The 134,263-nt window shown below is 37.4% G+C and overlaps 1 protein-coding gene and 1 long non-coding RNA gene across 2 annotated transcripts; both read left to right on the top strand.

Annotated features, from left to right (window-relative positions):
• The first annotated feature begins 13,431 nt into the window (after positions 1-13,431).
• LOC145981575 (uncharacterized) lies at positions 13,432-22,608 on the top strand. The gene is made up of 4 exons (XR_014440971.1): positions 13,432-13,672; positions 19,441-19,491; positions 20,112-20,274; positions 22,411-22,608. It is a non-coding gene; the product is annotated as an uncharacterized LOC145981575 (long non-coding RNA).
• Positions 22,609-39,198: 16,590 nt separating this feature from the next.
• On the top strand, positions 39,199-114,601 carry LOC145981528 (chymotrypsinogen A-like). Its single transcript, XM_083114830.1, has 7 exons — positions 39,199-39,323; positions 51,390-51,528; positions 58,744-58,900; positions 66,787-66,953; positions 74,957-75,052; positions 78,003-78,148; positions 114,344-114,601. Exons 1-7 carry the CDS (start codon positions 39,276-39,278, stop codon positions 114,524-114,526), a joined length of 936 nt encoding a protein of 311 aa, XP_082970956.1. The 5' UTR covers positions 39,199-39,275; the 3' UTR covers positions 114,527-114,601.
• Positions 114,602-134,263: the final 19,662 nt, after the last annotated feature.

Raw genomic sequence — 134,263 nt, 5'->3', positions numbered from 1 at the left:
CAAATTCAATATAAACCGGAGGTGTGTTGTAAACGGAAATATGTTACAAGCACCAAAAGAACTACCGGAATATGTTTCAACATATTCCCCCCCCCCTAGTTCAATGCAACTACGCCAGCGCTTGATAAGGACAGTGATTCCACAGGGAGAAATATATTTTGGACGTGTGCATAACCACTCATGCACGACTGGACTTCGTCGTCATTCTGGAACCTCGATCAATTTAGCCATCTTTCAGTGGGCCAAAGGTGTGAAAATCGGAAGGTGCAAGATCGGCCGTATATGGAGACTGCGGTAAGCACTCAAACTTTAGGTACTCGAAGGTAGACAATGTGACACTGGCAGTGTGGGGTCTCGCACTGTCATGGAGCAAAAGCACACCAGTGGATACCAGACAACATTGTCTCTGCAGAATGGCTGGTTTCAGTTTTTCGCTCAAAAGGTTGGAGTAGGTGTTTTCGTTTTCATATCATCACTCATCCTCATTTTCGCGATTAGCCAAGAGTGGCAGAAAATAAAAATAAAATAAACAAAATCAACCAAGCAAATCAATCGTCTTTCGGATTTCTAATTATCCTGGAAGTTATGCAAACTTCAATAAAACTTGTAAATACATTTGAAACAACATAACGTTCTGCCATAACGAGGCCAATTATGCATCAAGTTTTAATTTTTTGCATGTTACGTGGAAAACTGTATTTTGTAATTACATAACATGTATTTTAATATTCTCATGTATTCATGAATATTTTGAAGCTAAACTCCCTAAGGGAGAATTCACACCGAAGAAACACGCAACACGCTACACGGAACACGTGTCGCTTGGATGCCAACACTCAGTAATCAATGCAACCTTTCGAACCGAAGAGACACGGCAAGATGCAAGTGTCGCGTGTCGCTTACGTGCCTCTCGGACTGTGCCGTTTTCTCAATACCGTGCATCGTGTTGCTTCAGTTTGTTGTTCGCGCATGCGCAGCGAATGCTTCATTCCAACGAGCTATATTTAGACTCTAGAAGAGAGAACAGCCGGCATTATGTTTGATCCTCTAATTTGTTGATATAATAAAGTATCGATATGTACAATGTTTTAACAATGTTTTAAGATTTAAACACAACGTTCATTTAGCTATATCAAGTTTTTTGATGCAGTTATCTATCGGCTGTAATTTGCCTTCAACAACGTGAAAAGAGGCCGTGTTTTGGCCATTAACCTGACTGCTTTTACTTGAAAAAGTCAGCTTTTGGAGGCACTTTAGTCCAAAATATATTAGACAACATGGTAAAGTACTCTAGTGCATTGTTTTTCAACCACCGGGCCGCGACCCGATACCGTGCCCTCGTATCAACTGTACTGAGCACCGAAACGTTCTACTGAAACTGGTTGACAACTATCATAATCCCGATATCATATTTGAGTTGTGAGTTTTCGTTTTTTAAGTCCATTTTATGCACAAATATACTAATCAGAACTGGATCTGCCCGGTGCCTCCCCGGTTATCGAACCCGGGATCACTTAATTACAAGGAGACGACATTACCACTTAGTCTTCCATATTTTTATATTTGTCAACAATCCTACACACGTAATCAAACTATCATTACTTTTATGATTATGCTAGAATTTATTTATCAGTATTTAATGTCATAGGTACATGTTAATTCATGCATAAAATCTTAAATACTGTAAAGATTTACGAGGAAAATTCTTCGGCAAAGGGCATTGACGTAAAAAAATACCGTGACATGGTTTCACGAAGGTTGAGAACCATTTCTCTAGTGTTTAGGTATTCGCTTTATTCAGGCTGAAAAGTCTAGCGTATACAGTTTGATTTCAGTGCATATTATTTCTCGGTTTTCTCGTGCACAACATGCCTCTCCCAAGTTTCAATAACTTGCACAAATTTTACAACGCAATTTACATGTCACAATGTCTCTTGTTACGTTATTTTTGGGTTACTAATAAACTGATTAATGCAATTATATCGGTACCATCATGCAAACTGAGCAAAGAAACCAACTGTCGCTTGCCGCGTGCATCTTGTCTCTTCGGTGTGAAACTCTCGTGTCGCGTGTTGCATGTCGCATGTTGCGTGTCGCGTGTTTCTTCGGTGTGAATTCTCCATAAAATATGTTAGATTTCCTTCTTTAAAAATACGCTATTGTTAATATCACATATATAAAGGGTTTTTATACTGAATTCTTAATAAAAAAAAAATTTATAAGATTTTCGTATTTTGTTAAAACACTAGAAAATTGTAAAACTTTTAAAAACGTAATGTAACTATGAATGTATAAACAACTATAGAGTTTCCTTGAAAAAATGTAAACGAAATTTCTATATAAAAGGGCGTGTAAGCCCGTGGGACATTCTCCTGGTTGCTGAAAGGCTGGTGGTTTAGGGGACGTTGGGGAAATATCTTGCGGCACTCTTCGGGGCGCCTTTGGGGTACTTGTAGTCCAAGTAGGATATTTCTATACCAAACTCTTTAAAGGCGATGTCCTGCATCACCAAAAGACCAGGGTTTTCAACTGCGTTATAACTAATAGGTTTCGGCCTACAAGTTATATTGGGTGAATTGTCTGTTTGAAAGTTTTTGTATATCGTCGAAAGCTCAAATAAATTTCTAAGTAAGGAGATATTAATGATCTTTCATTCCAAACCAATATAGGTAAAATAACAAAACAAATCCTACACCTCAGATCACGCAAGGGCTTGGTCCTACTAGCCCTTGAGAAGTCCGATAAAGGGTTGTATACGGACTAACTTAAAGCCTTAAAGGCAGAAGGTGCGTGTCACGCCTTCACCGATTCAGTCACTATTCATGGTCACTTTCGTGACTACCCCTCTTTTGCAGTAAAAATAATAAGTGTCTGAGCAGTCCAATAAATTGATATGGAGGCCATTAGAACTATTCTTGTTTTACGTCATCATCATCACCATCATCATCATCATCAGTAGCAGCAGCAGCAGCAGCGTTGTTTTAGCCAACATTAGCTCCCTGATATATACTTCAAATTCAGATTCATCTTTATCAAAAGAAAAGGTTCAGCCTGTGGCTGTAGCAACCCAGGGATCACACCCAATTCAATTATTTTCTTGGATATTCTTTCTTCATTCAGTCTCTTTAAGACATAATAGTTTAACGATGCGTTTCTCTCCTTATCTGTCAGTTTTAAATGCCCTTCTTCTTATGCCTTCAGGGCCCCCCGATAGCGCAGTGGTAGCGTCTTCGCCTTGTAATCAAGGGTCCTGGGTTCGATACCCGGTGGAGGCACGTAGTGGTTCGGATCCCACTTTAAACTGTAGGTGCAGTCTCAATTAGCCTTACTGTGCATAAACTGGACTCAATCTTATGCCTTAATTTAAGTTTGTCTATTCTTGCTTCTACCGTACTTCTACCAACATGCAACTCTGTAGTTTGTATTATTCAGTCCTCTTTCTTCTGTATGGCGCATATCCACTATAAATCATAGAAATGTAAGACAAGCATATTCCATTTCTATTTCCTGTTATTGTTTACAATTTATTTATTTTAATGCTTAAAACAAGCAGAAGACCTACATACAGGATTTTAACAACAAAGTCTACAAGTGACACTAAAAATTGAATGATTACATAGCCCTTAGCTATGCGCACATTTTCCATTATGTGATATTGCCATGTAATGTTTTATAAAGATCATTAATATTGCAAATAACAATCTTCATAGCATATTTCAAAGGTATTCCAGTTATTTTAGCAAAAAGCAACAAAGTTTAACAAAAATGTAATAAAGTGAAACATTTTTGTATTACATAGATTTCTGTAATAGAAATATCTCATTAACAAGTGCATACAAATTCCAAAACTATATTAGTTTCAAAGTGAGACATTGTTGTTGGTTATTTATATTTCTTAAGACATTGAAATATCTACATTTGAAGAAAGCAATCACTCAGAAGTCTGAAATTTTGCGCCACACCCTTCATCCTTTCAAAGTTTGTAGAGTAAATTTTTAAAAATGTAATCTCGTATATTCGAGAGGAAATATTTGTTGAATTTAAATGTGAATGTACATACAGGGTGGTGCAAAAGTCACCTTACACTTTGAAAATTACAAATTCATTTTATCTAAACTCAGTCTCAGTCTCGTTTCGATCTCCTCTTGATTTTCGGGAATTTGTCTCATTCTCGACCTTATTCTCGCAAGACCTCCACGATCTCGGTTTCTCCTCGAAACTCTAAACGAGACCGATAAGAAAAAGAGATGTGTTTTTCTAGATACCATCTCTACACGGGAACACATCTAGTTTATCTCATACATTAGTTGTATGCACTTTTGTGTATCCTCGCTTTCCTGTGTTACGTTCCTAGTAACTTTACTCACCCTTTACTCCTATAGCCGGGAGCATTGAGGCTCTAAGGGTCTGCACTGAAACCTATCTTCAGGGTAGGTGCAGAACAAATCCAACCACAGTCGTGAAGTTTTAATGAAATGTTTATTTACTGCTTGAGTACTTACAGCCAGTGGTTAGGTAACTCGTAACTGGAACTTGGAGATCAATTGTTAATACATAATTTCAAACTTACTAGAAAGGTCAAACTAGGGTGGCCCAAACCTAGGTTTTACAGAAGAGCGGCATACACCTATTCATTTCTTCCTAGACTTGAAGTTATCACTCGAGATGGCCAATTTAGGTTTTTACAGAAGAGCAGCTAACACCTATTCACTTCTTCCTAAATTGGAACTTATATCCCATTCGGTTAACCTAGGTTTTACAGAAGAGCGGCATACACCTATTCACTTCTTCCTAGATTAGACCGTTCCTATTTGGCCATTCTAGGTTTTACAGAAGAGCGGCTTACACCTATTCACTTCTTCCTAGACTGACACCAGAACAGACCTACTTACGGAACAAACTGCTTCGTATTTATACCCAAAGTTCCAGCCTCCAACACCTGTCTTTAGGTAATTTCTTATTACAATACTCCAAATTACAACGGAAGAATATTTGAAAAATACATAGTTTGGCAATTAATAATTTACAAAGAAAGTTTACATATTCATTTGAGTTAACAATTATTTCTTTAACGTTGATAAAATCTTACATTTTGGAAATATACAAATTTAAATGTTCCGCCATTATTTAATTACAATTAGGTAGGTCATAAAACATTGATAATCTTTATTTGGCAAATCTATATTTACATCATAATAAATGCCCGTTGTCTTAAGCAAGCTGACTTCATTAGATTGTTACAGAAAGGTGAATACATTAGTTCAACAACGCTTTGATTGGCGCGTTCATATTTGCGTCACAACCCGAACCATACAACATGTAGTATCATGGACATTAACAAGGACTCGAGGTAACACTATAAAGATTTTTCTTTTACCATGGAAATTCAAAGTTACAAAATAAGTAAGGTCTTAATACCTGGCTTCCGTGAATTATGATATGTTTCACGCAAAGCGTTTAGTGTTCATGGGCTTGGGTATAAACATTGGTGATGACTAAATGTCCACTGTATTGAAGGATGTTCCGTAACGAACACTTTGCGAAAGTAGCTGTAACAGTATGTGCAACGTCCACCCACACGGCACTTACGAGCTGCCATGTGTTTAGAAATGAGGCAATCTAAAGATAAAGTCAAAAGAATACTAAAAAAGAGCTGTTAAATGTATCGTATTTTTCGTTACTTTCTTCAGGAAATTAAGTAAATGCTTGTGTGGTAAATTTAAATAAGAATACATCATTCTTTGCATCTTCCACATTCACCTTCATGGTTAGCTTACGAGCACAAATAAACAGTGTTAAAGAAATGAACCAATCAACTTATTTGCTTTCGTACGAACTATACTCCAAAGGTTTTTGGTTCGAGTCACGAACGCTATTTAATCTCTTCAACTTTCCTGTGATTATTTGAAAAACGTGGAAGGTGATTTAAAATAAACTAAATGTAAATTATTGAATATTTACATCGTGAACTCTTTCGGAGTAAGATTTCGGGCAGGGTTGCTAAAGGCCCAGGACTCCATACATTCCAATGGGTACAGTAACAAAACCGGAACCTTTATCTCGCACTTTTCATTTTAATATGGAACTTGGACCCTATTTAAACTGATCCGGAACAAAGGATTTCTGGACGCTATTTAAATTCATTCTGAAAAAAAAGTTCCTTGACCGTATTTAAATTAATTCGAAAAAGAAAAGATTCTTGGGCCTAATTTAAATTCATTCGGAAAACGTTTGATGGACCGTATTTAAATTCATTCGGGAAAATGGTTCCTGGACGTCATTCGGAAGCGAATTGAAAAACTTTACAGATAAAAAGGTTCTTTACGGTCCAGAACCCATTTACGCTTGCTGATTTTTCCTCCTGGACAGGATTTGAATTTATTTAAAATTCCTGGAACTTTTACAACCCTGATTTCGGGACATGGTAGGATGATGATGTATTTCGATCCCTTCTCTTGTGCAGAAAGTACTAAATTACTAAAGTGCACTCACGGTTAGGATAATTTGAATTGAACCTACAACTTAAATTGTATTCCGAACTACTGAAACGTACTCTCACCTTGAGTGGAGTCAGGGGCAGTGTTGTTAAAGCTCCAGGAATTTTAAATACATTCAATTCCGGTCCAGGAGAGAAAATCGCAAGCGTAAATTGGCTCTGGACCGTAAAGAACCTCTTTACCAGGAAAGTATTTCAATTCGGTCCAGGAACCTTTTTTCCGGATCAATTTTAGAACATTTCCGGCTGAATTTAAATACGGCCCAGGAAGATTTTTTTCAATGAAACAATACGCAACGTGTATCGAATTTAAATCAAGAAAACAAAAATGTTCCGGTTCTGCAGTGGAACAGAATAGAACCCTTTAGAATTTATTGGTTCCTGGGCCATTGAGAACCGTGGTCAGGAGCTTTGAAGAAAACCCAGGCATGTAATAACTTCTTCCCTCACTCAATTCCCGGGCATGTTCCAGGAGTAGAAAATATTTCCCACTTCCTTTCTGCAACTTTTAAAGATAACAGCGATTTCCTGAAGTTGGCCCATGACGTAGTTATTTACATACTTTCATTTCCTCTTTCCTTTTCTTATTTTAAATTTCCTCTTCCCTTTAAACCCTTCTGATTGAAGGAAGCCTCCAATATTGTGACCACGTTAACTGCCGTCAACTTGGATGCTCTGTCCTGCCCAATATATTAAATATTTAACATGTAGCCTGCGTGTTCCACCCGTGACATAACTTCTTTCAAGATCAGCTGTCTTCTATCATTTTTGTTTTGTTTTTGGTTTGTTTAACTTTGACACGCGCCTACACTAGTCCTCTAGGGCCTAGGAAAGGTTGCTAAGTTACCCTTGATCAGACTTCTCAGTTGGGGTTACTAAATTGCAGGCCCTGACTTGGTCACTGGTCCTTTCTTAAGTTAGAAATGAAAGGTTATGGAACTTTCTTCCAATAAAATCTGGTTTATTGTCGTTTATGCACAGCATACAATAACACTTATCCACTGGCAATCTTGGATTCAAGTTAACTAATGCAGATCTGAGTGCAAGTCTGTAATGGGTAACCCTTCCAAGATTATCCACGGTTGCTTTTTGGTATCGCAAGAACCCAGAGCCGAAGCAGCAGGTTTATGAGAAACTGACCCAAGCAATTGCAGCGTCCACAAAGGACCTGGCAGTTCTCCCTACGAGGTAGACTTGCGTTACCAGCAATCGGGTACGATAGCCGAAATATACAGAAATCTGGTTCCTTTTTATACTAAATGGTTGTTTACAAAATGCCAAGGAAACTTGGTCGATATTTACACGTTTCCACAATTACATCATGCAATTTAGACTTTTACAATATTTACATAAAATAATCAAAGTTGTAAATATCATACCATTCTAATATATGTTTCTAATGCCAGAAACGTTTACATAATTATTAATATTGTTATCTTTAAGAAATGCAGATTAATTCCTGAACATTCGAATCTCATGCAGGTCACAGATAATCTATGCACGCGCAGATGTTGAGCTTCTGCTTTACAAATTGAAACGTGACCAGATTCGACTGGGGCGACACAACTTTAATTCGGCTGGAGTGGTACAAAACAAGCCCCACAGAGCATTATACTGACTGAGTCCAGACGCCAGAGCCTCGCTAGTCTGTAAAATGCAGTCCTGTGCAGGGTGTACTACGTGGAGGGGGTTGACAATTATTCGTGTTCTGGAAGGGTCACCCCAGCTGCCTTTGAGTCACAAAAGGAGAATGACAAGTGTCACACTTTATACAAGACCCGCGGTAGCTCAGTCGTGTCGGCCTCCGTGGCGGAGTGGTTAGAATACCGCGCTAAGAAGCCAGGGGTCCCGGGTTCGAATCCCGGCTAGGTCTTGGATGTTTGTGTTGTCCGTAAAATAAGAAAACCGAGAATAAAGAGAAAAACTGTTATGTACGAATGTTGAGAAAAAGTGTGAATGACGGGGATACCACCGAATAGGGGTATCCCTTTAAGAAAACAAAAAGGCGTTTGGCCGTCTGATTACCATGCGAGAGACCAGGATTCGATCCCCGGCGGGGAAGAACCTGGATTTTTTCCACCTGTTCGAGCTGCTCCGGCGCCCACCCAGCGTCGTATAAAGTGGGTACCTGGAGGAAACTCCGGGGGATAAAGGTGGTCAGGGGTGTGGTGCTGATCACATCACCCCCACCTTCGGCCGTGATCAAGAAAGTATGGGGCCCTAAGTTCACACCTTCTATACGCCTTAATGGCTTGGTGCAAAAAACACAGGGGAGCACTTTACTTTTACTTCACACTTTATGCATAACTTCTCAGTTTGGTGGTTCCACGTCTTTCGCTAAAGTCAGTTTCATAAATAACTTTACACACTTATTATAAAATTTACAAAAAACAACAGTAAATGCACTTGAACCACTCAACTATTTGTTACACTAAGCGATTTTACCATCACCAACTATACAATCACACAAATATATTAATTTTCAGTTGATAGTAACTCTCCCGCGGATGAAGACATCGCCGAAATACAGTGTGTTTCAAAAGTCGCGCAACCCAAATTTGAAAATTTATATCACGAAAACCGTAAGAAATATTTACACCGGTTTTACTGCATTATAAAGCGTCATGCATTCAGATATTTTTCAGTGCTTAGTATTATCATTTTTTTCCATACAGAAAATTAAATAAATTAATAACTGGCGGAAGGCAGCGTTAAAATTTTTCCATAAATGCACTTTTGACTCAGAAAACTATGTAAGAAATTATCGGAGAGCCTTAAGTAGACGTCTGATGACTGACACAAAGTCAATCTGTCATTTGTAACCAATAATGATCATGTGCAGCATTTGATGGATTTATGACTGGTGATTTTATGGGTTGAGTGAAAAAATGCCATTTTGGGGACATATCTCCGGAGCTGGCAACACTAGCAGGTTGAAATTTTGTCAACAGACGCACGCAACACGTGCCTAAGTATTGGCCATACATTTACGAGAAAAATCAAAATCATAATTTTGCTCCGAAATCTGACTTTTATGTGTAAATTTCCACGCACCTGGCAACTGCCATTCCAACACAGCTGACGGGAGCGTCTTACTAAACGGCAAGGGCGAGTCATAAATGCGGCTTCTATACGTCTTATTTTTTTTTATTATTATTACAATTTGAATCACTAAACTAATCATGTAGGCTATCACTGGGTTAATAAAATTATCATTTATTAAATAAAGCCATTACAATATTTTATAAACATTGTAAATTTGCTGAAAACATCTGAGAATTGATCTTCAACACTAAATACCAACTCTTAACAATATGTGGGCTCATTTGTTGGTATTTAATATTTTTCATTTTTGTCGTCGGAAAGCAAACACAGTCTGACAACAATAGTAAACGCAATACTCATGTGTCACAGTACACCATACTCCAAGTTTTTTTTTGGATGGAGCGGTACCTCGTGGATCGCATGGCGAATTTCAGCGGATCATGTTCTGCTGTTTTGGTTGTTAACAAATGGAACCAGGCCTCATAAGTGAAGGAAAAAAGAAAACAAATCAAGAATTCTGATGCCATTTTCTTCGATGAGAGATCGACACCACGTGCAGTACTTCAAGCGTTTATCCTTATCAAGGTTTACGATTCCCCGATGGCGCAGTAGTAGCGTCGTCGCCTTGTAATCAAAGAGTCCCGGGTTCGATACCCGGTGGAGGCACAAGTGGTTCGGATCCCACTTTAAACTGTAGGTCCAGTCCCGATTAGCCTTACTATGCATAATGTGGACTTATAACACCAAATCAATCAATTTCCATGGTTTACGCATATCCCCCACTGCGGCAGGGGTTAAATCCGATGGCGACCACTTCTTGTTCTGTCACATACACTTCCGGTTTCTCGAAATCGACGCACTAGTCGCAAAAGAGTTGCTTTGTGAGGTACAGCAGAGCAGGGTATTTTTCTTGGAAAACCTCTTGCACATGAGTGTAAGAATGAGTAGTAAAATGCTCTTCAACAATGCGCACAATACGCTGCTCCAATGAATACGCCATGCTGAATCAACCAGACACTGTAGCCCGACCCTGTGGCCGAGTGGGCGTCGACCTCCGTGGCGAAGTGGTTAGCAGAGCGCACTACAACGCCAGGGGTTCTGGGTTCGAGTCCCGGGTAAGGCATGGGTATTTGTGTTCGTCCAGTTGATAAGAAACAAAGAAAAATGTAAGAATTGAAAAGGGTAAAAGTGAGAAAAAGAGTGAATGGTGGGGGATACCTCCGTGTAGGGGGTATTTCCTTTAATAATAATAATAAAAAAAAGTGGTTAGCACATCGCGCTGCGACGCCAAGGGTCCCGGGTTCGAATCCCGGTTGGGCTTGGTTGTTTGTGAATGTCCTTTCATCAATTTCATCGTTTCATCACTCATCCCCATCTTCGCAAATTAGCCAAGAGGGACAAAACGCGAAGTAAAATAAACTAAATCAAATCAAAAAAATCAAAATCAAATCAGACACTGTAGTGGCGAAGCGAGAGCGAAGAAAATTCAGGGAAACCAGGGACAGCCTAGGATTCTCTCAAGAGTCCAATTTTGGTACAAAATCATGACTTATGATTTTATCACGTAAATGTATGGCCAATACTTAGGCACGTGTTGCGTGCGTCTGGTGACAAAACTTCAACCTGCTAGTGTTGCCAGCTGCGGAGATATGTCCCTAAAATGGCGCTTTTTCACTCAACCCATAAAATCACCAATCATAAATCCATTAAATGCTGCACATGACCATTATTGGTTGCAAATGACAGACTGACATGGCGTCAGTCACCAGACGTCTAATTAAGGCTCTCCGATAATTTCCTATACAGTTTTTCACTCAAACGTTCTGGAAAAATTTTAACGCTGCTTTCCGACAGTTATTAATTTATTTAATTTTTTGTATGGAGTAAACGTATAATGTCAAGCATTGAAAAATATCTCAAAGGATGAGGCTTTATAATGCAGGAAACCTGGGGTTTTCGTGATATAAATTTTCAAATTTGGGTTGCGCGACTTTTGAAACACTCTGTATTAAACACAGCATCAAAAGTTTAAAGCGTAATCATTCTTCTATACCCTGTCCTGGATATCTCTGGAGAAAGGGAACGAAAACAAGTCCCTGCGCAAGGAGTGACGCGAGATGGCTCCACCAATGAACACGTGAGAGGGAACGGGATTCTGTGGAGTGGGAAAAATCGACTTCAGTTACCAGCCTTGACAGCAGCGTGTACTGCTTCGCTCTGCCAACTCGATTTCCCCCCTTCTCCACCGCTATGAGCGGCCTTCCTCCAGGGATAGCCGGAACAGAGTATAGTTACAGCCTCTCGATAGCGTAGTGGTGACGTCTCACTCTAATCAAGGGGTCTCGGGTTCGATACCAGGTGGAACCACATACTGATTGAGATCGGACTTTAAGCTGTAAGTCCAGTACCGATTAGTCTATCTGTGCATAAAGTGAAGTTAAAACAAACTTAAACAAACAAACTCACTCTTTCAGTTGCGTACAAGGTACTCCGTCGTGGCGCCGGCTAGCAGAGGGCATTGATAGCTATCGCATCTTGCGGTGAAGCGACCAATCCAGCACGATAAGAAACGTAGCAGCCAGTAGAACGAGGTTCACGTAGCACTTCTTCCCTCCGCGTCGTGTCTCTCGGCGACACCGCCGTTCTCTGGTTGGTGTTTGGCGTAATCTCCGCTCCCCACTTCCCTTGCCAGAACTAGGACTGGCAACCGTAAGACTGGAAAAGACGTTTAGTGACGGCACTTGTAGGTCTCTTGACTTCAAGATGAATAATTGTATTTGGTACGGTCAATAAATAACCGGATTAATGCCGTGAAAAAGCGAAATAAAGTGACGGAGCGACGATACGTACGGGATATATAGGTCAGGCTGGGGTACGCCACATGTCTGCAAGACGAGTTCCAGAAAGCGTCACATAGGGCCTCCCCCATGGCGCAGTGGTAGCGTCATTGCCTTGTAATCAAGGGATCCCGGGTTCGATCCCCGGTGGAGGCACAAGTGGTTCGGATCCCACTTTAAACTGTAGGTCCAGTCCCGATTAGCCTTACTGTGCATAAAGTGGACTTAAAACAGCAACTCAACAACAACAACAACAGAAAGCGTCACTAGGTGGCAGCACTGACAGGGAAGGGAGGTTGTGTATGTGCAATTTGCCTCCAAGGCGCCAGTCAGTCATTCAGTGAGGTGAGCACGGCGTTCACAGTGTCAAGTGCCTCAACAACGCAGGGGAGTAAGCCATCACGGATGAGTCCATTTCTGCCGTTGATGACCTCATACGGGAGTGTCGGGGGATTAGTCTGAACCAGATTGCAACCGAACTCGGCATTAGTCATGATACAGCATACACTATTGTTAATGAACACCTTCACTATGGCCTTCTGCCGTCAAAAACTGTATCACAGATCGCTGAACCACCTTTGGGGCACCTGATTCTGTGAACGCCATGACTCACCTCACTGAATGACTGAGTGGCGCCTTGGAGGCAAATTGCACATACACAATTTCCCTTCCCTGACAGTAGTGCCACCTAGTGACGTGGTCTGGAACTCATCTCCCAGACATGTGGCGTACCCCAGCCTGGCCTACATATCCCGCAAGTTTCATCGCTCTGTCACTTTATTTCGCTTTTTCACTGCATTAATCCGGTTTTTTATTGACTGCCAAATATTATAATTTTAAATGTTTCACGAATTCATTTTTCTTAAGTCATATTATGCTTGAAAATCTCGAATTAAATAGATACTTGCAATTTTCTGATTTTCTAAAAATTGCGTCACACAATAATTCTCTAACACAAAGATAAATGTGTCATACATACATCCTGTATGTATTACACCTTGAATTTAGAATATCGAATGTCTATGTTGTCACTTTCCTATATTTTCTGTGGTTTCATAAATTCTAATAAAGTGAAAATATAAATTCTTATTCATTGCTAGGTTTATAACGAACATTACCAGCAAAGGGTGAAAAATATACAGTGGCGCTAGTTTTGCATAATAAATTATATACACTGTGGTTATTAGCAAGATTTTTATAACGAATGGCGATTGAGACGGATAGGTCTATTCTATGGGGAAGGAAACAATATCTGCTTTGAACACAACTAAAAATGCCTGCCAAAAATCTACCGGTATTTATATATTAATAGCATTGTGATGATTGTATTTATGTGTCAAATAGAAATTATGGTGTAAGATAACGAAACAATTTAGTGTCCATAAAACACAACATACATAACAATATGGAGTTTTGTTAGTGAATGACAACTGCTACAAGTAAAGTAACTTTCCAAATAGAAGCTAGTAAATATAAAATATAAAGTTCGGATGATGAACAGAACGGAAGAGAAATAAAATATAAAAATAATGTACACATTTTGGCCAATCCACGAAAAGTGGTCCTACTCCATGTTAATAACAAAATGAATTAATATGAATATTATTATTGTTTTAAATTGGATTAAGGTTTAGATGGTTGTCAATGCAAATAATTTACACATTTCACCAATAAAAGTTGCTTTCATCTGCAGCCTATATGCTTCAGAGACAAATGAAGTTAAAATTTATTACATTTTTAAAGTGTCACGTATCGCACTTTTGTTAATGATTTTCATACATTCAGCCTATGCCATCATACTCAAGTTTTTATTTGTTAGCAGACACGACAAAGTACTTCAAAATCTATGAAATGAGTTCATTATGAATATTTTAATGAAATCTCTTGTCTAGAACTTTAAATTTTATGTATAAAATGTCACACACGTAACGCTGGAGTGCCCCATTTTCACATTTGTCTAGATCGTACTACCATGGTACTTGTGTATTCATGGTGCAACTAATATACTAAGAAGAAACTTTGATCAACAATTAACCTGTGAATTAACTTTATAGTTTTATTTAGACAGTACGATCTTCAATGTTTTCCTTCTGGCAGCAAAACGTTCTTCTGTTCACAGAAAAATTGTGGATGATGATAGGACAAGAGATAAATATAATCGATGGTCATGATGTTATACAATTTATAATTTTTGTGTGAATGGTTGTTAATAAATGGATGAAATTTGTAATAGGAGCTTGAATCTATCACAGACAATGAAAATAAGTAGCAAAGCCTTCTATCTAAACAAATTCAACTTAAACACACACAACGCAAAATATTTGGACTCTAACATTAGAAAATCAAATCTAACATGACCGATATTTGATATACGTCAGCTGATGCTATTTGAACAATTTGTCGAAATAGGTTTGTTGAACTAGGAGTAGAGGATCTTGTGACATCTTATTGTATTGATGAACAATTATTTTAATTAAATATTTAAAAGACTTATGAATCATGTTGTGTTAAAATAGTAATAAGGTTTACTTTGATAATAGCTCTGCTTTAGATAATTTTTGAAATAATAAACTTTTTTTTTACGCACAAAGTAGGGATCTTCCTTATCGCACTAGACAACTTTGCGTTCTGACGTCACCGGGGAATGCTTTTATTGTTAGGCTAAATGCCTAAGTTGTTAGGTTAGGTTAGTTTTGTTTATTAGTTCTCTTAGCATAAATAATACATTTGCAGTGTGCTAAGGAAACAAAAAATAACAGACCTAAAAAAAAAGTTGCCCTAGCGTTGTGCGATAAGGGAGGACAAACAATTGCGGATTAATAATATCGGGGTTAGTGCGGTTGTTTTCAAAAAGTTGAAAAATAACTTCGTCTTTTTTGTATCACAGATGCAAAGTCCATCAAACGTTTATCAATGGTTCCACAATAATGAAAATAATTTTAGATGATTTAAAATGGTATTAGGTTATTTAAAATAAATGTTATAATAATTGACACATGTTATAGACTTACTGCTTCCAATTCTTATACAATTATTATTGTAGTACGTGTATAAGTGTAAAAGTTAATTTGAAAAAGTAATTCAAATTTTAATCATCAAAAACGCAGTAGAATTAGTTAATGAAGGTTTTCAGTCTGTTAAAATGAATTATCCACATTGTGACAAATTACTAGGCCAACTATGTATTTGCGCAAGTTGAAGAAAAGGTATGATTAGTAGACATTATTTGTGGAAAAAAATGTGTGTAACGAAACAGAATTTTTAGTACTCACGACATTGGTAATAGTAGGCTTATATACTGATTAACAGCCCTCTCGATGGCCGAGCGCGTTAATTGGCCGACTTTCGATCATGTTACGAAGTTCTTAGGATCGAGTACCGTTCTGGACATAGGTGTTATTTTGAATGTCGCAATCAATTTCGTCTAATCATCACTCATTCTTATTTTTGCGATTAGACAAAAGTGGCAGAAAAGCGGGCCTTAATAACAACAGAAGTACATGCTAGAAGAACGCTAACGATTGAATTACACATTTCTACACTTGAGATTCTTTAGTTTTTGTTTTAAGTCCACTATATTCACAGGTAAACTAATCAGGATTGGACCTACAGCTTAAAGTTGAATCCGAACCTCTATGTGCCTCCACCAGGTATCGGATCCTTGACCCCTTGACTTCCTACCCTCGCTTTGTTTTTTGTAGTGTGAACATGCTCAACTTATTTTTCCGATCATCAGAAGTTGTTATTCAATTATTATAAAATTTACTTCCTGAATACTGTAAAACAAATAAAGTCTATATATTCGGCTGAAATGGAATATTTTATGATTTCTAAAGTACTTCTCACTTCGGCTGAAATTACGTATTGAATATGTTTGTCAAAGAAATCATTATTAATATTCAGGTAAATCTTCTCAGATTTTCCAATTAGGAGTTTGCTTTCAATTTCTCTCTCTTGTGCTTAATGTATTTAACACTCGTCAAAAGCTCCTTATTAAAACTGTTTCAAATTAAAATAAATATTCCTTGAAGAGACGTTTTTTAAATTTGAAAATTAGGTCTACACAAATATTTATTTCTCAAGTTGTTTTGAATCATAACAAGAACACCTAATGCTAATCGTTTCTACAAGCAGCAGCAACATACATATAAAAGTACCTGTGAACAATTAAGTATGTTTTTAAAGATAAGTTACATTGCTTAAGACACATTTGATAAGATAAGGTAAAGTTAATTGTCAATTGCCCTGCATTTCCGGAGCAGCCTATTGACGGAAAATAATCAAACAGCCTGACTGACTAAGTCAAATTGCATGTTGTGAAACGCTATTCCCTTTAAGCTTACCTACCATGAAGCAACGATGAAAGAGATTCTGAAGCTCACCACAATTTAGTCACGTACTCCGTTTCCAAAGGCAACCACCTACAGAGACCGCAGGATGGAATGTAAGCTTCAGTTGCTGTTAATCTCGAGGTGCAGAACACAATATGGTCACAGTAACGATGTATTATGATTACAGTTGAGACTGCTTTATACGTAACTTAGTTCTGCTATAATTCTATTTTATACGTAAATTATTGTAGTTAGGTCCCGTCAAAATATAATTTAAAAACATGTTAATTAAACCTTATTTGTACGTAATTCGATGTCATACGTACTAATTTTCATACAATACAGTTGGTTTGTATGTAACCAAGCTACAACAATGCCCCATAAAACTAAAACTGAAATAGATGCATATTTAGGCATCACTTATTCCACACTTTGCAGTCGTTAGTAAAATAAATTCTATTTTAGACAATTTTCTAAAAATTGCGTAGTAAAATTGTAATATCTACTGCAGTATTTTAGTATCAAAGTGTTCACTATAAAGTAACAAATGTAATGTATTTAAGAATCGAACTTTTAGATTCGATAATTTACCACTTTGTGACAGAAATAACCTGTATTAAGTATATCATGTTCCTCAAAATAAATACAATTACAGTATTTTAATAATGATATGACATGGTATCTAAATCTGATTTGTATGTTATTATCAGTTATACGTATTATTTTCTCTTCACCTTGACATACGTGTAACTCAGGTTCAGCTGTATATGTTTATTATATATATATATATATATATATATATATATATATATATATGAATGGTTGAGAGAAGAAAGAACAGATTGTACAGAGTGTAATTTTTGGGAAATCAACGAAATAGTTCTGGGGCTCAAAATACCTTAAATTAAAAAACTTTCTATTGTGAAATTATAACTGAACACTCGGACAATAATTCTAAAACAATACTTTTGTTCATACGTAAATAGACACAGTCATAAAAACATCGTGGAATGTTTTCAATGGAGAATCTTTACCTTCCTTCTCTCGCCCATCCATATGTACCTATATATATGTATGGCTATATCAGTCAGCTCTTTTTATATAACCAAGTAATACGTACTTTATCGTTGCGTATGTGTACTTCCATTTTCCACTTTTTGACATTTTCAAAGCACGGTGTAAGCTACATATTGTGCCCCTATGAAACGAAACGCACGGGGATGTCACAGGACGAGAAATCATCAATGTTGTGACCACGAACGATTTAATTGATTTCTGGTTTTAACTTTCTTGTTTTTCTTATATGCAGAGAGAGTAATCGGGAGTGGACCTACAGTTTAATGTGGGATCTGTGTAATGTACCTCTAATGTATCGAACTCGTGGGCACTCGATTATGAGGAGATGACGTTACCACTACACTACCTTTTGACCACGATAACTCCCATAAATTTAGTGATTCGTTCTGCAGATAGATATTTTATTTTAGCAAATCTAATGGCAAGATTCAAGATGCTGGACAAAATTGTATATTCTACTCGTATTTACGCGCCATACCATACTATCCAATGTTCTTCGCAACTTTATCTTACAATACATTTTCAGATTTTTCAGTAAATAAACTGATTGTAATGTTACGGAATTTATTGGGCCACACTCTTACGATACATTTTTATAAATACGTATAATGGGTGGTGACCAATCTCATATTTTAACTAGAATAAATGTCGTAAATTTAAAGATTATGAAATGACATTTGTGCAGGTAGTATTTGCGTATGCTTATTAGATTATGTTTCATATTCGTAGATAAACAAGCGATAATCTCAGCGGTTTTAGGATGTTACACAAACTATAACTTTTAATAATAAGTTTCTTATGTAGTGCGAAGCTTAGGAATGGCATAGGATCGAATGGGATTAAGTCACTAATATTGCGATTACGATAACTACAGAAAATTAATAGAAATTAACCAGAAAATCAGATAGCTGCAAGACATTTCCGATGAGTGATCGTTTGAGTGATTGGGATTTGAACTCGCAATAAGTACATATAGAGCTTTGTAAAAAAACACTTGGCACCAGAGAGAACGTAAAGAATTTGAGAAACGATAATCATTAACACTATAATCAGTGGCGTGCCGAGGATTTTTGAAAGGGGATGGGGTTTACATACACTTTTTAGCCTAATTAGTCAATCCTCATTTGGCCAACTTTTCCTACTTTTGACGTTCTTTTATTTAGAAATTCTTGGCCAAAGGGAAGTTATAAACCCAACCAACCCCCATTTGGGCACGCCACTGACCATAATAAAACATTTCATTTATTGACTTATTCCTTTAATATGATCTAATAAATGTTCGAAGTTCATGTGAATTAGAAAATAGTACAAGAGTATATTTACCATCATCTTTCATTTCAATAAACGACTTCCCATGGATCATTTAGGAGATTTTGTGGCGAAGCGACGCGTGTTGTTTGAGCATTGAACCAATCGAACGCACGCCTTTCATGCCACTACGGTGTGAAACGTTGCTGCTGATTGGCTCGTTCCCAAGCGACATTTGCCACTCGTCGCTTCGGTATGAAATCTCCCTTCGTGTTGCACCACTGTCTTTAAAATGACGTTAACGACTCCTGTACTATTTAAGATCAAGATTTATAGTATATAATTGTAAATTCCATGATCATAGTGTAAAATTATAGAAATAACGTAATTGATTTTGTTTTTACAGGAGACTCGCCGCAGTAAGACATTTCTCAATTTCTTGGAGGAAATTAAAAGAGTGAGTAACTAATTAATGAAATTAATTTTTAAGTTTTTCCTTTAGTATTTAGTTCGAATCCAAGAGCATATTGATTAGCAGATGTGTATAAAAAAAGACATTTTAAAATAGCAGTGGCGTAACTTGAAACAAATAATTATTATTTGTATTATTGTATTAAGAATTCATTATTGCTGCCCAAATTTATCATTGAAAAGTTCATTGTCTGAAATAAAGAAATTGTGTGAGCATTCAGAAAGAAGTTAGTGTTATTGTTAAATCAAAATATCTGTGAAGCTATTATGATACCAATGATGATTCTTAGACTCCTGGCTTGTCTAATAAAGATTTTTTTACACGTTACAAGAAGATAGAAATACATAGATTCTTCAAACATAAGACCAATTGTAGTTCCTTTCATATTTGTAGCAAGTATGTCTCCATTTATTGTGGAATTTGCTTTACTTGGTATTACAAGTATAAGAACGTCATGGTGACCTATTTAAGAGTTTGAATTGGCAATTTTCTTACATGACTTGACGTATTAAAAATAAACAGTAGATAATTTCCTAGACCCCATCAGTTAGGTAATATTGTTAGAATGAGGTGAATCTCCAGACTACACGTTCCCTCTCCTCCAGGAGCACCCTGGCCAAGATCTTGAGGAAAGCTTCAGGATTGCCGGGAAGCGCTGGAAGATGATGGCCGACTACGAGAAGCGCCGATACGTCCTTCCGGAGAACTTCAGAGCACACAATCTTCAGCTTTAAACGCCCGGTCAGAGAGGAACTTCCTGAGTGCAAGGTACATTTCCAACGTGTGATAATGTATGTCATTTCTCTAGTTTATATTAGAGAGATAAAGAGAGGGAGATACAGAGACAGAGAGGGAGAGACAGAGGCAGAGAGAGAGAGAGAGAGAGACAGAGAGAAACAGAGACATAAAGAGAAGGACAGAGACATTGAAAGAGACAGAGACAGAAAGAGATGAAGACACAGAGAGAGAGGGGGAGAGACTGAGACATAGATAAACAGAGACATAGAGAGAGGGACAGATACATAGAAAGAGACAAAGAGAGATAGAGAGAGACCGAGACAGAGATAAATAGAGACATAGGGAGAGATAGAGACATAGAGAGAGACAGAAACATAGAAGGAGACAAAGAGAGATAGAGAAACAAAGAGATAGAGAGAGAGAAAGAGAGATAGAGGGAGAGACAAAGGAAAACAGACAGAGAAACAGGCAGAAAAATGGAGACACAAATGGATAGACAGAGAAACAGGCCGAAAAATGGAGACACAGATGGATAGACAGAGACAGAGAAACAGAGACAGAGAGAGAGAGAGAGAGAGAGAGAGAGAGAGAGAGAGAGAGAGAGAGAGAGAGAGAGAGAGAGACAGATACATAAATAAACAGAGACATAGAGAAACAGAGACAGAGAGAGAGGGACAGAGACATAGAAACAGACAAAGAGAGACAGAAAGAGACGGAGACAGAGAGAAACAGAGACATAGAGAGAGACAGAGACATAGAAACAGACAAAGAGAGACCGAGACAGAGCGAGATGGAGACAGAGAGAGAGAGAGAGAGAGAGAGAGAGAGAGAGAGAGAGAGAGAGAGAGAGAGAGAGAGAGAGAGAGAGAGAGGAGAGAGACCGTGAAAGAGCGAGACATAGACAGAGAGAGAGAGAGAGAGAGTGGGGGGGAGACAGAGACCCAGAGAGAGAAACAGACAGAGAGATGGAGGACAGAGACAGAAACAGAGAGAGACAAGGAAAACAGAGACACAGAGAGAGAGACATAAATGATCGCAGGCAATGCATTACATGTTTCTAGAATCGAACTGTAGACAATGCTTGAATGAATTTTGAGGTAATTCCAAATTGTTCCTGTTTCAAATAGCTTGTTCATGAACACCCTTGCGAGAACGTAGCTTTTGAATAGTGGCGATTTTCTTTTCGTAATATACCGTGTATGAAACAGAGAATAGTTAAACTTTCTTCCGTTGTTGACATAAAAGTTATATCGTATGTGTTAGCTCCAGGTCCACACATATATAAAACCAAGCCTGGCGATTAGGCTGAACTGGCACCAAAGCGTCGTAACGATACAAAAGTGTACAAATAAACTACTCCCTAGCCTACTTAAACCCGAAGTTTTATGACTGCAGCAGCAGAAGCTTTCCATCTGTCCTTATCCTGGGTAAGATCAATCCAATCTTTTCCATACTTGCCAATTTTCATTATGTCATCTCAACGTTATCTCTCTATCTTCACCTTGGACTTCCTACAGGTCTTTTACCATCAGGTTTCCCAACAAGAATGCTGTGAACCCTTCTTTCCTCTTCCATTCGTGCCACATGGCCTGCCCACCTAAATCTTCTTGATTTAATCATTCTAATAATATGTGGACAGGAATACAAGTTGTGCAATTCTAAATTATGTAACATTCTCCACTCACCTGTCTCCTCATCCCATTTTAGGTCCAAATATTTTTCTAAGTATCTTATTTTCAAATATTCTTAATTCATGTTCCTCTTTGAATGTAAGGGACCAAGTTTCACATTTATGTAATAATTACTGTTTTGTATATTTTAACTTTTAGTATCTTAGATATTGTACGAGAAGATAAAAGTTTATGAATAGAAAGTAACATGCATTTCCTGATTTAAGTCTGCTTTTCATTTCCTCTTCAATATCATTTTCATTTGTTAGTATTACCCTTAAGAACTTGAATTTGGAAACTGATTCAAACGAGTTGTTTTCCACAATTAAATTTTGATTATTACCTAACACTTGGTTTCGGCCTGTAATATTTAGCAAAAAGTACAAATACAAATTAAATTTTGTAAAATTTGTTTATATCACATATACTCTTCTGGTACACTCATGATTTTGTTTTCCACTATACAACTAAGGCTAGCAAATCTGTTTAATTTCAGACAAATTTCCTGTCACCAAGCGCTCCTATTTCCAGTTCTGCATCCATGATATTTTTCTATCAAGAAAGCAGCCTGTTAAGTTATTCTCTTCATGGTAATTAGTTCATTTCAATCTCTCTTACAATATATAAAATTATTTGGCTATTTACAATATAATTGCAATAAAATTATGTAATATTTAATAAAACAGATTCTGTCATTCCTATTTTTCTGCTTTTTATTTTTCCTATGATTTATGTGAAGAAAATTTAAATAACTGTGTTATTATTTCAGTTGCACTACGTTTCTACTTACTACTTACTACAAATTATGTGCCTCTACTTACTACGTAAGTAGAGGCACATAATTTTGGTAAATAAGAAAGCCAAATTTCGGTTCAAAAACATAGTCGATTTCGGTTTCAAAAGCGGTAAATAATATAACATATCGGTGTTATAGCGGTGAATAGTCACATCAAAAGTGCTATATAAGATGACATTTTGGTTTTAAGATTGTGAATATAATTCAAAATTTGATTCAAAAACTGCACTTATTATACAAAGCAAACTTATCCCTTCTAATAGAACATTTATGTAGTTACCAGAGAATTCAGTTTATTTCTGTGTAAAGGGGTCAATTTTTGCTTATCAAATATTTACAGCAGAATTAAACAATTTTCCGTGAATTGCATAACTCACGGGATACTCCAGACTTCAGAAAGTGTCGCGTCGGTATATAAATGGTAAATTTCGTGTTTAAGAGTCTATTTCGCATTATGCAGTTCATTTCGCATTATTTCGTGATAAAACAGGGTAGGAAAATCCACCTCTCACCTTTCAGAAACATGAAAAATGAACATTATAGCATGTTATTTCATATTTCGTGTTTTCGTCAAAAACGAAATTTGCATGCCTCTAGTGATAATGTATGTCATTTCTCTAGTTTATATTAGAGAGAGAAAGAGAGGGAGATACAGAGACAGAGAGGGAGAGACAGAGGCAGAGAGAGAGAGAGAGAGAGAGAGAGAAACAGAGACATAAAGAGAAGGACAGAGACATTGAAAGAGACAGAGACAGAAAGAGATGAAGACACAGAGAGAGAGGGGAGAGACTGAGACATAGATAAACATAGACATAGAGAGAGGGACAGATACATAGAAAGAGACAAAGAGAGATAGAGAGAGACCGAGACAGAGATAAATAGAGACATAGGGAGAGATAGAGACATAGAGAGAGACAGAAACATAGAAGGAGACAAAGAGAGATAGAGAAACAAAGAGATAGAGAGAGAGAAAGAGAGATAGAGGGAGAGACAAAGGAAGACAGACAGAGAAACAGGCAGAAAAATGGAGACACAAATGGATAGACAGAGAAACAGGCCGAAAAATGGAGACACAGATGGATAGACAGAGACAGAGAAACAGAGACAGAGAGAGAGAGAGAGAGAGAGAGAGAGAGACAGAGCGAGGTGGAGACACAGAGAGAGAAAGAGAGAGAGAGAGAGAGAGAGAGAGAGAGAGAGAGAGAGAGAGAGAGAGAGAGAGAGAGAGAGAGAGAGAGAGAGAGAGAGAGAGAGAGAGAGAGATAAATAAACAGAGACATAGAGAAACAGAGACAGAGAGAGAGGGACAGAGACATAGAAACAGACAAAGGGAGACAGAGAGAGACGGAGACAGAGAGAAACAGAGACATAGAGAGAGACAGAGACATAGAAACAGACAAAGAGAGACCGATACAGAGCGAGATGGAGACAGAGAGAGAGAGAGAGAGAGAGAGAGAGAGAGAGAGAGAGAGAGAGAGAGAGAGAGAGGAGAGACCGTGAAAGAGCGAGACATAGACAGAGAGAGAGAGAGAGAGAGAGTGGGGGTGAGACATCGACCCAGAGAGAGAAACAGACAGAGAGATGGAGGACAGAGACAGAAACAGAGAGAGACAAGGAAAAACAGAGACACAGAGAGAGAGAGACATAAATGATCGCAGGCAATGCATTACATGTTTCTAGAATCGAACTGTAGACAATGCTTGAATGAATTTTGAGGTAATTCCAAATTGTTCCTGTTTCAAATAGCTTGTTCATGAACACCCTTGCGAGAATATAGCTTTTGAATAGTGGCGATTTTCTTTTCCTAATATACCGTGTATGAAACAGAGAATAGTTAAACTTTCTTCCGTTGTTGACCTAAACGTTATATCGTATGTGTTAGCTCCAGGTCCACACATATATAAAACCAAGCCTGGCGATTAGGCTGAACTGGCACCAAAGCGTCGTAACGATACAAAAGTGTACAAATAAACTACTCCCTAGCCTACTTAAACCCGAAGTTTTATGACTGCAGCAGCAGAAGCTTTCCATCTGTCCTTATCCTGGGTAAGATCAATCCAATCTTTTCCATACTTGCCAATTTTCATTATGTCATCTCAACGTTATCTCTCTATCTTCACCTTGGACTTCCTACAGGTCTCTTACCATCAGGTTTCCCAACAAGAATGCTGTGAACCCTTCTTTCCTCTTCCATTCGTGCCACATGGCCTGCCCACCTAAATCTTCTTGATTTAATCATTCTAATAATATGTGGACAGGAATACAAGTTGTGCAATTCTAAATTATGTAACATTCTCCACTCACCTGTCTCCTCATCCCATTTTAGGTCCAAATATTTTTCTAAGTATCTTATTTTCAAATATTCTTAATTCATGTTCCTCTTTGAATGTAAGGGACCAAGTTTCACATTTATGTAATAATTACTGTTTTGTATATTTTAACTTTTAGTATCTTAGATATTGTACGAGAAGATAAAAGTTTATGAATAGAAAGTAACATGCATTTCCTGATTTAAGTCTGCTTTTCATTTCCTCTTCAATATCATTTTCATTTGTTAGTATTACCCTTAAGAACTTGAATTTGGAAACTGATTCAAACGAGTTGTTTTCCACAATTAAATTTTGATTATTACCTAACACTTGGTTTCGGCCTGTAATATTTAGCAAAAAGTACAAATACAAATTAAATTTTGTAAAATTTGTTTATATCACATATACTCTTCTGGTACACTCATGATTTTGTTTTCCACTATACAACTAAGGCTAGCAAATCTGTTTAATTTCAGACAAATTTCCTGTCACCAAGCGCTCCTATTTCCAGTTCTGCATCCATGATATTTTTCTATCAAGAAAGCAGCCTGTTAAGTTATTCTCTTCATGGTAATTAGTTCATTTCAATCTCTCTTACAATATATAAAATTATTTGGCTATTTACAATATAATTGCAATAAAATTGTGTAATATTTAATAAAACAGATTCTGACATTCCTATTTTTCTGCTTTTTATTTTTCCTATGATTTATGTGAAGAAAATTTAAATAACTGTGCTATTCTTTCAGTTGCACTACGTTTCTATTAATGATAAGATATAAGGAGATATCAGATTCGTAATTATACCCTATCTCGGTTATCTCTAGAGTAAGGCCGCGCAAATCGGTAGAGAAGTGGAGGAGGAGTATCGAGTGGGCAGAGCCAAGCAATACACGCTGCTCGAAGGCTGCAGTAGATTTCCCCTTCCACGTAATCCCGTTCCCTCCCACGTGTTCGTTGGGGGGAGCCGTCTCGTGACACTACTTGCGCAGAGACTTCCTTTCGTTCGCTGGCTCCAGAGATAACCGATACAGAGTATAGGCAGGTGGAACCGGAGCCCTCATGTAGAGATCTCACAAAACCAATGAATGAACTTGGAGAACTGAACCGAGTTCTAAAGAGGTAAAAAGTTCTTAATGCTCGATTTCTTCTGGTTCGGATTTTTCATTTTATCACAGCTTTCCAATATTATTAATATATTAAGAAGAGCTTTGAAACCTTGCTAAGATAATTATACCATTTCAACAAAATGACACTTTTTGTTTAAATAATTTTAAACCTATAGCTACGCTACAAGAGAATATAATGATATTAAATATGTTTTTTAAATATTAATTCATATTAATTAAACATATTCAGTCAAGAATGTCAAGAAAGTTAAGAAAAAGTCAAGAAATCAACAGGTAGTTCAAGAGAGTCCACAAAAAGTCAAGAAATTATGCTTGTGGTCAAGAACTTTTGCTATTTTTTTTTTTTTTCAGTCTAGGGTCTTTCCATGTCAAATCAACCAATAACAAATATCTTTTGAACCTTGAGGATTCAGATTTTGTGTTCATTCATTGTACCCATCAAGCGGACTAAACAGCCAAATTTCAGATTTTTTGTGCTCATAGTTTTTGAGTTATTGACTTTCAAAAAAGCAAAAATCCCAAAATTTGACGACATTTTGAAATCTTTGTACAGCTGTAGATCAAATCACCAATTTGAGCTCTCTAGTGAACTTTTTATAGTAGAAGTGGGATTTTGTGTGTGGTGTTTGCACTTAATTTAGTTTCATTATGATGCAGTATTTCACCATAAGAAAACTAAATTAATTCTAATTTCATTCTAATTGTCTCATTTATATCTTAAGCTCTGAAGTGTCCTACTTCATGTCTGAAACAAATATAAGTTTGAAGAATCTATTTGTGATATTTTTTATAGTCTTTGCATTGTTCCATAATCCTACATGTGCATAATGTCACACCCGTCACAGGCAAAAAATGTTTATAAAAAAACTATGTAGTTATATTTTTGGAAACTAAAAGCATCTAAATGTCAAGTAAAGTTCACTTTGTGAAAATATAATGAAATTGTTTCAGTAACCCATATATTTCACAGAGTTCTCTGAAAGACTGAGGAAGGTCATACAGTCATGTCTCAGAAGTGTCACATCCGTCACAAGTACAAAAAATGTATTTTCTGTATCTGAGAATTGAGATGGGGGAGGAATATTCTGAAATTAAATAACTTTCATCAAGGATAATTAAATTACATGAATTGATAGAGTCACGTATTTGAAGATGCTAAGAAAGTAATTTTAAAATGAATGAAAATTTGTCCGAATGTCACATCCATCACAATGGAATTGCCCTGAACAGGTTTAGAAACTTCTGAACGGTGTGAAAACATGCATTTCAATCTGCTGAACCGAGATCGATTACCGTGTTTATGCAAGATGCTCTCTAGGTCTCTTTTGAACATGGCAAAGAGGGATCATCCAGGGCCAATACGTAAGTTGTAGTTCGCTCGCAGCGCAGCTCGTAATCAGTGACGCATTAGAGAATCACTCAATTTTTTAAAAGGGAAACCTTATTTTTTCTTTAATATTTTTATTGCTCTTACAAGAATAAACATCTTCCCAAATTCTCGAACAAAATAAAGTAAAATTAACCATAGTGGAGAGTATACTCAATTTATATGATGAACAATATATAGGGTGAACCATTTAAGTTGGTAATACGAAATATCCCACAAATGAAGCGTTTTCCAAAGAAATGTTTCAAATAAAAGTTAATTGACTTTAAAGGGAAAAGCGAATGCCATTAAGTATGTTTAGTAGGGGTCATTTGAAGATCACTCAATTTTTTGAAAGGGAAACCTCAGTTTTTGTTGAATATTTTTATTCCTCTTACAAAAATAAACAACTTTTGTAGAAACTATTTTTCTAATCAGTGCGTATACTTTCAGATACTTGACAAGTAAAAAGTGATAATTCAAATTCATACTATTTCATAAGCATGGAAATTTTCACCTTCACCTTCACATTCACCATCTTGAATCCCATACCATCATAATTGGTTAGAAAACAAATAAACTTCTGTTTGTTATTTAAAGTGCTTATGTCTGATATGCTATAGCAATACGCACTAGAATTATATTAAAGTATTGGGTGACATGATACTCATTTGGATTAATTACGGAGTAAATTATAACACATGTCATCAGTCGGGAACTCAACTGAGGGGTGCTATATTTCGTCTAAATCTAAAGCTATTTAGGGGGATCGCTATTAAAGGCTAAGACAGCCTGTGGTAACTCGCCTGGTTAAGCGAGAGGAACACAGAGGGTAAGGGGTGACACCCAGATAAATGATGAACCACTCACAACATTTAGCGTTTAATGTATTTCTATTGACTGGACAGGCGGGGTGAGGAGAAGACATAGGAATGTTCGTACCTGTAGCGTTGTTGAAATACTCGTCTGCGTTGGTCCTTGCTTCGATGTGGTCCTACCTTGAAACAAGACGTACAAGGGAGCGTAACTCCTGGCTCCTATGCTCGCCTAGTTCGGTATTCTAAACTGTAACTTCCCGATCGTTTATTCTTTCCTTTTCCTTTGCTAACGACAACTATGGAGCTCACTCGCAATAACTGTATCTGAAGTAAAACTGAAAGCAAGGATCTTCTCACGCGAACGATTAACTGGAATTAGAACTTTCGATCGCTAAAACCGTTGACTCGACCGCGTCAGTAGTCAACGGTGATTTTTATGGATAACGCTCATTTACTGTATTTCATATCCTTCCGGCCTAGTGCAGTGTGAGCGGAGTTTTCCAACTCCACTGAAGGTCGCTGGCGTGAATTGCTTTGGAGAAGCTCTTTTCCAGCGCTTTAGCGGGACCCCTTTTATGAAGTGATTAGCTGATTGCTTTATGACGCCCGGGGTCCTGGGTTCGAGTCACGCCTACGGTGTGATACGATTTCTTCAAATTTCGCATCAACCTATTCGTATAGGACGATCTATTGTAAGTCCTCTAATGTCAGGAGCGTTACTATTAAATGTTTTCTGCAACAACGATGTGCTCGCTTGCGACAAAGTATTTCCAAGCACCTATTTGCAACAGGAAATCACGTAAAACAAATGAAGCTCTCCCTTGAGAGCAGTTATGATAAACTGTATTGAGACAGATACTCGACTTATCGAATGTTCTTTAGATAAGTCACGTGGGTGCACTTGCGACAGTAGTCAGTAGAGTACATTTATTTCTAAACTGCTGTGGTACGAGATGAAACTACATTTTATCGAGAAGTTTCACAAGCAGTTCCACTTTTTCTTAGAAATAAAAAAAAAACATTGTGTAATATTCACGTAATTATTTCACAGAGTTACATTAGTTGGCATTCATATTTTCAAAACCGCTGTAGGGGAGGTTCGAACCAGAGGCCCTTCGTGTGGTGGACAGTTATTATTCTATCTACACCGTCATTCTTATGCAACTTCTCATATGCTTCTGCCCATTTGCAGTTATGACGAAACCATATCAATTAATTTTATTCGTGGAAAGTATATTGCATTGTAGTAATTTGCATATTACAATTAAATTGGTGTTTTCTTTCGAAAAGAGGAAAAAAAAATATTGTTAAGTATTTAGCCACTGATGGGATAGTCAGTCGTCAGTGGCGGCGATTGGGTTCCAAAACCGGGGGTGGGGCAAAGTGCAAAAACAGGGGAGAAAGACAGTATATTTAACTTTGTACATAAGATTTAGCATAGTGCATGGGCAAAATTGGCGAAAAGTAGGGGCAACTGTCCCCCCTGGCACCCCGTAATCGCCGCCACTGTCTGTCGTCAGTGATTTAACACTCTACTTGGAGAAGACTGCAAGCTGAGAATAAGCAGATCTACGGTTGGTAATGCTTATGATTTCTAAGACCACAATTCTCACAGTCAACGCGAAGGTTTTTCTCAGCAATATGACGTCGTCTTTGTTCATTTGTAGTGTCATGTAGAGGAATTTGTAAAGAAATGATATGAATATAAAGGATTGTTATGACCTAGTTTTTTAAACACTCAAACTCATGTTTTACCTTCTGCGGAAGTTCTTTAAAACAGGAATACCTGGGCTGCAGAAGGTTGTAATTTCCCAAAATATTTGTCTTCATAGGAAATGATTTAGTATTTTAGAAGCCATACTAGTGTTAGAGAAACTGTAGAAAAACAAATCCTATGTGAACTCGAGAATGGTTTTGATATTTTCTTCGTACTGAATGTCGAAAATACTTTAGTTCTACTACAAGTTGCTCTCTCGATTGACCCGAAACGCTCAGCAGTTCCACAACTCTACAACTCTACCACTAGGCTTTCTCTCATACAGCAATCTCTGTTCCACACGCTGCCCCAGTTCTAACAGGTGGCGCAAAAGTCATCATCCTATTTGAAGTGACCTTTATTTTGACATCTTGTTGCTCATAGAACATACTCACGAAATTTATTGTGTGCGAATATGAATAAGTATACCCCAGATACAGCCCGCGAGACATTAGCTCTTTTGCGTGACACTTTTCTAGGCAGAGTAATATCCCGTTTTGGTGATTTGCCACGGCCGCCAGGTCACCTGATTTGACCGCTCCAGATTTTTTATTTGGGGATATTTGAAGCCATTGGTTTATGTGAATAAGCCACAGACGTTACAGCAACTAAAGGACAATATTCATGAAATTGAAAACATTTCCCGCAGATTCTTTCCAACACCATTGAAGATGCAATAAAAAGAGCCCAACTTTGCATCAATTCGAATGCTGGTCATTTGTTGGATGTTATCTTTAAAAATTTGACACAAAACACCCTAATTTGTTTAATATAAAACCCAAGCTATAGGTTAAGAAAATCAGGTGTTGACTTTTGCGCTACCTTGTACATACAATACACTACCCTAAAATATCGACGTTTTCGCTCCAGAAAGTACTTTCCGATCGTCACTAACAATGAATCTGTAGATGTTTATTTGTTTCCGTGTTTATGTGTTGTCATGTTTACATTTACCTTACGGGCCTCCCTGATGGCGCAATGGTAGCGTCGTCGCATTGTATTCATAGGGCACCAGGTTCGATATTCGATGGAGGCACATAGTGGTTCGGATCCCTCTTTAAACAGTAGTTTCAGTCCCGATTAGCCGTACTGTGCACAAATTGACCTTAAAACATGAAATCAAAAGCATTTAAGTTACTTGTTTTTACATAAAGCATCTTGTCTTGTTTTCGTAAATCTATTACTGTTTTAGTGTAATATGGCCACAACAGTGCTGTATCTGAAACTTGGAATAAATAAATAAGGAAAGGAAAAAGTACTTGAATTTGCACGAGATTTAAACCTCCGATCTTCAGAGAACTAGACCAGCTACCAACCACTTCCCCACATTTTTAAGTCGAACAAGCTGTATTGAAATTATTATTGTCGTTAACAACCAATCTTTCGGACTGTATTCTACCTGCAGTTTCCCAGTAGTTTATTTTACAAACTGGAATAGACTTTGAAGTCTGAAACTCAGAACTATACCTTGTCTCAGTTATCTCTGGTGCAAGGCCGCGGATAGAGTCAGAGAAGGGGAGGATATCGAGTGGGCTGAGCGAAGCAGTACACGCTGCTACGATGGATGGTCGCTTCTCCCCTTCCACGCAACTCCATTCCCTCTCACGTGTTCATTGGTGGAGCCGTCTCGCGTCACTACTTGCGCAGAGGCTTGTTTCCGCTCGCCTGTTCCAGAGATAGATGGGACAGGGTTTAGATTCGTGTGGTAATTTATTTTCATCCATCTACTGCAATTTAGCCTATTTCGTGGATTGTAAATTCAATGTCGTTGTTACATGTTCTAAACAATTTCTAATTGTTCAGCGTTAGTTTCAGATTTGGCCACAGCCACCACGTATTTACATTCTGTACCTGCATAGTACAGTCATCGACACTTCTGAGTTGTAATAATACCATTGAAAGTCAATGGGGATGCTGAAAACCAGACGTGTTAGTGAGTGTACATGGTTGTTGCACAAGTATGAATGAGTTAACCAAAGGGTTCCGAAAGGCATCCTGGTGACATTAGGTGACGTTCCAGAATAGGAAAACATATTATGTAATATTCCAACATCCTTTCCCCCTCAAGAAATGCTTGGTACTGAATTTTACCCCCCCCCCCAGGGGTGCCCATCCCCCCCAAGACCTATGACGCACTCCCCCCAAATGATAGCACATTTTCCCCTTTACGCCGAACTATTTACTCCAATTATTTTGGTCAGACAAATTTTGAGGAACAATATAATACAGACACATTTAAGCAATATATGTTTACTTCAGGTATTGTTTACAATATATACATTACATGTACATATTACTTTGACATTGATTGAATTATCATTTTACATAAATGAATACTTTCTATGTTGCAAAAAGTTTTTTGCCGCAAACTTAAGCCCCGTTTCCATTACCACAAATTTGCCGCGCAACATGACGCGCGACATGCGACGTGGCATGTGCCAAGCATTTGTTGAAATGGAAACTGTCTGCAGCATGCCGCGGCGCAAGTGCCGGGGACAAAATTGCCCCAAAACGATTTTGACGCACAACATTCGCCGCGGACAATGGAAACAGCCTGCAGCAAGTTCCTGGGGCACGGGCATGCGCACTATAGTAGACGATGCGACGACAACTACGTGATCGCTGTTCGGACTGAAGCGGCCTCACGACAATTTTTTGGGTCGGGACGGTAATTTTTTTAAAATCCCGAAATCGGGACTGGAACAATACGCAATTTCCCGACAAAGTCGGGAAATTTTAGGGATAGGAAATGTTCCAAAATTTCCGGAAGCTCTGTAAATCTCGAATTCTACACGCCATTTTTACTTTAAGTGATTGTTTTCGCATTTCTGATACAAAAACGAAGAATTTTCGTTAAATTTCAGACATTTACAATGCAGAAAACTTCGAGAATTATCGACTTTTAAAAATGACCATTCTCTATTTCCCGACTGCTCGGGATCCCGAAAAGTCGAGAATTCATTTCCCAGGAAATTTTTGTGAGTGATTGTTTTGTGGACAATATGGAGTGGTCGAAAGATAAAGTGGTAAAACGCATAGAGCAATATGAACAGGAGTCATTGTTGTGGAATGTCACCAGTAAGCGCCTGCCATAAACTCGACATAGCTGTATTGTCCATCTTTACACTAGTTAAATCACCACCGAATTATTATAATACGAGGGGGTGATGACAAGTTCCTGGCTTTGCTCTTTTTCCATCGTTTCCCATATCTCATTTGAAAGTGTGTAATATGAGTATGTTATGTGCAAAAATAATATTCCTCCCGTAATAGCTTCCTTCTATTTTTGAGGTTTGAAGTAGTCATGGCTGAGGCACAAGTCAGTTTCACGACGCCGGAGGTTCGGGGTGTGATCAAGTTTCTGATCCTCCAAGGAAAGTCTGCGTAGGACATTCGCGGTGAGATGTCACAAACACTGGGAGATAAGTGTCCTTCACACAGCACCATAAAAACCTGGAGACCTCGATTCACGGCTGGACATTTCAGCGTCGAAGACGAGATCCGCAGTGGGTGCCCTTCATCAGTGACGGATCCGGCAACATGTGATGCTGTGCATGACATGATTCTTATGGATCAGCGAATATCAGCCAAGAAGATTACAGAGATAATGAACATCGTCCGGGATTCATCATAAATAATGTAGTGGACATGAGGAAAGTTTCTGCCAAATGGGTTCCGAAATGCTTGAAGAGTGATCAGAAACGGCAGAGAGTGAAGTCATCGGAGGCCATTTTGGCTAGGTTTCGTGCTGGTGAAGAGGAATTGTTGGGCAGATTAGTGACTGAAGATGAAACGTGGCTACATATCTATGATCCCGAGACTTTGGATCAGTCCATGGAATGGCGCTACAAGGGGCTCACCCCGTCCGTCGTGAAACTGACTTGTGCCTCCTCCATGACTACTTCAAACCTGACAAATAGAAAGAAGCTATTACGGGAGGAATATTATATTTGCACCATAACGTACTCATATTACACTTTCAAATGAGATATGAATCGCGAATGGGAAACGATGAAAAGAGAGCAAAGCCAGGAATTTTTCAGCACCCCCTCGTACAATAGAAGAAAACACTGACTACTCTAAAGCACTGCACACGCTACACTGCGGTCCTGCACTCCAGTGTTGTTGCGGGCGTAATTTGCAGAAGTAGTTTTGAATTGGAAACAGTGTATTAAATGACGCGCAACATGCACCGGCGCATGTTGCGCATCATGAGTCTCGAACTTGTCAAAATGGGAACTAGGCTTTATTGATAGTTTCCTCATTTTATAAAACATGTAAAACATGCAAGCAACCAGTTTCAAAATGAACCATGCGTTTTCATAGATCTTCTGTTCAGGTTCAGGTTCACTGCCATTGTTAGTGTAGTGAACCTCATTATTAACAGTTTGTCTGCTCAACTAACCTTGTATTAATGCGAATAGCACGCCCCCCCCCCCCCATCCAAACCGATTCTAAAGGCTTAAGAGATGGTGTTTCATTTCAACCCTATCGCCGCAATCACCCACAGGTAATGTAGAAAAACTATACATAATAACCAGAAATAAAAATCAATAAGAAGTCAAACGAAACGATCCCGCCATTTTTGTGTGAAGAACTGGTAGCTAAACTATAAAAGTTTGTCCCCCCACAAATTCCCATGACGCAGGCGCGTCATGAATCCCTCCTGTGGGCACCCCAGCCTCCCCATAAATTTTAATTTTATTGGCGTCAGTAGCTAACCCTCATCGTTACAGAAACTGGTAACGAGCTGTTACCCCCAAATAGACATACGTTACTAACGCAAAAATTAGGCTATTGTTAAAAATGCTGATACTGCATTAAATATTATATGATACGGAAAAAATCATACAGACTATATTTGGCCCTCGTTCAGCTTCTCCAAATATAAATTTCTATGCGTTACTGGTGCTTGTAGTGAATTGTGAGATTTGCAGCGATAATAGAATATGCCAGTGACTTTCTTTAGGCGACTATGGTGGAGTGCGCTGGTGTCATATATGGAGAAAAGAGAGCCAGGGTCAGCAGTCGGTGCCTTCGCTACACTGTGTTTCAGCGTGACGTCACGTAGCGCAGCTCGGAACTCGGATCGTTACATGCTTGATCCCGTGACTTATGCACTCGTTGTTCATTTGTTTGAAATCATGGAGGTAGAAAAGCCAGCAATACAGGTTAAATATACGTTGTAAGCCAGCAAGTTATTGGTTGAACATTTGGAAATGCTATGTGATTTCTATGTTGAAAAACAAGTGTTTAAAATGCGGGCAAAGCAACGTGTCCTTAGTATTATCTACTGATCGTGTTTAGCACCGCAGTTGAGGTGAAATTCAAAAGACTTTCACTTCTAGTCTTTCGAACACGGCCTAAGCGTCCATTCTTATTTGGAAATCTTCCAAATAACATGAATAAATAAAAAAAGCACCTATAGCAACGCCAGAATGTTTTCATGAAAGGGGAAACTACATGGTGGCGTGTAGCGGTACATACAATTATCTTGATAATAAATAATTTGATATTTTAAAAAAGTATTTTACTTACATATAAATATTTCTGTCTTTTTTTTTCAATTCTCCCTCCCTAGTCCTGTCCCTAGCTATGGTTCTGTACAGAGTGGTCACAAAGTGACTTTTGACAACATAACCATAACATAACATTCAACCATAACGATGGTTATGGTTGAATGATTGATACGAATACATACTTGGTAGTTTCAAGAGCCCGGAACATTGGTATGGAGACAGTCATTTTTGTAGCACAGCATAATTCTGCGCCATGTTCCGACACACTTCGCGTTGCTGAATAAGACCCTCTCCCGGTCAGTGGATTCGAAGCGGATATGAAGATTACTCAGTTCCCTTAGCCTGGCCTCCAAGAAGTCCCGACATCACCTCTGGGGGTTCATAAATAACAAGAGTCATAAATAACCGATATCGCACAATGCATGAGTTACGAGCAGCTGTGGAAGATGCTTTCACCCCGCATTATCTCCGTAAAACATCCGACAGAATATTGTCCATAAATAGCCTGTGCTACGAAAATGACGGTCTCCATACCGATGTTCCGAACTCTTAAACCATCAGGTATGTTTGCATGTTTGCATGTTTGCATATCAAGCATTCAACCGTTACCAACGCAGTGTAGAAAATAAAGGAGGGTACGTCCACTTTGTGACCAGTCTGTAGGAAAGTTTCAGTATAGATATATTTTTTCCAACAATGCATAGTGGGTGTCTTAGGAAAAATTTTTGGCTTCGGTGGACATCCGCCACCTGGTACATTCTCCCGCTATGACGTCATCAAATATGGCGGCCACTTGATCACAAAAGTGCTCATATCTCAGTTAACACTTAACCGATTTTGATGGAAATCGAGTTAGTATGTTGCAATTTCTATTTAGAAGGTGAATGAAAATGATTGGTACACCGTTTCGTATTTTGTATATTGCTTTTCTAGTTTTCTTGCGCATAAAAAAGACCCATAGCTACTAGCACATCATATACATTGCAATAAATTCAATATTACGGCTGAGTTTGTTTTAAGTCCTCTTTATGCACAGAAAAGCTCATCGAGACTGGACCTACAGTTTTAAGTTGGATCCGAACCAGGGTTGTTAAAAGTTCAGGATCCCATAAATTCTAATGGGTTCTATTGGGTTCCGCTGCAGGACCGGAACCTTTTTTCTCTCACAATTTAAATTCGGTCCAAGTTGCGTATTGTTTCATTAGAAAAGGTCCCTGTACCGAACTTCAACTGATTCGGAAAAAAAGTTCCTGGACCGTATTTAAATTGAGCCTGAAAAAATTCCTGGATCGAATTGAAATACTTTAAACATAAAAAGGCTCTTTACGGCCTGGAACCTATTTACATATGCTGATATTCTCTTCCGAACGGGAATTGAATTTAATTACAATTTCATTGAGAAAAGGTACCTGGACCGTATTTAAATTGATCTGGTAATAAGGTTCCTGCACCGAATTCAAATACTTTACAGATGAAAAGGTTATTTACGGTTCAGAACCCATTTACGCTTACTGATTTTCTCTCCTGGACCGGAATTGAATTTCTTTAAAATTCCTGGACCTTTAACAACAATGATCCGAACCAATACATTGCTCCATGGGTATCGAACTCGGGATCCCTGGCTTAAAAAGCGACGATTGTATGAATGACGGTCTGATGAAATTGGTGAAGTGACACTCACAAGGAACATCCATGGGCAGGCCGGGATTCTAGCAATTCTGCGACAGTTAAGTTTATATATAACTTTTCACACCGAAAGTACCCCTGAGGGGCATTGGTCCAAGTATATTACAAGATACTATATGTTGACATCGCACATCATATATATACACATCAATTTGGCACTATGTTTTTGTAGTAGTATAACAATTGTATAATAGAGTGTTAAATCATACAAAACAAATTATATATTTAAGATCTTATTATATAGAGCATCTGCATTTTAAAAGCACATTAGGCTACATAGTTTATAAAATCAAAATATATTATATACAATTATTTAATTCATGGAATTCTTTAACTGAATGTAATGTAGGTATATTCTAACAGCAATTTCTTCACCTTACTTTAAAGACCGTGGTTCTCTCAAATTTTTTGTAACTATTTGGTACCGTATTGCATAACTCGATGTCTGTAAAATGGTCCTTTTTGGTATGCAGTTAGCCGAACTTTTGGTATGTGAAAGTTATTTGTTGTCTGGTATTGTAATTATGAGAGTCTATGTTCTTTGGATAATTCGATTTCATTTCGTGTATAAAGGTAAGCGTTTCAAGTATGTATAAACTTGGAAGCCTTAATATGCGATTTTCTTTTTAAAAGGAAAGGTTTAAATGTGCCAGTTTTGTGTGCATTTGCCAAAATACACACTGCTATTTTTTGTGTTTTAAAAACCCTCTGCGATTGTGGCGAGTTCCCCTAAAATTTGATACCATATCTCAAAATGCTTTCAAAGATTGATAAAATATTATTAGCATACATACCGAATTGAAACTATTTTCTAATTAATTAGCCTCTTGCATAAATGATCTATATGAACTTTCCAGTTAAGTCACTTGTGTATAACTATCTCAATCGTTAACAAAAATATGCCGTCAACTAAAAGATAGTACTTTCATGACTACTAGGTTCAAGTTGTGAACTGGTTGTTGATAAACATTTGTACCTGTTACAACAGCATCACCACTTAAGTACGAAAAAGGTACAGGTACAAAAAAGGATTCATAAGAAGATTCATGTCTTTTTTGTAATTTTACATAAATTATAGTTATTGTATTCTGCATGACATAAATTGAGTAAACCAAAAGTGTTTAATTTGCACTTTTCTAGTACGAATAAACTTGCATTAACGCTGTAAAGGAAAAAGTCTTGAATCGGGACCATCCCTACCTGCGGTGATTTGTTCAGGGTGTTGGAAACAAAATTTAAAGAAGACAATTGAAATATATATATTTTAATCGTTGGGGATCAATCGGATGAAAGCTGTTTACTATATTTATTTACGATTATTAATTATTTATGATTCCCTTGTAATGTTGCTGGATTCACCAATGGCTGTATACATTTGCATTTACAGAAAACGAACTGGTACATGAACGATTCTATACAGCATGTGGAAAATAGTCTACATAATTTTTATTCCTTTATTTGTTGCTGTTTGTAACTTTTGGACTTGTTATCAAAGTTTACTCCAAAATAAACACAACTTCTCGGACATATCTTGGCCATTTCAATATAAGTTTATGTACTCCTATCTATTGAATATGCTATAATTAAAAGAGGTTATCAGTATTGAAAAAAATCCAAATATTACTATCATATTTTAACATAAGGAGAAAAAGTACTTGAGAGAAAAAGTACTTGAGAGAAAAAGGAAAATGAAAACCTGAAATTATGGAAATCTTTTCGATATTACGACATAAACTTTTACACACTCGAAACCTTCCTGTTTAATTGAACGATTGCATTATTTTCATCTATATCTCTTCCCGTAAGTTATCTCTACCATTGTCGATTTCAATGATACTTCAATAATGAGTACAAATCATATTTATCAGCCGAGATTACGAAAACAATGCAGAAGAACTGAATGTGTGCAATATATGCTGTTGTATTACAGTGTCACGAGAGCAGTTTTAACCTGGAGTCGTCTTGAAGAAGGTGTAACGACATGATCAAGATAGTATTCGCTGTTTTTGTAACTTTGGCTTTGTCAGAGGTAAGAATTAGGAAGTATGATGCTAAGGCATGCACGAGGGCAAATCGAAAAGTCTTTGCCACATTTTTTTCATTCGAAATAATAAACATGCAGGGAAATCAAAATACAGGGTGGCTCAATAAGTCACTTAACACAAGGCCACTGCGGCATGGAACGTGAAAATGGCGATGACCAATTGTTGCCTGGCCAAGGGGAAACCACATTGACGTCACCCGCATGATCGGCAGCCATCTTCATGTCCGCCATCTTGAAATCAACTTCAGAAATTTAAATGGGAAGGGGGTGATATGATATATCAAATCAGGTTAGAATTTCACGAGAAATGCAATGGTGAAGGTTTTTTTGACGTATCTTTAACAAGTACAAAGTTATGACTGAATGCTTGTACCAATTTGCTCCTTTTCGAGGTGCTAGAAAAATGCCTTAAAATTTGTTTAGCACATTGGTAATGAGTGCATCGAGCTCAAAGTGACGTCTATGGAGAGAAGTTCACATGCCATTGTACAAGATTTTAATCGGATACATCCAAGAAGAGCTGCGCATTATGAATGGTTGTCGCGAACAATTTACAGTCTGACGCTTCCATTGAATGAAAAGTCCTTCACAGTGACAAGGCTAATGTTTTTATTACCCACGAAATATTTAATGTTTTAAATATAAATTGGGTAAAGCTAAACTTTAAAGTGTTTTCCGCCCTCGATATAGATAATAGTTTAAATATAAAATGGTTAAAGCTGATGTTTCAATCTGGGTTCGATTCCAAATGTTGGCAAAATTAAATATTCAATTCTATTTCTTTAAAAGCCCCGATTAGCTTTTGTGCACAAAGAGGAAATGAACTAAATTGGAAATAAGTCGTAAAAGTTAATGCTGTAATCAAGATTCCCAATATTGTCAAATTGCCTGATAATGATTTTCTTTTTAAATAGAAAGGAAATGTGTTATCAGTCCCGATTAGTATTTATGCACGTGTTGCTGCCTTCTAATGAGGAGATCTCGGGTTCGATTCCATATGCAATCAAATGGAGTAATTGTTATTGTTCCAATTGTAGGTATAGTCCGAGTCCCGATGAGTCCTATTGCTGCATAAATTGTATTGTAATGAGCAAGGATAGCTTAGTGGTTAACGCTGGTGATTGGAAATTAAAAGGTTTCGGGTTCGATTCCTCTTTAAGACAAATTCCACAATGTTTCCGATTACAATGTAAAGTGTACATCCAGCCCCGATCAGCCTATCTGAACATAAAATGGAGTTGAAACAAAGAAGATTGTGGCCAGAATGTCCTGTGGCATACTTCAGAGAGGAAAACATTGTTACTCTTCAAAAACTGTAGGTGTAGCTCGAGTCCCAATGAGTCCATATTTGCATAAATTGTATTTTAATAAACAAAAATAGCCTAGTGGTTTATGTTGGTGATTGGCAATTAAGAGGTCCCGGGTTCGATTTCTGTTTTTAACAAATTGCACAATGCTTTCGATCGAAATTTATACTGTAGATCCAGTAACGATTAGCCTATCTGAGCAAAAAATTGAGTTGAAGCAAACAAGATGGCGGCAAGAATGTCCAGTGGCGTACTCTGCAAGGAGGAAATAAGGATGTAAATGAGCTTCGAAGTGACTAAACTAAAAAACTACTAACAAACAAGCTTTCTACTCTATTTTTTCTGCGGAAAGATAAATTTGGTTTCGCGGAAAGCTAATTGGTTAATGATGTTGTTTTGAAGTAAAGAAGTCGGATGATCCATTCCCAGGTTGAATCAAACTGTAGACGGAGTTCAAATTTTAAATGTAAATTTGGTTATGATTAGCCAATATGACCACAAAATGAAGTTGAAACAAGCAAGATGGCGACCAGTATGTTCCATGGCGTACCCCTAAATTGGAGTTCAGAGCGATATGATATTCGATATAGCTGAACTTCAAAATAAAAAAATAATAGTGGATCCAATTCTAGTTGTCAATTCATGTTAATCTATGATCTTGCGATAACTTTGTGGCTAACACTGGTGATTTGCTATGAAGAATTCCCGGGTTCGATTTCTGCTCTTGACAAAATGCACAATGATCTGATAGCAATTTAAACTTTAGATCCAGTACTGATTAGCCTATCTAAGCATAAAATGGAGTTGAAATAAACACAATGGCAGCTAGAATGTCCAGTGGCGTACTTCAGAGGGGAATTAATGATCTAAATGGATTTCGAAAGGTTAAACTAAAAAATGCTAACGGAAATATGTTCAGGGTGGTGCCAATTTTACCCGTAGATTCAGTTATGATTGACCAATATAAGCATAAAATGATATTGAGACAATTAATATGACGACCAGCATGTTCAGTGGTGTACTCTTAGGAGAATTTAGGGCATATGCATTTCGAAATGGTTGAAGTTCAAAGAATAAATAAAAGTGTATTCACAGTGGCGTCTCGTCCCTTGGGGCTTCCGGGGCTTAGCCCCTAAAGAAAAACGGACGTATTCACGTAATTATCAATCACCATAACGCATAACTATCACACAGTCTTTTAAAAGGCGATTTTTACCCACGTAAATTCATCGTCTGTTGTAATGAATACGACAGCGCTCCTAGCGGCATTGATGTCAATTATCGTTTTCCGGGGCACGTCGCAACGGAAGGCGTTGCCTACACCCACCTACGCTACAGTGAAGGTCACATGCTAGCAGAGAGTAGGGGAGAGTGCAATGGATTTGAGTGCTGATTCGGGGCATTTCTAGTTCCGTTGCGTCGCGTTCGATCTCGCGTGTTGTTCTGTAGTGTTTTGGTGGCTTTCATTCGATATGTTTGAGTGAGTTTGGCAGGGTTGATGTTCGAACACAAATTGATGAAGGACATAGGCTGTCAATTACAAGACACAATGAATTTGTCCGGAAAAATAGGCATATATTAAATAGAATTATCGATTGCTTAAAATTCTGTGGTCGACATGAACTTGCTCTACGAGGACATAATGAAAGAGAACAATCTTTAAACAGAGGCATCTTCCCAGATTTATTATCCCTTCATAGAAGAGGGAAAACTAAAGAGGGAACTTCGTGTTCTTTATTGTAGTGAAGAGTTGAAAAACATAAACTCTATCAGTAGATTGCATTCATTTTTTATTTAAAATTATTTAGAGGGTACCTTTTCAGAGACAGGAAAAATGACAAACATAGTTTTAATAACTCCAGTGGCAACAGCTGAATCTGAACGATGTTTCTGCACATTGAAGCGTATTAAATCCTGCTTAAGAAATGCAATGGGACAAGACAGACCAAATGCCTTGGCACTTGCTTACAATAGAGATAGAATACATTTCAAATATAGAGGGTTTCAACGAAAAAGTAATAACAAAATTTGCTGAGCAGAAGAACAGGAGTCAACGTTCGTAGAAAGGTATGTTTCGCAACAATGCCTGTTTCTTTTGTAATCATGTGAATTGTCATTATATTTTAAATTCTTTAAAAAAATAAGTCCAGTTTTGTAGTTTAGAAGAAGATAAATACCCGTTTTTTTGTAATTCATGTAATTTGTTATTACATTTTAAATTCTTTCAAAAAAATAAGTCCAGTTTTGTAGTCTAGAAGAAAAAAATACCTTTTTTTGTAATTCATGGGAATTGTCATTATATTTTAAATTCTTTAAAAAATAAGCCCCGGCCAAATTTGAGGCCACGAGACGCCACTGTTCAATTCTAATTGACAATGGAAGCTAATTTATCACCAAAACGTCGATCCTTGTTTTAGCAAATTGTACATTACTTCTGATTTTAATCTAAACTCTCCCGATTATCTATCTGAGCATACAATGGAGTTTAATCAATCAAAATAGCGGACAATGTGTCCAGTAGCATACTCACAGAGGGAAATTAGAGGATCTGTGCATCGAAATAAGTAAAATTAAAATAGTAACGACGGAAAAGGGTTAAATTCTATTTATCGCTTTAAGATGGTTTTGTGGTCTCCCAATAGCTTATTGATTAATTCAGTGATCTTATAATCAAGAGATTGTCGATGGATGAAAAATGTTATAGTGGTTCGAAATCAGATTTAACTTGTAGGTCTGATCCCGATGAGACTATCTGAGCATAATAAAATTGACGCAAAGAAATGAAAATAAATAACTTGAGAAATGTGTGAAGGTGTTTGTGCATCGAAATTTAATGGGTTAAAAAGGCCGGGTGTTCGATTTCTGGTGAAGGCAAACTGCAGATTAGACTCAGTTCCAATGTTAACTGTAGATTTGGTTATGATTAGCCATTATAAAGATAAAATGACGTGGAAAGAAGCAAAATGGCGACCAGCATGTTCAGTGGTGTATCTTGAGAGGGGAAATTTGGGGACATGTGTTTTGAAATGGCTGAAGTACTAAATAAAACAAGTTCTGTGTTATGCATTTTTAAAATCAATATTTATAGAAAGGAAAATATTTGTAGAGTCTAATTTTTTCATGTAATATTTATGAAACTAAAGTCAAAATGATTGTTTGTGATAATGAAAGCAATTTTGTTTCAAAACATGCAAATCATTTTAAAATATGAAATTCTTCTCAAAGCGAAGAAATATCTGTTGTTTGTTCCCGCACAACAAAAGTTGTTCTCTGATGTTTGCTGTCCGCAACAAAAATTACAAAAAAAAAGATATTTTAAAAAGTCTAAAAAATTCTGAAAGACATTGGAAAGATAGTGGAAGAAGGTTCTATCTTATGTTTTATCTTAGTTCAAAAATTTCGAACGAAGAAATGACATCTATGTTTTCTAGCGATTATGAAGAAAGTTTGTTTTTATTGCGTGCATGTTGACAATATTATATGTTGCTGACGTTGGCTGTGATTTTATAAAACACAAATACAGAACCGAATTGAGAGTTTTGTTACAATGAATATATTTATGTTGTTTCAAAGTGAAAAGTTGTGAATGTCGAAACATTGTTTGTCAAAGTAGATTTCTATCTTAAGACAATTTTTCTAAGTCAAAGTTTTTTTTTCAGAGCTACAATTTGTTCTCTGATGTTTGTTAGTCGCAAGAAGAGAGTGAAATGTTATTTTTAAAAGTTAAAAATTTTGAAACAGAAAAAAAGTGGAAGAAAATTTTTGTCCCAAAGTGAAACATTATGAAAGTTGAAACATTGTTTGTCAAAGTAGATTTCTATCTCAAGACAATTTTTCAAAGTCGAAGTTACTTTTTCAGAGTTGCAATTTGTTGTCTGATGTTTGTTAGTTCCAAGAACAAGATGTAAAGTTATTTTTAAAAGTTAAAAACTTTCTGAATGGTATCGCAGAGTAGTAGTTCCAGCTTAGTAAAATAATTCGATGGAAAAATGTGTCTCCTTTTTTTGTTGAAAGTGAAAAGTTTTGACGGTATTATTTTTGTCAAAGTAGAAACTTTTTGGAATCCGAAAATATGTTTTTCAAAATAGAAGTTCTGATTTTCAAAGTTAGAGTTTTATTTTTTCCCTCCCAACAGAAGTAAGATATTGAAACGTTTTGGTTATGTAATTGTAAAACCAATATTTACCGAAAGGAAATTGTTTTTGTAGTCGAAATTTTTATGTAACTTTTATAAGACTAAAGGTGAAAATGAATGTTAATGTCAAATGTTTCTGAAAGTGAAAACAAGTTTCTATCAAAGCATGCAAATTACACTGCTCTACAAAATGAAACTTTTTGAAAGCTGTTTTCCGGTTAAGAGGTGATATAAGATATTTCAAGTACGCTGATCACGAATATGTTATTGGTTTTCTTCCATCACGTCAGAATTTTTCACAAAATAGAAATTAAATTTCAGTCGAGAGCGGTATTTACATATGAAAATCAAGTTACATACATTAGGGAAATATTACACAAGGAATGTAAATCTCACAACAAATAGTCATAAAAAGTAAACGAAATGTATAATATGAATTAGATATTTATCTCATTTCTTCTTTTTCCCTATTTGGAAGCTTCGAAGATTGGATTTTCTCTTGTGAACGGTGTTTGGTTCCTCACGTAGCAACGTCCAACAGTAATCCGCCATCATTGTTGTACTCCACCATCCCTTGTATCGGTGCTCCATGTCGCTAATATCTTGATGGAAACGCTCTCCATGTTCCTCACTGACTTCACCTAAGTTAGGAGGAAATCTGTCTAATTGCGAGAACAGGAGTAGTGTAATTGATGATATAACTGGGGCGATAAATGAAGAGGTGTTTTGACTGAATAGAAATACTTAAAACTAAGGCAAAATGTCTATAAAATTTTATTGTTACTGTGTAAAACCTACGATTTTTGTAAAAAAAAGCTTCCGAGAAAAGATGACCCCCTCAAATTGATGTGGCTAAACCTAAATTTGCTAAAATTGCTGTTTATAAATTTGTTAAAAATATGGCTTTTCTCGATATTGTTTTAACTACACTTAAAACTAATCCAAGATGCTCTTAAGAGCTACACCCAAACACACCCACATACACCTACCCACACACACCTACACATACCTACCCACACATATTTACTTCCGGTCTACTTCCGGTTCACTTCCGGTCCACTTCCGGTCCACTTCCGGTCCACTTCTAGTCTACTTCTGGTTTACTTGACAGACACCTTTGGGTTACTGTGGTGTCTTCTGATTGGCTTACTGTTTCAGATGCGGTTCGCGCTTAGGCTACTTAAAGGGTTTTCGTATTACAGATCAGTTAATATTGTGAGAACAGTTGAAGAGTATAGATGTGTTGTTCCAGTGCTCCTCAGTAGTCAGAGAAGGGGGTACGAGCAAATACCCTCCTCCCCCCTCCCCAAAATCTAACAATTTCATAGTGAGCTCTCTTAGTGTAATTTAACTGAAAATTATGATTTTAGCTGATTTTACAAGTATAAAAACTGAAAATTTGTTTTATGTAAGAGTTCAAATTCAAATTTTATTGTAAAAAAATTCTTTTATAGTTGCAGAAGTTCAAAAAATACAGTTCTACTACACTTGCCTGGCGCTGGGATGCACCTGCACTCCACCATATGTCTAAAAATATAGCGAACTAGACGGGGCTAATAATTTCTTATTTGCAATTATTTTTCCAAAGAAACTTCTGCAACACAGAAATGTTATCAAGAATTGTCATGTAACCTAGTTGTTTTTACTCAGACAAAATCAATAGTTTTGCATTCCAAACATTCCCCGAGTGTGTGTGCGTGTGTGTAGATGTGACGTCGACCTGTTAAGAATGTCACGTTAATAATACTAGCTTGGGAAGATCGTGACATTCTCTTTTCTCTATAAAAAAAGATATAGAGGATCATGTAACTAAGGGGAATTTCCTGAGATTTTTTTCCATTCTAACATTCCTGTGTGTATGTGTGTGTGTGAGAGTGTATGTGTGTAGAGATTGATGTGCTTATGTATGTGTGTAAACATTAAGGCATTGACCTGTTAAGAATGTTACATCGATAATACTGTCTTGGGAATGTTATGCCCCTTTTTTTTCTCTATACAAAAGAGAGAGAGGGTTATGTGATTTAAGTTGAATGGCTGTCTAAGGGGCAATTTCCCAATTATTTGTTTTGTCACAAGAATTCTTTGCATTCCAAATATTCCTAAGTGTGTGTGTAGAGGTTGATGAACTTACAGCTATGTGTGTGCATTAACTTGTTAAGAATATCATATCAATAATACTAGCTCGGGAATGTCATATGTCAGAAGACACCACAGTAACCCAAAGGTGTCTGTCAAGTAAACCAGAAGTAGACTAGAAGTGGACCGGAAGTGGACCGGAAGTAGACCGGAAGTGGACCGGAAGTGGACCGGAAGTGAACCGGAAGTAGACCGGAAGTAAATATGTGTGGGTAGGTATGTGTAGGTGTGTGTGGGTAGGTGTATGTGGGTGTGTGTGGGTGTAGCTCTTAAGAGCATCTTGGATTAGTTTTAAGTGTAGTTAAAACAATATCGAGAAAAGCCATATTTTTAACAAATTTATAAACAGCAATTTTAGCAAATTTAGGTTTTGCCACATCAATTTGAGGGGGTCATCTTTTCTCGGAAGCTTTTTTTTACAAAAATCGTAGGTTTTACACAGTAACAATAAAATTTTATAGACATTTTGCCTTAGTTTTAAGTATTTCTATTCAGTCAAAACACCTCTTCATTTATCGCCCCAGTTATATCATCAATTACACTACTAACAGGAAATGAATTTTAAGGCTCATGTTGCATCCTAAATTTTTGAACTTGAGCAGCATATGAGACACGATGCTCTTGTAATTTTCATGTCTGTAATTACCCAAGAAATTTTCACATACACATCTGAAAGCTGTCCAAGCTTCCTTTTCCATGTTGTTCATGCATTCTTCAAAATTGGAATCTTGAAATGACTTTCGTATTTGAGGTCCTATGAAAATTCCCTCTTTCAACTTAGCATGTGAGATACTTGGAAATTTTTTGGTGAGGTACCTATTTGAAACAGTCTCCATTCTTATCGAGACTTAACAAATTGCTTCATGAGACCAAATTTTATATGTAATGGAGGTAATAGTATCCTCGCATGGTCAACTAGGCTGGGGTTCGCCACATTTTTACTGCCCTGGATGCGTTCGTGTCTTAGAGGTCAATTTTTTTGTGTCCAGTGTTTCTCTCTCTATCTCTACTGCCCCATTCGCAAATATAACATGGATATTTTGTGTATCCTAGTTGATGTCCCATCAATAAACAAATAACTTTTAGGTCAACACACAAAACGCAATTCTGTTCTCCGTAATTTATCTTCTGCAAGAACAGTGACATATTTTGGTAATTCTCCTTGAGGTGTACGGAATATGCTAATGGCACAGAAGGGTATTGGTTTCCATTGTGTAGTAGGACAGCCTTTAAACTTAAATTGTTTGAATCTACGAATAACCTCCAATCCTGTGCAGAATAGCCATTCCCTGTAAGTCTCATCATGAGTTTGGTCACATCATTACAATACACCAAATCTTCTTCCGCAGAAAAGTATTGAATAAATTCCTGTTCCCGATGCCTAAATAATGTTGAAGATGTCCCTGCAGCAAGTAAATTTTTCTCTTTCAATCTCGATCCTAAGAGTTCAGCAGCTTGCTTTGATAAATTCAAGTCTCTCACCAAATCATTAAGTTCTGGTTGCGTAAAGAGCTGGGGCTCGTTTCCCTCCTGAACGCGGTAATCATCATCTTGTGTGTTGCTCACGGAATCAGAATCCGAACCTAGCTGTAAACCACTTGGTGGATCAGGTACCGGGACATCAGGACCATAAGGTACAGGTCGCATTGCCGATCGCACATTAGGATACTGTATTGTGTTTTTGTTCTTTGCATTAAAACCTTTCACTTCACAAGAACAAAAGTAACAATCACTGCTGTGATTAGTTGCCTCCCGCCACACCATAGGGACACCAAAGGCCATAGCTTGCTTCTTACCTTTTGTCCAGTTCCTTAAACCTTCTACACAAGCCCGGCACACTGTGTGGGGCGCAAATGATTTATCTTGATCCCCTAGTTTAATCCCGAAATTAGCATGATATGCTGCCTTAACAGATGACGTAATTTTTTGCCTTTGCTTCAACACCACGTAACTTCCACAGATGTAGCAAAAATTATCGGGATTGTTTTTGCACTTCCTACGTTCCATTTTCCTGCATGTGCACTCAATCAACCGCGCAACAACAAGAGATGACAACTAATGTCACATTGGCGGGAAACTTTTGTCGCATCCACCAACTACTGCCATCTAGTATTTCGCACTTCGTGATGCAGTCTGCTGCTGCCATGTGCTGTGAAATTCATGAACTAAGTACACTAACAGGTCATTCTGTGTATGTCGCATGAGCTGTACTGTATCATTTGCAAAAAAAGAAGATATATTTCATAAATATCTGTTAAAAATGAATACGTCCATATTGAAATATTGGCATTTTTTAATGTAAATATCAAATTTCTGAAATTCGAGTTTTGTGCAAAAACTGTACGTGATGGAGCAAAACAAACATCATTTTCGATGTTTCCACATCGAAATCATTAAGAAAATGTCAACATTTCCCAAACAGCAAAATCACTGTAGAGCAGTGTTATTTTGAATATGGAAACGCTTTTGAAAGCGGATAAATATCTGTTGTGTGTTTCTGCACAAGAAAAGTTGTCGTTTGATATTTATTAATCCCCAACAGGCAGATACAGAAAAGTTATTTTTAAAAGTTATAAAAAATCTCCAAGATGTTTTTAAAGGAGAAGAAAATTTTTAGATTATCTTCATTTAAGTAACAAAAATTTTAGAGGAATACATTCGACTCTGATGTTTTGTTTTCGAAGTGAAAAGCTTTGACGGTATTAATTTTGTCAGAGTAAATGTGTTCAGATGATAATTGTTTTCAGTTATTGTAGTTGTGATTTCCAAAGTTGGAGTTTTATTGCTTTCTACCAAGAGAAGTTCGATATTGAACAGCACAAGTATTGTGTCATGGATTTTTAAAATCAATATGTACTGAATGGAAAATGTTTGTAGAGTCGAAATTTTTCTAGGTACTTTTGTGAGACTAATGTTAATGGGATTATCTTTTTAGAAATCCGAGAAAAAATGTTGTTGTCAAATGTTTCTTGAAGTGAAAATGTGTTCATATCAAAGCATACACATTATTTTAGAAGTTGAAACATTTCTCAAAGGCGAAGAAATACTTGTTCTGTGTTTCTGCACAAAAAATGTTTATGATTAAAAGTTGAAAAGTTTTAAAAGTTAAATATTTTTCAAGACAAACTTATTTGAAACAGTTTCTCAAATTGAAATGTTAGTGTGTTCAGAATATAATGATTTCCGAAGTGCTAATCGTTTCTCGCTCACCCCCACCGCACCACCTATTTTGTTATATTTTATTGTGGGGATTTTATGCTTGTTGGGGATTAACAAATATCAAAAGACAACTTTTGTTGTGCAGAATCACACAACAGATATTTATCCGCTTCAAGATAGTTTCCATATTCAAAATAATTTGCATGCTTTGATAGAAACTTGTTTTCACTTTCAGAAACATTTGACATTAACATTCATTTTCACTTTTAGTCTCATAAAAGTTACATAAAAATTTCGACTACAAAAACATTTTCCTTTCGGTACATATTGGTTTTACAATTACATAACCAAAACGTTCCAATATCTTACTTCTGTTGGGAGGGAAAATGAAACTCTAACTTTGAAAATCACAACTTCGATTTTGAAAAAATAGTTTCGAATTCTAAAAAGTTTCTACTCTGACAAAAATAATACCGTCAAAACTTTTTACTTTCAAAGAAATATAGGAGACACATTTTTCCATCGAATTTTTTTTACTAAGCTAGAACTTTCTACTACTTTCCGTTACCATTCAGAAAGTTATTTTACTTTTTAAAATAACTTCACTTCTTGTTCTTGGAACTAACAAACATTAGAGAACAAATTGCAACTATGAAAAAGTAAATTCGACTTTGAACCAACCATTTCGAAATACATATGCCCTAAATTCTCCTCAGAGTACACCACTGAACATGCTGGTCGTCATATTAATTGTCTCAATATCATTTTATGCTTATATTGGTCAATCATAACTGAATCTACAGGTAAAATTGGCACCACCCTGAACATATTTCCGTTAGCATTTTTTAGTTTAACCTTTCGAAATCCATTTAGATCATTAATTCCCCTCTGAAGTACGCCACTGGACATTCTAGCTGCCATTGTGTTTATTTCAACTCCATTTTATGCTTAGATAGGCTAATCAGTACTGGATCTAAAGTTTAAATTGCTATCAGATCATTGTGCATTGTGTTAAAAGCAGAAATCGAACCCGGGACTTCTTATGTACAAATGAAAACTTGGAATATGGTGGTCGTTACAATTTACTTATCAACGTATTTTGTATTGTATGGAAGGTTTCATGATACAAATGTATGCTATAAACACTCTAATTGAAACAATTTTAATTACTAGGACTTTGAAGCATAGGGTATTTCTTTTCTAATGTAAAAGGCCTTTGAGAGAATGTTTCTTCTTCTTCATCGCTGTTCTCAATATTGTGGAAGCAATCTAAAAGTTTAGAAACGTATTCAAGAATTAATATTTATATTCTAGGTGCAAGGAAACATTAAAAGATACGTTCCGCATAAGGGTAAGCAACTGGATGAAGTTGGAGAACAAAAGTTACTGAAATTTGAAGAAAAAAGACAATTAGCGTCAAAGTATGAGTACAAGAAAGGGACAAGAACAATAGGTAAGAAGCATGTAATTAAAACAAAACGTAACGTACTAAGGTAATATTCACATTGAAATGTTAAATGTAATATCAAAAGAAGGGCAAAAAAATATGAATAGACGGAGGAAAATCAGCAGTGAATATAAATATCAAATCACGACATAGTACATGGTTCCAAGACGATACAGTTTCTTTATTTGAGATCAACAAACAGTTTATATTCACTGTTCACTGAAAAATACGACCATCCTTAAAAACTGATGCCACTTCATGCGGTTGTATAACACAAAAATTAAGTTATTCAAGACTTAACTAAAATATATATCCCATAGGAGTGTAGAAGGAAACGGCATTCAGATATTCTCACATTGTTTTGTGTTATGTTCAATGTTCCATTTCAGGCCTAATGCACATCAATACAGTATTTACGACATCATGTAACGTTCAACATTGATCTTCATAGGAGCATAAGTTATATATTTTAAGAAGTTCGTTCATGTTGTTCCTACACTGAAAATTCCAAAATACAGAAAGTAGAGACAGCACTCAACCTCGGCATAATATTAGACGAGAATCTACATTAGGGTTCTCATGTCACACACATAATTAAAAACTCGATAGCTAAACTGAAATCACTTTTTCCATTCAAACATGCGTTAAGCAAAGAAACGAAAACTCACCTAGTCAACACACTTGTAATGCCAAAAAATTATTATGCTTTCCCCGTATTTATAAACATCAACAGTTTTCTAAATTACAAGCTGCAAAAGCTTCAAAACAGTTGCATAAGATTTATACTGAATGTCAAAGTAAGAGAACATTCTTCCCCGTACTTACAGGAACTTAATTGGTTAAACGTTAAAAATAGGAGAACATTTTTGGCATTGTACAGGATTCTGAACAATAAGGAACCTAAATATTTATATGATCAAATTGCCCTGTACAAGAAGAATGGGAAACAAATTAACCTTCGTCGAAAAACACAATTCACGATCCCCCCACACAGGACAACTCACTATGGAAATTCCTTCATAGTCACTGCAATAAAAGAATGGCATGAACTCCCCCACCACTGACTTCAGGGAAGCTCTACCCTGCAACATGAAAAATAAACCTAAAGAAGCATCTTCTTTCTGTCCAAACAATAGTGCCTGGCTTTGTCTTTTCTGTAATGAATGGGAATGAGGTATTGGTCTTGTTTTAGTTTTATCTCTGTAATAATTGTATTCAAATTGTGGTTTTAGATTTAACTCTGTACCTTCAGTACATTAATTGTTTATGTTATAAGTATGAATGTTTTATTTTTATTTTTCTACTGCAACAGTGATTTTCAGGAAGTGTAAAGTGTCAAATGTAATATGTATTTCACAAGGGTTTGTTGTAAGAACGGTAAGTGAGGCCGAAACACACCCTCTCAATAAAGGCGATTATTATTATTATTATTATTATTATAATTATTATAAAGATAATATCGTGCCATACCGAGCAGTCCTGACTACCGGAAAATCATTGCAATGAAGTGAGGAAATCATGCATTTTAAAAGGGAAATGAGCCATCTTAATCCGGAACTCAACTTTCTTGACTCTACTGCCGCGCCAATGGCATGATGTGGCTTATGGGAGCCCGGCAATCTCATGTTACCGCAGCGGCCCCACCTATTCGCTGTGGTTCCCGAATTGGACAGTGGCTCTATGTTTCATTTGATTTCTTACTCCAGTTCTTCTTTACTTTATCCTCTGCATGTAATATATCAACGTATTCTCAGAAATCATATCCTTACATTGATATACGATACACATCACAATTCTGTTTCAAGACTGCTGTCACAATTTTAAAAGTTGCCCTTGCGATGATTGATTGAATGAATTGTAAATTGTGGATGTGTCAGCACTTGGGCTGTTTTGTACCCGTCATATTATACGGAGCCCAGCCGCTTACGATAACTAAAATAAACACTAAAATAATTAAAATATTTTTAACTGTGTAAAGCTTTAAGCTGAGGCTGTAAAGAGGCACTCAGCACCTATAAGGATAAAACACAGGACAATATACGCACAGCCATACAGAGGATTATACTGAACGTAGGCCCAGACGCCAGAACCTCGTTGACCTGCAAAAAGCAGTAACCGGGGTGTACTACGTGGAAATGAGGTTGACATTTGGGTGCCTTACCAGACGGTCACCCCCTTACATGCCCGCTCTTGCGATGAAAAATACAATGCTATCGTATGGGGATACACCACGTGACATCACACTAATCTGTTCCCCTCTCGAAGCTCTTTCCTGGAGGCTTCATAGCGTACAGGTGCTGTTTGCTGCGGCTGTAGGCAGGGGTGCCAATTCCCCCCAAAATCATGTCATGCGCCCCCCCAAATCATATTATGTGTCTGTCCCCCACCCAAAAGTCATATCATTCGTGCCCTCAAATCACATCGTAATCCCTACAGAGTATTTAATTACGACAGCGTGTCTACCGAAAGTAACTTTTCTCTCAGCTTTACTGAATACAGTTGATCTGCCCCTCCTCCATAAACAGGAGTGCCCATCACTCAAGACTGCCCCTAAAATAGTTCATCATAATCCTCACAAAATATTTTTGTTTAATACATAATAAATTATGTTTATTTGAATGAAATACCATATTAAACTGTCCAAATTCTTTGATTGTTCGATTTTTGAAAAACTTAAATCTAGCACATTGATGGTTAAATGTAGTATATTAAATTATGTAAATATGCATATAAATAGTGTTTGTGAGTGGGTTTATAAAAATTACAATTTGAATATTTAACACAAATTCAACCTTGGAAAACCAAATAACATGCTCCAGCCGCATGACCCATTCTGTTTCGCGAGACATTACAGAAACCTAGCTAGAAATTCTCAAGCTCAGGGCAATAACAAAATACGATTTTTCTTTCAAATAACTCATCCCCCTACCCGCCCACGTTTTCTCTGGGTAAATATTATTTTAGTAACTCATAACAATAAATAAGTGGATTTTATCTTCAGCGCAAATTTAACATGTTAAAATAAAATTTTCCTGTGACATGAAGTTAGAAATGCGGATTCGATATATTTTTGTTCCAAATGATGCACCTGCTTTAAATTAAGCAGTATACTAACCAAAGCATTATATATTAAGAAGTGATGTTATTAATTAACATCGAGAATATCGCTTATATTTTGTAATGCAGTTATAGTATAAAACTTCAGATTCACTTCAGTAATCCGCGAAACACGCATTCACCGAACACGGCAATGCGAGCGAAACGAGCAAGAAAATTTCTATATCCATTTCTTTGCAGGCTTTCAAGAATATTAATTTAATGAGGTGTCAATACCTTCTTAGGATCCCGAGATATTTAGTCTTTTCCAGCTTCTCTTTTGGCACGTTCCGGGTCGAAAACATGTCGATACCTTATCTCTAAATACAGTCTCCAAAATTTAATGTTCGAACTCTACTACTGAAATTTCTTGACAATCTAAAATTTAACACTTTATCAAGAGCTTCCTATCTCCCTTTTAAATTTAATACTCAGTCCTCCCATAAAAATTTCCATGGAAATTTTAGACTTACTGTTGATATTGAAGAGTGGATATTGCGTCCTCCAAAATAATAATTTTCAGTCTCCACAACAGAATTTCCGCAACAGTCTAAGAGAATATTAATAAACAAGAATTGGATACCCCACCACAATTTAATCCTGCATCCCCTCTAACTAAAACACCCGCCATAATCTAAGACCTATAATTGGATAATGTCACCCCCAACGTTTAATTCAGACCCCCCCCCCAGAACCCACGTGTCAATTAAGGCATAATATGTAAGAGTTGGATATTTCTCCCCCCCCCACCCATTCGATAATACCCTTGAGCCCTAATGGATTAAGGTGTACAATTTTTACATATATTTTGGAAAAATATATAATTGTTGAATTTTATATTATTTGAAGGTAAAAATCCCCCCAAAAATCTCGATGGCGCAACCTGCGCCATAATCTCCCCCTGTGTGCACCCCTGGGTGTAGACATGACTCTTGCTATCAACGCTCAACAGGCCCGTCTAGTTCCCTGCACTTTTTGACTCTCCTTGCAGTCACGTGTCTAGGTGGCTACAAAAAGTGATTTTTTGATTTGGTGTCATGTAGTGTAGAAGTTGGTGCGGTCTACAATGTGGTGTATGGTAACGTGGTGTGCGCTAATCAATCAAATGGACGTTGAAAACACTGGCCAGGAAATTTGCTGCCTTTTAAACTTGAACACCGCTATTCTTGTGTATAGCGTGTACTTGCTTGAACGAAATTTTCTTGCACCAGCCTCACACTGGGATACGCTTACACTACACCTAATGTCAAGAAGTGCAGCGAACTATTCGGGGCCAAACTATATGCTTGGCACATCCATAGCTGTACTTCCCTGGTGAGAAATATTAGGGTCAGTCAGTAGAAAACAGACCACCTCTTATATCTCGACGTGTAGATGCCGCAGTTTCACGAAACTCCTGCCACTGGAAGGGTTCCGTTGTCGCCCGGTAGATAGCAGTCACGCCGCAGGCTTGTGTGAAGCAGTGCGAGTGTGATTCGTTCGAAGTGCAGACGTCAGGGACTTGCCTTCCGGCATATCATGGATGCCAGTAAGGAAGAGCAGCTAGCAATCCTGCGTTTCCTGGTGGCGAAAGGAGCTAGTACGAGCATTGGCGGATCGAGCAGTTGCAGTTGGGTGGGGCGAATTCAGTCGGGTATGTTGCCTCACCGAGATGTTGTAGACATTATTGGTTTGCAAAAATAGTGTCCAGGTCTGGAATAGATGGTTCTTATTGTATGTCATTACAATTCCTCCAATTGCCACTGTAAACTTGATGATCAGATATGAGGAGTAAAATTAAGAAACAAAGTAAACAAAAACCTTGTCTCTCAAGGAGTCTCGGGTTCGATCCCCTATTGAGGCAGTAGGTCGAATCCAAATATAAAAGGGTCTCCTCGATGGCGCAATTGCCTTGTAATCAAGAGGTCCCGGGTTCGATACCCAGTGGAGACACGTAGTGGTTCGGATCCCACTTTAAACTGTAGGTCTAGTCCCAATTAGCCTTACTGTGCATAAAGTAGACTTAAAACACTAAATCAATCAAAACCAAATATAAATTCTGTAAGTCCAGTCCCGATTAGCCTATCATGAGAATAAATCCTTAAAATTATTCTGGAACCTGTTAAACTTGGTGATAAGAGACAGAACATTTGAGTTCAAAAATATTAAAAATATTAGGCATTGCAATACACATATCCAAAACCATGCAGTTGGGAGGGGTGATCGCCCCAGTTGCCCTCTCCTGAGAACGCGAGACATTCACCGTCGAATGACGACAGTGTATGGGGAACTTTATTTATCTCAGTCGCAGGTGAAGGTGGAGTCCGAGGTTTCGCAAAGGAAGAACGTTACTGCAGGACGTTCCCAGACCTAGACCTCATGTCACTCATCCAACCTGGTATTTTCCATTGATTGACCCTTATAATATACTACTCCACAAAACTTAAGGAACACCAAGGGATTTTCAGAGCAGTAGAGTATTAGATAATATTGTAAATCTTGAGAATAACATTACAATAAAATGTCTATTTTGCACATCATCGTCCCAAGTTTATTTAAGCTTTGTCACGCTACACTCGCGTACGCAGAGAAGGGGTTGATGAAGCTTCAGCCCCATCCGAAATTGAGAAAAACAACATTTTGAGTTCCTATGTTCGCAATTTCCGTGGAAAATTTGGTCAGGAGTTCCTGTTTGTAATAATACTCGTAGTAATAATAATAATTCCTTTATTTAGCGGGCGAGGTTCAGCCGTACGTGGCGTAGCGTTTCGTCCGAGGGCTACCATCCTAATAGTGTTTAATGAAGCTTTAAAACCTATTGTTCATTTTTAGGTTTACAGTACAATAAGGTCCATTGGAAGCGCCAGTCAGAACTGCGTGCCCTTTTTATTGGCACCTCTATGAAAATAGAGGTGGGCCTGCCGTATAGCCTCGTACTCGGCATACACGACAGGGGGTCAGAAGTGACCCATGGACCCGCACGGATAATCCATGGATATTTTAAGTAATTTTTAGAATGTTTAAAATGCTTAACAACTCCATGGAATTATTGCACTCGGCAGCTGTCGCTTTGTCAGTTAGTTGATATAAAATAGATAATATCTTAATAATAAACTATAATCCCAAGGTATTTTAATCCATTTGGATAAAGAGACATTTCTTAAAAATTTGGCTATGTCTTCTGACTGCTCCATTGCTTCAGTGGCTCTTAAAATTCTGTTGTCCATCGAGACATATTTCTTCTTCCTTTTCACCCCTTCTAAATTCAGCTTCAATCTTAACAATCTTAGCATCTGAATGTTCCGCTTCTTTCTTCAAATACATAATCAAATCTTTCACTCGGGGGTGTCCTTTACTCACGACTGAGATCAGTCGGTGATTCCATCCTTCAACCGCGTTATTTGTGTCTACTTTGGTGACAGTTCCACATGTCAATTGAAACCTGTGGATTTTCCAACCACTGGTCCACAAAGTTGTAGAAAAGTTCAAAACTGCAGGCGTAACATTTGTCTCTTTTCTGTGCTTCCTAAATCTACGTGAACTGTGTAGAACTGAGCAAACTGCTTGCTAACACACTTAAATGTTTAAATATTTCTTTCCCTCTGGAACTTGCAAATATTAATAACCTATCACCTTCACAGTCGTCAGCTAGTAAGAAAGTGTTGCCACCTGCCATGACTAAAATTTCTGAATCCAAGCTAGGACGAAACGCAACTCATTAGATTGTCGTGGACGAACTGTAGCATTTTTCTACGAATTTCGCTTTCGGACGAAACGCTACTGAACCGAGCCGTAGGCTGCTCTACCACCTAAATGCAATGGCAATGCTATCCCGCATCACACACGTATTGTGTCGGAATTCCTGGAAACAGAAGACGAATTGAGTAGCCTGAATGCTCACCAAACCTCAATCCTATCGAGGATGTTTGGAATGATCTTGATCAGGGCTTATGAACACCAATAAGGTACAGATGAAACATGCAACGAAAGTGGCCAGCAACATTGGAAAATGGTACACAAGGTGAACCCTGGTTTCGTTTTTGTCTCTTTCTGTTCCCTTGGTGTTTCTTAGATCTAGTGGAGCAGTGTATATTCACAAGGAATTATTAATGAATATGGTTTTTGAATAATTCTTAACATTTGTAGAAGGATGCGGACAGACAGACCAAAGCTCTCGAATTGCGAATGGACACGAAGCAGGAAATTACCCTTGGCAGGTGATGGTTCAGGACTACGCTAATTACCGCTATGGAGGAGCTCTTATTACAGAAAAGCACGTCATTACGTCTGGTTATGCAGGACTGTAAGTAGAACTCAGTGTTTTATTTGCATTAAATATTATTTTGTACACTACTTTTTTTATTTTTAAAGTTACACCTAATATGTTTTATCTTGTTTTTAAACATAGTTTACTCGAACGAGAAACTTACTTACATGGGGGCTTAACAGTACACACTTTTGTTATCACTAAAATTCAAGAAACGATTTTGTTATTATCACTACTTCCCTTGTTGATTATATATATGCAGTTATTTATTAATTATAATAATTACCAAATTTACCATCGTTTATACGGTCGATATTGCTACTACATACATTCTTCGTCGTCTTCATCTAAGAGAACGTATTTCAACAAGCCTAACCTTACCACCACAGATTGTTGCCACATCGCAAAAAGCTACCAGCAAATGGCAGGCATCCCCGATGGCACGGTGGTAGCGTTGTCGCCTTATAATCAAGGGGTTCCGGGTTTGATACCCGGTGGAGGCACATAGTGATTCGGATCCCACTTGAAACTGTAGGTCCAGTCCCGATTAGCCTTACTGTGCATACAGTGGACTAAAAACACCAAATCAAATCAATCAATCAATGGCATGCTTAAGACAGTAGTAGCAGCAATCACTGCCTTAATAAATAATAATAACCAATTACCTATTGCAGGAGTATCACACACATATTTTACCATTAACTAAAACTCACTCAAAACCATAATAACGTTTCATTAGTGCTATCTTTGTTTATAGAGGTGCAATTGTTTATTAATTATAATAATTACCATCATTACCAGCCAATTGTACACTGTCACCGGCATAAGTGTCTCGAATTACACGCTTTCAAAGATGGCACCTTAGAAGCCCACCAAGTGCATTTTGTCTCCTATTGTCCTGTGGATCCGCATAATATAATTATATGTTTATTGAAGTTATTAATTTTATATTATACAAGTCACCTTCTATTAACGCTTTAAAAGAAATGTGTAATAATGACTTTGTATAACGTTAATTATGTTTTATGTTATTTATTGCGCTAAACGTTGTATAAGTGAGGTAATATTTAGAATTCTAATAGTCGTATGTAGCAATGGAATTGGAAATACAGGTAATAGTGAACTGCATATTGCTCAGTTATTTTATTAATACATAGATCCATAGAAGTTGTATCTTCACCTTTGTGTTATAATTCGAAATATTTATGAACGAATTGTAATCGTGCAAATGATTGACCAGTGATCGTCACACTATTTACATTACACTTATATTTTTTATGAACAAAAGTAATTCAGAAATATTGGGAACATTCTAGTTAAAATGTAATTAATTTTAAATATTTTATAAAAATTTACACAGTTAGAAAAAGATAAATAGAAGTGGTGGGCCGACAACCCCTCCCCCCTTCCTTTCGGGTTAATTGTTGGTGGTGACAGTTTAATATGCTGCGCTGATCTGATTTGCGGAACTTGCACCGAATGAAAACTGCCTCAAAATGGAAAGAAATTGAGACATTTGAAATGTGGTAAATACACAAAAATTTAACAAATTATGTGAAATCTAAATCTGCGCCAAATTACTACTGAAATATGATATTTTTTGGTTGATTGTAAAGTGTAGCACGGAACCCACTGACACATTTCAAACGGTAATAGATAATATGGAAACAGGGAAAAATAAGCGAAACTCTCTACAAGTACGTATGCTATTTATTACTTACAGATTACAAGCTTATTATTATTATTTTTTAAAAGAAACTACATCACCTTTACGTTAGTGTTCCTGCAAGCGCGTCTAGAAGTTGCCGCACACGCGCCCAAGTAGGTTCTCATCAATAGCCGCAACTTTGTAAACATTGGCTTGTTTCAGTTTTTAATAGTCATGATACGTTTCTTTAAATTTCTTCACCCACGCCAATATATTATTCAGAGACAGTACGTGTCCATGTCGACCAACATTGAACTTTCGTCTAAAGACACGCAGCACTCCTGTCACAGACTTCGTTTCGTAATAACTACGAATAACACGACAAGCTATTCACGATTAAAATAACCGCCAGAGCGCTAGTGTCGCTTCCAATATGGCCGCTCTACGTAGAATAAATCTTTGGTTACATTCAGTAGTAGTACGTAATAGCAGCGTGTTGTCATGGCTGTTATGGAAAAAACGTATATTTTTAAATATTGCGAATGCGATGTGAATTCCTGGAACTATAACGAAGGTGAAGCTGTCCTGAGAAAGAAGCATCTATTTATGATAGGCAAAAATAACACGGAGACGAGACTAATGTATACGCACTTGTTCTTTAAAGCAGTACTGTTTCATGTGCCCCTTAGTTGTAGGTACCTCGGGCTCTCGGAAATGATTTTAAAACAAAGCAATTCACCTGTATTTGCAAAGCTTGTGGAGGAGAAAAAATGTAAACATACCACTGCGGTTCTTTCCCCAATGAGGCAGGCTGGTTTAATAATAACACAGGATAATAACAATAATAGAATTAATTCACAATTTCATCGATAGCGTAACAAGCAGAAGTTAATGTTCCCAGTTGACCAGAGTATCTCTGGATCTAAAGATGGGATATGGTTATCTACGCCCTCCATGTGTGTCACTGGCTTTTTGGCTGTGTGCCACAGGCGTCTGGAGGAGAATCAGCGTGATGACGGAAGATAGTAACCCGTAACACACGAATCATTCCATTTCTAATATATTTTTTTCTGCTAGTTGTGGTCCACTCCAACTGCTTCCTTCCTTTTGATGAACGGTACCAAATGTCTGTCCTTATTCATTGAGACACACAACTCACTAACACGGCTAACCTAGGTCACCGAAGGCGAAGTCTTCGTGAACCGTTACTCTCTTAATCGTCATTATTGTTGGCATTTCCGATTTGCGCCAACAGAAGATGTTGTCTGAGCGCAAATATATTTTAGTGGTGATCTACACTGATCAGAAGGGGAAAATTAAGGCCCCTTTCGTTTCGAAACTTTATCCTTTGTTCATATCACTATGCCCTAATAAACAACCTCTATTTCAGATAACATTAACCACAATTACAGGTTTTGTAGTTGTGTGCTTGTCTGTGTGTGTGTGCGTGTGTGTTTCTGTACACACACACACACACACACCCGCACACACACCCGCACACACACCCGCACACACACACTTTGCCTCTAATTTTACGTCACCATTCTCAATTTAACGAGTACAGTACGGTGTTGCAATAACGTAAATGCACCCTTAAGGACGAAGCATGTGGCAACAAGGCAATGTCAGTTCTCACTGAAGCTCGTACCAGCGAACAGTCTCAACGGTGCATGCTACGTTGAAAATTCAAACACATTATATTGAAAACCTCATATTTCCAACAACATTCCTCTCTTTCTATTTTTCGCCCTCTGCACTAATAACACAGTTGCCCTATGGTGTCGGACTTTTTAAATACCCTGTACATATACAGATTGTAAAAAATTGAACTATTATTATTTCATGGGTTTAGTCTGACACTATTTTGGATGCTTTCGTTGAGTCATGGCACATCCAAAACATAAGATTTGATCCAAAACATGATCAAATAGCTGAAAGCGTTATGTTTAGACTTTTCGCGGCCATATTGGCCGCCATATCTAATATTATTTGATAAAGTGGGTCCTTTTAATTTCTTATTATCATAATACAGTTATAAACTGCAAACGAGTTAAAAATAAGATATCGTGAATGATAAATAACTACAATAAACTAACAGGTTTCGGGTATAGAATCTTCGTCATGACCGCCATTTTGATGACGCCATTACAGACAAACGAGGGCTTAAAAACTTAGGGTCTGGGGGGTTTTAGGTTCGAGAATTAATGTAGTATTCGCCCCCCAAAGGGCACGCTCTCCGCCGGAAGTGAAACATTTTCCGGCGTTCCGACCCCACTGTACAAACGTAATGCTTTCACCTTCTAACAGGATCTTCGTCAGATAGAAATTCACAATAAATGAAGAAAATAAATAAATAATTTATTGTGAATATTTGTCTGAAGAAGATCCTGTTAGAAGGTGAAAGCATTACGTTTGTAGTGTATTTTTACAATAAATTTCGCCTTGGTCAGCATTTTAGTGTTTTAGTATACATGGAAAGAAGGATTTACAATGTTACCATTTGCAACATTGCCAACCACTTTTCTGAGATTACTCCTTCCAGAAAAACATGATGATTTCTACTTTTTCTGCTCATTAAATTACAAAATACGCATATGGAAGTGGAAAAAATATTTTGTTTTACAATCACAATTCATATGAAATATTTATTTTTTGACAATAGCAGAATTAATTTAAATGACTAGCTCTTTTTGTTAACAATGATTATGACGACTGCTAAATATACTTATAAAATTTTCTTAAAAGTAACGGAGTTTCTTTATTATTTTACCTAAAATTACTGTTAATTGAATTTGCACTTATTTAACCATTCTCTTTCTTTCTGTGATTATATAACACAAAGTATCAATTTTTGTCAAGCATTAAGTAAGTTGAGCTAATTCTGCAAACGATATAACCATTGTATTTATCGATTTAAAGAGTTGCGTCTTTGTTTTCATGAAACAATATCGACCCTAAAGACAGATGTCAAATTGTAACTAACGTATTTCCCTTAATTGCTTCTTAAATTTGGAGATGACAGTTTATTTAACATAGCAGCCGCTATAATATTGCACAACAAAGCTTGTTGCGCTTGTAATTAGATATTTGTATTTGTGCTAAGTAACAAATTTCTACTTGACTCAGAAATTTTGTAGTACACGGTGTGTATTAAAGTTACTAAGTGCACATCTAATTTGCTTTCTTGTACAGTTTAGTTGAAATTCAATTGCGTTTACATCGTATTTTTTACATAATTTTTAATTCTTTTTCATGAGAATAAAAATCTTACTATTTAAGTATGCAAATCGTGAAAGTAAAGAGCTATTCCATATGAAAGTGGCCAAACAAGGTTAATTCAATTTTATTGAGAATATAACTTATTATACACTGCTGGACAAAAAAACCAACACTTGCATCTTTTGTGATAACCCATAAGTTCTGATTCGAAGGCTAACTAAATTATTGGAAATATAGTCAACGGAAAACAAACTTTGAGGATGTTCTACGTACATTAATAAGTCAAATTAGAACATAAACGAAAGTTAAGAAAAACTACCAAACTGAGAGCGTAATTTATAAGTAATTGCAAATCTGATGTCAAATATTAAGGTGTCCGGTTCTTTTTGTCCAGCAGTATATACGAAATTAAGGGGAAACTATGCAGAAGTTTGAATTAATAATAAAATCGTTAGTTTCATGACTTTCAAATAACATATTGCCAAACGTATTACTTTTTATAGTAGAAGTGGGATTTTATGTGTCTTTTCTTCAACTTAATTTAGTTTCATTATGATACAGTACTATGTCTTGAGAAAACAAAAATATTTCAAATTTAGTTCTAATTGTATCATTTAGTGTTTCTATATCTTAATCTCTGTATTAGCCTACTTCATTTCCGAAACAAACTTTAGTTTGAACAATCTATTTATGATAATTTCCATAGCCTTTGCATTGTTTCATAATCCTACATGTGCATGATGTTAAACCCATCACAAAATTTGTCACACACGTCACAGGCAAACTATGTTTATAAAAAAGTATGTAGTAATATTTTTAGAAACTAAGAGCATATAAATGTCGAGTAAAGTTTGCTTTGTGAAAATACAATGAAATTGTTTCAGGAAACTCATATACTTCATAGAGTTTTTATAAATTCATGTCTCAGAAGAATCAAAAGTACAAGAAATGTATTTCCTGTAGCTGAGAATTGAGATAGGGGAGGAATATTCTGCAAATAGATACCTTTCATCAAGGAAAATTAAATTACATGAATTGATAGAGTTACATATTTGAAGGTGCTGAGAAAGTATTTTAAAAATGAATGTAAATTTGTCTGAATGTCACACCCGTCACGATGGTCTCACAGACCATCTATATCAACTCTTTTCCTTTCGTCACGTGGTGAAAAGCCAGATACTTCCAACGTGGAGTACAGAATCTAGAAGCGAAATGTAATAGACGACCTAGTTGATAAAAAGTTGGAGAGGTAGTCAGAGAGTTCAGTGGACAGAAGAAGGTTAAGTAAGCAACTGAGGTAATTGTAAAATTACCTTTGATGTAAACGTTGTAATTACAACCTTAGTGACAATGAAGTTCGACCAGTCACAAATATAGGAGTGCGTTGTGAAAGAAGGAGAACACATGCATATGCTGAACATATTTTATTCAGCAGGCTACATGGAACAAAGGAAAACATAAATTTCCGCTGCAACGCAGCAATGTATGGTGTCCACACAAAATGAAACATTTTCGTCCATCTACACGTGACATTGAAGTTCGACCACTGTTAGAGGGGATCCTGTTTACCATGGTGTGACGCCGCCCCGTCGGCGAATAACTGTGGCAATGCGTCGGGGCATGCTGCGGACGAGTCGTTCAAGGTATTCCACATCGATGCAGTGCCATTCCTCCTGCAGGCAGGCGATAAGAGCAGCCACTGTCGTGGGTCCCCTCTGTTGCACACGTCTCTTAAGAACACGCCACACATTCTCAATGGGCGAGAGGTCGGGACTCGATGGTGGCCATGGCAGAGTTCGCACGTGATGGCGAGTCAACCATTCTCTTGTCAGCCGCGCTGTATGAGGCCTGGCATTGTCGTGTTGAAAGATGAGACGCCGCCTGTGGAACAGGTGCCTTCGCACTGTGGGAAGATGCCGCTCCAGTATGCGTGTATAGGCGTGTGCATTCACGATGCCCTCACAGTCGTGTAGTGGGCCAACCCCAGATGCCGTCATGCATTCCCATACCATCACTGACGCAGGTTTCTATACCCGACGTGCGTAACATTTTGCTTCATTCTGTTCCTCCTTCCGACAAATGACTGTTTTCCATATTTTCCCGTACACAACATTGAAAATGGATTCGTCCGTCCACAAAACCCTGTTTCCACTGCCGAAATGTCCATCCCCGGTACATTCGTGCCCACCTTAGTCGATTGCCTTTGTTCAACATGGAAAGGAAGGGTTTACGTTTCGCCTTGTACACTCGGTAACCGCATCGCTGTAGGTAACGGCGAATGGTTCTGGTTGACACTTCAATGTGAAAGCGTTCTCGAGTACACAGTCGTAATTCGGCCACAGAAACATGATTGTTGGTCTGGATATAGCGGCTAAATATCCGTAGGTCACGCACGCTCAGCAGGCGTTTTCGACCGGGGGCCTTACCTGGCTCTGTAGTACCCGTATTTCGGTGGTGTTTGATGATGCAGTGGACGGTTGACTTGGGTAAGTTCAGTTGGCGCCCTATTTCCCGTTCACTGAGTCCATCCCGTTGCAACTCCACCACTCTTCTCCTCACGGTGTTGTCAATAGGTTTGCCCCTGGCCATGGTGATGATGCACTGCGGTTCCTCGGTGCACAGCACGCGCTCATATACGGCGGACTCCCTTATCGTGTCCGTGACGTCATGCTTCCGTCGAATGCGCCACTATCTGGAATATTCCGTATGGGTCTGGTGCCTGGTCGAAGTTCAATGTCACGCGTATAGTTCCCCGTTTTCGTTCTTTACGTGACCTTGGGTGCAACATGCTGGGATCACGATTCTTGCCTGCTCACACGCCTCCTCTTACACACATGCGTCACTTCTGCGGGTCACCCATTCCAGCTCCTATGCCTCTGTGCATTTAATCACGTATTCCTTTCTGGTCGAACTTCATTGTCACCAAGGTTGTACTAATTGTAGTTCAACTACTCTTTCCGCGCTAAGTATGTATTTTATTGAAGAAAGAGTCATTTTTAAAATTAAATTTCTCAATGGATTCAGTTATTGACTATTTTTAACTTCATTTTTTCAGGTCTGATTACTGGTTTGTTATGCTAGGAGCCCACGATCTAAACAATGCAACAGGAATTCAAACGGTGTACTGCACGGAGGGAGTTATCCACCCGAACTATTATGGTGGTTTGTCTATCGAGTATAACGTGGCCATCATCACACTTCCAGAACCAATTCAAATGTCAGGTGATTGTATTTGCATTTATCCATTCACTTCACATTACATGAGTTGCTATTAAAGTAATGTCTAACTCCTAGCACACTTGGTGTTAAGGGTGAGTCTCACGGGCTTATATAGGTCACGAAAGGGCGGGACGGTTAACTTTTAGTATCGAAATCTGCTACCATATGGAAGGCCACAATTTAATTGAATTTCTACCTTCTTTACATAAAATGAAATGGAAAGTACTTTTTAAAAAGCTACTTCCAAAGAACTACAATTCTGGAATTACAGTAAAACCTCGTTAATCCAGACCCTGAAAGCCGGACTTCCCTTAATCCGGACAGGGAAAAGGCAAAAAAAAGAAAATAAAGCAGAATGCAAGGTTCTAAATTTGGCTAGAAGTTAAGAAGAGGACTTCCCAAAGAAAAGGCTGTCAACCACTGATGAAATTCTGTTTCCCACGGTCTTTGTACTGTACTGTATAGTGTATTTAGGCTGATGCCCTTTAAATGCACCATAATAAACATGTTTTGTTGATATAAACGGAGTTTTAATGCACTTTCTACTGTTCTTTTAGGTTATTTCAGTTAATCCGTACTTCCGTTAAACCGGTCAACTTCCCCCTCCCATTAGTCCGGATTAACGAGGTTTTACTGTGGGATATTCCTCCTTGTTGCAAAATGAAATCGGAGTTGTTTAATACACTTATTTTGTTTTCTTGAGTTGGTGTTTTAGTCCACTTTATGCACAGTAAGGCTAACCGGGACTGGACATACAGTTTAAGGGTGCGATACGAACCACTATTGGCCGTGTGTGCGAACGAAGATCAAAACATAAATTCGGATCGGGAAAGGATCACTGGAAAAATACATTGCACGAAGACGGTTCAACACTTGATCGCGATCTAGGAACATCAGTAGTATAAAACAGAATATTACTGGGACACAAAAAGTATGACCCCCCTCAGACTGGTTTTGGCTACACTTAAAACTAGGTCAAGATGCTTATATAAGCTTATTGCCTACAGTGTTCTACTCTGTAGAATCCAAGAATTTAGTAAAAAAGCCCCTGGGATTTCCCGTAAAAAGTATGACCCCCCTTAAATTGATTTGGCTACACGTACAAAAGCTGCATCTGTCAGATTGTTGTCCATAGGATTGTAAAAAATATGGCCCTCTTGGCATTGTTTTGGCTACACTTAAAACTAGGCCAAGATGCTCATATGAGCTTATTGCTTTTAGTGTAATATTCTGTAAAGTGTAATCTTATTAGCTACATACACACACACACACACACACACATACACACACACACAAGTATACTTCTGGTCTACTTCTATTGCATCATGTTGCGCAACAAATTATTATGCAATATTATGCAATATTGTGCATTACAGATCAGTCAGTATTGTTAGAGTGGTTGAAGAGTATGGACGTGTTGTTGCAGTGCTCCTCATAATTTTTTTTGTTAAAAATTAAGTATTAGTAATATAGAATATCCTATAACTAGAACACAAAAATATAACAGACTCGTATAGACTGGACTACAGGTCTGTTCGGTTTGATATACAGAAATTCTTATTATTCATATTAAATGTATTTCTGGTATACTGTACGAAAGGCTTATATTTTGTATAAACTAGTCTGTTGTCTGTTATAATCCACTCATATTTAGAGTCAGGCAGATACACTAATTTATATCCATCTCAATTTATTATACTTGAATAATATATATATATATATATATATATATATATATATATATATATATATTGTTCATAGTAAAAACCTACTACACACTCTATGTTTCTATATGTATATAAGTTTCTAAGCTGATGCTCTTAATCTGAGTTTTAAACAAGATCAATGTGGTTTCTACTACATAACACGCATTTGGGGCATTAGGTCATTGTGGAGGTAGGTCGTTGCTCGACACGCAGTAGGCTTCTTCAGATCGTTGCTTTGTATGACATGCGCTACGTTATTGATTCTTCTGCTTAACATGCCTCTGTGGCGATAGGTCATTGCTCTTCTATGTACACGCCATGCCTGTGCGGACACGCATTTGTGGCATATGATTTACGACCTATCATAGTTTATCAGACACCTGCGGGTTTTTTTGCAGCTTTTTTTAAATATATAGTTTTATTAAGAATATAGTTTTTGATTTGAGCCACCAAAAATTATATATAAATACCAAAACCAAAAATAGTAACACACTAAGTATATACACTAAGTATACATACAAAGTATACACACTAAGTATACAAAGTACACTGCTGAACCCAACTGATATTTTTTATTAAGCATATAGCTTTGATTTGAACCTCAAGAAATTGTATATAAATACATACGACGAAAAAAAATGCCAAATCAAAAATATTGTAATCAATGCGATAAGAATATATCTAGCTCTAATTGGGCTAAGCACCAACGTAATTGTGATCCTAAGAAATGCAAAATGCCCACTAAAATATGCCCAAAATGCCATAGAAAATTTTGCAAGGCATGCTTCAATAGGCATATAGGCTCTTGTTCTGCACAGGCATCAACATTGCCCCCACAGCCATCTACATATGGTCTAAAAAGAAAGCTTGTTTCATCCGATAATACTAGACCGGCAAAGCGAGCACGCAATGCACCTATTCATAGTAGTTTTGACGGTCAACTTAGTGATTACCGTTTCGTATCAGAGCCAAGATGTATACTGAATATAAGAAACCAAACGGTACAAAATTTACACACCCCCACATAACAGAAACTGTACCTGTATACTCAAATACAAACTTAAACGAAATACTAAGCAGGTTGATAGACCAATTGCTTATCAAACATTCTGAGTTTGCTGCTAAAGAATCAGGATGGGGTCTTCGTGGATCTCCACACAGGCTCTACGTTAATATTTCTGAATTCAGACCTCTACAAGGTTCTACATATCTGCCTTTACCTGACAATATCAAAAACAAAAAAGCCGTGGTTAACGTAGAAAATACCAACCAGAAATGCTTTTTGTGGTCTATTTTGGCTGCTTTGTTTCCAGTTTTAGATCATCCAGAGCGAATAAGTCATTATAAACAGCATGAACATGATTTTGATGATGCTATGGAGGGCTTAGAATATCCAATGTATGTCAAGAATATTGATAAATTCGAAAAAAGGGCCAAAGATAGCAATGGTATGCCTTTATCTATTAATGTGTTTATTTCTTCGGCTAGTCGTGGCGATTGCATAATAGAGCCTCTTAGAATCAGCAACCTTGATGATGACTCTGCTGTCCCGATTGATCTGCTCTTAATTGAGGGGGATGGTACTTATCACTAAACTCTGATACGCAATCTTCAGGCTTTAGTCAGAAAACAACTAGCCAAATCCAATACAATATACAAGTTGTGTCGAAGATGTTTGACTGTATTTAATGGTCAAAAAATAGTAAATGGTGTTTATGAAGAAAATACCAAAATTGCTAGAAACAAGTTGGCTGAACATTTAAAATGCTGTGGCAACCATAAACCTGTTCATATGGTTATGCATAAACCAAACAAAAATGCCGAATTCAAAAAATGCGAAGCCTTGTTGGAGCACCCAGCGTATATAGTTTGTGATTTTGAATCAAATCTCAAACCGCTTAAATTCTGCAGCCCAGATCCTGAAGAATCATCAAGCACAGCGTATCAGCTACATGAACCTTCTAGTTTTTGTTATGTGGTTGTACAGGATGGTGTTGTTAGTAAATCATACTTATACAGGGGACCAGATGCTGTTAAAAAATTTGCACGTAAAATAGAAAAAGTGTGCCGTAGCATAGCCCTCACTGTTTTGTTAAAATCAGAACCTATGCTACCTTTAACAGAGGATGAAATCGAAGATTACAACAGTACAGAAAAATGCCCGGTATGCAATTCTGAATTTTCGGATACAAATATCAAGGTGCGTCATCATCGCCATACGGACGGTCGATATAAACAGGCTTTGTGTAGTAGCTGTAATATTAAGATCCAGAGACCAAAATTTGTCCCGATATTTTGCCACGGTGCATCTAATTATCTGTAATGCACAATATTGCATAATATTGCATAATAATTTGTTGCGCAACATGATGCAATAGAAGTAGACCAGAAGTAAACTTGTGTGTGTTTGTATGTGTGTGTGTGTGTGTGTGTATGTAGCTAATAAGATTACACTTTACAGAATATTACACTAAAAGCAATAAGCTCATATGAGCATCTTGGCCTAGTTTTAAGTGTAGCCAAAACAATGCCGCGAGGGCAATATTTTTTACAATCCTATGGACAACAATCTGACAGACGCAGCTTTTGTACGTGTAGCCAAATCAATTTAAGGGGGGTCATACTTTTTACGGGAAATCCCGAGGACTTTTTTTACTAAATTCTTGGATTCTACAGAGTAGCACACTGTAGGCAATAAGCTTATATAAGCATCTTTACCTAGTTTTAAGTGTAGCCAAAACCAGTCTGAGGGGTCATACTTTTTGTGTCCCAGTAATATCCTGTTTTGTACTACTAACATCAAAACAAGTTTTTCTTCGGATCGGCCGTTTGCCACCGTTTTGGTGTCTGATCTTGGTTCACGATACTGACGCTTCGACTGCAGGCATTTGTTTTGGAAATAAAAAGAGCAGAAAGTGATATTGAGGGCGTAACTGCAATAATAATAATAATAATAATAATAATTTGTGGTTCTGTGGTGCAAAGTCGTAATGTTTTTAAATATGTTCTCCCTCGAACACAAAACATATATACATGTCATATATTACGTTCAAGTGTGTAATGATAGAATCAGTACAATATCCTTTTTTATATTTAGTTTTTATGTATGTTCAATGTTATTTTTTTAAGTGACAGCCATACTTCTATTTTATGCAGAGCTGGCCTACGTGACGGTGAAAGCCAGCTTGCAAAAGGAGGGTAGTTTCAAAATCTTGTCCTTTCAATCCTGAAGGGTGATGGACAAAACCCTGTTTACTGGCTCTTTTCGAATCGCCTATATAAGGGAATTGATTGAGTAACGGGGGTTGGCATTCTTACGTTTTTCTTGGGCAAGAGGAGGAGACCTTTGGAAGGTTCTTCGGTGACGATAGAGTGGCGGGGCTAGTCAAATGGCTAGCGGTAACGGATCAACCGTTTTATTACATCGAAATACATAGATAAGTCTACGCAATTCTTTCTTGATTCGTTTACTAAGAAGCCAATGCTTAGTTTCCGGTGGACATTTGTTATTATTATTAGAGAAACGTCGTATCCGAGAGGATTAAGTGACGCGTTTAATTTGAAGTACAGTATATGTCTAAGCGTGTCAGAAAAACTAAATAACTTGTTGCGCGAAAGTATTAGTTTATATTTGTTGATTTGAGTCTGTCAAGGGTCCGGTTTTTATTTAATCTGGGATTAAAGGGGCAGTGACAGGGTGGAAAAAGAATGATAATAGTTTTGTTTTTATATAATTTCAAGAACAGCGCATAATTAGTTGTTGTAATTTCAACCAAGTTTAGTCTATTTTTTCGAGACCTCTTTTCATTATAAACAAGAAAAGGAGGGAATTCGAGAAAATGTCATGCATATTAGTGACAAGCTACATACATTTTTTTAACTAGTGCTGCTTGTCTATGCCAGCGTACGAACCTCACATATATATATATTACAATGTTTCAATTAAAGAGGCAATTTTCATTATAATCAAGAAAGGGAAGGAATTAGAGAAACATAACATGTATACTAGTGACAAGCTAAATACATTTTTGAACTAGTACTGCTGGCCTAGGCCAGAGTACGAACCTCTCTTATATATATATATATATATATATATATATATTTGTGTGTGTGTGTGTGTGTGTGTGTGTGTGTGTGTGTATATGTATTAAAGAGGATCATGTCAATTTATGGGGGTCTTATTTCATATGTAATTCATTGTACATAGGGCCTCCCCGATGGCGCAGTGGTATCATCGTCGCCTTGTAATCAAGGGGTCCCGGGTTCGATACCCGGTGGAGGCACATGACAAAGTGGTTCCGATCCCATTTTAAACCGTAGGTCTAGTCCCGATTAGCCTTACTGTGCATAAAATGAACTTAAAAACAAATTCAAACGAAACCATTTGTACATATTTAATCACCTGAACGTCTGATCTATCATTCAAGAGAAAAGAACTGAGTTTCCCCTAATATCCATGGCAATGAATACGGTAGTAATTCTATGTCTTTAATTTGATTGAACCATTTTTGTTAGTTATTTTTAAGTATTATGCTAATTATTTTGCCTGGTGAAGTAACAGGTCGAGCCAAGGGAGGTTACTCTCCCTAGAAGAGAAATAGAGCACAACAAGTGCACGGTAAATTAGAATAGAGCAATGTTACGATATTGATACATGGTGTTGGAAATATGATTGTATAATTTTACGAAAATACCTGTTACAGGCTATTTACACGACGCGACAATATAAATATATAAGAATTAAGAAATGAAAAATTCAAATACTTACCAAGTTACAACAGAGACATCAGTTGCATCAAAATCGATTGTATTTTGTAAGGCATTAAAGCCCCGTAGAAGCAGGTTCCATGTTTTTTCCTTCTCCTTTCGTGTTGTGCTGTCAGTTCTTCTTAATATTATTATTTTCATTACACTCTACTACATCCTTGTACTCGTCGACACTACATCTCTCAAATTCAGGGAAGTTTGCAGCCCGAAATACTTTCTTCTCCTACATGTTGATACTTTGACACACTACTCTATGCAGTTCTTGATTGTAATTTGTTTTAGTCAACCAATCAAGTATAGCCTTACAAATTAATCTCAGATCAGATCAGTTGAACGGAATATCGTGAACGTCGTTTTTCGTTGGTGCAATGCAAATTTTTAAACCAAGTTCATTTAGAGTGGATTAAAATGTATCTCGTTCATCTGAACTTCGAAATAATCGGCGTTGGTGCACGCGGTCATATGTGCCTCCACCGGGTATCGAACCCGGGACCCGTTGATTACAAGGCGGTGACGCTGCCACTGCGCCAGGGGGGCTTTAATACTCTTATATGTGATACAATCACTGACTATAAAAATTGAACGCATAGATTCTGAAATAAATTAAATACAGAAAAACCTATCTAATCCGGACGCCGATAATCCGGACTTCGCATAATCCGGACAGGCAAAATACCAAAAAAAAGAAAGAAAAAGAAGAATGCAATATTTTGAATGTGACTAGAGGTCAACAGGAGAACTTCCCAAAGAAAAGGCAGTCAACCACTGATGAAATTCTTTTTCGCTATAATCGGAGTTTTAATGCACTTTCTACTGTTCTTTTAGGTTATTTCAGTTAATCCGGACTTTCGTTAAACCGGTATTATTATCCCCCCATTAGTCCGGATTAACGAGGTTTTACTGTATATCGTACTAGATTTAAAGTTTATGCTGCACAATGCACAAAAAATGCTTTCGAATACTTCGACGGAATTATTGATCTCACCCCTTAATTCTACCACTCATACAGCAGCACCATCCTATCCTTGACTAACCACATTTTTCTAAATCCACAAACACCGCAGAGAGAGTAGAAGTGATGACTGAAGCTAATGCAGATGCAGATATATCTTCAATGGGAACAAATCGGAGAGAAAATTTCTTGCACCAAACTTATAATGAAATGGTAATATTCGTGATACAAGTTCAAAACAATTGTTTCGAGCAGAAATTACATATGAGCTAATATTCTAGAATTAGCAAAATGTCGTGAATTTTCTAGGAATTTTTCGTCCAGAAAAAGTCTCGAAATTATCGTGAAATAGTATCTGGAATTATTTTCTTTCCCGTCCGTCCTGCACACCTCGAATTGAAAAGAATAAATAAGTGTGAATATTTTTTTATGAACAAACAGGTAAGCTGGACAAATTTACTGAACCAAAAGGGGGAGTTGTTGAACACGTTAAACCCCTCCCATGCCCTTCAATACGCTCATGGTGAGTCGAGGATACGAGTATAAGTCTTAATTTTGTCTATGTTTCTGTTTCTTTGTAGACACAATCAGGCCAATTTGCCTTCCATCACTTTCTGACTCACAAGTGGATTTTACACAACAATCTGTGACGTTGACAGGATGGGGTGAGACTGATAGTAAGTTAAAGGATTATTAGTATTATTTTACATCTTCTGTGTGAGTGTGACGTTCAAGTACTACGAGAGGTAAGATGGTCTTGCAGACAAATCGTCGATCTATTTACAAAGTCTCGTATCCAGCAAAGTAATTTACTCGTTACGTTTTATACGTAAATTACGCGTAGTTTACTAGTAAATTTACTAATGGATCAAATACATAAAGAATGTAGAAGAGGAACTCGAAAATGTAATGTTGGGAATAGGAAACTGAAACCAGTTTATAGACAATCACTTCTGTATGCTGATGGCATAGCATTAATAACATCAACTAAACAGGAACTACAACATACAGTAATAGAATGGGCCAGCTCAATATAGGATAGAGGAATGATAGTGAACCCAAAGAAGAGTAAAGTAATGCATATATAAAAGCATGAAAATGAAGGGAGATTGGAAATAAAATGGCAATTAGAACAGATAGAACAAATTAACAGGTATCAATATTTGGGAACAATAATAACAGTCGATGGAATATTTGAAGAAGAAATAAATAACAGAATTCTAAGAACAAATAAAATATATTACCAAATAAGTAATACAATAATAGGAAAGAGGGAGGTACAAGAAAACATTAAATAAAGGAATAATAAAACCATAATTACACCAACAATGCTCTACGGCATAGAAAGCTTAACACTCCAAAACAAGCATAAAAGTAGAATAACAGCAACAGTGATGACAGGGATGAACTATCTGAGAAGAGTGGTAGGGAAAACCAGACGAGACAGAATCAGGAACACTAAAATCTGGGAACAGCTTCAAGTAGAATGAGTTGAAGAGATAATAGAGAGAAGGACACTGGGCTGGTATGACCATGTCATGAGAATGGGAGAAGAAAGAAAACCAAAACAAGTAATGGAAGCGAGACCAGAAAGAAGGAGAGGAAGAAGAAGACCTCAGTAGAATAGGAAGTAATGGATGCGAGACCAGAAGGAAGAAGAGGAGGAGGAAGACGGATAGAATGGGAACAATACCTGTCAGAGATGGTTACTAAAACAAGGGAAGACACTAATGGAAGTTAAGAAAATGACACAAGATAGAAAGAGTTTTAGCAGATAGCTGAAGGATCCCGACTCCAAACAGCATAAAGGGAAAGAAAAAGTAAGTTAGTAAGTAAGTTACTAGCAAATTACTTCGCGTAGAAAACCAGTCTTTTACGCAGATGTAAAACAACTAATTTTATTTCGTTTCAATTATAGGTACAACTAAACTATAATTTTCTTATGTACTTCATCACAAAATCATTATTTTCTTAAGATTATTTAAACAGCCACCTCACGCCCTCACCCTCTCTAACAGATTTTTACAAATAAAAATGTTATTTATTTTACATATTTTTTAAAAAATTGAGAAACTTGTTGATATATACGTCTTGCACAGTACTTGTACTTATAATATAACACTGCCGACGCATCCAATACCATTTTAATTCAATCAATCAATCAATATAATATAACACAACGATTAATATCAATTTATTTGGATTGGATTTATAAGTTTTAGTAAGAACTTCAAATTCCTTTCTCATGCGTATTATACAATTGCATAGGCTATTTATGATCTGAATGTGAATATGGCAGTTTGTAAAATTCCAATAAAATTCCACATGTAAATTCTGAATGAAAGTTTTTTAAAGTCTTTTTCTTATTTTCTACCACTGCCAACTGCCATACATAACAAAAACCATCGCAAAAAACATGTTTTGTTTTCATGTAGAAAACTTTCTTTTACGCGTAATTGCACAACCCTGGTCGTATCTCAATTTTTGCATTTTTTCAGGAGAACAATTTAAAAGATTTCACTAGGACTGAGCCGATACCACTTTGAACCGATACCGATACCATAGGCGCCCGCAAGGGGGGAGAGGGTGCTTTCCCCCCTGAGATTCCTGGAAAGAGTTAATGTAACTCGAATGGTGAAATTGTAGAGATTTTTTATAACAAAAAGTATTGTTTTCTGCAACTGGCAGGCCGTAAGTTACATACCCACGGAAACACGATACCTTTAGCAAGGTGCTCTTGGCGCCATAACTGTGTGCTACAACACTACAATAATTAAGTCAATGTAAAATAATAGTTGACCACTCATGGGCAATAATATAACATAAACTGTACAAATATTTAATAACAGAACATGTATAAAATAATTGCATTAGAATAACTGTCAGTCTGGCAACGTTACTAGGCACGTTACAGTACTTCAAATACAACATAGGTAGTTAGTTATTAATGTTATTCAACGTTATTTTTATCTGTGGAAGTGAATAATTTCCAAAAGTCTCCGTGTCCCAAACTTCACCTTTCATCATGTGGTCTCCTTTCTTTAGAAAATTATACGGGGTGTTTCAGAAATAATTGGGTGGTTTCAAAAATTTATTGCAAGTAATGTATTGAACTTACGTTAATGAAACCAGTCCATAACGAACGAGGAACGCAAACGTTTTTTTTTTTATACCTGCAAATGTGTCCACCACTGGTGACACGGCACACATCGACAGGATAGTCTGTCTCCTTCTTCCTTAGGGCTGAGATATCAAGCAGCACCGGTTGGACGAATACCCTGTCTTTGATGAAACCCCAGAAAAAGGAGTCACACGGTGTAAGGTCCGGTGATCATGGGGACCAAAACACTGAACAAAACACTGTGAGTGATGCGAGTGTGGCCTATCCTCAGGCATATGAACCCTCAGCTTAATAAAACTTACACGCATACGATCATTCTGGACTGATTTCATTAACGTAAGCTCAATAGTTTGCTTGCAATAAATTTTTGTAACCCTTCGATTATTTCAGAAACAGCTAAGGCTTAAATATAACACAGCCTTGCCAATGACCTGACTTTGTTTATGATAATAGTCTTTGAATTACAGATTATAATAAGTAAACAGTGAATATAATTATACTTTTAGCTTTGGATTCATCTCCTGTCCTTCAGGAAGGCAATTCGATAGTTATTAATCAAGAGGAGTGTCAGGAGCTTATATCGTCTTATTATGGATTGGAAGTACAGCAGAGCCACATTTGCACATCAGGCGATGCAGCCAAAGGTTGTTTGGTAAGTATAACATTACTTTTCATAACATATATAGGGTGTCCCAAAGTAAACGCAGGATTTAAATTGTGCGCCATTTTTTCTCCGCAAGGTTGGCAGCATTCTGCTAGGTCACATGTTGTAGTAAAAACATTGCGGTTAGTCAATATGGAGCGCTACACGACAGAGGAGCGAGTGACTATCGTTAAAATCCATTACAAGCACGGAAACTGTGAGCAAATTAGCTGATATTTTCGGTAAGAGAAGCGCACCAAATGAAACAACTGTGTGAATTCACACTGTCCAATTTTTTTCCTGGGGATTCATAAGCCCAAAGTTTATGCTGTGAAAATAAGAACGATTCCTCAATTGAAAGCAGAAATTCAAAGAGTTATCGACGGTATTGAGCCGCAGTTATGCGAAAAGTGATTTAGAATTTTGTCAAAAGAATTCGAGTGTGTCAAATGATTCGTGGAGGACATTTGTCGGATATTCTTTTCCAACTTTAATGACAATGATCATTCACCCTTTCAAATACTCTCGTATAAAAAAAACCTCGGGTTTCGGGATCGAACCCCTGAGAAACGAAGGTAACGGGTAAACAAGCAAAGCCCCTGTGAAACAAAAACCACCTAAACATTCGATTTTAACACTTCGGTTGTCTGGTCTGGCAGGGTGGTTAGACTCATAGATAAGGAATAAAGGAATGTTCGTTTACCTATGGCGTCTTGTAGAGATGATCGTCTCGTTCATGTACATCTTAAGGTACAGTCCCTGAAATGAAACTCCGATAGCGCACCACTCCTTGTGGCAACTCTTTTGATAATCAACCCATAAATTGGAGGCAACAACTGTACACTCGATATCTTTCTGATTACAACTGGGGCCGAGAGCTGGTGTCTTGAACTATTTAAGGGAGATTCAGATTTCTTATCGTTAAGGCCTTTGGCGAGTCCGCGTCCTGCCGTTAACCATGCTTCTTGCATAAAGCTGCGTTTACTTATTTTCGTACGATTTCCAGTAAATTCGCGTGTCAGCGGAGTTTTTAAGATCCACTGAAGATTGCTGGTGTTATGTACTTGTGAGAAGCTATTTCCAGCGCTTCAACCGGACCCCTTGGCGAAGAGATTAGTCTATCGAGTTATGACGCCAGGGGTCCGGACTCGAGTCACGCCTTCGTCGTGATACGCTGTAATAACTTTGCAATTACTAAATATATAAAATGGTTTTTCTTAAATCCTACATTTCCTTGGGGACACCCTACAGTTAGTGAAAGCTTTGAAGCAGGATGACCCTCCCCGTCGAGCTGATTTTGCGACCGAGATTTTGCAAAGGATCAATGACGACAATAATTACCTGCAGCGTGTGTGTTTCTCAGACGAAACTACTTTTTACATGTCCGGGAAAGTAAACAGGTGTCACCCAAGAATGGTTGGAGAATACATTGCGAGAAATCGAATATCGATTAAATGTTCTGCGGGCAACAAACATTGCACATGTGGAAGTGTTTTGACATTGTCCAAAGAACTTAATGAGCTCTTTTGTTTGAAGCAAACCATAGGACTGTACGTGTAATACTTTTTTTAAATATTTTTTTGAAAATGAGGGAAAGATTTATGGCCATCCGTATATACATACAATATATATACAGTATGTAACATTGTTATTCGTACACATAGAATTTCCGAGGAAAAAATGTCATATCTACTAGTAAATATAATAATTTTCATATGTAACTGGAAATTAATGTTAATGAAGGTTTCACCAACAAATGTCAATAAAAATGTATGTTCAAAGTGTATAAACAGAGCATATAATTTGTGTGAAAAGAGAAAAACACGATGTTTCATGCAACATTGTTATTCGTACAGGCAAGAGTTTCAATCTTCCTCGCATACAGCGCCACCGCTATTCGGGCGATTTCGTGCAGTTTGCAACATGTTTGAACATGCAGGTGCGGTACCCGTCAATCGGAATGCTGGCGTAGGTACTGTTGTAGGCCCATCATCTATTAGCGTGTTCGAAATGGGCAAGGTGAAGGAACTTAGTTCCGATCTGAAGGATGTTATTATAAATTTGGCCCTTAGAGGTTATTCGTACGAAAAATTGGACAGAATGTGCAGAGAAAACCAAGAGAGACGGTTGAATAAACGTGATGAACGCTTTATTTTAAAAAGAGTGTGAGAAAACCCCCGACTAAGTGTTCCTCAATTACAACCGTTAGTAGAAAATGTTGCTGGAAAGATGATGTCCGATCAAACTGTCCGACGTGCCTTACGGAAGCATGGATATCATGGCAGAATATCTACCACGAAAGAGGCCGTATGTAAATAAGGTGAATCGCAGGAATAGACTTTCATTCGCGAAAGAGCACATCCACAAGGACCAGGAATTCTGGGATAGTGTCATATGGTCAGACGAGTCCAAGATTAATATATACGGGTCAGATGGGATAAATAGGGTCTGGAGAAAATCAAATAAAGACAATCATCACATTAACACAGTTCCAACAGTTAAACACGGTGGTGGGTCATTAATGATTTGGGGCTGTATGTCGTCCAAAGGTGTTGGTACCGTCCAGTTTATTGATGGTATCATGGATGCATATGTCTATTTGGACATATTGAACAACAATGTAAAGCAGAGTGCCCAAAAAATGGACATGCCGCCTATCTACAGATTCCAACAAGACAATGACAGTAAGCATAAGGCTCGAGTTAACATGAATTGGCTAATATGGAATGTGCCCAAACTACTACAAACACCAGCTCAAAGTCCAGACATAAATCCCATTGAGCATTTATGGGCAATTTTGAAGAGGGGAGTCCATAAAGCAGGCGTCAAGTCCAAACAAGAGTTGAAAACTATTGTACAAGCCGAGTGGAATAAAATAAGCTATGAAACATGTCGGAAACTGGTTAATTCTATGAAGAACAGGTGTCAAGCAGTAATTAAAGCCAAGGGATACGCATCAAAGTATTAGAACTGTCAGTCAATTTGCTCTGAATATACTTTTTTCTTTTATATTATTAAGTGTACGAATAGAAAAGTTGTACAAAAAGTGGCATGTTTGTCTTTCAGTTTCATTTAATTTATTATTGTCATTGGTTATACAGAATGTGGGTAAGATTTTATGTTCCTAATGATATTAGTTATTGAATTGTAAAGAAACAATTTCAAAAGAGTGCATTTCCTTTCAGATATTAAAGCATTTTCTTTGAAAATCCGTGTGTACGAATAAGAATGTTACATACTGTATATATATATATTGTAGAGATGTGGTGATTGAAAGTACGAGAAAACCTCGTCAGGAGATTATTTATCCTTGTTCATTAATTGGAATTGTCCAACCGCCGAGCAATCTCAAGAATGTGCACGCATCGTTATTTTCTCAGAGTTTTGACTGAGAGGTAAATACGTGGATCTAACTTGATCCAGCGTGTTCGAAGGCTAAAGATTATAAAAGCTAGCTCGCCCAAGGGCTCGCTTTCATTTACTTTACATCGAACTGAACTTTATCCATATCTCCTTTCTCTCAGTTGGAGCAGATTCAATCACAAGTGTATTAAGCTCTAACTAAATGTGTCATTGTTGCATCCCTGTGACCTCAGATCCCTGGTAAAAGGGGATTAGAACATGGTGGAGGTGCTACGGCCTCTCTCTGCAATTGAGTACCCTTCTGTACCAATTGCTTCAAATTGAATTAGCCCCCCTCTCCTACTTTGGGAGCATCTCACAAATTAACCTTTCCCAAAGTGCTGGGCGATCAATTTTTACAATTTTCAAAACCTTTGAAGGATTGTCGAATTTAATACTCCCACAGTACGTTTAAGATGGTTCAGGCCCAGTGACAATCTTGTATATTACCATACGGAATACAACCCACCTTTTCTTCTTGTGCCGCCCCCCCTACAAAATCTAGTTCTTCTGTGCAATATTCATTCTGTACAACAATATACTATGTATATATATACAGACACATACACATACACTGTGTATATACATATTCTGATTTTGCGTCGGCGTGTGTCTGCTTTCTGGTGAACGATCTGCTCTCCTGCAGCAATAAAGAAAAGGGAGAAGAAAAGTGAGGGAACGCCAGATATACTTTATGGTCCTTTTAGGCACCAGGACATAAGTACGCTTTATGCACAGATAGGCTAATCGAGACTCGACCTACAGTTGAAAGGATCAGAACCACTGTACAATATCTCCACCTGGTATCGAACCATGGACCCCTTGGTTAGAAGGCGACGACGTTACCACTTTTTTATTATTATTATCAAGATTACAAGTTACATTGGTGTGAACGTGGTAAAATATAAGATACCTTCTTTTTATTCATATACAACCTTTAGGAAATTTGCATCATTCTTTATGTTATAAACAACAGTGTTTTGCATTAATTCCTGATGAAAAAAATCTTTAAAATTACAGGCATACTTAATATTTGTGCAGTTTAATATATAGTAAATACGTGCGATCGAAAAGTCCCCGCACTCACTTTTTAAGAATTTATTGTGTAGAAAGTAATACACATGGGAACGAAAGGAATACATATATAAATGCTTTAGTCCTTGTACTACACAGAAAAATAAATGTAAACCAAAAGTGAGGTATCCTGTAATGGCAACGGTCGGTAAAACACAAACAAGATGACATATAACTTTAAGCGCATGAGGAAAAAGTTTCCAAAACACAAACATAACGCAACACAAACAGAACATAATCACATAAACACACAATGGAGGTTATGCTGCACTCTCTATGGACATTGCAAAGTAGTGTTTGGTTTCCAGTTCATAGGAAGTGTTGAAAATGGCCGCCATGTTCCTGTAAACACATGTCTACACGCTTACACATGTTCCGCGACACCTTCCTCAATGTTTCCGCTGGAATTGCAGCAATAGTGTCAGAAATTGCTTGTCAGAGTTCATCCAATGTGCGAGGGTTGTGTGTATATACTCTTTCTTTCAGGAACCCCCAAAGAAAGAAATCAGGGGACGTTAGATCGGGGGAACGAGGGGGCCACAAATTTTTGGAGATGATGCGGTTCCCGAAAAACTCGCGCAACATAGCCATTGTGTCGTTTGCAGTATGGCACGTTGCCCCACCTTGTTGGAACCAACATTCACGCTCATCCTCTTCCAACATAGCCACGAATTGTTGCACCAAATCCCTGTACACATCGCCATCCACTGTGTCCTCAAAGAACAGGGGTCCAACAATCCTTCGTCGCGAAATGGCACACCAGACACCGACCTTTGCAGAATGTAGCGGTACTTCATGCAGGGCATGTGGGTTTACAGTTGCCCACATTCGGGTGTTTTGTGAGTTGATGTATCCACTGAGATGAAACCATGCTTCGTCGGTAAAAAAAGTTTTATCGAGAATGGCCACATTGTTGCGTGTGAAAGCACGGAACCACCGGCAGTACTTGATACGCTTATCTTTATCTAACGCTTTCAGCTCCTGGACGACTTTCACACGATATGGGTGAAACTTGACTACTTTCAGTGCCTTCTGTGTGGATCCATATGATACTCCAACTTCTTGTGACAAACGTCGTATAGATTTTCTTGGAGATTGCACCATTCGCTGACTCACGTTCTCTAGGAATTCGTGTGTGACGACCTTGGGTCTTCCACTTCGTTGTCGATCATGCACTGAGCCTGTTTCACGAAATCGGCGAACAAGATCATACACTGCCCTTTTTCCTGGCACCGGATCATCAGGGAATAGACGTCTCCATTTCTCCACACAACCTCTGTATGTCTTACACTCAAAATATGCTTCTAACAAAACGATTCGCTGCGCTCGCTTAAAAGGCATTGTCGACCGACTGCACACACGACTCACACCACTGACTGTAATAGCAGTGCAGCTCTCCCGGGACGTTATCACATTCTTCAAGGTCATACCAGTCACTACTAACAACGTTGCCAACTCATGTTGCCTACTGACCTTGTAGCATATTTTCAAAGTATGAGTGCAGGGACTTTTCGATCGCACTGTATAATTGCTAATAAGCCATCGTAATGCATTCCATTTGGTTTTCGGAAAATACTTAAAATCTGGTACTACTACTCGTATTACAGTCTGTGTCGTATAACTAGCTGTTGATGTACGACAGATTCTACTTAACATGTTTTGTTAAATAAATTGTTGCCACATGGTACTTGCGTGATGACATTTAGATATTCTGTGTTCTATTGTGTCTTCCTCATTGCACTCATTACATAAAGACGTGTTACTGAATTGAAGTCGATATATTTTACTTTTGGTATCATATTTATCATGTACTAATCTGTACCATAAGGATTGAACCTTGTTAGTTAAATGTTTCGCCCAAACATTCGTCCATACCATGTTCCATTTCTTATTGGGAGTCTGTTGCTATACTTTCGTTGGCTGTGTATTTAGGTCAAGTTCCTGGCGATACAAGTCATTGACTTGTAGTTCCGTATCGTGCTTCCTGCTCCCAGTCTTTACACACAGTCTGCAATGGATGATAAATAATAAGCAAAGTTTTTCGGTATAGCTGCTGTGTGCATTAGAATTGTATTTAAGATCGATCGTCCCACTATCTATGTGTAGCTATCTGGTTGTTGTGTGAGCGTCTGTAGATTACACGTGTTAAACAATGCCGCTGCTTTTCATTCCACGTGCGTCAGTCCCAATCCACCTGCTGTTCGCTGTTGCACTGCAGTGTGATATGGTAAGCCACTCTGAAAACCTAACATTGCCAAAAGAAATACGTAGCTAGCGATCGTAAACGTATTGCAAAAGTTCTTGACGAAGGAAAGAGTGCTGCGACAAACCAAACTTTTGCGAATATGTATCTGTTTAAATAATGCACTCGTGATATAAGCGATAGATTTCTTAACACATTGATTTTATTCAAACCTTGTATGCTGTTTGTTATTGTTTCAAAACATATATTTATCGTCGGTTGTAATTTATTCTGAAAAAACTATCCCCAATATGCTTACTTTATCTTTAGTTACAATTTCACGTCCATATGTTAAGTTCGTTTGCTTTCCCAGTGGCAATATTCTTACTTTATCTTTAGTTACAATTTCACGTCCATATATTAAGTTCGTTTGCTTTCCCAGTGGCAACAAGTACGATTTTTTATAATTAATTTGTGCACCTGATATTTGCATGTATTCATTTAAACATGCTACAACTTCCTTATAATCAGTCTTCGAGCAAGACCATCTTGAGGTTCAGACCGCAGCGCTCAGTCAGGACGTCATCATCTGGAGGCGATCGTCTTAACTCTGTAAACACCTTGTCGTATTTTTATCGTAGAGAATTAAGGTATATTTATTTCTTTTATGATGTTAAATTTTGACATTTACCCTCCCGACGAATATAGTTAGAAGAAAATAGTAAATATTGAATATTTACACCAAAATTTTCATTCAGGAAGTCACTATGGCCTTCATAAAAATTCTTACCATAGAACAAAGAAAGAGTTAAAAACCGTTAGAAACTTCCTGGCGGAAAATATTAAACATTGTATTTCTCTGAAAAATATTATTCGGAATATTTGTCAGCTACAGTAAGACTTGTTACAGCTTTTTTATGAACTTTTGTACGTAAAAATCAATGGATTAAACCAAAACCCAGCATGTTAGGTTGACAGTAAACTTGCCAAGATACCTAATCAATTAAATTTTCTTTAACTTTACCCAAAATTAGTCAACCAGATAATGCAGATATTCTGTGTAGCTATACAATCTCAATACAAAAACTTAATTTCTATAACCTCTCAGCAAATGCGAAAGAAATTGGTACAAGAAGCAATGTTACATTTCTGTGAATAAAGACTAAACCTAAATCACTTGTCACATTGTAATTTCGACCCTTTTGACTTTATTGAACGAAAGATAATAAACAAATAGAATCTTTTCATTGTCGTTAGTAAGATCTGTGACAATAACTTAAGATGTTCAACATTTTCATCGAAAAGAAAAAAAAAAGATTACTATTTCGATCTTAGCATTCAATTGGAATATTTCCTTACACTGTGTTCACACTCTGTTAATAAAATCGTGAAGAATGTTAGTGAATTATGAAACATTATCACTGATTTAATAATCAAAATTATGAACATCGAAGCTTCACAAAGACAAAATATAAAATGACAGTTTACATGAAACAATTTTATAAAATTTACTACACTTGTAGTTCATATTAACATTGCTAGGTAATAAAATGCTTTCTGTGTAAAAACATTTGTGTTTGAAACATAAGTAATATATCCTTGGATAATTTTACACACGAATATTTAATCGAAGTTCTTGACACATTGTACCCTTGTATTTGAATTTATAACATATCTTCCATTAGCCATCAATTAGCCTAAAGAAGCATAAAAGCGGAGTAAAATAATAATGTAAATGTACACATGTATCAATTTGGCCCAGTTGTATAGCTTTCTTTCATTAAGCATATTTTGAAACTGAAAATTTGTGTAAATTATATGAATATTGTATCGAATGCTTGCTTAACATTTACACTAAATTACTGCTTTGGTAAACTTGACCGTAATATTTTATACGTTGACTAAATCTTGAAACTATTTATTTTGCAATCATAAGCAACAACATATCTTAACGTTAATCTTAACTTTGTAATTCATGGTAAATTATTTCTAAAAAATTTTTTGACAAAAGATAAAACTTGACCAAAATCTAAGAGTATATTAGATGCGTATTCCGGACACATGAAATCTTTACATCATGAACTATTTCTGTTATTTATTTATGAGGATAAAACCTTTGTTACTTGTATTTTTTCGTACGGACCGGATCACATGGAATTGCCCTACACATTTCGAATTTTCAGCAACATCTTGAAGAAATGTGAACGTTACTCTTACATTTTTCATCATAATTGGCTCTGCAATTTAGCACACAACACTTATACACCATATCTCTTGTACATTTAAGCATATTTACACGTCGTGTAAGCTTGAATACAGTTCATAAATTTTCATTACAATTCCATATTCACTAAAAAGGTCAACATTGATTCCCAAGAAGCAACTCAAACATTGCGGCTATCTCGCCTCCAGTTGCTGACACTTAGTCACGTGACCAGAGCAAGCCATCAGGCTTTCAGATAGAGAATGTAATGCTTCGAGTTAATGAAGGCTGTTACGTCGTCCATATACCCACATACATGTCAGTTATTTTCACAATATCTCATATATGACAATTTGATTTGAATCATGTTCAGAAAAGGTGATAACGATAACATGAACAGATATGAACTTAAAGGGGATCCTTTTAAAACTTCTCTTTTCACCTGTATTGTCGATGTTAGGAACCCATTAACAAGTACCTTAATATATATATTTCTAGTTAATAGTTGTACCCAACTAACAAATTTGTCACCAAATCCAAGATTTTGTAAAACTAATTTTAAGTATTTATGGCTAACATAATCATATGCAGATGCAACGTCAAGCGTGAAAATAGCCGCGTCAATGTCAGTCTTCTCTTTATATGTTGCTATTATATCTTGGTTATCATTAATGCTTGGTGTATGGTGCCAACACTTGGCATTCCATCTTGCGTGTTATATTGCAATGACATATATGGTTTTAACCTATTTGATATTATTTTTGTTAAGATTTTATAATCAACATTCATTACATTAATTGGTCTGTAGTCATTAATTGTTATAGTTTTATTTACCTTAGGTATTGAAACTGTCACTCCAGTACTACAATTTTTTCCTATCTTAGTTTTGTGAAATACCTCTTGAATACTGTAGGTCCTATAGTACGCCATATTTTATTATAACATTCACTTGTAATGCCATCTATATCTGGTGATACATTTCCACGTAAACTAAATACTGCTTTAGTTATTTCGTCCGGAGTAAACTATTTTTCTCATAGATTTCTATCTTCATCCTGAAGTATTCGTACATGATGTATTATTAAGTTGTATTTTATTACGTCAGTCGTTTCTGTTTCAAATTTATGTTGAAAATGTTCCATTATTTCTTTTTGAATTTCATATTGCATTGTAATTTCTTTCTCAATTTTATTTTTAATTTTGGCTATAATTTTTCTTTAACCTCTATTTCGTTCTTGTTTTATATGATATAATGTGGTTGTTTCCTCATAATCAAAGGGCTGTACCTTACTTCTTACTTGAATACCTTGAATTTTATTAATCCTATTAATATCGCCTGAACACGCTTTTGTCTTGTACTGAATTACCTTGCAATACTTGATTTCTTAATTCATGCAAAACACTATGGTAGAAATTGTACATACTATTTCTGTCTTGATATTTGTGTTTTCCATAGTTTTTACAACATTTTTGGAATTCTACTTTAAACCATCACTCAACAAGATTTCATTTATAAGTAGTTTTTGTTGGTCACGTCATCCATTTTAATTAATAACGTACTCTGAATTCCTTGTCATGTATCATGTTGTTTAGTATCATTAGATACATAAATTCTATCAATGCGCGAGGGATGATTTGGTTTAATATACGTATAACCATCTTCATTACCATTGATATATTCCCACTATCGACTAGTTGTAATTCATCTATTAATGCTGTTAAGGTTGGTGAGTAGTTGTAACCTGGTTTCTGATAAATGGTTCTTAAAACTGAATTAAAATCATCTCCTAAGATGCGTATCATACAGGGTGTCTACACCGAAATGCCCTATTTTCAATTTGCTCCATATATAAAATGAAATGAAATTAATTAATTATTTTTTCACAGAAATAAGTTGTATGTCAAGTTAAGTTTTAAAAACAAATTTACAACAACAAATCAAACCACTTCCACGTGAGCCCCTGCGGTGACACGAATAATATAGAGTCTATATTCAACTTCCATCCAGGTCCGCTGCAACATGTCCGGAGGGATGGTACCAATTACTTCCACAATCCGAGTACGGAGATCTTCAAGGTCCCGCACTGCAGTGGCGAACACCCTGTCCTTCACGTAGCCCTAGAGAAAAAATCTAATGGTGTGATGTCAGGAGAAAGTGGAGGCCAATCCACGGGTCCATCTCGTCCAATCCAGCGTCTTGGAAATGTTTCATTCAGAGTTTTCCGAACATCCACCGACAAGTGAGGTTGAGCACCATCTTGCTGAAACAAAAGGTTTGGTTGCAGGTGTTCAACCTGGGAAAAACAAAACAACTCCAGCATGTCTAGGTACGTCGTTCCTGTGACAGTCTCCTCAGCAAAGAAGAACGGTCCAATGATCTTGTCGCACATGAGGCCACACCAAACGTTCACTTTCGGGCTATCTCGCACCTTTTCCCTGATACTGTGTGGATTCTCTGACCCCCAAATTCTAACGTTATGCTTATTCACAGTACCAGAGGCATGGAATGTGGCCTGATCAGGAAACATTACACTTGACAAAACGGCAGGATTCCGGTCGATTCGGTTAAGCATGTCACATGCAAAGTCATATCGTTGTTGCTTGTTATCAGGCTTGATGGCCTGCAGAATCTACACCTTGTATGCATACAGATGCAACCGCTTTCTGAGGACCTTATGAAAAGTTGCACGTGGCATCTGATATTCCCGTGAAGCCTGACGAATTGATTTGCGTGGACTTCGCTGGAACGCTTGGGGGACATTCTCAACTTGTTCTTCGGAGACACGCCGACCCCCTCCATGCCGCTTCAGAATGCTGCCAGTGTCCAGAAACTGTCTGTGCCATGATTTTATCCTCTTGGCGTCAGGTGCTGCTATCTTGTAAACACAATTGTACATACCTTCAGTTACCTGAAACCGGTAATACCCGGCTCGAATCCTTGGGTAACATACTCTCGGTACCGGAATCGATTTCCTGGGGTGTGTAAGCTCGATCCTATTGACACTCTTCATAAATAATGCCTCCATGGCCTCGGCTGCGAGAGGTGAAAACACAACTTTAAAATATCTTTAAAGAACTTACACACTCAAATGCATTACACCGTCAACGTACGACCCGGCACATATTTGGATATGCACGTAAGGATTCTTACCCGTCTCAGCGATAGACTTGGATCTCCTCAGAACTCTGGAGCTCATCCCCCATACCTTCTTCGCCAACGACTCTCCATTCTCCAATCCCCTTTGGTCTCGCTTTCCTCCCATTTCCTGCTTATGCTCCTCAGTAAATCCAACTCGGCAATAACTGACATAAGCAGTCCAGTAATATTTCCTCACTGGCCGGATTACTAAATCTGGGAATAATAACATCTTTTATATTACTAACTTTCCTCTTCCTGATTTTCAATGATAATCCTTCCTTTCTTTTTATGCATAAATATCATCTCTTTACGGATGATAGATTTAGTACTACCACCGCTGCCAGTCTTCTAGAAAGAAGTGGCTCCGCTGTGTTCTGTTTTGAGAGCCAGAAGGTGCATAAGGATTACAAAGTTTTATTCCATTTAACATAGCTGTTATTATTCGTCCTGAATAGTAGCATTGTACATGTTGTGTCGGTATTCCTTTACGAATATAAAGAGCTGTGCCTTGATTTTGTGGAGTAAAATTATTATACACATCATACATGTTACCGTCTTCTAAATATGGAGTTCCAATTTCTTGCAAAAAGGCTATATCCACATATGCTTTTTTAAGGAAGTCTAGTAAAGCTTCCTGATTAATATTACTACGCGCCTTATTAATTAATAGTTGCAACTGTATAGATAAACATATTATGAATGTATAATGCAATGATAAGATACCCTTTTCCGGCTCATTTTACCTTAATCAACTATTAGTTATCCAACCTTGTTATGTCGTACTATTTTCTTCATCCATTTCTTGAATATTTTTCTTAACATTCCTCATTGATCTTCTTTATGTCTGAGTTTGACCAGTCTCCTTCGTTATACTCTTCGGCCTACGAGGTACGGCCTTGGACACATTGAGCACTTCCATTTTCACTGTCAGTTTCCGAGTCTTGTTCGTTTTCAACTTCCTGTTTTGAATCCTTTTGCTCGGTTGCATTCTGCTTCGTCTCCTTCTTATTTTGTTGCATTTTCTCACTCGGTTCCACTCGTACGTTTATCGTTTCTTCTTTACTTGTTTGGTGGCTACACCTCGCCTGGTCGGGGTTGTCTGGGCATGTTTCGCATCTCGGGCCGTGTCCGGATTGACAAGCGCTCCGTCCCGTTCTGTCCCTTTGCTTTAATCTGCCGTCGAAGTCGTCCGAAACTACATGCCCCCTTGCAGCACGGTTGTCGCTTTCCCGGCAGGTGTCGCCCCTAACGTCACCCACAGCGCTCTAGGGCGCAGGTGCACAGGATGGAAGCAGAAGGCAGACGCCAACTAAACGTTTCAATGATTTCCACCTATTTACTACTGATATTAGAATTGTGACATGTGATTTCTTCATTTTCAATTTTTCTACTTTCAGTTCTATCGATAAAATGTCCAAGAATCACCGAATTTTACATCGTCTATTCAGTAAACGTTGTCTCCGCAAAGCGGAAGATGCAATATGGCTGCAATATGCTGGATATTAAAATTTGCAGTTCCTTGTAATGCGCACGGAAACCGTTAAGGTTCCATTGTAGACAATAAGCCATAGCTGTAGGTAAGATAGTTACCTTTTAAGGCGTACTCTATTTCTAGGCCCTGTCACCTTGATAAATTCTTCATCCGCGGCTTCGTCCTGTATCATGTCCTCGGGTAAGGACACTGAGGGCGAAGGGGATGGGGAAGGGGGAGTGGTGGCGGGTGCTTTCAGCTGCGCTTTATGTCTCAGGATGGTCGATGCCGCCCTGACTGGAGAGCTACTGGACTTGAGAAAATATTCTTTGGTAGAGTCCAGCGCAGTTATTTCTGCCGTGCGATGCGCGAAACAACTAAAGAAGCAGTGTTGCTAATGGAGCAGATAGAAAAATCGCTGCAGTGCGCCGATGCACAGCTGTTACGTACAACAATAAAATTAGAGAATTCAGGTCTATCTAACGTTGAGTGTTAAACGCCATGCATTGTACCAGGACTAGGATTAATATGTACTAACAAGTGGCTTTGTATGTAGCTACATACATATGGACTAAAAATTCGCAAAATATGAACTAACACATAAGTAAAATTACCAAAAATGCTGCAAAGAAGACTTCTTCATACGATTCCTTATTTGAGTGATTTCAAACAAAATAAAAATATATATATTATTTTTCATTGCATTAATGCACTGGTGGCGTTCTAACTTTTCACTCCCAAAACCCGTATACACTGGTATGGAACTGCAACGGCAGATAATAACATGCCAACGTGTTAAACCGCTACAATTGCACCATAACACTCCTCCTCAAACAGTATTATTATTTCCTCTCTGAGATCGGCGACAGTAGGTTGCCTTTGTTGTACATTTACAAAGGATGCCGGCTTCGACAACAATAACAAGTACATATACTGCCACTAGACGATAAGCTGCGCGGCTCTTTCTTTTGTTATGAACCAGGGCCGGCGCTAGTCATTTTGCCTCCCTGGGAGGTGGCGGCAGATGCCGCTCTATTTCGACCCCCCCCCCCCCCGGTCATTACGCAGCAACGGAAAATTGAAAATCAATATATTCCTAACTAAAACATCAAAATATAAAATAAATAATGAGACTTCTTATGCTATTTCAATACTATTCAGCGCAAAAGAATATCTCGCTCGATCACAGTTTTCAATAGGCTTATTTTTTTCTTCTCTTCAAATTTTGCTGCTCTGGGCGATGGCACGGTTCGCCCTCCCCTTCCGCCGGCCCTGTTATGAACTTGGTCGCCCATCAAAGCATGGCAATTTTAACACAGAAAACAATATGCGTTGCATTAAGCAGCAAAAATGACTGCCTCCTCTATGCAATTTCTACAAGAACACCTGCCGGAGTCAGAGTTGAATTGCTTAGAATTTCCCGAGCTTGGCTATGCAAGGTTTTTTATTTCAACTTTGACAGAACTGGAGGCATTATGGAATTTAACGTTCATTAGCAAACACACACTTTTAGATACACACACGCAATACACGCACACAACGTCAAACCGGTCAAATACTTAGTATAAAATAAAAATATGGTGCTTCCAATCCAACAAAACTCACCGCCACTTTACCTGCCTTTCCCCTTCCGTGACAGAAATAGTGCTTCATTATTACAGTTGGCAACACTAGTTACTAGCTAAGCAATGAACATGTACTGCATAAGTCAAGCAACCACTACGCCGTGCTATATTGCCACATTACCGTCCCTGCCGAACGGTGGGAACCGCGAGCTGGAGCGCTATTCAATTCTTTTCAATGATGTTTGCGCGAGTCTGTCCAGGAATGGAATGACAATATGCAACAATAGCGAAGATTTTCGAGCAGGGTAGAACACGTGATGCTAAGAGAGAGGGAGACGAAACGAAAATTCGTTTCTACGCAACGGCAAATTTATGTGTGTGGCACTCTATGCACCTTCTTAAACTTTTTCTCTGTGGAGCGAGGAGTGGTTGCTGGATTCCTCGAAACAGGGCGAGCTACTACGGGAAGCGTTGTTGTTTGAGTAGACACATCACTGGTTTGTACTCCTACACTGCGACGGGTAATAGCAGCTGCAGCAGCGGTAGCGAATGGCACAGGTAAAGTAGTGCGTACACTTTCGCGGAGACGTTGCTTGGCTTCACCAGCAGAGATTTTCTCTGTGACGACCAACTCTCTGATTTTCTTCTCTTGTTGGAAAGAGGGGCAGTCGCGATGCCAGACTGGGTGCTCGCCTTGGCAATTAATGCATTTGGGACCAGAAGAACAAGGTTCGTTCCGATGATCAGGCTGACTACACTTACCACAAAGGGCGGTAGCGGCCTTGCAGGAGAGGCGAGTGTGCCCAAAGTGCTGGCATTTGAAATACCGCATCGGGTTAGGGATGTACGGACGGACTTTCAGTCTCAAATATCCAGCCCGTACCCTATCTGGGAGAGTGGTCGTTTGGAAGGTTAGTATAATTGAAGCAGTTGGTACAAGTTCTCCAGACTTTAACGTCTTTATTCGCTGCACTGCGGTGACATGTTGGTCTGAGAGTGCTTCAAGAATCTCTTCCTCCTCATCATTTAGCAGATCCCAGTGGCGAATCACACTGTTGACGATTGGGTTCAACATTAACAGGGAAGTCGCCCAAAGATCTTAGCTTTAAGAGGTTGTTTGTTTGGTGATCTGTGCTGGTCTGGATAAGTAGACTCCCGTTTCTCAGCTTTTTTTTATTTCTGGTACATCTGAACCAGCGGCGTAGTCTAGCTGTTTCTTGATAAGAAATGGTGACAAGTCCTTCAATGTAGCAGCTCTATGTTTCTTTGTTGTTGCAGAATCATCGTTACTGTCGGTCTTCTGAACAATACTAATTACAAGATAACGTGGCACGTTACTTGTCTTTTCCACCAAATGAAGCGTGCTCGAAGGCCGCGCTCGTTTTGAGGGTTTTCCCCCGTTTGAGTCGTTTTTTGTACCCATATACAAAAGTTTTTTTTTTATAGGAGGGTCCATAAATTGTCGCCTCGAAATGCCCTCTATGCCGAGGAAGGTCTACCACCAAAAATGAAGGCTACTCGAGGACCAAACCGAAATCCCCGAGGCCACGTTCGCGACTGCACCTAACCCTGCAGTCAACACTGTCCCATCGGCACGTGCAACTAACGCCTTGGGATAGGGTTTTTTATCGAGGTTGTCTCCTCTGGCAGGACCCTTAGTTATAGGGAGGTCAAAGATATGGAGATGAATGACGTGATGGAATGGTGAAAACGTGAGATATGTATGTGAAGAATGAGTGAAATGATGAGATGAAAATGGCCTCCCTACTAAGCCCCCTCGCCCCGTCAAGGCAGTCCTACATGGAGGGGGTATTCCACAAAGAGAATCAAAAACAAAAGCTATGTTAGGTTGTTTGTAATAACAAATCCAGTGAGTGCCTCAATTTTTTAAACTATCCAAATTGACTACTCCACACTCTATTTTATATGGTCCCTTGAAGGGTAAGGAATCTGACATGAAAACACCTCTGAGGTATTTAATTTTCAGTAACTTAATCATATTTTCAATATCATACTTGGATAATGGTTCTATTTTTTATATTTTTTCAAAGCATTAATACCCTTGCCTTTCTTTTCTATTGCCAGATTATGACGTTATTGCTCATCTAGTTCAGCTTTGTTCTTCTTTGCGTCAATTACTGTTTTTGCTATAGCTGCACTACCTCCTGCTAGACTTCCCACAGCGCCCAGAGCTGCTAAAATAGCTGGTATACTAAATATGAATCCACCAGTGTGTTTCTTTTTTCTAGAACTCTGCAATCTTTTCAACTGAGGTGTACTAAGTGTTAATTTCATTCAATGACCTCTACTCAAACAAGATCTTTTCTTCTCCTGTTGTTTTTTAGTGAGGAGATTGTCTAAGGATCCTAGAGACTTTAGATCGAAATAAGGTACTTGATATACAATACCTGCAGGTTTCATCATAATGCTATTTATATATATATATAATTATAGTCCCCACCCTAATTTTTGTTTTGTATTCATGACAATGGTTGTACCTAATGCTGCTATATTTTCACCTAATGAAGCATTTTTGCTGATTACTCTTCCAAATGCTACTTGTTCCAATTTTTGTTCAGCCTTATGAAGAAAACTAAGGTCATTGTGAGTATTGTAGGCAATGTCATAGTCTGTACAAGCTGTATCCAAAGGATTAATTCCTTTGTCTCCTTTCTCCGGTCTTTGTTCTAGTTTAGTTCTTGGAGCACAGCATTGGTAACCAGGTAAGTGCATTTCGAAAGGAAGTTTGTTAATAATGTAATTAACTAAACCATGACCCTTCCAGTATTTGGGAGGTAGAGTATTAATAATTTTAATTAAGTGTCCTATGCCTTTACTGTCATTTACAGTAAAAGTGGCTAGTTTAGCAATAATCATATCCACAATGCCTATTTTTTCATTATGGAAATTATTAATGCCAGCATTTTCTTCTCCTGCTATGACCAACAATCTATCTGTGAGTTTTCTCACATCATCCACCCACACAAACTCTTTGGGTAGAGTATTTTAGTGTTTAATGCCACTATCAGTTTTAAGTTGGTTCTATATAGGTTTAATCAAATTTTTGTATTTGTCTCCACTACTAGATCATTGTTTTGGTATAGAGCATCAGACAGTATTAAAATTTCTGAATAACTGTGGTAATCTTCATCTGTATAATCTCTAGGATGTTTCTTGGTGATGAGTTCCCACAGTCCCACAGTGCCAGGATATCTAGACTAGCTACTTGCTCCACCCAAATTGACTTTTTCGTCATGTCCTTGAAATGTAACTCTAGATTTTCCAATTTTCCAAACTACACACTCATTAGGCTCCATGGTTGGATATAATCCAAACACTTCATCTTTGTCAAATTTCCCAGTACTCAGGTAATCTCTTGCCAAGGGACATAATTCAATTTTTTTCTGAATCTCCTATAGCCTTAGTAGGTAGTTGTTGGAGTACTAGAGAACTACGAATACTAGATAATGGTGTAGGAGGAAAATCTGCATAATTTCTAGCAGCAAGAGGCACTAGCTCATTTATGAATATCTTATTTTGTTCTGGTACACCCTTAATTTCTCTACCAAGACCACTGATAGCATCAATAATTGGTTGAACTTGACGTTTGTGTTGTTCATAGTATCCTCTATTCTCAGATTTCCAGCCTTTAAATCTTTTAGCCAGATAGTCACGTAAATTCAAATTGTCTTCAATTTTACGTTTTGTCATTTTTGTTCATAGGTTATTTATAACGTCACAACGTATCTTATAATGACTCAACATTTATAAAATTGTTAATTTAGTTTCTATATTTTCCATTGTTTAGTTTTTGCGTCATATCAATTGTGGCAAATAAAAATCATCTTTGTTCCAGCAGGAAGAACAGAATTTTGAAAATTGACTGTAGTTTAAATCTCCTCCTACATAGTAATTATATACATGTTTAAGATTATTGTGGTCCTGACGAAACAGACAAACAAGATTTGTATTATCACAAAGTAACTGTTTGGGAATCTTAGAATAAGCCTGAGCCAGATAAAAACAGTCTATTCCCCTATGACTACCCTAACTTTAGATACACATCATGGTAATCTCCCAGTGTCTTACACCCTAATTTAATCCACATTAGTTGTGCATGGTGGTAATCTTTATCTGTAATATTACTTTATCTGAGTTGGCTGTAGAATTCCCTGAGAGGAGGAAGAGTTTCATCATTAAACTTAGTATGGTCAGTCACATATTCATATGGATAGGCCAATTTTTGTCTAATATGTTCTATGCCTAAGCCAGGAAAACTATTAGTTGTAATTTGGAATTTTTCATCAGATAATTTGTTGGCAAGAGCATCCAGGTCAGCAGAGAGAAATCTCATAGAGTCTAGAAATCTCATCTTAATAGTGCCACCATCAGTAATATTCACTGCTTTGTTAAGACTAATGTATCTTTCTTGATTTTCTGCTAGGACTTTTATATTTTCTGTATCATAACTGAGATGTTGAACCAAATGGTGGAAATCATAACCACTGCCATTATGGAAGAATATAGGGACAAATTTGTTTCTCTGTACTTTGAGATGGCAATTATTGCATAAGGGCTAAAATTTTGTCCTGTCAAATGGTCATGATGATGAATTTTGTTATTTTCATTTGTAAAATATCAATTGCACTGTGGGCAAATCTCAGTAGCATCATATAATTGTTCTTTTTCAGCTGATAATGGTACTCTTGGTTTTGACACAGATAATACTTTACCAATTTTTCTTACTTCTTCTTTTATTTTTTGAAAAAATGTTTGACAGCATTATGTCCTCTATACACATAAGGCTCATTAGATTTTAATGAATTACACCACACAACTATATAACCATAACTAAAGACCTCATGGAGTTGATAAGGTGTAGTACAAGATATTTCAGGATCATGGTCTGAATAGTTAAATGGTTTGAGTAATGTCTCAAAATGTGCTAATATTATAGCTGGATGCTCCAACAGGGCCTTGTATTGTTTGAATTTCTGAACTTACTTTGGTTTGGGCATAATCGTACGTACAGGTTTGTTCTCACCACAGTATTGTTTGTGTTCTTTATGTTTCTGGATAGCATCACAGTTCTGTTTATCAAATATGGACAAACACCTACGACAAATTTTAATTTCCCCATGATGATTAGTTGCTTGACTTCTAACCAGACGAGAAAGATTACGAATTAGACAGTAATGAAAATTTTTGGCATTTGAAATAAGTAATAAATCAATCTCAGTAGCATTATGATTATTAATATTACTTATTCTGAGAGGATAGACAAAATTATTCTCTGTGCAAGCATACACATTGATTGCCAAGAGTTAATTTGCTTGTTTTTCAAATTTTGTTATATCAGATATATCAACAGGATATTGGATACCTGACATAGCGTGCTTAAACTTTGTCTCATACTGTATATAATGATGGACTAGCTCTGCATTGTCTTTCCTATCAACTGGGTAGAGTTTTGTCAAGACACGCCACAAAAAACACTTGTTATCTTTATTTTTTATATTGACTACAGCTTTTTTGTTCTGAATATATACTGGAAGAAGAATATAAGTAGAAGCAGAAAAACGTGAAAATTGACTTATTTTCAGTTTTAGTTTATGTGGGAGTCCACATAATTTCCAACCAGATCCTTTAGCCCCAAAATCCTCATGTTTTGTGAGTAATGTGTCCATAAGCTGGGCATAAATTTGTTCCAAATTATCTATTTCACTCATATATAGAGGCTGAATCTTCGAACAATGGTTTATGTTTTTCAAAAAATGTTGATATCATACACAATGTGGCTCTGATTCAAAGGAGTAATCATTAAGACGACCACCAAAAGCTGTTGCACTAAGTGTAGTCAAAAATCTACTTTGTTTTTGTTTAGGACCATCAGTTGGATCTTTATCTGTTTGTCGTTTTCTAGGATTAGTCTGGCTGGTTGATAGTTGAGATTTGCAACTCATCTTCTTAAGTCTGCTCATATGAGGTATGCTAATAAGATTTCCACAATAGGGACACGGTTGAGTTCGTAATTTAGAAGTTTTGGGTTGGCCAATGCATATTGCCAAGTGTTTTGACAAATTTGTCTTAGATACGAATTTGCCACAAATGTGGCACTCAGTTTTACAATTAGGATTAACCATTGTTTTATTTGTTATTTATATATAATTTTTTCTGGATATATCACAACTTTAGAGGGTGTCAATATATCAATCTCACTTAGAGATAATATATTGAGCACAAATACTTTAAAAAAATACATAGAAACTAATGTTTGCTTAAGTGTATCAAGAATACTAAATTATTTTGTGTTATTTATATAGATTTTGCTGGAGACACAAGTCTATGCTTAAGTGTATAAAAAATAGTAAAACATGTATTTTGGGTATTAGTATTTTTATATATATATATAAAGAAAGAAAGAGACCATACTTACCAATCTTGGCAAAATTTGAGCATTAGAGCTTCTACAGTAACTGAAACTTTGTATACTAGCTCTTCAAGCAATCTGAACACACTATATTTAACTAGAATATTCTATAATATATTACTATAGTACTCAAAATACTGAGGTATTGCAAATAAAACAAATTAGAAACTCCTGTAACTTACTAGATAATACTAGTATAAAATTCTAAAGAAAAAAACTTACTTAAACCAATAATTTTAACAAATTCTGTAGGTAACAGGGTTTCCAAAGCTTAAACAATAAAAATTATCCACCCTAGATGGAATTTTAGATGTATCTGTGTATGCCAATATTTTCTTCACCATAGATTCTTGTAGCTTGCAACATGTTGATTAATATGCAAAAAATTGAGCTCTCTATGATTATTTGTTCATAAGTTATAAGCAGTTAAAGTTAATTTTTGGCAAGTGGGCCAAACTGATTCTCAGACATCAACTAGTGAAAATATCATACATGGATAGTTCACCATACATGCTCTTCATTAAGCTCTTGCCAGATTTCAGCCATTTTGCTCTATCTATTACCATTTTCGACATATGGACTACCAAAGTTAATTTTTGGCAGGTGGGCCAAAATGATTCTCAGACAACAACTAGTGAAAATATCATATATGGATAGTTCACCATACATGCTTCTTGTTAAGCTTTTGCCATATTTCAGCCATTTTGCTCTATCTCTTTCCATTTTCGAGATATGGACCAACAAAGTTAATTTTTGGCAGGTGGGCCAAAGTGGCTACATTACTTAAATTTGGCCAGTTGGGCAAATCTAAAATAAAATGTTTCTATCCCATTTTCATCAAATAAATACTTAAATATTTTACACAATACCTCATCAGGCATATGTGTTAACATGTTATAGTTAAGTAAAAACTACTAATATCAAATATATTACTAATTATAGACTCATATTTAAAATGGATCTAAATAATGTTCTACTGGGTGAAAATATTCTTAGTCCAGAGCCTCGCAGTTAGAAATAACAGTAAAATTATATACAGTACTGCTGAATGAAAATATTCGAAGTCCCAGAGTCTCTCAGTTAGAGGTGACAGAAAAATAACAACACTTGGTGTGTTTTCTGGGTGAAAATATTATAAGTTCCAGAGTATCTCAGTTAGATAAGACAGAAAACAAGACAGAAATATAAAAAGTCCCATTGGATTGTATTTTTACAAGCTTGCCTTGTTGCTTAATAGTAAATTTTATTGTTAAACATCTTCTTTATAAAGGCAGACTTGTAAAAATACTTTACAACGGGACTTTGTATATTTCTCTCTATGTAGAGTTGTGACTTTGAGGATAATAAACAAGAATTTTCAAATATAAATTAGTTAACCTAGGTCAGGCACTAACTTAAACTCAGGCACCATTCTCAAACAAAACTAACTACTTGGCAGCAGAGTTGTTCGAAGCATAAGTTAAATACACTCACAACTAATCAACAGCGTGTCACATGACCCTAGGAGTAGAATTCCCAAGCTAGATATTCAAAAATTTAAGCTCTCGTTAACCTTTTACACGCCGAATTGTCTTTGGATTTGAAATTAATGAGTTTATCAGTAATTTGTGTCTCTTTGGTGTACATTAAAGAGAATTATTTTAAAAAAAATGTTATTTTTTATTTTCTCTATATGTAAACTGGAGTGTTCCCAATTGGGAACATTGGCGTTTCATGTGAAGTATTATTACAGAGTTTTCTAATTATAATTCAACTGGACCAGCATGTTTTCCGTTTATATATTAGCATAGTAAATGTACAGAAATATTACATATAAGTTTACAGAGAGTCAGACAACAATACAACCTTCAAAATACAAAATACTAATACAAATACATAATAGGATAACATAATTGTATAAAAATGAGAAAACATCCTTGTGCAATTTTACTCAAGGAGAAAAGGGTTTATTTTATTGAAAATGTAGCAATACCAAATTTTAAATATATGTAGTTTACACATTTGAAAATGAAAAAAATACACACACACACACAGAATGTCCTAAACTGGTGATAAGCCATGGAAAGCTGGGAAGCAGTGTAAATGCATATTTCTTGCACACTCGCGACATTGTAGGCGAGCATTTTTTTTGGCAAAATGCACACCTTCCTTGTCCTGCTTCAATCAGAAAATGACCATCAGTTTTCCTCATAGACCCTAGGATTTCAAATCGTGGTCCTGGCCTCGAAGATGTTCGTGGATTTTTGCGAATAAGGAAGGTAGCTACTTCTCTTCGAAAATCCAAGTGATTCCTTGAATTCTTCCCATGAAGTTCTTGGTGAATTTTCCAGGCTGCAACAACCGCCACATTCAAAGCATTGGAAAATAAATTCCACCACCATTTTTTCCCTCGCAGCTGAGGTCTGTAGCTGGACAGCATACGGTCGAAGACATCGACGCCCCCCATTCCTTTATTGTACTTTCGTACTAAGTGAGGTTCAGGGACATCAGTCCTCTTCTTTGATTGGCGAGAGTACCGCTTTGCTGTTCCTAATGGCAAGTGTGTCTGGTAGTTGGATGCCAAGGTGACTACGGAATTATCATTCCATCTACACATGTAAATATCACCATCACATCGAAAGTCAAACTCTCCTCTTTTCTTTTTCTTCATTTCATTTGTTGGAACCAAGGGACATCTACCAGTCCTTCCTTCTCGTACTGTACCTATTGCTTTGAACCCCTTTATTTTCAGCTCTTTCAGCAATGTGTATGAGGTAAAGAAATTATCAAAGAAAACTTCAACTTGCAGAGGATTAGTGACAACATTCAATAAGGCTGTCACCACTCTAGTCCCAAGTGGTGAGTTAGATTCATCTTCTTCCTTTCCTTGATAGATTTTCATAACATAAGGATATCCATCACTTGAACTAAGAGTCCAGATTTTGAAACCGAAACGAATCGGTTTTCCCTTTATGAACATCTTGCAAGAATGATGCCCATAATAGGGAACCATTGATTCGTCGATGCTGAGTTGTTTATGAAAAATTCCATATTGCTGAAGATTGTTGTTTAGCTCATCATATAATGGTGAATTTTTCCAAGTTTATCACCTTGTTTCAATTGAGTATTGTCCATAACGTGGAAATATTTTTTTATATCCCGAAACTTCTGCCTGGGCATCGGAGTTGGGACAATTGGTACAGTCACGTCTTCTGCTGTTGACCAGTACATATCTTCCCTTGGAACATTGTGATAACCGATGATTAGAAGCAAACCAAAGAACTGAGCTATGTCATGTTTGGTGAACGACACAATTTTGCCCTTTTGAGCTGCATATAGGAACGTCATTGAAGAGAGATGCTCGAGGTATGTCTCTGGTAAAATTTTATGAAACAACTCAATAGATTCCAGTGACAGTAATTCTGGGTGTTTGTCGAATAAGTACTGAAATGAATCATCGCAATGGAGCGAATTGTTTTCTATAACCGTAGACTTCTTCCACGAAGGATGTCCTACCTGTTTACTTGATGCCCCTTTAGCCTTTCTTGATGTGGTTGGCTGAAGAGACTCCGGAGTAGATTGTTCCACGTTAGTTGTGACAACCAATTCACCACACACATCTGAAGGAACCACTTCTTCCAAAACGTTGTCATCAATTTTTTCCTCATCGGTAAGATCTGCAGTTTCTTCTGGAGGCAACTGACAAATATCCACTACATCTCCAATGTCTTCAGTATCGTCATTAAAATTTCATTCAAATACTGAAAAGCTGCTTCCAATGTTAGGAAACGATTCGATGCCATGTTGTTCATACAAATGTTGTTGAAAGACTGAATTTTATAACAACGAGACGGCATGAATCAACAGAAGCAGTTAACAGAACGTGGCACAAAACAAGCCGGGATATTTGTTATACAAACAATGTAAAAACAATTATTTCAAATGTACTTGTAGCCAACAATAAGCATGATTTTATTTCCATTGTTGACCAAGTTACAAAACAATCTTGCCTCAAAACTGTGAGAGAGGAACATTTCTCTTCAGTTTTTGGTGCGAGTTATTTGTTGTCTGTAACCATTGTTCATGTAAAACGCCAATGTTCCCATTTGGGAACATGATAATATACTTAGGTCCAGACTAATAGAAATCAATGAAAAACCCATTCTAATGCATTTCATGTAATACTAGCATTATGTTCTGCCCGATATTGTACAAAGAAGAAAAAAGTAATTTATTAGGGTGTAAATAAAAAATATATAATGTTATGAATGCAATTTTAACCATTTGTGTGTAATTTCATAGTATACTATCCAGACGATAATAATGAAAATATTAATTAAATGTTGTTAATAGTAAATATACACCTTAAATTAATAGATGAAAAAAGAAAACTTTGAAAAAAAAATTTCGGTATAGTTTTAAATTGAAAATTAGTTGATGTTCCCAATTGGGAACATTGGCAGGTAAAAGGTTAATCACCTTGTACGAGGGTTTTAGAATTCGTAGTACGATTAGGCAATTTGATACAAATACAAATTAGCTAAATCCACCAGAAAATATGAAAATATACCTTAATTTTGGCCAAAATAGGCTATGGTATCAAATGACTTTGGACAAGGTCGTCCGCAGAATGACTTAAACTCTACTACTTTTACGAAACCTGAAATTGTACGATTTTTGCCTGACGTTCAAATATCAAAGAAACGCTTGTACTTACTTATTTTTGTTGTTTTGAGTGCATAATAAATGACAAAGAAGCAAGAATCCCAAGGTCTCCTAATGTATTTATGAATAGGAATTAAATGTATCTCTCCCTTATTTCAAAGGAAGAGTACGTATAATATCTGTAAATTTGAATGCTTAGAAAGATATTAAAACGCAATGTTTGTTGTTGTTGTTGTTGTTGTTACTTACTTTTGGAACGATTAGCATTATTTAACACCAACAAAATTCGGAATCACTTCATTAATATTTTCTCATTCAAAAATTGACACCCCACTTATTTAAGCTCTATTTTTAAAATAGAAAAGACCCCATTCCATATCTAAATTTCAGAAGTTATAGAAGTAATCAGCTGAATTAACCGTGTACTGTTCTTCACTATGTAAAAAGCTAGCCCGTAACTTTCCTGAGTTCCTACCATTAAGGACTCAAACACAATTACAATTAGAAACATCTAATTTGCCATTATTAGGGCGCAAGGGATGATTGGAATTCAACAAACAACACTATTAAACATTAAATTCTAAAATGGCTATCAAACTGTATTTAGTGCCGTCCCCTTATGTTGATCTCTGAGTTAAAATCTTGGCGACATAAGTAAAAAACAACATGGCTATTTTGTATTATGTAGAAAGTATTATAAGAATACGTGCAATATTCTCAATTTGGCTATAACGATTTGTTTCTACATGTGAACATTCACACATTGGAAAACACACAAAAATATAAATTCCGATCTATTCAGAAACAATAATGTGGTACATATTATTCCAATAAATAATAAACACCCGCACGTTTAATTTTTGCAAGAAAAACATTCACTTAAAGTGCTAAGAGTATAACTTCAACACGCTGTGTAGATAATCTACAAGAAATATGAAATTATATGGCTTAATATACTGCCTATGTAATTTGGTTTATGTGTTCATAATATTTGGTTTGATACAATTTTCGTCATCTTTACCGCTCTGTTTCCCCTCCGTTTTAATATTATGTTACTCGAAAATAAGATAAATCACATTATACAATCTAATGTGTATTAATAGGATTAAATTGTCTCTCCAATAAAAATATATATCGCCTACTGTACTCCTTACAGAAATAGCATATTCTGGACTAAAATAGTAGGCCTAAATGTTGTATTAATTATGTTTGGAGTTAAAACGAAAAACTAATATTTCGAAATTTTTAAAGTTAGTCATATCATTAAATTAATTAATTTAAATTTGAAACTTTCAATTTTGAAATTTAACATTCATATTCACAACTATTTGTTTTTTTTTCAACAATTAAGGAAATGTACATTAATAAATGGTTACCCCATACAAACATTTAGAGACTATGTGCGCACATTTGATGTTTTACAATCTAATAAATAATTAGCCGATATGCACGTGCATACCTGATGATTTACAATCAAAATTTAAAAGTTTGAATTGTCCTTTAACTCAATATATTTATTACATTAAAATCTGTATTTCCTCCGTGAACACAGAAACGTAATGTACATATTACCAGATACTACTTGGGATATTTCAGGGTTTAAATTAAAGAAACATTAAACTAATAAGTCTGGTGTATAAAGGTTTAACTTCATGTTGGTAACTGAACAATGCGTTCACCAGGAATACGTTTTGCTATATTTTGTCATATTTGTACTTAAATATAGAAATGCCGCTTCAATAAACGTTTTACCATCGGTGAAAGAACCAAACATTGGTGTAAATGTTATTAGGACAGTCGATGGATGTCACAATAATAATTGCTTACTCCTTATGTGAAAAATTGTCCGTTTGATTTAGTATTCCTAAATATTGACTCACGAGCAGAAAATAAACTCCTCATATTTTCCCAGCTCATGTTCCTGCTCTAAGAATACTGAAAGGATGAGAATAACTGTGTTTTCAATCACGTGAATGCTCAGTGTAATGAATAAATATTTCATTATCCTTAAATGCAGACAAATACTTGATTTTACTGCCAGAATTGAAGACACTTAATTTTAAATTAATTTCGTGGACTATGTAACATACATAGAAATGGAAGACTGTTGTTACCTGTTGTTAAACTGATATTAATACGTATTTGATTGTATTTTCTTCTGCTTAAACTACTGTATATCTCTAGAATTAAAATAGCCTATATTGGCAAATAGACGATTAATTTTGAGCATATCTACAAACATTTTTGAGCGTTATTTCTTCGCTAACATCCAAATATATCATTATTTCTCAACAATCCACAAATACTTTTCTACGCCATGAGACCATCTAATATAAACAAATACGTAGGCAAAAATGTAGTTTTTGAAACGTATTTCAAAACGTTTAGGCGACTGCGAAAACGTTGAAACGTATGATGTAACCATAAAACATTGTCGCATTTTAATCAATTGAATTCGTTGATCATGTGGACCGGTTCTCTCTAGCCTAACTGAACATTGAAATTAAAATTCAACAATTAATGTTACTAATAGACTTAAACATTTGCCACTCTGCAATGGCGACAGGGAACAGCTTAACTATCATATCGTCATTTTCAGCAGGATAATATCAGCATAATAATAACAATGTTCCTATCAACGCACATATTAGGAATTTATTTATTTTTATTTATTTTATACATACTCCCCATAACAGAGCTATTGCTCCACTTACAACGGGGGCTTACAAGTAAATAAACTATGGTACATAATATCCATATACATAAACATATATTAACATATACATAAACATAAATATTAACATATACAAACACATAAACCAATTGCATATACACAAATAATTAAATGATATAAATGCCTATTTTCAGTTTGTGTTATATTATATTGTATTATAAAATTATATTTAGCATTGATAAAATAACTTGAAATATAGAATTACAATTTTTTAAACAAAATACTAATTAAGAATAAAATTGTTTAATGACAGATAAATATTTCTTGTAGGACATAGCAAAATCAATATTAACATTATTTTGTATTAGTACATTATGAGCTTTACATATTTGAACCATTACTGAATTCTGATGTACAATATTTTTAGAATTAACGAAAGAAAATGGCAAATAAGAACGAAGCGTTCTAGGTTTAATTGTGAATCCTATCAACTGAAGACAATCTTGAGCATCAATTAAGTTATTTATAAATTTATAAAGTAAAATATGTTTGGCTAGTTCTCTTCTTGATTGTAATGAAGAGAACCCAAATTCAGATAAAATAGTATTATAGGATATTCTTTCTAAATATGAAGATCTTTTAAATTTTTTGTAATATAAATATCTTACGAACTTATTCTGAACATTTTCAATTAAATCACGGTAGCATTGAAAATAAGGATCCCAGATGACACTAACATACTCTAACTTACTTCTTAATATCGAATTGTATATTGAAGCAATAGCTTGAATATTATTAATTTCTCTGGTAGTTCTAAATATAAAGCCTAAAATTCTAAATGCATCCGATACTAATGTTTGTACGTGCTCTCTGTAAGTAAGCCTTGAGTCGAGTAAAAGTCCCAAATCCTTTATAAGTTTAACTCTATTTAAAACTATTCCATTCATAGTATAGTTATGAGTATAAGATAAGTTATGTCTGCTAAACGTAATAGTTCTGCATTTACTTATATTAAAATCTAACTTATTGGTGACACTCCACTGAAAGCAGTTGTTTATATCTTTCTGTAATTGCGCTAAATCACTTATATTTGTAATGGATTTAAATATTTTTAGGTCATCAGCATAAAGCAGATAATTAGAATTTTTTATAACAGAGGATAAATCATTAATAAATATTATAAAAAGTAAGGGACCCAAGTTTGAGCCTTGCGGAACACCAGATGTAACACAATATAAAGGGGATGATTCAAAATTGTAGGTGACATAAAATTTCCTATTTTTTAAATACGATGCTATTAATTTTAACAGTGGAAACGAAAAACCGAAATTTGCTAACTTATATATTAATATATCATGATCTAACTTATCAAAAGCTTTAGCAAAATCTGTATAAATAGTATCAACAGAGTAACCATTGTTAAATGAGTCTGCCAAAAATTGGGTAAATGAGATAAGATTAGTTAAGGTTGATCTTTTGGATATAAAACCATGCTGATGGTGAGTTATATACGGTTTAACATGATAACAAATTCTATTATATAAAATGTGTTCAAAAATTTTTGCTGGTGTTGAAATTAAAGATATAGGCCTATAATTGATGATTTCATTGACGTTACCAGATTTTGGTATAGGAGTTACTTTACTTATTTTCCACCTATCGGGGAAAATTTGGGTGGTTATAATCAAATTAAATATGGTGCATAGAGGAAACAATAAGCAATCAGTACATCCTTTAAATATGTAAACTGGTATACTATCTGGACCACTAGCTTTCTTCGATTTCAGTTTTCTAATAGAAATTTCACATTCAGATTCAGTAATACTATCTAATACTAATGGTTGATTTACTATCATAGGTACTTCACTAGGAATTGAGTAAGTTGGAATAGAATCATTAAAAACGCTCTTAAAGAATTGCGCAAAACCATTAGCTATATCTTTGTTATTGTCAAGTAATACTCCATTATAGGTTAAACTACACTGATTATTAGTTGATTTCTTTTTACCCTTAATATAACTCCAAAAAGACCTAGGATTATTTTTTATGGATTCTTCAGAATTCTTTATGTAAATCTTGTAAGCTTTAGTTATCATAGATTTTGATTTTCTGCGTAATTCAACAAATTTCTTCTGGTTATATTCTGACAATTTACGTCTATGTCTATAATATTCTTTATATTTAAGTAATCTTATAATATCCAGTGTAAACCAAGGCGGGTAAGATTTTCTCTTATTACGCTTCCTTATGGGTACATTATTACGAATAATTTTATCTAAAATTTCATAAAAGTAGTCCAATGCTACGTTGGGATTCTTAAATAATGTTAAAGGATTCCAATCAGTTTGATTAAGATTTCTATATATATTGAAAAAATCGGCATTACGGTAATCATATGTATAAATAGAACGTGACTTAACATTATGAATAGTTTTGTCATAAAAGCGGTGGACTTGAAGTAATAAGGGAGGATGATGAGCATCAGGGCTTAGAAGAGGGAAGGAGTTATGATTAACCACGACATTGTTAGACAAGTTGGTCAGTACCAAATCCAACGTTTTTCCGTTGTTATTTTTTACATTATTTATGCTTTGTAATTCCAGTAAACTTAAAAATCTAAATAATGTTAAGGAAAGAGGACAACCATTTTCTAAGTCGTAATTAGAATCTACAATTTCTGGAATATTAAAATCTCCTACAATAATCAGACCACAAGAATGTATATTACATAGCTCTTCCATTCTGGCAAAAAACATATTGTAAATTTGTAATTTAGTATTAGGTGGGAAATAAACTGTAACCACTATAATGGAAGAAACACTAGTTATTATCTTAACACAAACAATCTGAATATTTTCTATAGTTATTTCAATGTTCTTGGTCCTCAAAGTACTCTTTACTGCAATTAATGCGCCACCACCTCTTCTATGTAACCGATCTTGCCTAAATACAGCATAGCGAGTATCAATAAATTCACAGTTGTTAATAACATTGGAAAGCCAAGTTTCTGTAAAAACAATTACATCATAGTTTTCATTTAGAATACTTAGATATACATCATTAAGCTTAGTATTAATACCTCTTACATTTTGATAGTATAAATTCAATTCATTATGTGATTCATTATAATCCGTGACTCAACTCACCATGATTACATAATATTTTGTATATCTGTTTCAGTTTTTATTACAAAAACTTGCCTGTCATTTGGGGTCTTTCTTAAACGAATAGAGCCAGAACTATCAATCCAAAGATAGGCATAGTTTTTTTCTCTTTGTAATTTCCTAGCTTGTCCGAAAATGGTTTTCCTATATGGAGTAAGACTATGATTAATATATATTGGCTGATTATTCGTAAACCCCAGATGATTTGTATTTAAATTTCTTTTTACCTTGCGTTTTTCAATCATTTTATCCTTATCCACTCTTCTTACAAACTTTACAATTATACCCGGAGAATTATGATTGCTAGAATTCTTAAGCCTATGACATACATCTATCATTTCCTCTTTAATTTCCAAATCAAGGGCCCTACCAACATCCATAACAGTTTGATAAACATTTTCGTTAGATTTTCCTGGAATACCAATAATTTCCAATGCATTCCTTCTGCTATATTGCTCCAATTCATCAAGTTGAACTTTAGTGTTTTTTAATTCTTGTTTCAACTCGGTATTCTCCTTTTTCAGTTCTTCGATGTGGGCGAGGCAGGCATTGATTTTGTCCGACTGGGATTTTATTAGATTAGAATTATCATCCATTTTTACATGTAACAGTTCTAATGATTTACCAAGTTCAATTTCCGTCTCCTTAGTTGTTTTTTTAACATTAATAAGTTCTTCCTTTAACTCTTTCACGGAATCAAAAATGTTTTGCAAAGAGGGAACACCTTCTACTAAAGGTTCTTCAGAATGCATAGATCGTCTTTTTTTAGAGTTGCATGATTTACACCTCCATGGTCGATTTTCAGATTTATAAAACTCCAGATCGGTTTCATTAATGTTCACACATTTAATATGCCATAGCTTGGAACAGTCAGTACATACTATTTTGGCGTTAACATCATTCCGAGAAACTGGTTTATTACACTCACCACAATTGCTCATTCTTTACGTTAGAACAAACACACAAACACACAGCACACATTAGCCCCAAAAGAATCTCATTTCACGATTTGATTTACCACGCTCGTTTCTAACATGTCCACAATGGAATGCTAGAAAACACAAGTAAGAGAAAGCCCCTTTACTAACTTAGAAGAGGACATACAAGCTTCGCAGGAATATGGTAGTTGGGCATCTTGAAACTCCGATGCGACACCTCAGTAGCTATTTGTCATGGTCCTCTTTCTGGCCCTCTTTAAATTGGATTAAAGTAAAGGAAAAAGGGCACAAATAATCCGGTTCTTGAAGAAGATGCAACACCGGCCTTCAGAGAGAGAAGAAAAAAATGAATAAATCAACGCATGCACATTTTTCATGTACATAAGTGTGCTCAAAGCTTGGTAGCAATCTGACAAGAAACGGTGTCGCCGAGAAGACTTTCGTCCACGATGTCAAAAGTGAGAGAGTCACGGAGCAGTTCTAACGCCAAGAATAAGGCAGGAGTTGCAAAATTGAAAACATATATCAAAGTTTTTTTTACTTATCATTTTTCCTTTCACCATTTTAGAAATCATAAATTCGCAATAAATTGTCAAAAATTCAAAATACTAAAATATTAAAAAAATTACAAAATACTCTTTGGAAATTTCAACCAACCTATCTAACTAGATTGGGGAAACCTCTAACTATTAGCGAATTACGAACTTTTAATTGCCATCTCCATTGTTATTTTTGCTCTATTTGAAAATTGACCATAAACAAATTAACCACAAGGAGATGGCGGTTCCTAAATGACAATAGTTAAAGACATATTTTAGTGAAATACGCCGGCATAAGCGAAGTTCGTGTTGCTAGAAGGCCTTTATCGTTGCAAGTCACGTAACCCATTCACTAAGAAAAAAAAATGTTTACGTACTGAAAAAATTGGCAGAATTCCAACATCCGAATTCCAACGTTTTGCTCATAGATGGCTCTGTCGTCGCCTATCAAAATTCGACCCTTCTGATAGCGCAAAAACAACTCAAAAAATCCCCCGTGGACTGCCTTGTCGATTTTGGCAACATTGAGTATGTGTTCAAAATGTGGTGGTCCTGCGAGGTCAAGGGGTCAAGGGCTAATTGCCAAACTCTTTTCGAGTTATTTTTCGATCACTCGTAACTTTCGAAAGGATGATCGTAGAAACATGGTTTTTTTCTGACTGGAAGAAATTCAAAATGGCGACCGGAAATGGATGTATCTCGAAAACGGTTACACTTGGTCAAAAAATTCTGTTTGCGAATTAGCAAGGACATGCATACGTAGGTCAGCTGTTTCCATGTAGGTTAGTTTAGTCCGTAAAAGATCGTAAAAACAAAAAGTAGGTCAAAAGATGTGTCCAGCTCCTACCAATGATACTACTACTGTTCCCATGTAGGTTAGTTTAGTTCGTAAAAGATCTTAAAAAAAATCATCATGACAGTTTACAACTGGAGTGAAAGAGTACGACCTGTATGTTAACCTACCTCGTGAAAGATTGTAATAAAATAAACAAGTGAATAGGTTAAGTTATATCACTTAAGGTCGTAGCATACCTACAAAGTATGAGGTAGGAAAAAAACGAGTTGCGGTAAAATTGTAATGGAACATCGTCGAACGCTATAAAATCCACAAAAAAATCGTCACAATATGATACATTTAAGGCTAAATCCATATAAATAGGTGTTACCAACAAAGTATGAGTTTGAACTCTCCAAAATACGCTACTTAAGTTTCATCGCTCTGTCACTTTATTTCGCTTTTTCACGGCATTAATCCGATTTATTGACCGTACCAAATTATTACAAAACACTTGATACATATTACATGACCCATGGCATCATCTGTATCAAAAAATTATCATTTTAACAATGTAGTAATTGTGTAATTATCTGTACTACTCTTAAATACATATATAATAGGAATTGAATATATACACTGAGTCTGAGATTTCACATTTGAGGCAAACGTTTTTGGAATCTATGATCGACAGGGACTGTTTACCATTTAAACTTCCGTGAAGTGCATTAGTTAATGTTCTTATGATGAACTTACAGGAACTTTGATCACTATCCAAATGTGCACCGAAAATGTTATTTAAATGTGCCCCGACATGGCTGATCAAATTTGCTCTGAAGGCTATGACAGACAAATCCACGCATCATATGAGAAAACTAAAACACGTTTCACAATAGTAGCACCCAAATCTATCCATAAGCAATAATATTATTTAACCAAATACACCTACCTGGTTATCTTCAAAATACTTTTCACTAGAAGAATTACTTTTCAAGGAGTTAGATTAGACAGAAGAACGAACTCTGGATGTTTAAGAAGTGATGAATGGTCCCATTTCAGGCTGACATCGCATCCGTAGGGCTGTCATCTACAGGGTGTTCAATCAAAAAAGTTAACAAACGCAGCACTCAAACCATGTTTAGTTACCCCTTTTTCTTAACACCACTACTGTCAACTATACACGATTTCTTTGCTTTGCCTGAAAATTTACGATGTTCAAACCTAGAAAGTCACCCCTATATATTGCCATCTGACGAATTCCACGGCAAACAACGTAGATACGGGTACTGGGCCATATTGGGGAACCGGTCCATATTCGGGGCACCTACTTTAGTATATGAGCATACTGGAACAATTAATGTGAAATGTAGAACTCTACGTTATATATCTAAAAATGACAAAAATGCATTCATGTATTACAAACTATATACAGGGTTAGCCTAAAAGAAATAGACAGTTTAAACGCTTTGTAAATTGAAATTTGTTTGTTAAATCAGAGAGCATTTAGGACTGTTGTATAGAGAAAGCTTTCGAGTTTATAACCTCCGCTTATCGTTTGTCTTCGTGACGTCAGCATCACGTGAGAAACCTTGACGTAAGTCAAGCAGTATGGCCGCTAGCTAGGTGGATAAGGCTTTCTGCGTTATTGAATTTGCAAAAACAAATTCGGTTACTATCGTGGAGCGTCGTTTTAGAACACGGTATGGTTAATAACCACCCACAAGGCAGTCAATCTAATATTGGAGAAAGAAATTTAAGGAAACTGGATGTCTGTGCAAGGGGAAAAGTCCTGGGAGAGGAGAAATGGACCATCGCATTGGTATCTGTTGTGTTACAAAAGGGTCACACATACGTAGAACACTTGTAACATACCAATGTAAACTTCCGGACGTACTCTTCAAACCACGTAAGTATTTCAGCCCTATTATTAAAACATTTTTTTTCTGTAAAACTTTGAAAGTATTTAGGGTATCCCTGTTTAATCTATATGTATTTCATTTACAGATGGATGATGGTGGGCCTTTGCTAATTAATAGAGGAGGGATCTTTTATTTGTTAGGAGTTAATGCAATGAGATATTATTGCAATGAAGAGGTGCTGGATCTTCGCATTCCAACTGTCTTCACTCGAACAACTTCTGTATTCGACTTTATTCAGTCAGAGACCGGGATCCAAATAGATCCTTAAATGTAAATAAGAATGTAACCATGTTTTTCCTATGGATTTTCGAATATTTATACAATAGAATATAAAGAAGTTTAACAAAGCAATTGAGAAATATTATTTTACGACATAAGAACATAATTTCATCCCACTAATGGAACAAATAATATTCTTTCTGATCAAACAATACTAATTTTAATTATAAGCCTAATTACAATAGTAGTAGGATATTTATTAACATCCTTATTTAATAATAAATTCACGAATCCAATATTACTGGAAGGACAAGACTAAGAAATACCTTTAAAAATTATACCAGCAGTCATCTTAGTTTTTATTGCACTTTGGTCACATAGTTACATTGTAAAAATATTTTTTGTGTCAAAAGAACGATACCTATTTTTGTTGAAAAACGTAGTCCAGGGGCGAGTTCCTAAGGTGGCCCATGGCAGGCCACCGTGGAAACAGGTTACACTCGCCTCTGGAATTTACACTTTTTTTCATATTAAAATACGTTCTATTGATGTTAAATTAACAGAGACTATGAATTATTAAATGTTATCAATATGCTGGGTTTATATGTTAAATACATCAGTGATAATATTTTTGCGGAAGCGTTTCTTTTATTTATTTCGAAGACAACTTGTAGGGTGGAATTTGCTGAAATTTAGCTCCAACCCGGAATTAAATACTACAGAAAAGATTTTTCCAGGAATGTTGACCAATGTTAAGACAACTCAAATCCAAAATGCTATGAGGTGAAAGCTTTTGGAAATAATTCTACGTACGAGGGTCGGCCAATAAGTAACCACTCTTTAACGGAGGTCAGTTATGCGTCGTTACTCTACTTAATGCATGTCAGCAATCAAAAGTTTGATACTAAAAATTTCTCTAATAAGTTATAGAAAATGAATTAACATGCATAAATACATTTTCATGAGCACAAGCAACATTTTCTACGAAACTATAAGCAGTAGGCCAACATTGTTACCCATGAGCCACCTTGGGAACAGATGTAATGGTTTTGTAATTCTTTTTTTTTTTTAAAGAAAAAGTTAGAAGCAATTTCAAAAATATTTATATCGTACATGTTGTTAATTGGTTATAAGAGTTATTTCTTAAAATTTCATAAATTTTTCTCTCATTGAAGATTTGTAAATTACCCTAGAAGCTTCACTATGTCCACCTTTGGCTCACCTATCTTATCATATCTACTAGATGAAATTAATCAGCCCTCATTAACATTAAATACAATTGGACACCAATGATACTGAAGTTCTGATTATTCCGCAAATTAATCCGACCTTTAGACGTAGATAACCGAACAGTACTGCCAATCAACTACCTCTGCAGACGTTTTACATTTTACGAATTAGAATAGATGCTACCCCAGGACGACTAAACCAAGCATGACCCATACAGCACACATCTCCAAGGGATCCCTGGATATTGTGGATATGACATGGACGCCCTATGGATATCCAGACCTGGATATCCAGCTCTGGATATCCATGGGACGTCTATGGGATATTCCGTCCTGGATATCTAGAGAATCTCCAGCTTTGAATTTCCAAGGTATCTCCTGTCCTGGATATTTATGGGATATGTGGTATTACGTACACGTATTAATAAAAATTTAACATAAATGTTTTGTAAAGATTCATTCATAGTATCTAGTCTCAAGTTTATTATGTTAGTACTCAAATTATGTGATGCAGTAATAAATATCTTCCAAAGTAATTGCGTCGTCCGTAGGCCCATTGTCTTTTCAGCTAGTCACGCATGAGCGAAAGACCAGGTAAAGCTTTCTTTGCCACGATTCCAAAAATGAGGTAATTTGCGAAACTTTGCCCCCCCCCCCCCTGGACGTCACCGTCCCACACAGCACACAAATTTGTGTCGGAAGTTGTGGATATCTTAAAGATATCCAGGAATGTCCAATTGACATCCACTGGATATCCATTTGTCCGCATACGTGATATCCAAAAGATATCCAGAAATGGAGATGTTTGGACATTTTAGGATTACTTTTGGACATGTTTTGGACAACATGTGGAACGTAATCTGGACATTATACTTTGATTTAGACATTTTATGTTCGTACTTTGGATATTGTATGAACACGAGTAGAGAGATAAAGACAGTTCTACGCCAGAAAGTGGTGCTTTTTTTGCAGCCTTAAGGGAAAATATCGTAAGGCAAACGCGAAAGTGGTGCGCTCGTGTACTTTTCTTAGTCTAACTTAACCTAAAGCAAGGAGCTAACAACCTTGCTTTAGGCTTGCCTTATGTAGTTCCAGTGCATAAAGCAATGTTGGCAATCTACTGGGCTCTTGCCATAGCCTTTTACGATGGGGGTTTCAAGAAAAGAAAAGAAAAAAAAATTGGGAGTTGGCCCACCCCCTTTGACTTAGGACCACCAAATTTGGTATACATTACCTAAATCGACAGGGGGGGCATCTAGCAATAGGGTATTACCAACATCAAGAGTAGTGGTGATTGACCGGTTCACAAACATCAAGTGAGCCGCAGTTTTGCCAACCCACCCCAAGAAAATTTCACCATGTGATATTTTACAGGCGAAGCTAACCTACAAATAGGAGTTGGCAACACTGACTAGTTGCTTCTCAGCGTCTTGGAAAACGTCTTAATACAAATATCTTAATCTTTAAGAAAGTCGACTTCCGGTTTGTCAATTCCGGCCTGTCAAGAAAATTTTCTTGAGACAAATATCTTAAGACGTTTTTCCAAGACATCGATTTTCTTGGCTCCTAATTGAGCTAGGATGATGATTTTAGGTTTGTTGGATAGGATTCGACAAGAACTATTCGACTGGCAAATACAATCGATTCTACCCCCTCAAGTTTCGGAAATACAGATATTTTTTTTAAAATTTTTTGACTCCTAATTGAGTTAGGATGATGATTTTAGGTTTGTTGGATAGGATTAGACGACAGAATGAACAAATAGGTAGGGGGGGCTTGGGGACGACGGAAGTTATACAATATATATATATTTTTTTTTCAGTAGCTGAACAATAAATATGGAATTCCTTACTGGCCAATTTTAACCTTACAGCTAGAAATGTTTCTATAAAATAACCATGCCTATGAACCTGTTTGGCTTCAGGAAGCAAGTTATGGAAGTGCCCGTTCAGCCCACGTCATCGTCGAGTTTCAACGAACTCCTGCCTTCCATGCTATCTAAAGTTAACGGTCTGTTAATTATACACTTGAATAGCATTTTGACCCAGTACGACGAGGAGGTGGGCAAAACTTTCTATGTATTCAACAACAACTTGAATTATTACCGGTTCCACATCTCTGGCAAACTGCAGTTCGACATGAACCCCGAGAACAAAGGGGAGGCTTCCTCAGGCAAGAACATCTATCGCATCAAGCATGATAGGAGGGACAGTACCACTACGTACGATGTGTCTGCTGGCGATCGCCTGTACGTGGAGCTCTTGGACGACTACGATAAACTCATCCCTCTTTTCATAGAAATGAAAATCACCTACCCTATAATAAATAAACATAGCAACAATGCCTAACGATATTTTTGGTCACAACAAACGCGACGACCACGGCGACGAGCTACTCATGCTCGACGTCAGGGTCAAGAAGTTGCGAAGCGACCTGCAGGTCCTGCAGTCCACGCTCAACTCTAGCCTCCAGACCGAGATAGCTAGCCTACAGTCTCAGTGCCTGGACCCCGTACTCAAAATTGACGCCGAACTTAAATCGCTGCTGCAAAAGTACACCGACCTCGCGTCAATAGACAACTTCGACAACTTGGCACTGAGCGTAGGCAAGGTGCAGAACGAACTTGTGAAGGTGCAGCAAGCGCAAACTTCTAACGTGGAACAGCTGAAGCGACACTTGCAGGACCAAACGAGCACCATCCAGACTGAACTCCAAAACATTATCCAGAGCATCAAGACTCAAGATGACTACGATCGCGTGAATGCCAGTATTGCCAAATTGCACGAACAGTTTCAATCGTTCGAAATTCCTACGTTTGAAAGCATCAAGGCTGAGCTTCAAACGGACGCTTTGCATGCAGCCATCAACGAAGTCAAAATTAAAGTCCAAACGCTACAGGACTTTATCGAAAATCTACCTTCGTCTAGCGAGCTGAATGCTATTGCCCGTAGTGTTGCCAACATAAAACTTCAACTTGAGACCTACGAAGATTTTGGGAAGCTGCAAGGCACCACAGCTCATATTGAGGATGCTCTTGCTGTTATTAGAAATAATCTGGCAAAAGTACACGAAGCACTGGAATCCAAACTGCCTGGCATCAAGGATACTCTGGCCAGCGTCCAACAGCAGATCACCAAGCTGGAAAATCTAAACACCGAATCAGAGTTGTCGCATTTTCATCACTTGATCGACGACATACAGGCTAAGTTGGAAACTTTGCAACAATCCACCCCCACCAAGGACGACATAACACAATTACAAGAAGGCATACGCGCTGCTGCTGCTGCCTCGGAGTTCGAAGCGATGAAAAAAGCTTTGGAGCGGTCCAAAACACGGTGGCCACCCTGCCTACCTCGCAGGAACTGAAAAGCGTGAAGAGGGCTCTCAACCGAATACTCAAATCCGACGACATCAAAAACATCCAAACCGAAATTGAATTGCTTCGGGAGGCTGTTGCAACCTTGCCTACCAACCAGAACATAAGCGAGCTACATGGTTTTTTTTGCGGAAATTAGAACCCAGGTCCACGACCTCGCAACCCAGAGCTCCAAGTTGACACACGTGGAAAGTCTACAGCAGATTATCGCCAATGTGAAAAAGCAAATTGGCAGCATCGAGGCGAGCCAGGAATCGGCCATAACCAATTTCAGTACCCAACTACATGAGTTAAACGAAAAATTCAAGAGGCTAATTGTCGATGTGAAGATCAAGCCCGATTACGATTCTATTGTCCGTGCTATCGAGGAACACCTGGAATCAATAAACGGTAGATTTGAGGATGTGGAGTGCGAGGTTCGAACCAATGTAAACACCCTGAACTTCAGCATCGACAATTTCAAGTCCACTGTTGTGATCGAACTGTACAGCATTCCAAACAGGGAATTTTCCTCGCTCTTCCAACCGGGTGCCAAACTCTACATGCTGACTCCTGCCAAAGCCTATCACCAGTTTTTCATCGCTGGCACACTTCAGTTCGTCAAAGTTTCATACTGGACTTTGCCTCACGCAACCCACTACCCAACCATGACCGTGACGAACATCAGTGACGAGCCTAAAATAAGAGGAGTGGAATTCGTCGATTTCACCCACCCCGAAACTCGCGAGACTGTCTATGCCGAAGACGCCACTCAAATTATCGACATAGAAATAGGTGATAAGCTGTGCATAGAAAACCCGGGATTGTCTGCAGCCAGAAATCCCATCCAAGCTATATTCTTATTTTCGCGCAATGTCTAGGCAGGCTATTGTGAACGAGCTGCACAAACCTGCACGGAGTAACTACAAACGACTGGCGGTAGTGACGAAAGGCATAGACGACCTGTGGGGAGCTGACCTTGTGGAAATGAGCAGTGGCAACTTAAAAAATTGACATAAAATCAACAAGAGATACAAGTATCTTCTCACTGTTATAGACACATTTTCAAAATTTGCGTGGGCTTTGCCCCTCAAGGCAAAAACAGGAACCTGTGTAGTGGAAGCATTCAAAACTATTTTCGATGAAAGTGGCAGGCCACCTCGATTTCTTCAAACTGATAACGGAAAAGAATTCTACTACTCTGTCTTTCGACAATGTATTCAAAAACAAAATATTCAACATTACTCCACTTTTAGTCACATCAAAGCCAGCATAGTGGAACGTTTCAACCGAACTCTCAAAACACGCATGTGAAAAAAGTTCACGCTTCAGGGGAATTACAAGTTGCTCGACATGCTTCCGGAACTCGATAACAGCTATAATCACAGTTTGCATCGCACGATAAACATGAAACTAGCTGACTTCAACAAATCTGACGAGCGACGTTTAATTTCTACGGTTTATTGTCCAAAATAAAAATTTACAAGCAAGAAACCGAAATACAAAATTGGAGATCAGGTGAGAATCAGTAAAGTTAAGCGTGCGTTCGAAAAGGGCTTCACAAAAAATTGGAGTACGGAACTTTTCACCGTAGTTCGAGTCTTACACGAAAACCGTCACACGTAAATAATAAAAGATAATCGCGACGAAATTCTGAAAGGAAGATTTTACGAAGAGGAACTTTCTAAAACAAAATACCCCGACACGTATCTTATTGAAAAAGTATTACGTAGAAAAGGTGACAAACTGTTGGTGAAATGGCTGGGACTCGAGGAAAAAATTTGGATCAATGCAAACGAGATGATTGTGTAACGGGTGCTTGGGATGTGGTACGGCGACTGCCAGATTTTCCATCGGAACGTCAGGATAGGTAAAATGACGAGCTTCTACCCGACAGCATTCGCTGCCTTATTGTTGGACCTTCTGGATGTGGAAAAAAACGTTACTTATTGATAATTTTCTTCTTACACCCAACTGGTTAAACTGGAAGAACAGGCACCTGTATATTTTCTCCAATAGTTTGGAGCAACCGAAGTATCGCCAGCTGTCGAAACTCTACGAGGGACTAAACATAGCTATATTTGCTTCTGAAGTGATACCACAAGACTGCTGTCTCGAAAATTCGGCGGTGGTTTTTGACGATGTGATCCTGGAAAACCAGAACGAAGTTCGCAATTTTTTTTACTCAGGGTCGGCACAGAGGCATGTACTGTTTCTATCTTGCTCAGACTTTTTCCAAAATCCCCAAGCAGCTACTCCGAGACAATGCTAATTTAACTTGTTTGTTTCGTCAAGACTTCACCAATTTAAAACACGCTTACGATGATTATGTAGGTGGGGACATAAACTACAATCAGTTTTCCAAATTTTGCTCTTCATGCTGGAACCAAGATGATTTCGGATTTGTCACAATAGACATGACGAGGAAACCCAATAACGGAAAATACAGAAACAAAATTAATAATTTTCTAAACGTTGCAACGTTACAAGGAACGTCTTGATCTATTATAAATAACTACATACAAAAAATAAATGAAACGCAAACTTTCAGACGACAACCTTAAGCTGCGTAGCTACCTGGCAAAACGGTTTAAGGGTTGGAAATCCGAGAATCGTGGAATTTACGAAGAGAAAAAGCGTCATGACCAACCTATCAGTGGACTTGGTAAAGAAATCAAAGATGTCACCGAGCAAAACAAAGAGTTAATCAACGAGCTTGTGCCACTCACTGCTCGAAATTATACCATACCCACACCGATATCCAGCATTCACACTACTTCCTTCGAACTTGCTCCGGCTCCGAGACGTCACTTCCTAGGCAGTACCTCTTCGGACAAGCTAGTCGAGCTGGGTCCGTTTGCGAGGGATTACCTAAGCACCGGGAAATTCGAAAAAGACGAGGTATTCGGATTATACCCGACCATGGAACATAACGAGGGTGTGGTTTGGAAAATTGGAAAATCGAAAGTCACGTTCGAGGTTGACGATGTGAAAATCAATTTGGGCGAGAAGAACAGCTGGACTAGGTATCCCGGCACGGTGGGACTGTGGGAACTTATCACTAAGAAGCAACCTAAAGATTATACAGATGAGGATTACCAAAGTTACATGGAAATTTTGATCATGACTGACGCACTGTACCAAAACAACGATGCAACACCGAATCGCGTGAAATCTAGCAGTAGAGAAAAGTACAGGAACCTCATCAAGCCAATATGGACCCAGCTCAAGACTGGCAGCGGTGTCAAACTCTACAATACTCTACCTAAAGAGTTTGTTTGGGTAGACGACGTAAGGAAGCTTGTAGATCGATTGCTGGTTATCGCAGGCGAAGAAAATGCAGGCAATCGCAACTTCCACAACGAGAAGGTGGGTATCATGGACATGATTAGCACCAAGCTTAGCAACTTCATTGTCAACGACAACAAAGGTATAGGTTATTTTATCAAAATCATCAACACCCTGCCTCCCAAATTCTGGAATGTAGCCGAGGGTCCAGGTCTCGTGAACTTAATTATCAACAAGCTACCCTTCGAGATGCACCTGCCAGGTTACCAGTACTGCGGTCCCGGTACCAAACTCGAACAGCGACTGGAAAAAGGAGACAAAGGAGTGAACACACTGGACGAAGCGTGCAAGAATCACGACATTGCCTACAATACTCACACAGATCTCGACGCACGTCACGATGCCGACAGGAAGTTGGAGCATGCAGCTTTCGGGAGACTCGTCAGCAGAGATGCCTCGCTAGGTGAACGGGTTGCCGCATTGGGTACGACCATCGCCATGAACACAAAACAAAAATTGTTGTGGGGGCTGTAAATAAATAACACCCTGTGAAAAAAGCAACTTGTATAACCAACCAATCATCACTTCATTGCATTAGGGGCAAAGCCTTACCTTTTCACGATATATATAAATAACATACTATCACCATGAAACCCAAGGGCGTTGTTTACCAAATACCCTACGCAAACCTCAAGTCTCTCGGAGCTCTTGATGGAATGCTTACCAAAAAGCAGCGCGAGAAGAAACATTCCTGCTTGGCAAAAGGTCATGGAATGAAATTGCTGCTTAGCATTCCTCAGTTGAGGAGGTTACAAGGTTCGCGAAAGCAGCAGAAGACTGGAGGTTTCATATTCAGCATCGCGGATATCTTGGCAGCATTGGGTGCTGTAGGCAGCTTGGCAGGAGGCAGTACCGCCATTGCCAAGACCGTCATCGATGCAAAAAAGAATAAAGCCGTGTTGGAAGAGCAGAAACGCCACAACCTGGCTATGGAGAAGAATGGGAAAGGTGTGACCAAAAAGCGAAAAAAAACCTCGAAGCTTTGAAAAAGTTTTAAAAAAAGAAGAGCCCCTGTCCAACTTCGATATTGAATCTCTGATCGAATTGTTGGTGGTCAAGCACTTTAGGGGCTTTTTCATGTCTGATTCTCTACCTTCTGTTGTGAAGAAAAAAGAGTGTACCGTGGTTAACCTAGACCAGGCATGTCAAACACACGGCCCGCGGGCCGCATGCGGCCCTCGATATATTTTTGTGCGGCCCCTTTGCTATTACCTGTTTTTAAATAATAGAGCCTTCAGATGTAGTAGTTGCTAAAATATCTGTGTTATTATATAAGACGATGTGAAATTTCACACGTTTTCCTCTTGGACAGGATATACCCGTCGGTAGGTGAAAAAAGGTGGTCGTGTTGCATTATTGGGGTGGTTGACGAATGTAGTGATTACCAGTTGTTCAGAGCCTAAGGCTAAGTCGTCTGCCTACGCAGTTTTTCCTCCGGAATCTAGAATGAGGGGAGGGTTGAAGGGAAAGAGGAACAAGCTGCCTTCGCCCGAAAACCTACTAAAGTAGCTCAAGAAAGCGAAGCTGCGGTACGCGCAAGCTACGCATTGTCGGAGTTGATAGCTAAACAGTCAAAACCTTTTGCTGAAGGCGAGTTTATTAAACGGAAATAGTTAATCCCGCAAGTGTAAAAGCTTTTCAAGGCATTTCAGTATCCCGCAACATGGTTGCTGAAAGAGTAACCGAACTGGCCTGTGATTTGAGTGATCAAATTAAAACAAAAGTGTTAAATATTATTGCTTATTCCATCGCTTGTGATCAGAGTACAGACATCGGTGGTGTAGCTCACTTAGCTGTGTTTCTTCGTGCTTGTGATGAGGAGATATTGGACATTGTACCATTGCATGACACCACTACCGGTGAGGATATATTTATTGCTGTTCGTGAACTTTTGTGGAAGTATGATGTACCTCTGTCAAAGTTATCCTGTGTAGCTACGGATGGTGCCCCTTCAATGACGGGGAAAAAATAATGGTTTTGTGACAAAACTGCAAAACGAATTTCGTGAATCCTGCGATAAACACATGTTCCATCATGTGCATTGCATCATTCACCAAGAGGTCTTGTGTTCAAAAGTAATCAACATGGAAAGTGTGATGAAGCCTGTGAAAAAGCTATCAACTTCATAAGATCCCGTGGCTTAAACCAGCGACAATTTTCTGCTTTCTTAACAGGTTTAGAAAGCGAATATTCTGGAGTGCCCTACTACACAGAAGTGCACTTGGCTATCGTGTTCTATGGTCCTTGAAAGATTCTGGAACTTCAAAGATGAAATATGCGAATTTTTGTAAATGAAAGAATAAGACACCAGCCTTTTTTCGCAACCAACGTGGTTACAAGATCTTTCCTTTCTTGTTGATATAACGAAACACTTGTGAGATTTAAATTTGAAACAGCAAGGAAAAGATCAAATAATCACCAACATGAACAAGTCAAAACATTCGAGCGTAAGTTATTGCTTTGGGAAAAACAGTTAAGAAACGAAGACTTGACGCACTTTCCAACTTGTTCTAAATACAGATCAAGTTCAAAGGACCCTGTTTTGTACAAAAAGTACGCCGAAAAAATTCAGGTTTTGAATACTGAATTCGGGAAAAGGTTCCACGATGTTCGTTCTTTGGAAGACCAGATCTCCCTGTTTTCAGTCCTGTTTACGACTGACGTAGAAAAAGTAGCAGCACATTTGCAGATGGAAGTAATTGAAATTCAGTGCGACTCAACTTTGAAACAAAAGTACAGCGAAGTGGGTATCCCTGACTTTTACAAGTACTTGCCTGAACTTTTCCAGAAACCCGCAAATTTGGGTGTGAAATAATTTCCATGTTCGGTAGCACTTACCAGTGTGAAAAACTTTTCTCACTCGTGAAAGGAAACAAGTCACCACCGAGATCCAGATTTTCAGACGTTCATCTTAGCTGTGTTCTGAAAGTAGCTGCTTTGAATAAGATGTCTCCTGATATTGATAAGTTGGTGGCAGAAAAAAGATGCCAGCTGTCAGGCAAGAAGCAATGATCAAGTATCAATGAATGTTCAATATATATTATTAAGTGTTATGTTAGTCATTCTTTAAAATAAAGTATTAAAGATTTTTTTTTTTCCTTGCGGCCCGCCCTATCTAACACTACTGACTATTTGGCCCAGTTCATATTTTGAGTTTGACATGCCTGACCTAGACAGTTACGAAAATCCAGGTACACATTGGATATGCTACCTCAAAGCCAACAACAAAGCATTTGTTTTCGATTCATTAGGAGGCATGCCACCTGCTGGGTTGGTAAAGTATCTCAGTGTTGCCAACCTCTACTACAATGACGAACGTATTCAGGGTTTCAGCGATGTGAACTGTGGCCATCTCTGCGTTTCCATGCTTGTCTTCCTCTCGCAATTGAATAACCTAACAATCGAGGATTTCCAGAAAGCATTGTGGCACCTGAAGCACTATGGGAGTATTCCATCTCACAAGCGAGACTTCGCTTCTGAAACTCACATTGCATGACGATATCATCTATCCTAAATCTATTGCTCTTCGTGCATTCTACAGCATGTACCTGATACCTAACGTGACGGTACACAACAATACCATCAAAATTGGCAGCGAAAAAATCAGCATCACCCCTCGCCAGTACAACCTGTCTACCTTGCAGGCTCAATTGCCAAGAAGTGTACTGCTGTCGCAAAATTCTGTAACTCACAGGGTGGAACTGGTGTCTCCACGGAAACCGTAGACCTGGGTACCATTGGAGAGCTTTTGGGATTCGAGAATAATACAAAGCTCGAACCTGGCATCAAGCACATCGGTGCTAACAGTCCTAAATTTCTAGCAATCGAGACTCTGAACATACATTGCAATGTGGCAGAAGGTATGATCACCAAATCCTCGGACGGCATCCCAGGGAGTCACAAGCAGACAGGTATTATCGCAACGTTCAAACCAAACTCTGAGTTCATGGAGCCAATTATCTACACACCCTCCCCACCTATATACTTTCCTGTATCTCGTAATCGCATAGACAACATAGAATTGGCAATTACCAACGAGAAGGGGGAGGTGGTTGATTTTTCAGGAGCCACGACCATAGCCGTCGTGGAGATTAACATGTAATAAATAACCATTATGGAGCAAATCGAAAGTTACGAGTTGCAGTCCTTCCCTCTCAATCGTCGCACGTTTGCCAACCTCAATGAAGCGAATCAAGAGATAGAATACGACGTAGACGTCGCGGACGGGTTTATTCACCCTCACAGAGCTGATTTCTATATAAAGTTTGATGTTGTGAAGACAGACAACGGCGAAGCATTCCTTGCCAATGCAAATTTAAGACTTGTAAGACTTAAGACTTTTGTGCCGTACCTGTTCTCGCAGGTGGAAGTTAGAAAGTATGGCACCGTCATCGATAGGGTTGACTACCCCGGGATTACCTCTACAGCTGTGGGAACATTTAAACTCTCCAAGACCAATGCAGCATACTACCAGACAGGGGGATTCGAAGCAGGTACAAAAATCAAAACTTAAAGTCACACAGTACTGTTTCCCATGCGCCTGCTTCCTGGCTTCTTCTCCGACTACACACAGATTATGTGGAAGCGTGGTTTGCGCGTCACTTTCCGCAGAAGCGCCAACGACAACAATGCGCTGATGCGTTACAGCACCTTGAGTGCAGACGGTTCAGCACTTCCCAACACACTACTTGATCCTGCCAAGTGCATCATCCAGTCCATGGAGCTGCGCATGCCAGTAGTCGAATACGAAACTAACTACGCTCTCAAGTACAAAGCAGACATTTTGAAGAATCCCACAGTACCCATCCAATTTTACGGTTACCAGTGCGTGCAGAATCCTGCTTCCGGCAACCATTTTGAATTTGACGTGACCACACAGTTTAACAGCATCCGGTACGATATGCCAGAGTTTGTGGTCGTGCTCTTCCAGACAGGGGAGGACAACAACCAAGAAAAAGATTCGAGCCAGCTCGACAACTGCAAGATCAAGAACATCTACCTCAAAAATGGCAGAAACGAGATATTCCCGCGTGAGAACTACAACCTGAACATTGCAAACAACGTCTACCTGAAACTGTACGAGGCATACACAGCTCACCAGATAGTGACCTCCGGCAACGTGGACGTGTACTACAACCCCAATGAGTTCATAGCTCGCAGACCCATGTTTGTTATTAACACATCGAAGAGAAAGCAGGTGGTTGTTAACGATCGCACCAACATCAAAATTGTCTGTGAGTTCCATGACGCCTTGCCTGCCGAAACTCTATGCAGCGTCATTCTTATTGCAGAGAAAACTTTTGTGTATGATGTCAGGAACGAGCGACAGACAGAGCAGTTTTAAATATGCATAGGAAATAACAAGAAATAAAAAATGCCGTGCTTGAGCGCGCAAAGGAACTTCCCCTTTGGCCCTGCACATGCACCCCAAATTTTCATCCCCTCGTTTTGCATTCGAGGGCAAAAAAAAACCACTAGTAAATCAAATTTCTTTATTTTTATTTCGGGCACAGAGAGCAAGTTTTACCTGTTTTCATGCTATAGTGACCCCACGGCAGGGTATGAATTCCACATTCGAGAATACATCTCTGTCGTCTCGTGCATCCAGAGCAATTTTCCTGACGGTGTTGGTTGTAAGTATATGTTTAACACTCTGGATGCGATACTCTTTTCGCAGAATCGGCTTTTTGGTTTCAAGGCACTCGACGTATTCTTCAAACTTGAGTTTTCTCTGAACCACCTGCTTGCTTATGCCTTTAGCTTTTTTGGTCACAGAACTCTCAGCTTGAATTGCATATGCTTTGGCACGAAGACCAGCAAACTCTAATATAATGTCCCCATCTTTTTCATCCTTTAGTTTGCCAGGTACTTTTTTGTTTCGAGGCAGGATTTCATATCGATTTGGTTGGGGATAGCTCGACGTGTCGAACAAGTTAACGAGGGCTGGAATCGTGGTGATATCTTTATATGCGTTAGCAGTGTGGACATGATATACCAGACTGTCCGTATCTGTGTAGAGAAGGTTGATGTTGTTACCATAGTACAAGCGTAGTATATCATAATATATCTCGAACATTTGCAACTTGCTTAACTCTAACACTGTGGCACCAACATAGACGGGTTTGTTGAGCTTTACCTCACCACGATTCATGTGTGCCAAAGCAAGCTGTTCGTTGTAGATTGTTCGAGATTTAAACAGTGGGCTTGCAACAAGTTTGCGACAACGGTCGACGCTAGTAAGTAACCTTATGTCTTCACGATTTCGCGTGTTTTCCATTGTTTTGCCAAATATTATATTATTCATGTCCTTAAAAAATTTGCGATCAAGTTCCGAGGTAGCAGCAGTACGATGTTTAGTATTGAGCTCGATGTATGGCTTCAACCAATTTGAATGGTTGAAAATGAGGACACGGTGAATTGCTGTAATCGTGACCCCTCGTTGCATCAACCACCGAAGATTTTGGTAGTGCAACCCGTAACGCTTTTTGGGTTCGAAATCCATGATGAGTTTTTCTGCTTCGACGCAGGTGGACACTTGAATTCCGATGCTGGTGGGAGGTCGCAGAACACATCCTGCAGCTTCTCGGAAAACTCAAGGTCCACCTCGACAAAGAAGCCTTGTTCCGAGTCGTCGAAACCTTCTACGTCGAATTTGGAAGGATCAGCCCACTCAAATCCACATGATGTAGCTGAATGGTTGAGAAGGGTCGTACCCGTACCCGAACCTCTCAGCCGGGTGTGAAACTTAGCCTGGGGAGGCAACGACTCCTCCTCGAACTTGGAAGGGTCGCTGACATACTCGTAGGGGTAGACTCCCTTACACCTGAAGAGACTAGCATCCAAGTTCGGGAAATTGGCTGAGGTAATAATTAGTTGATTGTTGTTGAGCGTCACAGCAAGAGCGTCGAGGCCTGCCTGGAGAAACCTCAGGGAATCGAGAAACCGAAGTTCTATGCCTTGCACCCATTTAGAGATGGCAATGTAGTGCTCCTCATTTTGTACTACAATATTAATTCGCGCATCGTCGTATCCGAGATGCAGGATAAGGTGGTGAAAATCGTACCCAGAGCCGTTATGGAAGAATACGGGGACGAAGCGCGGGTCCTTAGCCTTCTGGTTGCACCCGTTACACCAAGAATCAATATAGCTTCCGGTGAAGTGATCGTGGTGTCGAACTTTCTTTTTTTTTTTCCTACTATCAATAAATTTTTCGTTACAAACTGGACAGTGTCCTCTTCGTGTTTACGCTTTTCTTCGGGAGTTAAGTCTCGCATAGCTATAGGATCTAACAATACTTCTCGTACCTCGTTCACTTCTACAATCATCCTCTCCAGAAAATGTTTGGCTGCATCGGGACCGCGATATACATATGGCTCAGGGGCAATTATTTGATTTCGTCGCACCACAACATAGGCAAAACTGGAGACCTTGTGAATTTGACAAGGCACGGTAGAAGAAACTTCTGGGTTGGGTTTACAGGTGGACAGCGGTTCAAGGAAGGCCTCTAAATCTGCAATAATAATAGCAGGGTGCTCTCCCATAGCAGTATGCGCCCGAAATTGCTCCACAGTACCAGGCTCGGGTAAGACTGCAACCCCGAGCCTGTTTTCGTTACAATAGCGCATGTGGTGTGCAAGCTTCTGGCCAACAATGTGGGGGCCTTGAATGTGTTGGTAATCTTGTGGTTTTTGATTATCGAACGTGGACAAGCACCTGCGACAGACTTCTATGTAACAATCATGCTTGTTTTTTTGGCCTGAAACTAACCAGGAGAGAGAGCGAATGAGCGTGTAATGATGATGTAAGTAATGTAATGATGTAAGTCTCGTTCTTGATAAGTAACAAATTGATTTCTTGTACAGCTTCCCCTTCCATGTTGCTCACTCGAATAGGGTATACAATATTTGTGTTCTTAGTAAGGCCGTAAACATTGATAGCTAGTTGCAGGTATAGTACGTTGTGTACACGGGTCTCGAATTTGTTGATGTCCGACAACAGAACTGGGCAGGTAATCCTAGCCATCGCATTTTCTAATTTTGATTCGTTGGGTATGTAATGGGTAACACGATGCGGATGATCTTTCCAGTCGATACGATGCAGCGCTGCCAGCACCGACCAAAGAAAACATTTTGAATCGCTATTCTGGATGTTTAGAACAGCCTTCTTGACTGCAATTATTGCCGGCAGTGGAACATAACTAGACCCAGACAGTGGAACAAACTTGTTAAGACTCAATTTAAGTTTATGCGGAGTACCACACAACGAACCACACGAGCCTTCAGCCTGATGTTCTTCATGTTTGGCAACCAGCTCCTCCAAGAATTTGTCGTAGATACTCTCGAGGTTGGCAACATCTGCCAAGTGCAATATTTTTGCCTTGGTATTATGGTGAAAGCTGTATTTCTCATCAGATGTTTTTTTGTATTGGCATCCCAGCGATGCATAAAATTTAGAAGAGTTTAAAGCCAGTACATCACTTAAGATAGAAATTATCTTGGGTCGCACACTCTCTAGGAAGCTACGTACATCGCATAAGCCATCTGAGGTAAAATCAAAATCCTCTCATATATGATCAAAAGCAAACCGGCTTGCTTTTGTTGCCGACTTGACGCGTTTGGCAGATGGTAATATGCTAATAAAATCTGCTTCAGCCTTCCTTTTGACCGAGGTCGATGGTTGAAGCACAGGGTCTCCAGTACCCTTGCAATTAGGCATATGCTTTTTGACATGTGCAATTGTAAAGTTTTTGTTACACTTAGGACATAATTCGGTTGCTGTTAAATGCTTGCCAGGCACACAGGTACGACTATGTCGTGCATAATGAGCACTGGAAATATTTTTCTTACATGTAATACAAATCTTCGCAGGACGCATATTTTTGGGGGTGTTTATTTATATATGTAGATATGCGCATGTATGATTTTTTAGATGTCGAGAGATGGGGAACCGGTAATAATTCAAGTTGTTGTTGAATACGTAGAAAGTTTTGCCCACTTCCTCGTCGTACTGGGTCAAAATGCTATTCAAGTGTATAATTAACAGACCGTTAAGTTTAGATAGCATGGAAGGCAGGAGTTCGTTGAAACTCGACGATGACGTAGGCTGGCCGGGCACTTCCATAGCTTGCTTCCTGAAGCCAAACAGATTCATAGGCATGATTATTTTATAGAAACCATTTCTAGTTGTAAGGTTAAAATTGGCCAGTGTGGAATTCCATCGTTCAGCTATTGAAAAAAAAAATATATATATATATATTGTATAACTTCCGTCGTCCCCAAGCCCCCCTACCTATTTGTTCATTCTGTCATTCTGTCGTCGAATCCTATCCAACAAACCTAAAATCATCATCCTAACTCAATTAGAGTCAAAAAATTTAAAAAAATATCTGTATTTCCGAAACTTGAGGGGGTAGAATCGATTTTATTTGCCAGTCGAATAGTTCTCGTCGAATCCTATCCAACAAACCTAAAATCATCATCCTTCCTAGCTCAATTAGGAGCCAAGAAAATCGATGTCTTAGAAAAACGTCTTAAGATATTTGTCTCAAGAAAATTTTCTTGACAGGCCGGAATTGGCAAACCGGAAGTCGACTTTCTTAAAGATTAAGATATTTGTCTTAAGACGTTTTCCAAGACGCTGAGAAGCAACTAGTCAGTGTTGCCAACTCCTATTTGTAGGTTAGCTTCGCCTGTAAAATATCACATGGTGAAATTTTCTTGGGGTGGGTTGGCAACACTGCGGCTCACTTGATGTTTGTGAACCGGTCAATCACCACTACTCTTGATGTTGGTAATACCCTATTGCTAGATGCCCCCCTTGTCGATTTAGGTAATGTATACCAAATTTGGTGGTCCTAAGTCAAAGGGGGTGGGCCAACTCCCATTTTTTCTTCTTTTTTTTCTTTCTAGAAACCCCCATCGTAAAAGGCTATGGCAAGAGCCCAGCAGGTTGCCAACATTGCTTTATGCACTGGAACTACATAAGGCAAGCCTAAAGCAAGGTTGCCAGCTCCTTGCTTTAGGTTAAGTTAGACTAAGAAAAGTACACGAGCGCACCACTTTCGCGTTTTCCTTACGATATTTTCCGGTAAGGCTGCAAAAAAAGCACCACTTTCTGGCGTAGAACTGTCTCCCTACTAACACGAAAAGTACAATTTTTGATCTTATCTGGATATTATTTCGATATGAAAGGATGCATGCAACAGTCAACCACCAATGCTTGTTGTTAATTTTCTTGCTCCCCCTTAAAATAGGCACTAGTCAAGAGATAGTTCAATTAACTTACCGATCTCTAACTACGCACTGGTAATGAGCAGACTGGAAGTGCTAACTAATGATGATTGTACCATGGTAGTAAGTAAAGAGGATGTAGCCCTTCTTAAAGAAGATCTACACCATCCAGCTCTAATTATGAAATTAAATCTAAGAAAAAGAGGAAATAATACAAAAAAAATGAAGTGGTATTGGATTATAATTTTTGTAAGGCTAATTTCCCAAAATTGTATGAAGTGCTGCGCGATACAGATTGGAATTCTCTATATAAATTAAAGGATGTGGAAACAGCTATTAATTTATTTTTTGATAGAATAAATTTTGTATTTGATTCAACTATACCAAAAAGAAAATTTTACAGGAATAATAAATATCCCTGTTGGTTTACAAAATAGATTTTAGAAACATTAAAATTAAAAGAGTATTATAGGAAATGTATGAAAGACACTGGGAAATCCATGAAATGCATTGAAGAAAATAACATGTTATATAAAGAAACAAGAAAAATAGTTAAAACAATGGTACGAAGGGCTTATCTAGGTATGTTAAAGAAACCGAAGAAAATATTAAAAATAATACAAGATCTTTCTGGAACTTTATACAAAATAAAAGAGGGAGATATAACTACTGAACAGGCTATGGTTTTTGAAAGGAGAAAATTAGAAACAAGTCAAAGTGCAGCAAATAGTTTTGCGTCTTTTTTCAAATATGTATATGCGAAAGGTATAGGCTCATATGATATTCATGATGATGATAAAATGAATGTATCATATTCTATCTCAAATCATATAATTACTGATAAAGAATATTTTGATGCTGTAAGGAAATTGAAACCTAGGAGAGCTAGTGGTCCTGATAAAATTCCACCCTATTTACTAAAGGCATGTGCAGAGATACTAAAGGAACCACTCTGTTTTATATACAATTTAGTTCTAATATATCAAACTTTTCCAAATATCTGGAAAACAATTCGAGTTTGCCCAATTTTTAAGTCAGGAGACAATTGTAAAATAGAAAATGATAGAACTGTAGTAATTCTCTGTGCGCCCGCCAAAATATTAGAGCAAGTATTGTACACAAGAATCTGGAATCACAGTAAATGTTATGTTACATAAATGAAAATCAACATGGTTTCATTCCTGGAAGGCCAACAACAACAAATTTAATTAATTTTGTTCAAGATGTTCATGCAGCATTTCAAAATCGATTACCTATACATACGATCTATCTTGATTTTGCTAAAGCTTTTGATTCAATTCATAACAATATTTTATTACGCAAACTTTCAAGTTTCGGGTTGACTAGTGATTTTCTTGCTCTCATGGCCTCATATCTTAATGGCCGAAAACAATATGTAACCTATAGACAATCGAAGTCGTTTGAATATATTGTGAAGTCAGGTGTACCACAGGGATAGAATCTTGGACCACTACTTTTTGTATTGTTTATAAATGATCTACCATTACAAATTGAATATTCTAAATGTCTATGTATGCTGATGACATAAAGATTTATAAACAAATTAATAATGATGGAGACATTACGAAACTTCAAAGAGATTTAGATGTGTTGTATGAGTGGAG

Source organism: Lepisma saccharinum, chromosome 29 (assembly GCF_977018435.1).
Source record: "Lepisma saccharinum chromosome 29, izLepSacc3.1, whole genome shotgun sequence".
Lineage (NCBI taxonomy): Eukaryota > Metazoa > Arthropoda > Insecta > Zygentoma > Lepismatidae > Lepisma > Lepisma saccharinum.
Note: the sequence above shows the minus strand (reverse complement) of the source record. Positions and strands in the feature narration are given on the sequence as shown.

What these genes read in the sequence shown, in the direction of transcription:
- LOC145981528 (XM_083114830.1), top strand. Translation starts at nt 39,276, where the DNA reads ATGATCAAGATAGTATTCGCTGTTTTTGTAACTTTGGCTTTGTCAGAG. An exon ending in TAACTTTGGCTTTGTCAGAG is followed by an intron (nt 39,324 to 51,389) that starts GTAAGAATTAGG and finishes TTTATATTCTAG; the next exon opens with GTGCAAGGAAACATTAAAAG. An exon ending in AGAACCAATTCAAATGTCAG is followed by an intron (nt 66,954 to 74,956) that starts GTGATTGTATTT and finishes GTTTCTTTGTAG; the next exon opens with ACACAATCAGGCCAATTTGC.